We start from the raw sequence: 103,679 nt of genomic DNA on the forward strand, positions 1-103,679 counted from the left end.
AGGAAGCTCAGCAAAAATATGCTGATGAGCAAAGATGGCTTCAGGGACTCTGGTCCCTCTCTCTGGGTGATGCTGAGGATAGAGGGTGGAGGTCATGTTTCTGCATCCACAAAATTTTTCAGGCTTCCAATTGGGGAAAGCACTGGGCAGAAGTTGTTCCTGTAGAGCTAGAACTTCAAGATGACAGCTGCACACTGGGGCCCTCCGCATCTTTCATTGTGGTCTGTGCTCGGGTTTCCTCCCCCCTCCCTCCCTCCCTCTCTCCTTCCTCTCTCCTTCCTCCCTCTCTCCCTGCCTTCCTTCCTCCCTTCCTCCCTCCTTCCTCTCTCCTTCCTCCCTCCCTTCCTCTCTCCCTTCCTCCCTTCCTTCCTTCCTTCTCTTCATGAGAGAATAATTTCATAGACTCCAAGCATCCACTAGCTTTAACAGTTATCAATTCCTGGCCATTCTTGTTTTGTCTCTAATTACACCTATTCCCTGCCCTCCACCTGGAATATTTTGAAGCAAATTTCAGACATCAAATTTTATCCATAGAATTTTAGATTATTATTATTATTATTAAAGTATTGGACTCTGACGAACATCAAGGTCCCTCTCTATTCTTTAGAAAAAAATGCTCACCCTAAACCTCTGTGTCGATTTTGCAAATCACTGCAGAGATTCAGGAGACCTCTGAGTGCATTCAAAGACTTCATATTTAAAACCTGTGGAACATAGGGTAGTCTCTGCCTTCAAAGGAAAATACCTTTTCATAGCCAGGAGCTATTAGCTGTTTCATCCTAGGAGATTTTTATTCTATTGTCAATAATAGCCACTTACAGAGTGCATGTGGACCACGCTGGGTTATCACAAGGAAAATGAAGCCACTGTCCCGGCGGCTGCCTTCCCCGGCGTTTCCAGTCCGGTGGGAGGTGGGAGGTGCTCGGGAAGAGCCAGGTGCAGCCCTGAAGGAAGGAGGATTCTTCTGCCTGAGCTTTGGTTAGGTCTCTTAGCGGCTGTTAATGTGTTTGTTTAGAGTCTGTTGTAATGTGTTAAGATAAGGACCAGCTCCATTTACACTCCACCATTAAGTACTGGCTTGGGGGCAGGGAGCCTGGGAGCAAGCAAATCCCAGATCAAAGCTGCAGCTCCCAGGCCCCCCTGGCTCCTGAAATTGGCAGGGAAGGCACCCAGAGAGAATCAGGAGAGTGCACAGGGGAGCGGGGTCCCCTCCGGGCTGGACAATCAGATTTTTAAATGAGGAAACAAACTTCTTTGTTTCTTTTTTGTTTTTCTTTTGAGAGGAGTTATGGGAGCAAAGCCATTTTAGATGTAGGGGTCTTTGGAGAGAGCTTAGATGTTTTCTGATGTTAGGATTCAGCCCTTTTATTGTTCCTCTTCCCCTGCCTTGTCCCACCCCTGTGTCTGCAGTCATGGCCCAAGTAGCGCCTAAGGGAAAACAGAGAGTGAGGTGCTAGTGCCCGGGTATGTGGCCAGGGCGACACCAAGAGCTGAGACAGGCACAAACAAACCCAGAAATCGACAGCACAGTAAAGATGGCATTTCAACCAGTGACGAAACAAAGACTTCTCAATGAATGTCTTGGAACAACATGTGGACACTTGGGGCCGGGGGAGGGGACGTAAAGTCAGATTCTCAGATTCATACCTCACAGCTTAACATGAAATACATTGCACATGGATCAAAAGTTTAAATGTGAAAATTAAACCCTGAAGGATCTCAGATTCTAATTATTTTATTTATTTATTTTTAAGAGAGGGAGAGAAACATCAATATGTGGTTGCCTCTCGCCACCCCAGACCAGGGACCTGGTCCACAGCCCAGGCATGTGCCCTGACTGGGAAGTGAACCGGTGATCCCTTGATTCGAAGACTGGCACCCAACCACTGAGCCACACCAGCCAGGGCCATGAGAACATTTTAAAGTCTATGCATGAAACCAAAAACTATAGAATAATGATAAATTTAACCATAAAAAATAAAGTATTTTGCACAGCAAAATAACAAAGTTGCCATAGGCAAAGTCAAAAGACAAAAATGTTGAACCACAAAGTGCTTGCAACTCTTATCATAAACAAGATCTGCTGTTCTGTATAAGAGCACATACAGTGTAAAATACAATAGAAAAGTGGATACAGAATATGAACAAAGAGTTCCTAGAAAACAAAACAAAGTTCAGTCTTTTTTAAAAAAAGATTTTATTCATTTATTTTTAGAAAGAGGGGAAGGGAGGGAGAAAGAGGGAGGGAAACATCAGTGTGTGGCTGCCTCTGTGTGCCTCCTACTGGGGGCTGGGCCTGCAACACAGGCGTGTGCCCTGACTGGGAATCGAACCTGCGATCTTTGGTTCGCAGGCTGGCTCTCAATCCACTGAGCCACACCAGCCAGGGTCAAAACTCATTCTTAAGAGAAATACAAATCAAAACCACACCAAGCACCATCTTTCACTTTTCAGACTGACAAAGACCAGAAGGGTTAATCATGTCCAGGGAGTAGCTGTGGTGCAGAGATTTCAATCACTGCAGTGGTTGGCAAGGCTTGGCAAAAGAGGCATTCTCATACACTGCTGCTGGGAATGGCATGCACAAGGTGGAAGGGAATTTAGTAATACCTGTTGAAAATGTTAATGCACATTAATTTTGACCCAGTAATTCTGCTTCCAGAAAATGCATGTACAAGTGATGTGTATATACCAATATTAATTCAGCAAAAGACTACAAATAAACCACATGTCCATCAAAGGGGACTAGTTAGCCAGCAGGAAATTGTGGTATATCCATATAATAGAATACCAGATGGCATTAAACTAATGAGGATGGTTTTAATGTGTTGATGTGGGATCCATCATCTTCAAGATGCAAAACTTGAAGTCTCGTGTGGACCACTGTGTGGGCCCGTTTCCACTGGTGCTAAGTGAAGGGAGGGAACTACAGTGAAGTTTGATCAAAGAAGCACAGCTCTCTGGAAGGACATCAGCCTGGGGTGAGGAGGCTTAGAAGGGGCTTCCCCCTTTCCGCAGTAGGGCAGGTGAGAAAGGGCTGGGCTGGGGAACTGGTCCAACTTTTAACATTTTATATCTATTGTTATCTCATTGTGGTATCAATGTTTTGATACTATCAGCAACAACAATCCCTTATTTAGGGAATAATTTTGCATTTTCTTGGATTTTCAAATATTACTTCTCTGGCTGGGATATAACCCTGTAAAGACGTTGTTACTCCATAAGTTATCCCTCATTTGGAGAAACAGGACTTGCAGTTGAAGCTGACAGGGGATAAGGAGGTGGACGTAGCTGGAAGACACAAGTTCTACTTTTGCCTCTGGTCAACACTGGTGTCCCCTTGGGCAAGTCTTGAGCCTTCCTGCCGGAGCCAGGCCTAGGGCAAGGCGAGCGAGGCACTGGTCTTGGATGCAAACTTTCGGGGCACCAAAAAGCTTAGCAATCAAGATAAAGAGCATTTTAAAGCAATATTTTAAAAATGAAAATTAATATAAAATATCATGAACAAAATATCAACTTGCAACTCTTTAAAATGAAGTATTGGCAGTGCTTCCTTTAGCGTTAGGCTCCAATCTGGCTCCTTGGCTTTATTTCCCCATCTCTAAGTCAAGAGTATTGGACCATTGGACCTTCAGGTGGCCTGCTGGGTCCTGACGCCTTACGGTGTGCTAATAAGTGCCACTGAAGCATTAGGGAGCATTTTGCAAAGTGCTAACTGTACAGCCCAGACAATAGTGCAGGTGGGTGACAGCGAGTCTTCTCTGAGACGATGGGATAGCAGCAGAACTGAGGCGGCTGGAGGAGATGACATTGGCCAGCTTTCTCTGCACTGGGCACAACTTCCCCCACACAGCCATGGAGGAGAGAGAGTCTCTTTCCTGATTCTTCCCTGGAAATGGGCTCACGTCCAGTCGGAGCACAGGGAGCCTCATTCAGATGTGGCCTGTGGCCCAGGGGCCTGCTGGCTGACAAAGCTTTCCAAGGCTGTCTGGCTACCCACAGGACGCTGGGTGACCTGCAGCGGAGGTGAACACGGAGGGGAGGGCCACAAGGGGCACCTGCTCTGGCTGTCCCGGGACACCCCCAGTGCTGGCCCTCACACCCCTTTGCCTCACGGTGGCACAGCTTGCTCTCTTGTAACCTTGCTGAGGGGCGCCCTTCTCTCCCCAGGGTCTTTCAAGGTTGGCATGGGATGACTAGGAAGAATTCTGAGTGCAGAGCTTAAGAATCCTATGAACATGGCAAGACAGATGAGCTAATAGTCACGTAGTTGAGGGGTCTCACTTCCAAAGTGAACCACTTGCATCTGCATGTCACCCAAATCAAAGATGACGTTCCTCAGGGAGACTCTGGAAACTGATGGTCCCCGTGGGCTGCAGCTCCTTGCCCTGGGGCAGCCTTGCTGCTCCTGAGACCTGATTTCCTCACAGTCCGGTTTCGGACATGCTTGTCCTGAACCCTCACCAACTGGGAGATGAGGACTCATCTCTGCAAGTGTCCTTCATCACTAGAAAGTGGCTGGGGCCTCTCAGGTCCTGCTCGGATCAACAGGATGAGAGAGTCCGGCTCTTGAGGAAAACTCACCTTTTCTCGTTGGCCCCAGTGGCCCTCAGACTCTCGCTGAGCTGCAGGGTGGGGTAGCCAAAAACAAGTGGCATTGGAAAAACCAGCCACCTCCACCCTGGATGGGAAGAATAGCTCCCTTCATGGGGCTGCTCTGGGATGGCAGGGTGACCCAGGTCTCAGGAGGGGGCGGGAGGGAGTGGGAGGGGGAGTGAATCAGCCCTTCCCGGCCTTCAGGCATCCGGCTGGTTCAACATTCTTTGGTGCTGCGGCATTTGGATAGGTCTTGTCAAAGACTAATGAACATCTCGCTTCAACATTGGAAACAAACACAGGACCCAGCCAGTTCTCACACTTGCCGAGGATGAATAACTCCCTTTGGCTTCCCAGTCGGGCCCAACAAGCGAATGCAGAGGCTGCAAAGAGGGTTGCGGACCTAGGCTGGCTGCGTGGCCTGAGGGCAGCTGTTCCCAACCCTGGATGCACACTGGAACCACCTGGGGGCTTAAATCTGGTTAATGTCTGGGCCCCACCCTCCCAGGAACTCTGGCTTAATCTGTCTGCGGAGCAGTCATAGCATCGCGAGTTTCAAAAGCTCCCCAACATGCAGGTGATTCTAGTGTGTAGTCAAGTCGGGAAGTGCTGCCCCAGACGGGTGCTTCTCGACCTTAAAGTGCAAACGGGTGACCTCAGGATCTTGTTAAAATGTGGGTTCTGATTCAGTAGGTCTGGGGCGGGGCCTGCAAATCTGTATTTCTAACAGTCTCCCGGGTGATGAGAGGCTGCTGGTCCTCAGAACACACTCTGAGTAGCAAGAATGTGCTGCTATATGATTCCGTGTGGCAGCTACTAGTCACCTATGGCTCTTTAATCAGAAGTAAAACCAATTCAAATGAAATAAACTTTAAATTCAGTCTCTCAGTTGCATCAGCCACATTTCCGGTGCTCCATCACCACTGTGGCTAGTGGCTCCCGCGTGGGACAGCGCAGACCTAGAATACGCCCATCGTCTCGGGAAGAAGTCCTGTTAGACAGCAGTCTCTGAAACCCTGTTCAAGGGGCCGTCTCTTTAAATGCGGCCGACGCTTTCTTGGTGGCAGAGGGCACGAAACATTTCTTTTGCGCCCTTCACGTAGTGCCTGTAGCAGGTGTGCCGTTCCTGCTGCTCACGCTTTTGTCCGCAGACCGCCCCCATACAAACACTGGTGGACAGACTGGCGTCTACCTGGGCACCAGTCAGTGTTCTCAGAGACTTCTACCCAGGACGGCTCAATAGGAATGCCAGTTTGGCAGCAGTTAAACCAGGTTTTACTGGGAATTCCTCCCTTGCCCTTGGCTGGCCCTGATTCAGGCAAGAAAATGCAGGGCTGCAGGCGCCCTCCCTTGTCAGAGCATCTGTCATCATTAGTCATTTAGCTCAAAAGATGGGCCGAGATGCTCGGGATCAGCTGATGGGGACTGTTCATCTTCCGAGCCCAGTTCAGAGAAGACAGACCTGGACATGTGCTCTCTTCTCAAGGCATCTCCCCTGGGTCTTGGGGAAAGGGGCCTGGAGATGACCTGCTTCCTGGTCACAGGTTACCACTCTGCCTTTCCTTAGGCAGCTGGCACGGGCCCCGGGGACAGGCAGAGCTGGGAGGGGGGCACTGAGTCCCAGGGGCAGAGGGGGTTCCATCTGACTCAGACACACTGGGTGGGAGCGTTAGACCTGCAGCCAGCTGACCTCTTGTTTTAACTTCGCTGTGCTTGATTTTCAGATTCAATTGGTGGGTCATTGATGGTGTAACTGGATTCGGCTAGGATCAGGGTGAAGTGGTGGAGGAAAGCAAACTGGGGCTGCTGCCTCTCATCACAAAACCACATGCAGCTACCTCACTTTGCAGGAGGAGCACGTGGGGCCCACGGAGTAAAGTGATTTCATCAAGATCACAAGGCAAGTTAGATACAGAGGTGGGTGTAAAATTTAGTTTCTTGACTGCAGGGCCAGTGTTTTTCCACTGCTGCAGGCCCAGAGACTTGCAGGAATGTGTAAGCTATTCAAGGAAAGAAATAGAACAGTACGTAAATTTGCATCTATTGCACAATACACAATATAGGCATCCTTTAACTGCTTGTTGGAAAGGATGATAATGAAATTGCTTTTCTCCCTGTCTTCTCACTTCTACCCACCACATCCTACTGCTGGATTCGCCTTGCATCCTTCTGGGATAACTCAACCTCTCCCCAACACATACACACATCTCAGTAGTAAAGTGTCATCTTTAATGAGTAACTCACTGTGAGTAGAGAAAGGTGACGCGACGAATACTTGTAACCACAGGGAATGTTTCCAAGCTTGTAAAGAAGAAACAGTAGCTCCTTTTGTGAGTCTCCACGCACGCCACCCTGCACATTTGCAGACCGCGCAGCCCAGCACACCAAAGTGGCAATCAGCCTGCCCTTCATAGATGCATAAACTTCCACTAGCCAACATTTCTCCAAATCTCCTTACCTCTTCCCCACCCAGCCCTGAGCATGTTACTCGCAATTTCTCAGTGCAGAAAACTATCTGATAGTTATGATCATCCAGTGTTATCTCCATTGAGAATCGGTGTTACACAAAATAATCACTGCCTGTTGGTTTAATGTAAAGGACCCACACACCAAAATGGACACTCAAAAGGCATTAATATTGGGGAAGCTAACATTTGCTAAGTGCTCTCATTTAATAAACATCAGTGGGTATAATCTCACCAAGAGTGACAAATTAACTAAAGTTGAATGTCAGGTATTTACAACCCTTCTAGAAGAGGAGGAGATGTGGTGTGTGCCGTTACATCACAGGTTGCAGGTTAGGCTGCATTTGCCAAGTGAGCATTCCCCAGGCCATTGGCTCCTGGGTACTTTGCCTGCAATTGCGACTCTCTGCCACCAGGTGACGGCTCTGTCTTATCTGAGGACCATCTGAAGAACTTGGCACATCGGTTTTCTATTTAAATATATCTTTCCTGAGAAACTAGATACCTTTATTACTACAGTTGAGTATAAAAATCACAGAGGATCCAGATAAGTAATTTATAAGTAAAGCTACACAATTCCAAGCAAAAGACAGAAACACAGACAGAGTCAGGCAGCGTTTTTACTCATTTTGAACTGTTCCCCTGGACCGGAGAATACAGTGTTGGTGTTAACCTGACCCGAGAAAGGCCCACTGCTCCCTCTCACGTCTGAGTCAGGTCCTCTGGAGATTCTCATCAAACCAGACCAAAAAGCCTTTCAGGCCATTTTCCCTCCGATCTTGATCTTTTCCCTGTTAATTGGACTTGTCTTTTGTTGAAGCTGATAGCTGTTGAGAAGGTCAGTCATGATCCTAGTCTCCTAACTTTCCCGATAACCTTGGAAGTTCCTTTTCTCCTTTTTAGGGAAAAGTTGCACCCAAGTATGGGGCCCGTGGGACCCTAGTGCCAAGTTTCCGTTTCAGCCAGCACTGAGCATCTGGGAATGCTGAGTGTGTGTCCCTGATTTAAAAACATTAAACCGTTTTCAACTCTATGCCTCAAATTCCAGGCTATTCATTAATCAGCCCAGATCCTGTCAGTTGTAGTCCGACACATGCAAACATAACTGGTAAGATAAAAATGTTAACAGGACTCAGCTAAATTAAAAATCAGGAAATGAGATTGTTTCTTTCTGGCACGGTGGGGTGGGGGCAAAAGCAACTACACGGGGCAGAGACCAAGGAAGGCGGTGCTGAGGACACCCGCGTGTCCTCCGTGAAGCTCTCTGCCGAGGTTCGCCTCTGTTCCTTCATTCACCCTCGCCCAAGCACACTGCAGAATCCCCCGTTTTGTGGGTGAGGCTGGGGAAGCTGCATGACTCACCCAAGAGGAGGGAGCTGGAAAGTGCAGTTGTCATGTCTCACCCTGCAAGGTGAAGGGCAAAACTGTTCCTTTTTCTATTTATTTAGGAAAACGTTCAGCATATGGTGCATTTCTAGGTACTTTTAGGGTGAAACTAGACAGGTCTCTTGACAGCCTGGCATAGGAGGGAACTGGGAGCAAACAGTGTTCTCCACTCTTGTGCCCGTGAGAATGGAGCCTTTACAACCAGTGGAGGGTTCCAGGATCCCTACATGACGAGGAACAGGAACCACTGTGGGGGCCTTGCTGGCATCTCAGTTAAGCTGCCAGAGGAAGAGACTTCTAATCAGGGATGAAGGGCTGTGCAAGAAGGGAGAATGCTGCAGATCCTCACAATTAGTCACACGGTAGGACAGATCTGACCCAGCTGCCTTCACTGCCCAAGGCTGTGTCAAGACGAGCAATCCTCAGTTCAAGGCCGCCACAGAGAGCTTTGACCTGTGGCATTGTGCAGTGCTGCATCACACCACATCACAACACGCAGGGCCTGGCAGGAGGAGCACCTCCTTGAGTGTGGTTGGTCGGGGAACAATATGGGTGCACTAAACTATAGTTTCAATTTGAACATTTTGCCTAAAATGTCATAGGGTGTGCTTGAATGTGATATTGTTATGCTACAGAATTACATGCTTATGATTTTGTAATAAAGAGGGGCGTTATTTGTGCCAGACCCTGGTATCATATTATGTGAAAGTCTTCCCTGAGGTGGCCGTCTTCTAAGGGTGGGACCCACCTCAAATAGATCTTTCTTCATGTCCCCCACCTAGCAAGTGCCTGGCTCAGCAAGGTGGAGCTGAAGGAATGCTGGCCAGGGAACAGGAAGGGGACAGGAAGACAGAGTGAGGGGAGTCCATCAAAGAGGACGCCAAGGGTCTGAGCCCAGGAGTCTGGGAGGAAGGGGTGTCGAGGGCAGTGGGCAGTGTCGGCGGAGGAGCCGGCCTCCGGCCAGAGTGGGGTGTGGACGTGCGGAGCAGGGCAGTGTCCTGGCTGTCCCTGGACAGGTGCCTCCGGCAGGACGGACGAGACACCCTCACTGGGGTTGTAGCACGGGCAAGGTAGCACGCACTGTCCCTCTGCTCCCTCCCAAGGTTGTTCTTGGCACAGGAGCCCACTACACGCTGACCACGAGGAGCTTTTCAGGGACTTCCTGGAGGGCAGACCCACCCCACCCAGTGGAGCAGGATAAACTTGGTGTCCAGGTGACCAGCATTCTCTGAGGAGAGACAGAGCCTGCAAGGCCCAGAGGCATCCTAGTCAGGCTCTGTGCTTCCAAGAGACCTCCCACCCAGGAAGGGTTCATGGGTCAGAAGCCGGGGGGCAAGGCTGAAGGGCTTGTTGGGGAGGAGGTCTGCATTGGCCTTCTCTCTGAGCCCGGCTGCACACTCACACGCTGTCCGTGGAATTCAGGACTGAGCTCTAGAACGGGTCAGTCTCTTCCCAGCACCCCTTGCATTTCCTGCCAGAGAAATGGAACATGGGAAAAGGTGACCTCACACCTACGTCAGAAGGAGACAGCCTTTGAGAGTTAACGCACACACACCCCAGCAGCAGGCTTTTCAAAGTCACGCATCTGTCATCCATTCCGCAGCCCTCTGTCCATCCCTCTCCCTCAACTCATGTCTCCTTTCTGCCACCCTAAACTCTGGCCCCCCTTGCCGTGGCCATAGCTGCCGTTCGAGTGCGACCCCAGCTGCCAACAGACCACATCACTCCACTAGCCAGGGCCATGCGCCACTGTCCCTCAGCCAACAGTCAGACCAGCACTTCCCACCCTTAACGGGAGTGTGAGATAACTGGGGATCTTGGTAAATCGCCATTCCTGATTTTGTAGATTCTGTTTGGCTAACAAGCTCCCGGGTAGATTAATGCTGCTGGTCAGTGGACCACACTTCCAGTAGCGACAAGAATTTAGGACACTTACTAGGTGACAGCACAGTGCTAGAGAGACTGTGGAAAACACTTTAAATGTGTATGTAAGTTATGGCCCTTGTTCTCAGGAAGGCATGTAACAGACTCATGTAGCATTTCTCTATATGTTTGAGGGATAGAGGAAGGAAGGAAGGGAGGGAGGGAGGGAGGGAGGGAGGGACGAAGGAAGGAAGGAAGGAAGGAAGGAAGGAAGGAAGGGAGGGAGAGGGGAAGGAAGGAGTGGATGGATGAGGGCGGAACTCCATGGTACTGGCCATATGTAAGTGCAAAGAGTTCGTGGGAAGGAGGAAGGAGAGAAGTGGGACGTACTTATGCATGTCTGGCAAGTTGTGGGCCCCTCAAAGGGTGTCCCCTGGAGCCTCTGCCCTGCACTGGGGTTTGACGAGTGCCCAGAGCAAGTGCTCTCTGGCTCTTGGAGGCGGCTGTGGCTGGACAGCCATCTGCTGTGGAACCAAGTGCTTCCCATGCAACCCCTGCTCGGGCATCTCTGCATCGAGGCCTTTACGTTTTCCCCAGAACCACTAAGAGCTGGTGAGAGACACATATATTCCTTAAAGCCAGAAAGCCATGTGCTTCAAAAAATTGCAAGGTTTGGCATGGAAGAGTTTTATTAAAAAAAAGTGAAATGAGAAGATCATTTCTACACAAAAGTAAGCCTTTAAAAAAGCCAGGCATTGTTTTCTTTTCACCTAAAGGCTTATCTAGCAGGAGCCAGAGAGAAGAGGGGAAAGGAGAAGAGGGAAAGGCAGGTCTGAGCCTGACTCAGTGACGACTAGTGGCACGCGCAGAGTCCTCTGCATCCGGCCTCGACTGCGTCCTGGTCACATGTTTTAATCCTAGCGGCCGCTGTGGCTGACTCCACACTGTTCTGGGTGCCCTGCCATGCCTTCTGGTTCATCTGCCCCTGTTGCTTTCTTATAGGGGCCATCCTACCCTCTGACTACACCACTGCATTCCAAACCCCCACCCACTGTCGGAGACTCACAGCTCCTGGGAACCTTCCGTAACTGTGGCTTCCAGAATGCTGTTCTTTCTGTTTGGTTGTTGTTGTTTGTTTGCTCCTTTTTAGGAGGCAGGAGAGTACCTTTCTTGGAGCATTTTTCACAGTTCTTTTTTTTTTTCTTGTGTCCTCTACAGATTCAAAGGTAATCACTTAACGTTCTCTGTCTCCCCACTGCAGACAGGAGTGGGTGTTCAGAGTGCTAAGCTGAGTTCACACAGTGGGAGGGGGGGGGCTAAGGAGCCTGGCTGGGGCTCATAGTGCTGTTTGCGTTTGAGAAGACAGAGTAACACATTTATGCTCCTATGGAATGGAATGTAGGCCATAGATCTGGAAACCCTATCCCGGACAGTCCCAACCCTGTCACTCTGCCCCCAAAATGCCAAAGCAAAACATAAACACATCTTGAAAGGCTGTCTGAGCTGCGCCCCACCCACAGACGCGGAGGGAGTGTGGCTGAGTGAGCCGGGCTGCTCCCCCACCCGGCCGGCCGGCCAGCAGCCTGGGCCAAGAGTGGCCGGAGGTCGAGTGAAGAAGGGTGTACATTCACCACCTGCCATATTTGGGGTGGGCTTACCTCTTCGGAATGTGAATCCTTCTTCACTTTTATCACTATTTTAAATGGGGATTTGTGCGGAGGGAGAGAAAGAGATCTTTTCTTGCAGTCTACCTACAAACATCTTTCCCAATGAGGCCGTGTTTATAGAAGGCTAAACTTAATGCCCCCGTAAAAGGGAGAGGAAGGGTGAAACACTATTTTGTTTGCACAACACAAAGTGGCTGGTTCGATCCATCCGTGTCACTGAGTTGGTATGATTTGGGGGAGATAGCCTCATTTGTGTCCGTTATTTCTAGCGGTTCTCCCACTGTGAGGCAGGTGGTACTTGAGGTGCAGGTGCGTGGGTGTTGGAGGCGGGACCTTCGTTCTCTGCTGGCCGCCCAGGCCGTTCTCCCAGCGAGCGGAGCGGAGCGGCGAAGCCAGTGGCTCTGGTTCCCGGCCTGCCGTTCGAGAAACCGCAGCGCGTCCTCGTCTGTCTAACTGCGCTATGATATAAGACTTTCCACACTGAGCGAGTGAACATTTATTTTCATTACGGAGATTTCATTAATGGAGATCTTTCTAAAATAGAATGCGTATTTTCCTGCCTACTCGAGGAGACCAGAATACACTTAAATTAACGGTTTCTTGGATATTTTAGTTCATCATTATAAACCTCAGGGACAGTAGCAGAAGCTACAAACCATTGGGGACTATGGAGAGACCTTGACCGCCCCCCCCCCCCCATGGCCCTGGGTGACCCTGTTTTTTATTCATTGTGTCAACTCAGCTTGCTTTTCTGTCTCCTCTCTTACTGTCCCTCCTTGCTGTTCCTATGGTGCTTTTATCCAGCAAATGCTGTCCTACATCACCTCTCTTTTCTACATCTAAATGGTGAGGTCAGATGACATTACATGTTAATGCAACATTGATACTATGAATTAATAAACACAGAGCACGAGAGATTGTACTATGCCACAACACACACACCCATTCATACATGCTGTATATAGGTTCAGGTCCAGTCAGAGTCACGAATTAGAAGGGTTGTTTTTTTTTTAAGATTTTATTTATTTACTTTTAGAGAGGGAAGGGAGGGAGAAAGAGAGAGAAACATCAATGTGTGGTTGCTGGGGGCCGTGGCCTGCAACCCAGGCATGTACCCTGACTGGGAATCGAACCTGCGACACTTTGGTTCGCAGCCCGAGTTCAATCCACTGAGCTACGCTAGCCAGGGTGAATTAGAAGTTTTTTTAATTGTAGTGGCTTGGATTCATGGATTGGTAAAATATTAATAATGGTGTTTAGTTCACTTTAGATTTAACTAATTTCTATAGTTTAGTTTGGCTTTGTCAATTTAAGTTTTGTTTTGCTTTGGTCAATTCTCATCCCTGATGAGAAATCATTTTCCCACAGGGAGTGGAGAACCGAACTCTGGTCACAGAGGAACCACGATCGCCGGAAAACACCCGGAGCCCAGTTGCCTGCAGACACAGCTCACTGCCGGAGGCGAATCACCATGGAGTGAGAGAAGGGCATCAGGAGCAACTTAGCGACGGAATGATGTATCTCTTTGCTGCCTGTGGAATAAGATCGCTTTAAAATATGCTTCAATTTTTCATATATCTTAATGTTTTCACCCAAATCCTTATTTTTTTCATTAAATTTTTGTGACTACTTATATCTTAGGTCAGTTGTATGAATGCTTAGCTTTATAGCTGCTGGTGTGTTGCTTATGTCATAAATCACAGTTGCATTGACATGCACTTGTCCAGGAGGGTTTAGCTGAACCTTTGTACGTGCTAACATTGTGCCACGCACTGTTCTGGTCCTCAAGGAGCTTCCGGGCTCATTGATAAGATAAGACCAGAAAGCACAAAGGGGGAAAATGAGAACTACACACAAAGCATGCAGCTTAGAGTGTAATTATAGATGCAGGGCATGCAGGCTAGAGGGGTGCAGCGGGGCAGGGAGACGCTGCACTCTAGAGGTGTCTGGGAAGGATTCTCAGGGGTATTTTAACATGCAGCATCTTGAGAAATGGGTGGGACTTGGCTGTTCTACCTTCCAGGTGGAGAAGAGAGAACCATGACTCCATGGAGGGCACGGGACACCATGGCTGTGAGACCAGCTTTGTCTTGGGGCTGGGGAGTGGCTCGGAACTCAACGCAAGGACTTGAACAGGAGGGCGGGAGCCAGCCAAGCAAGGCCCATGGCCCAAGAGGAGAATCCGGAACCAGCAAGTTAATGCTTTAACTACCCCCATCCAGTCTGGACAAAATGTGGCCATGTCCCTTTAAACAATGGAACTTCTTTCCCTTTCCTGCCAGCACACCTGCACAGAAGTCGAGTTCTGCACGCCTGGAGCTCAGACGCTTCAAACCCTGGGGGCAGGGGTGGGGGAACCCCGGAGGAAGCCTGCACCCTGGGGGAGGAGGGGGATAAGAGAAAATTCTTCCAAGTGCTCTCAACTTCTAGGAGGAAAGGGCTACAGAAACCCCACTTCTGGGGAGGGGAGTTCTGGTTAAGTCAGAGCCAACTCTGAGTTTCATGAAAGGTTGCCTTTGCCTGAAGTTCTTTGGGGGAACGGTATAATCCTCAGGGACATAAAACTATGTCCTCAAGAAGAAGGCTCGTTTGAGGGCTTTTCTCCCCTGGTATCTTTGCCAGGAGCCAGGCAGAGAACAGCTGAGCCCTGGGGAGAAGGCAGAGCTTGGGCCAAGGTGCCAGAGGGCCCTCACCGGAGAAGGTGAGGTGAGGTGGGAAGGGGAGGGCCGGGAGGCCCACTAGGAAATTCTGGCTTCTCCCTTGGCTCACGGAACTCTGTCCAGCTGGAGCGGCCTCCTCGCTCCCTGGACAGGGCTGCGGCGGTGACCAACTGTCTCTGGCCAGAGCTGCTCAACCAGGGCGGCAGCGCCCACTCCCCCCCGGGACTCCCGGAGCCGGGCCAGGAAGAGCAGACACCACGTCTGAGCCTGGAACTAGACGGTCTCCCACCTCGGCAGCGTGCACGGTTTAGCCTCGGCTCTCTCGCGGCCTCTCTGGCTCCCCGAGCCCCCTTCCCAGGACCTGTCCCGCCCTCCCCCGCCCTCGCCCCTTCGCACAGGTCTCCCTCTGTGCTGTAACACACCGGCCCCTTTCCTGGCGATCCGCTCCGGCCAACGTCTGTCCAGGCTCCAGAGGAGGCTCTTTCATCGCATAGCTGGGTGGGGGAGGGGCTGGGAGGCTGTCGTTCAGCACTTCCAGGTGGGAGCCGGCGGGCCAGGTGCCCCAGAAAGGGCCCCCCAAACCTGGCCTTGCTTGCCAGTCTCCAAGATTTAGGACTCCAGATACCTTCGCGGGCTCCCCTTGAGTCTTACCCCCACCCTTTGCCCCCCAAGGTCCAACGCGGTGTCCCCTCCCCCGCTGCTCCTTTCCATTGCTTTTCCCTCCTCCTTCCGAAGTCTTTTCCATCCCAGTCTGGGGCTCGCGGCCTGTGCCTCTGCAAACACCCCCCGCCCCTCCAATCCGGGCAGAACTCCGAGGGGAGGGGCCGGAGGCCCCCCTCTCCAACTGTGGTCAGAGGGGGCAGCGCCGCAGCCCCCGGCAGGGGGGGAGGACGGGGGGGGGCGACTCTGAGCCCCGCCCGATCAGGCCACTCGGTTCACCAGGGGTGGGGGGCGGGAAGCCGGGCTAGCAGAGAGGGGGGTTCGGCCCCTGCAGGTGCGGGCTCCGGCTGGGCCTGGGCGGGCTCCGGGGGCGGGGTCTCAGGTTACAGCCCCGCGGGGGGCCGGGGGCGGCCCGCGGTTTGGGCCAGTTTACCAGCCTCGAGTGGGGCCGGGCGCATATAACGGGCGGTGCGGCGGGGAGAGGACGCAGAGCGCTGCTGGGCTGCCGGGTCCCCCTCCTCGTCCTGCTCCGAGGGCCTCCTGCATGAGGGCGCGGTAGAGACCCGGACCCACGCCGTGCTTCTGCCGCCTCGCTGCGCTCCGCTCGGGCCCGGCTCTGCCAGGCCCCGCGGTGAGCCATGATCCGCCTCGGGGCTCCCCAGATGCTGGTGCTGCTGACGCTGCTCGTCGCCGCTGTCCTTCGGTGCCACGGGCAGGATGTCCGTAAGTCGCCCGCAGTCCCTGCCCGCCACCCTTCCGTGCTGTCCCTCCGCATCCTCTTACCCGCCTCTCAGCTGCTCTGGAGCCGGCAGGTCCGGGTTCCAGCGGCTTCTGAGGTCAGAGGGCACCAAGACTGGGGCGCGGGATAAGCGGGAGCTCCCGGAGCGGAGTTCTGCAGGACAGGGGCTCTGTCCGAGAGCCCTCCGGGCGGGTCACAGTTGAAGGCATTTGCAGGTCCCTTCAGTGAGTAGAAATATTAAACCTGCCAAGTGTCGGGTCGGAGAGGTTTGCGCACAGATGTAAGCGCGCTCTTTATCACCAGCTTTGACGATTAGGTGCACACGCTCGCACACATCTCTCGCCTCGCGGAAGCATTCTGAAGTCAGCACAACAGGTCGTGGCCCATCGTTCTTAGAAGTAGGAGAGAAAGAGTATTGGCGAAGGGGCGAACACGCGCCAAGGGGTGGACTTCGCAGTCGTGTCCAGGGGTTGGTTGCTGCGGGGGCGGGGGGGGGTGTCAAAGAGGAGGTAGACAAAGGAGATGCTCTGGCAGTGGTGGGCTGAAATCCGAGGCCACAAAGAAAGGCTTCGGAGAGGCGCTCTGAGACCTCAGCGTCTCTCGAGGTTCCCTCCCCCTCCCGGCTGGCCCTGCAGCAAGGTGCAGCCCTCGTTCGCGTCTCGGCTTTCCCCGTGAAACTTCCCGAGGCCAGGCCCTCTGAAAGGCGATAAGGTTCCAGCCAGACCGTGCTTTTCAAATGCCCCGGAAAATAGCGCCCCCTCCCTGCGGTCTTCCCCGCTAACCCTCCCGAGATACTACAGTGAGTTCCTTTTCTGTTTGTGGAACTCCCTGAGCCAGGCTTCGGGCCGTGTGTGTGTCTTTGGTCGATTGCTGCAACTATTTCAAACGAATGTGGTTAAAGATGGCAGTTTTACAATCTGATCCCAAGGCGGTTCGGACCACCCCGTGCCATAGCCTCCTTCGGTAAAGTCCTGCTGTCTGGGATTATATTCAGGACAGACGAAGCCTGGAAAGTGTATTAGGTAGAGAGATTTTTTTTTTTTCCACGTGTTTGGGCACGTTTCCGACGGCTGGGATTCCAGCCCTGTCTTTGTATGTTACAGATTGTAAATCAATCGCAGGGCAAACTTTTTTGGGGGGAGGGGGGAATCAAGGTCCTCGGTCGACGAGGCTCTACACTGTCTCATCTGCCACCAGGCTGTCTCGAGAGCGGGTTGGAAGGCTGAGGGCCCGGGAGGAGTTTACGGTCCTTAGAGCGGCTGACTCGGGCGGGGGCAAGATTGGAGCCCGCGGCGCAGCCGCAGGGAGTCCGGGGCAGGAGATCCTGGCCCGGGTGCGGCGCGCTGCGCTAAGCCGGCGGTGCGGTCCGGGGCACCTGCTGGAATACCTTGTGTCTAATAATGGCTTCGGCTCGTACTGACTATATTTTTTGTCCTAAATTTACATGAACACACCCACAAAGCTGTTTTCTTGTCTGACCTCTGTTTTAGTGCGCAATGGAATTAGCTAGGTGACTGTAAAATAATTCCCAAATTCTCCACCTGGCATCGGAGGCGCTTGCTTAAGTGGCAGAGCTCTCTCACCGCCGCCGCCGCTTTCCCGGGAGAGAGTGAATTCCACAGTTTCTCGGGCCCGGCTCTTCCCGTCGTGGCTCCTCCTCCCCAGGGGGAGTGCGTCCGAGCCGCTGATTTTGCGTCCTGGAACCTCTCGGCTCCACAACCCCATCCCCCGGGTCGGCTGACCTAAAATGGGACGTGGGGAAAGGCGCAGTCTGCGTAGCCTCCAGGAATGTCGGAACTCTGGGGCTCGGGCACGCCCCTCCTCCCCATCTTTCCATGAGTTTGAGAAACTTATTGGCGGTGGCATCTCTGACCCACATCTGTATTTCACAGCCCTCCTCTCCGAAAGTGCCCCTCGGCTCGGGGAGAGACCTCAATCCTCCTTTGTGAGGCTTGTTTGCGTTGGGAGATTGGCAGCGATGGCTTCCAGATGGGGCTGAAACGCTGCCCGTATTTATTTAAACTGGTTTCTTGCGGAGACCTGTGAATCGGGCTCTGTGTGCGCTCGAGAAAAGCCCCATTCATGAGAGGCGGGTCCGGTGGGTTTCCCCGGATTCCCCGACACCCTCTCCCACAATGCCCCCCTGTGCCCGCCCGCCGCCACCTCCCGGGCTCCGGCCCCGCGCGGTTCGGCGGCGGAGCGAAACAGTTCCCCGAAAGAGGTAACTTTTTAATTGGCCTGCTACAAAGAATCACTTATGCGGCGCTGCGGTAATGAGCGGAACCCGATCGGGCGCGCCGGGATGCTATCGGCAGCCGTTTGGAACGGCAATTATGGTGGTGCTGGGCTCCTCCGTCCACACCTAGGGGATCCAGTTACGGAGCTGGCTCCTTTCTGGGGCAGTCATTTAATCCCACTTTTCACCCTCCCAGTGTCTGTGGGCGAGCCCTGTCCAGAGCCGCCTCCTCGGTCACCCAGCAGCTCACACCCAGCGCCTCCCGGCCCCGCCCCCGCGCATCCCCGCCGCCCCGCAGGAGAAACCCGATCTGCATTGGGGTGCGCCTCCCTCTCCCAGCATTTCCCTCTCTTTCCACCCTCGGGCCCTTCTGGGTGAGTGTGGGCTCTTCCTTAGTCGGGACCTGAGACCGTTAACCTCTCCTCCGTCCCCTTCCCCTTTGCGGGCTTTCTACAGCTCCAGCAATTTTTAGCGGTGGGTGTGTCACAGAGACTTCTGTGTATCCCGTGGGATTCCCGCCCCTCCCCGCGTTTGTCTTGTGTAAGGGCTGAGTGGATTTCTTCTAGTGGAAAAGAAAAGAGAGAGAGAAAGAGAGGGAGAGAGAGAGAGAGAGAAGGAGAGAGAAGGGTTTATCTTTAGATTTTCAGAGTCTGCTTCAAGAGCCGGGGGCAGGCCCTTTTCTGTCTCCGCCCACCCGGCTTGTGGCTCTTTCCTATTATTCATCCCCTGCAGTTGCCGTTGCTTTGGGGGTTTTGATGAGAAAAACAGCGCTGGGCGCTCCCTAGCACGTGGTGCGGGCTCTTCAGCCTTTGGCGCGCTCTGAGCGCTCCTGTCAGCACAGGTTTCATTTGCAGGGTGGATTCCACTAGGCAGGGCGCTGTGGAAGGGACTAGTCCCTGCCATTCTTGGTCTGCATTCGTGGGGGAGGCCAGGCCGCTGCACTGGCTAATGCGCGCCCAGGCCCAGCATTGGAAGCCCCCTGGCCTGCAGACGGGGTATTGTCTTCAGGCAGAGGCAGGCCCTCTCCAGGGAAGACTACAACTGGAGGTCCACGCTGGGGCCGCCTTGGCCCTGCTTACCGCCCAAGGGGTCTTATTAGCCTGCACTGGTCCCAAGTGTGTTGTTGGACTGGGCCTCTCCTCCTGTCCCAACTGGCCCCAGTCCTAATGCAGTTTGAAGAATGGGACGAGACCCTAATTCTGAGAGCACCTTCTTTCCGCCGTCCCACCCCATATCCAGGGATGGAACCTGGCTGTTTACAGGTTCTAATTTTTGTGGGTGGAATTTTCTACATGCTTTCTGAATTTTAGCTATCAGTGGTATTTAGCAAGCCCCATAATTCTTAGACGAAGGCAGAAAAAAGCCCTCTGTTCCTGTGCTGGGGGGGGAGGTGCCGCGGTGGGGGGGTGTCTCCCTTTTCTCCTCTCCCCTATCTTCACGGTCCCTGAGCTCCCACTCAGGGTCTTATCTCCTCCTGCTGCCGCTCGGCTTGCCCCTGGCCCCACATCATCAGGTCTCCCTCAGGCTGGATGCACGAAGAAAATACTGTACGGTCAGTACAGTACCCCCCCCCCCCCCGCCCCGTTCAGTGCTGGGTCAGGATTTTCACTGGTGACTAGACAGCATAGTGCAATAGGTATTTGTGAATACAAGGAAGAATGAAGGATGTCTTAGAAGAACAACTTCCAAGTTCTTTATGTTTGGGTGGCCCGAGTCCACGTTCTTCAGCGTTTGAATGATGTCAAGTTGACTGCAACCTCTTTCTCTTTTTCTTTTCTGACTCCCGCCCCCTCCTCCCCTTCGCTCTCTGCTCCTCCTGCTCCACCCTTGGTGCAGAGAAGGCTGGCAGCTGTGTGCAGGACGGGCAGAGGTATAATGATAAGGATGTGTGGAAGCCCGAGCCCTGCCGGATCTGTGTCTGTGACACTGGGACTGTCCTCTGCGACGACATAATCTGTGAAGACATGAAAGACTGCCTCAGCCCCGAGACCCCCTTCGGAGAGTGCTGCCCCATCTGCTCAACTGACCTCGCCACTGCCAGTGGTTGTAATTTATTTATTTCCTGTTCCACATAAATAAATTACTTGCAGGTGCAGCAAATGCCCTCCCATGGATGCGGGTCACCTCTGCAGAGCAGAGGTGCTGGCTATTCATGGGACCCCAGCAGCTGAGGCTCAGAGGAAAGGCCACCTCTCACTTGCAGGTTGAAACTGAGTGAGCGCAAAACACTGGAAGGGCCCTTCCTCACCTAACACCTCTGAGACATGCTTCCCTGACTCGGGGACGCATGGCTGTGCTTCCACAAAGCGCCCTCTTTGAAACCATCCCTGCAAAGCATCAGAGCCACAGTGGAGATGGAATACTGTGTCTGGCCAAACCACAGATGATTCCTCCTCTATGACCCACACCTGGTCTTCTCAGAAGACCCCCCAAAGGTAGTGGTCTTCAGTGAGGAGAAGCCTCCGCTAGCTAGTGAGAGACAGGGGACAGGCTCCCTCTCTGAGATGGGGAACACGGAGAGAGAAAACAGTGTTTCTCTCTCTCTTGGAATTGACTGCCGGTTAAGAACCACATTAGTAAGAGAAGGAGCTGGGCTCCCGCAGTCCTAGCGGTGAAGGTGGAGATGGGGCTGGGGCAGCGCCTGCGCCCACACTCCGGCGGGCAGTTATGAATGCCCAGCGAGAGTCAGTGCTTGCAGATGACACCCGTGCCAGTGACCTCCCCAGCACTGAAGCCCGTGCCCTGTCTCCCTGCAGGGTGAATGGGGACCCATGTCTAGGCCGTCTGGGTGGCCTCACTGTTCCTTCCTGTTCAAGTAGAAAAGAAGTTGAAAGGGGAGTGAGAGGTTGCCTTTCCTTAACACTTCACCACTGGGAAGCTGCTTGGGGAAGCTGCTTTTAGGGTCCAGTTCCCAGGTCACTTCTGAGGGGGCCTCTGCGTGCAGCGTCGGTTGCTTTTACTGTTGCTGCTCCAAAGGGAAGGGGTCACTGATTTGGGGTGGCTCTGGCTGCAGTGCCCTTTATAACTCCTATGCTCTGCTTGTTTTTTTTTCCCCTTCTGTGCTTGCTTCAAGGAGACCCAGCTTGAATGTAAGACCTTTTTAACTACCTAACTCTCTTTCTGGGAGGGATGGGCTGCAGGAAGAGCTTCCTACCCTGTGGGGGAGAGAAGAGGTAGAACCTTCTGCCGGCTTTTGGTGCTTTCTTAGTGGCTGATTAGACCTTGAGCTCTTTGTTTTCTCTTTCCTCTGGCTCTGCTCCTGCCTTTGCACGCTGGCTGCTTCTTTTGAATAACAAAGTCTGGGCCGTCTCTGTCCCTTGTGGGGTCTCAGCAACCCCAGGGCCCCAGTGACTCTAACACCCCAACAGAGGGCTCAGCGGAGTAACAACAGGAAGCTGCCTCTTTCCTTGGTTGTGTCATGTCTTGGGTTTGACCCCTGTAAGTGAGGAGAACTTGCACTTCTCCAGCTCACACATCTTACATTCTCCTTCTCTGTTTTTTCTACTTGCAGGGCAACCAGGACCAAAGGTGAGGGATGTTTTCTCTTTTTTCCTTTTCCTTTTGCCTTGATAGTTCCTTCTTCAGAAGCAATGCTACGCTCATGCAGCTGGCCCTTTTTTAGACATCAGCAGAGGCCTGTTTCAGGGGCACCTTGATCCAGGGGCTGCCGGGCAGGATTTGGTGTTTGGGGCTTGGTGGGCTTGCTCTGCTCCATCCTGAGACTGTGTCATGTTTCAGGGACAGAAAGGAGAACCTGGAGACATCAAGGATGTAAGTAAAAGTCATTCTCACACCACGTTGCTTCTATTGCTAAGTGGGTCGTTTTCCTGTGGCCCCCTCTAACGTGCTGTTCTGTGGGTCTCTCTCTCAGATTGTAGGACCCAAAGGACCCCCTGGGCCTCAGGTAAGAAAGGGAGGAAGTCTTTCCTCCACCCCTCCCTCGGCTTACTGATGGGCAGGCCCCTGGCCTTGCTGTCATCTCAATGTTTCCTCACCTTCAGGGACCTGCAGGTGAACAAGGACCCAGAGGTGATCGTGGTGACAAAGGTGAAAAGGTGAGTGGAGAAACAACGCTGCCCGACCCTCTAAGGCCCCCTGCTTGCCTGACCACCACCGCGAGGGCCACCAGTGGACAGGTGGTTCTAGCATTAACACTGTTTCACATCGGCGCCTTGTTCTCTCCCTCCCAAGGGTGCCCCCGGACCTCGTGGCAGAGATGGAGAGCCCGGGACCCCTGGAAATCCTGGCCCCCCTGGCCCTCCTGGCCCCCCTGGTCCCCCTGGCCTTGGTGGAGTAAGTATCCTTATGTCCCCTTTCTTCAGGACGTCCCTCCAGAAATGTGGCTTCTAAATTGCTGCTCACACTGACCTGGCCGGCTCCCAGGGCCGCCAGCAGTGTGTACACAGCCTGTCCATGGGCCTCTCCCCCAGGCCTGTCATTTCGTGGGACCACATATTAGGCATGAGGCTGTGGCACTGAGGGTTGACTTTTTTCAGTCACTGGGCTTCTGCAAAGAAAGTCTTCAGTTACCTGGCACCCTGGTGTCTGTACTGTGTGGTCAGTCCTTGGGAGTGGGTGTGGGGTTGGGGGAGAGGATGACTGGGCACTTGTAGTTCCCTGGAAGAAGAGCGACCACTGTCCTTGGAAGACATTTACACTTGGACCTTGCCAAGTACATTCCAAGCAACTATTCATTCTCATGAAAGAGCCCCACTGAGTGAAGGTGTGTAGCTCAAGTCGTGTTTGGAATCCAACCAGGCAACAAATTATATTATTGCCCAGTGTTTGCAGGTTTGCCATTTCGATGGCTGCTATGTTTTAAATTTTTAAACTTTAAACTCGCAGATGCCTACTACCTCCCTTGCTAAAATATTTCAAGACTGTTGAGTTTAGTCTTTCACTGGGCATTAAAGTCTTTGGTGGGGGGGGAACCCCCACCTTTAAAAGTGAAATGCAGGTAACTGATACTCTTCCAAATAACACTTAGTTTTCTAGGGCAATTATTATGCCACTGTCATCTAATAACACATTTCCAAAACTATATTTCAGGAATCATTGGTAATTCTGATCAATGCGAGGTTAAGCTCCAACAATTAGAGTTTATCTAAATAGAGTTTTTTTTTGTCTGGACAGAGCTTGCCCAGCCAAGCAGGGAAAACCTAAGGCTTGAGAAAGCACCTAATGTTGTTGGGTTTGTTTGCAGAACTTCGCTGCCCAGATGGCTGGAGGATTTGATGAGAAGGCTGGTGGCGCCCAGATGGGCGTAATGCAGGGACCGATGGTAAGACAAGACACCACCAGTTCTCTGCAGCCAGAATGGCAGGAGGGGGCCCTCCGCAGAGGCAGAGACTCTGACAACCTCACGTTTCAGATAATTGCTTAGGGCAGCTCTTCTTCATCGGTTATGTAACCTTCCCATTTACTAGCCCAAAGCATTTGGTCCTTAATGGCCGTGGATGCCAGTTTCAATGATGCGCTGGAGCGACTAAGAAGAATGAGGATGGAGAGGTGCATATAGGCCGATCTGTTGGGAGGCCAGTTGCTATTGCTTTTGGAATGAGAACTGAAGAATGCAGACAGCAGCCACCGCTCTCCAGTATCCACAAGACTTCCAGCAGGAAATCTCAGCCCTGCAGCTCCGACTTGGCACAGGCTAAATGAAACTCAGACTTTAGTAAACATGGCTGCTGTCCAGGAGAAAGCAAGGCCAGCTTCTCTGTCCAAATGGTGCCTATAAATATAAATAGATTTTTGCGTGGGGAGTGGGAAATGAGAAGGGGCAGCCACTGCAGGCCCCCTGCCCACAGAGTGGCTCCTTGTCCTTTGTCTGGGCTGCTGCTGGGAGGAGGTGGCACTCTGGAGGCCGCCGATGAAGCATACCCAGTAACTTCCTCATCTTCCGTCTCAATGCAGGGCCCCATGGGACCACGAGGACCGCCAGGCCCTGCTGGTGCTCCCGTAAGTACCCGGTCTTTTCTTCCTGGCAACAGTGCAGCTGCTTTCAAGCTGTCTGTCAGTTCGTGGGGGTCAGCCTTGTGTTCTTACTTTTTAGGGCCCTCAAGGATTTCAAGGCAACCCTGGTGAACCTGGGGAACCCGGCGTGTCGGTGAGTACCAGCGCGGGCCCTGCCCCTCCTGGGGAGCCTCCAGGACGTACCACCCAGACCCCAGTCCTGTCACTGCCACCTGCACACACCGCCTGGGCTTCCCCATGGCAGAGGGCCCAGAGGATGTCCAGATGCCGCTTCTTAGCCTTGGGGGAGCTCTGACAGAGGTCTGACAGGGACCACCAGGAACTCTGCCATAACTGTCCCCTTTCTGGTCCATCCCTATCGTGTCCTATCTGCTGCTCACCACTATGCTCTGCTCTGGACCTTGATTCTCTCTTAGCACGAAATGGGGTTGTTCCACCTTTCTTCCTTAGAGGGAAACTAGCTTCCAAAAACACCCCAAAACAAAACTGTAGTCTTTGAGCTTTGTCCACTGATTTGGTGTCTTCCCCCTTCGACCATCTCTTAAACTGTTTTCCTTTGTAGGGTCCCATGGGTCCCCGTGGCCCTCCAGGCCCCCCTGGAAAACCTGGTGACGATGTGAGTATACACGAGTGGTCACAGGAGTGGCTGCCTCTGTGACAGGGTCTGAAGGGAGTTGTGCTGGGGCGCTGATTGGCTGGCTCCTGGGGGGACGCATCTGAAAGGGCAAGACCAGTTGTCTGAAACTCAGACCCTCTGTGCTGTCCACCTTCCTCCTTGCAGCTTAGCTTGCACATGCCCTGGGGACTGCAGCGGACTCAGTGGGGAGGGAAATAATTAAAACACCATTAGCTCCAAGAAGGGAAATTGAGAAATGAGAGAAGGGAGAGGGAGAACACCAGGGGAAAAGATACAGAGAAGAAAAAACAAAGAAAGAAACATTCAATAATCCAACATTATCTTAATTGTAAATGAGTTAGGAAAAGCTCAGCCTGAGTCAGGGTGTCTACAAAGGATGCAAACGAAGCAAAAGGACAAGGGAGGCCACTCAGGCTATTCCCAGGAAAGGCATTAGACGGTCCAAGTCTCCCGGGGTGAGGGAGCTCGAGCCCTGTCAGCAGAGCGCAGGAGAGCAGAGAGGGATCGCCCACCAGGGGAAGCGGGGGCTGGTGGGGACGGAGGAGCTGGCCCACCCAACGTGTAGCTGTCCCAAAGAATACTTTATGACCTAGGAAAGGCATTTAGGGAAGTCTGGAATGCGAAGGAGATGAGGGAGAGGAGTCAGCAGGTGGGCAAAGGCATGAGGACCGAGGGTGGTCTGGGGAGCGCCAGTCACGCTGCTGAGTCTCCCGAGGAAGCTGAGGCCATCTCTCTCCCGCAGGGCGAAGCTGGAAAGCCTGGAAAACCTGGTGAACGAGGCCCTCCTGGCCCTCAGGTAGAGCCCCACCTTTCCCAGCCTCCAGCCCCCCTTTGTACTCCTCCAGTTCAGTTAGCTCACTTCTAAAACAAAATCCCAACAGACCTTGCATGTCCCACACCGGCATCTGACCATCGCGTTTATAATCCTAACACAGTTCCCCAGGGGAGGCCTGGCAGTTGTTTCTGCCCAGTTTGTGTAAAGTGGGGTGAGGCAAGGTGAGGGGGATTCTGGGAGGCACTAAAAGAACTGTCCAAGGGCTGGGCCTCTTCACTGCTCCCTGGTGGTCAGGGAGCTGGCTCCCAAGGCTGTTAGCTGCTCAGGCAGCCTTTGCTGGGTTCTTCTGCTCTGGGCCCTGACATCTCCTCTTTGGGTTTTCAGGGTGCTCGTGGCTTCCCGGGAACCCCAGGCCTTCCTGGTGTCAAAGGTCACAGAGTAAGTATCTTGGGTGAGGGTGTTAGAAGGAAAGGATTGTCCCCGGGGAGAGAGAAGCTTTTGGAGACACGTGCATTTCTTCCTATCGGGGTTTCTTAGAAGCGTGATAGATGTTTCTTTTCTTGCCTCCTAGGGTTACCCAGGCCTGGACGGTGCTAAAGGCGAAGCTGGTGCTCCAGGTGTGAAGGTAAGGACCAGGATGCACTCTGGGACAGGGGACAGAGGGAGGTGTGGGAGTCTTTTCTCCCAGTCAAGGGGATGCTGTTGAGCTTGGTGGAGTCAGGATGTCGGAACAGCTTTGGTTGGAAAGAGCCAGTCCTGTATCCTGATGCATGAAGAGAGCTCGGGGAGTTGTCTCTCACAGGACTGGTGCTCAGAAGTGTCAGTAATGGCTTAGATGACCAGAGCTTCCAGCTCTTCTGTGGGATTTTTCTGGGTCTGGCAGTGGGGTCCCAGTCACTAACCTTGCGCATCTTCTTTCCCAGGGAGAGAGCGGCTCCCCCGGCGAGAATGGCTCTCCAGGCCCGATGGTGAGTGCGAGCGCCCCCTGCAGGGCCTCCAGACAGCCTTCGCACACCTCCTGCAGCCCGGGAGGCGGCTTCTCCACCAACGCCAGTGCTTCCTTTGTGCAAAGCAGCTATCCAGTGTTGTAGACTGATCTCCGTTAGGAGCACAAGGCCAAATGTATCAATCAGATGATTTGGTCAAGGTTTTGCCCACATTTCCTTGAAACAGCCCTAACACACTTTATGTGTGTTTGAATTTTAAAAACTTCTGTTTATTCTCAATACTTCGGGCACCTCATCTATTGCAAGAGGCAAGATGAGCCGGTAACCCGGATGCCGGTCAGTCACCGAACCTCCGTGCGCTCTTCCTGGGCAGCAGACCTTGGCGTACTCTGATGCCTGCACGCTGCCTCCCCTCGGGGGTCCGGGAAAGGCCTGCAGGTGCAAGTGACGGCGCAGAGTGTCATTGAGACAACTCACACTCGTGCCGTCCTGGTGTGTGTTCCAGGGTCCCCGTGGTCTGCCTGGCGAGAGAGGACGGACCGGCCCTGCAGGCGCTGTGGTGAGTAATTGGCAAGGCCAAAAGCCACCATTTGTCCACCACTCTTCAGAGTTTCCAAGCACTTTCACATAGAGTTACTTCACTTGACTCAAAAAATAGCCCGGTGAGGGGCAGAGAGCACGGCCATCCCACAGGGTTTGCTCCGGTGCCACAAATTCCCCGGCTGGAGTGCTCAGTGGGAGGAGGGGTGGGCTGGGGGCGGGTGGGTGGTGAGGGCAGGGCCCTCTGCTAACCAGTCTGCATTATTCAGGTAGTCCCCTCCACAGCACTCCCCACTCCCCAGGCAATCCAGTTTGAATTTAGGGGCAGATTTGAGCCGGCTACAGTAGGGTGCTACTCTTTGTTCTTCTGATCGAGTCAGATGATGCTCTAGAAAATGTAACAGCCCAGGGTATCTGACCGGGCGTTTGTGTGTGACACTGCTGCTGCTGTTGTGACAATATGGCACCAGTGGCCACCATTTCACCGGCACCTTCTAGGAGGAATGCCTCATATGCCTTGTCTCGTTCAAGTCTCCCTCAGATTATTTTATTCTCCCCATTTTAGAGAAGAAGAAACTGAGGCACAGGAAGGTTAATAGCTTAAGACAAACAGTGCTTGGCAGCCTCAGCCTTTGGTGGCCTCTCGTTAATGTGGGGAATAAGAAGCGAGGGGATTTGCAACCGATGTCGGTGCAGGGGCTTAGCTCTGGCCCCCTGGCAACAGAGAGCCCTGGTAGGCGCTGGTCGTGGGGTGAGTGAAGCGATGAGAGCTGTGGTGGAGAAGGATCATGCTGTCTGTCGGTTTCGGGCCCCAGCCACCCGTGTGCCGGGGCCCCTCCTCCTGGGTGCTCGCCGGGCTGGCCAGAGTAAATCAGCTTCACTCAGTTGTGCTGCTTCCCAGATACTGTATCTGTTTGGCAGAAATTGTTCTCAAAAGCAGATCAGTGAAGTAACAAGCAGCCTCGACCCTCATTTGTCACCCAGAGCTGCTGAAGTGCCTTGTCCCGGGGTCACTTTTTGTGAGGGGATTAGAGAGTGAGTGCTGAGCCTGCCAAGAAACACTTCTGTTTCTTCGGATTAGCAGGAACTGGTTTGCGGCTCCTTGGCCAGGCCTGGAGCCACGGTGGCTGCCCCCAGGTGGGACAGAGAGGAGCTGCATCCCTGCTCTGGAGTCCCTCCTTCCTGGGCACACTGGGCCCCGGTTCCTGGCCCACAGTAGTCCCCATGGCAGTCAGGCTGGCAGGGTGTGCATGGGATTTGGCATGGAAGGTCGACAATGCTACAGAGTTCCAAGTGCAGGCCTGGTGTCAAGGCTGGGCCAGGGACTAGGCTGGCTTGGCCTCTGCCTGCTGTGTCACGCGCCCCCTCCCCCCCCTTGGGCCGGACTGTGCCCTCCCCCCAGGCTCGCTGCAGCGAGAGGCTCCGATGCTACCCCGGCTCTGGCCTCTTGGAGCAGCACCGCAGCGCCCCTTTGCTCGTGCCCAGCCGGGCCTCTCCCCCGGCTTTGCCCTGGAGGGAGGGCACCCCAGGGCTTCCCAGAGCAGCCAGGCCAGCCCAGAAGGGGCTCTGGCCAATGCTGAAGCTTTATGTTCCCCCTGACATTCTTCTGCTGAGTCTTCTCTTGCTTCCCTGTTTAATGCCAATCTGGAGAGTCTCAGTTGGGAGAAATGGGCCATAGCCAGGAAGAAGATTTGAGTCTTATTTAAAACATGAGCTCCCCCTAAAGCATCCTTCCTCCTCAGCTTTGGTGGAGAGGCAGAGGCAGGCAGATGGGGAAAGGTTGCCTTCTGGCCTCCACCGGCCCCCTGCCGAGCACCAGGTGCCAGGTCCAGCTCAGCCCAGCCTCCTGGTTCCTGGGGCTCTGGGACAAGCTCCCGGGGCCCTTGAGAGACAAACTGAGGGGTGCTCACCACAAACCTGGGGAGAAAACCTCAAAGTGCAAGTCCTCTGGAGAAAAGCTGGCTGCTTTGCCTTTCTGTGTGAGGGAGTCTCCGGGGCACCAGCGCAGATGTGGTCCCTGGGCTGCACTGGGTGCCCCGTCCCCATCCTGGGGCCCCTTCCTGGGCTGGTGGCAGACATCCTGCGAGCGAGCGAGCATCTCTGTTTTCCTCAGGAGGAGGTTGTCAGGGAGGGGCCGGTGTGCAGAGGCAGCCTGGAGTTCACCGAGGGGAGGCCTTGCCCAAGCCCTGGAAGTCTTCCCGCTGTGAGCGGGCAGGACCTGGTCAAGATCTCTCCTTGGCGATTTGATTTTCCTTTGGCCCAATTCTCAGAGTCTTTAAATGATAACTTGGCCTTGAAGTTGGAGATGTTTGAGATCTACACTGAAGTTTAAGGAACGATGGAATAGCTGGGGAACTACCCAAGCTTTATTTAAGCGGAGAATGAGCTCTCTGAAGACCCCGAGTTCCCATGCAGGCGGCCACCACGGAGGGGCACTGGGGCCCCTCCCTCCCTCCCTCCCCCGGAGCTGTGTCCCAGCTCCCACCACACCGGCCTCACGCTCAGCCCTGGGACTCCCTGGGCACAGCGCCACCCACAGTTCTGTGCAGCCGGCTGTGTGTATGGAGGGGCTGGACGCCTAGGCACTTCTCACAATATCCGCTTCCTTCTCCTTGCTCACAGGGTGCCCGGGGCAACGACGGTCAACCAGGCCCCGCAGGGCCTCCGGTAAGTGTTTCATCCGTGGCAGGTTTGCCCTTGAGGCCCAGCCTGCAGCCCCGTGCAGCCCCATGTTTGTTCAGCGTGAGCGGAGTGTGCGCTCAGGCTCCTACTGGAGGGGAGGAGGAGTCGTTTTTCAGTAGCCTGAGCTTGTTGATAACAAGCTTTAAAGCGACGGTTTGCTTTTCTCGGCCACCTTTTGTGCGGTGTTTTTGAGGAGGGGTAGGTAGAGAGGGAGCTGGAAGAAGCACCTGCTTCTCTCCCCTCGTCTAGTCATAGTCTTGCTTTGCCTTCTGAGGCCAGGCCTGGGGACACGGGAAGTGGGGACAGTTTTCATCCAGGGACTTTAGCCACAGGGGATGTGGAGCCAAATCAGTACAGAGGTGTGGCTCAGTGGATTGAACGTTGGCCTGCAAACCAAAGGGTCGCTGGTTCAATTCCCAGTCAGGACACATGCCTGGGTTGCAGGCCAGATCCCAAGTTGGAGGCATGTGAGAGGCAACCACACACTGATGTTTCTCTCCCTCTATTTCTCCCTCACTTCCCCTCTCTCTAAAAATAAATCAATAAAATCCTTTAAAAAACTTGGGAGAAGTGAGAAGGAATGTGAGGTGTGTGGGGTGGCTCACTCTGGGGTCTGCAGAGATTCTTCCCAGAATGGCATTCACCTCTGTACCCCCTTGCTTCCTCCAGGGTCCCGTGGGTCCTGCTGGCGGCCCTGGCTTCCCTGGGGCTCCCGGTGCCAAGGTGAGTGCCCTGGTGGGTGAGTCAGGAACCCCCTTCCCCCATAACCTTTGCTGACCAGCTCCTGGATGATGCCCCCTCCCTTCTGAGGAATGTCTCCCACCCCCACTTGCTGCTGCTCTCCAAAGAGAAGAGCCAGGCATTCTGCAGAGTCACCACCTAGAAGGGAAAGGGAGATGGAAAGATAAAGAGCTAGGGGTACTACAGTTACAGCTTCAGAGAAAGATGGAGAGACACCGGAGACCCGAGGGGGAGCAGAAGACCCGGAGAGGAAGGAAAGAAGGCAGAGCTCAGCCAGCTCTGGGCCCAGGAGGAGCTGGAGGGAAGTGGGCAGGGAGCAGCTCCCCTCTGCACTGCTCCATCTGGGGGCTTGGCTCTCCCAGGCCCTGTTAATTGAGTTCTTCCGAGGATTAACAGAGGCCAGTGGCAGGCCAGCCAGTGCGGGGAATGGCCCCTGGCCCAGGAGGGGTTCCAGTGCGCAAGTCCCCGGGAATTCTCTCCTGTCACCGCCAGGAGATGAATAAGGAGCCTCCGTGTGGTCACTGGCATCAGGTTGCTTTTCCTCTCCCCGGGGTTTCCATGGCAACCAGACAGTGTCTGAGGCCCTGGGAGCCGGGTGAAGGAGACCCATTGTGAAGAGGGACAGTGGAAGGTGAGGGGGCCTGACTTTTAGAAAATAATAATTGCAAAAGTGAGCAAGAATGTTCTGAGAAGAAACCTGAGGAGACTCTGCCTTCCCCCAGGGTCAGCAGTCCTCCCCAGGGACTCTGCCATCGAGAGAGCCCAGATCTCAGCCAGTTGCAACTTTCAGGAAAAAATGAAAGTAAAAGCAGGGGCCCCTGGGAGGAGGGTGCAGGCTGCCAGAAGCCCAGGAGAATTCAACCAGTCAGAGCTGGAACAAGTAGAGTAGGGCGCCGGTCCTCGCTTGTATTTGCGCTGCTTTCTAGCTCCATTCTAATGGGCCTGGCCCAGCGCCTGGCACGGCAGCATTCACACACCGGCCGGGTCCCAGTGGAGTGGTGCCCTGAGTTGAGGTGGCCAAGGGCCTCCATGTCCTCAAACATGAGAAAAACAGGTAGAGAAAGGGAGGTGGAGGTACCTGCCTGTCTCAGCCACCCACCTGCTGTCCCACCACACCAGGAGGGCAGGACCCCACACGTGGTTTTCCGACGGGTGCTGTGAGACTTATACCCTACGGTGCCCGTGACTGTGGCGTGTAACTGCGTTTGCTCGTGGTGGTTCACAGTATCGTGGGGAGATGGAGACAGAGAGGCAGGGGAGGAAGTCACCAGGTCAGCGAGCTTGGTCAGGTGGCCCCACATGCTTATGTACATGGTGGTTCGGCTTTTTGGTGCGTGCATACAGCTGGCCCCAAACTGTTGCTGGTCCGCAGGAGGTCTCTGTCCTTTTATCTTCTCCTCATTCCATCTCTTCCTGCCTCTTCCAGGGTGAAGCTGGTCCCACCGGTGCTCGTGGTCCTGAAGGCGCTCAAGGTCCTCGCGGTGAACCTGGCACTCCTGGGTCCCCCGGGCCGGCTGGGGCCTCTGTAAGTGCAGCTTCTGTTCAGCCCGAAGGCCTGCAGTCTGTGCCCCTGGCAGCCTTGACCCCGTGCTTAGCACTGAGGGAGGCGGAGCCCCAGTCATCACACTTCCATTCTGACCCCGTGCCTGCTCCTGCGCCCCCATCTCTACACACTGCCTCCCTCCGCCCCCCAGCCTGTCCTCCCCACACTCAGCAGGCTGGTGCCTGGAAAGGGCAGCTGTCGACCCTGCCCCTGGATCCTGTGGCCTGGGAGAGCTGGGAGAGCTGGGAGTTTATCCTTTGCTGCTTGTTTTATAATGACCGTGTCACCTCTTCCAGGGTAACCCTGGAACAGACGGAATTCCTGGAGCCAAAGGGTCTGCTGTGAGTGTGGCCTTCGGACTCAGCTCCTCGGGTGGGGTTGGGCCTCCCTCGCACCTGCTCCTGATGCCCTTCTCTCCTGCTCACAATGACAGGGTGCTCCTGGCATCGCGGGTGCTCCTGGCTTCCCTGGGCCACGTGGTCCTCCCGGCCCTCAAGGTGCAACTGGTCCTTTGGGCCCGAAAGGTCAGACGGTAAGAGCCTGGGGTGAACCCCAAGTTCCACCGACGTCCTGGAGTCAGACCCCACCCTCCCTCCTTCCCGAGCTCGCACTCCTGTCCTTTGGCGGGGGCCTTTGGGGTTCCTGGGGATGGGGGCAGGGTGCACTGAGAGAGCCCAGTGTGAGAACCTGCCTGTCTCTTTTGTCAAGGGCGAGCCTGGTATTGCTGGCTTCAAAGGCGAGCAAGGCCCCAAGGGAGAACCTGTGAGTATCTGCCCATCAGCCCTTGTCTTTCCACGTTGCTGCCACTCTCTGGGCCCAGGGCCATCCCCTGGCCCTGCCCACCGCCCACCGCCCACCGCCCTCCACCCACCGCTCACTGCCTCTGTATCCCCAGCCCCTCATCTGGGACCTCCCAGGCTGTGCCTGAAGGGGATGGGACAGGCTTGAGGAGATGTTGCAGCTTTGGCTCGCATCTTTGGCTTGACCAGTCTGAACAGTTTTAACGTTACACCCTCTCTCCCCCCGCTGGGCCACTTCTGCTCTTCCACGGCAGACCCTTTATGGCCTCCTGCAAGCTCCCTCCCCACCCTCACCCCCTGCCCTGAAATGGTTGCCAAGGCCACTTCCTCCACACGCCAGTCAGTGCTTGCACAGGACCCGGTGAGGGCTCATCTGTCTCTCTTTGTGTTGGTTCTCAGGGCCCCGCTGGCCCCCAAGGAGCCCCCGGTCCTGCTGGTGAAGAAGGCAAAAGAGGTGCCCGTGGAGAGCCTGGTGGTGCTGGGCCCATCGGTCCCCCGGGAGAAAGAGTAAGTGGGCTGGCCAGGAGTCCCTGCTTTTACTGGTTGTGACCCCAGACGGAAATCAAGTCGCTGTGGCTCTGTTCTTGCCAAGTGACGTGGCCTTCTGGCTACCAGGCTCCTCTTCCCTCCACTCACCACCGTGGGATAGGGCCCCTTCTCCTTATTTGTGCCCCCCCACCCCCCCGCACCGGGTGACATGACATAGTTTGAGCTCCTTCCCAGACAGGTGGAGACAGGCCCAAGAAGTTAATCTTCTGGAATCTTGCAGGCTGTAGCTACTGCTCCATTGGAACTGTGGTTGGCAGGATAGACCCCCTAGAGCCCGACTAGGCTCTCTGCGGCCACAGTTGATTGGGGCCATTCCAATGTGCTGCTTTTCCTCCCACTTCTTCCTAGGGTGCTCCTGGCAACCGAGGCTTCCCTGGTCAGGATGGTCTGGCAGGTCCCAAGGTGAGTAGGGGAAGAGGGGCTGGGGTCTCTTCCTGCATCCTCAGTCCAATGGCCTCCCGCTGACCGCCTGCCTCCTCTTGTACAGGGAGCCCCTGGAGAGCGAGGGCCCAGTGGCCTGGCTGGCCCCAAGGGAGCCAACGGTGACCCTGGCCGACCCGGAGAGCCTGGCCTTCCTGGAGCCCGGGTAAGTACAGATCTGCTTTTGCCCTTGGTTTCTGACTCTGAGCAGACCCCTGTGCCCTTCCCCACCTTTCCCTTCCACCCTGTGCTGCCAGGATCGGGAGGTCCCGGGACCTCCTCTGACATTCATCTCCCTCTCTCTCCTGAACAAAGGGTCTCACTGGCCGCCCCGGTGATGCTGGTCCTCAAGGCAAAATTGGTCCTTCTGTAAGTCCATCGTCTGGTTTGTTGGGAGGGGTGGGGGCACTCTCGGGGAAGCAGGTGGGAAGAGAGACAGCAGTTTGGGCAGAGACAGCCTGTGGATTTTGAGAGCTGGGGAGGGGGCTGATGGTCGGTTCTGGGGTCAGGTGTGGCCTGGACAGTGTCTGTGAGCTCTGAAAACATCACCACGTTGTGCATTTGGGCCTTTCTTTGGGGGAAGACAAAGCCCAGTATGCACTTTCAGAAGCAAAACTAGCTACGCAGTGCCTTGTCATGGGCAGGGTCTGTGTGTGTGGCCCACATGTGCGGGCTGCTGGGCACAGCCTGGGTCACTGTCCCTCGCTGTGTGTGGCGGTGCCCAGTCCAGTACTGGCCACACAGTAGGCACTTGGTAGGTATTGGATGGACAGATGCGGTCAGAGTATCTGTTCTGAGGATGGTGTCCTCTCTTTCAGGGAGCCCCTGGCGAAGACGGTCGCCCTGGGCCTCCAGGTCCTCAGGGGGCTCGTGGGCAGCCTGGCGTCATGGGTTTCCCTGGCCCCAAAGGTGCCAATGTAAGTAACAGTCTGCCCTCCCGTGTCCTTCTGTTTGGCACTACCTCCCTTCCTGGGGGAGGGCTGGCTCCTGAACCGAGTTAACCAAAGGGCAGTGTGAGTGGGGTCGCTGGTGCCTTTGTGTCCTACAGGGGGGCATGTGGTCTGGGAAGCCCAGGCCTGCATAGAGCCTTGAGACTCCTCAGCCATGGCACTGTCTCATGGGGCAGTGCCCGCAGTTTGTGCTCCTGAGCGGGAGAGAAGGTGCTGACTCTCAGTGTCAGCCTTTGCTGTGCGTCAGGCCCCACACCGCAGCGTCCCCAGCCCGCCCCACCCGCCACTCCCACCAGAGCCTTCCACCTCACGGTCCTGCTCTCTCTCCTCCAGGGCGAGCCAGGGAAAGCTGGTGAGAAAGGACTGCCCGGTGCTCCTGGCCTAAGGGTGAGTGCCCACCCCACTGCTGTGCCTTGGTGCTGGCTGGTCGTCCACTGGGCATGGGCCCCCCTGCAGCATGCTCCCGGGGTCGCGGGTTAGCAGCACAGCTTCCTGGGGCCCATCTGCTCTGGGCCCTTGGGAGCCCACACAAGGGGACTCTGGGTGCTGTTGGTCAGCTGCCCAGGAAGACAAGGAAGACGCCTGTGTTGAGCAAACGGGCCAGGGAGGGGAGGGCAGGCAAGGGGTGTACGTGGAGTTCAGGTGCAGTGTAGTGGGGCTCTGGAAACCCTGGGCCACGGAGTGTATCTGCCCGGTGCTGGGTGCTGCAGGAAGGACGAGAAGTGACTCATGACCTCACCCTTTCCTCTCCCCTCTAGGGTCTTCCTGGCAAAGATGGAGAGACAGGTGCTGCAGGCCCCCCTGGACCCGCTGTAAGTACTTGCCCAGCCTCTCTAGGTGGCCCTGTGGGCAGGGGCTTGGTGGGGCGGTGGCTGGGTACCTCGGGCCTGCTGGGTAAGGGAACTGACAGATGTGGACCTGGGCTGGCCCGGGACACAAGACCCCGCCCCGAGCCAAGGCAAGGTCTCCTGCCCCGAGGTGGTGGTGTGGGCCCCGCCCTGGTGATGACTGGTGGGAGTGCAGGCAAACACACCTTGCTCCAGCTGTGCAGGACAGTGTCGGTCTCGCCCTCCTGGGGCTGCCCCCCAGGGCCTCTGGCTGAGGCTCTCAGGTGCTCTGGAGCGCCAGCTCAGCCCATCTTTGTTTCCTCTGCAGGGACCTGCTGGTGAACGAGGCGAGCAGGGTGCTCCCGGGCCATCTGGGTTCCAGGTAGGCAGCTGGAGTCCCCAGCTTTCTCTGCAGTCCCTGTCTCTCTGGCCCCATGCTCAGCAGGCACTGTGGGTAGAGGGCCTGCTCCCTCAAAGGGGGCCAGAGGATTGAGGTTTCCCTGTACCCCTCATCCTGGCCCTGTGCCAGATCTCCTTGAAGGGTGGGGCAGCAAACTCACCTCTTTGCTAATCTTGTTACTTTGGCTTCTAGGGACTTCCTGGCCCTCCCGGTCCCCCAGGTGAAGGTGGAAAACCAGGAGACCAGGTGAGTATGGGCCTCTTTGAATCTGCAGCCTGTTCAGATGGGAAGATCTCTTCTGACGCCCTGGTGACAAGGGCAGGAGGGCAGGAGGGGTTCCGTGAGGCCCGGGTGTCTGGGCTGAACCCCAGCTCTCCGAGAAGGAAGGATGCTCAGCCAGGACTCGGACATAAAAGCCCTCAGTCTTTCACACATGCTTCTTGTTCTCCAGGGCGTTCCCGGTGAAGCTGGAGCCCCCGGCCTCGTGGGCCCCAGAGTGAGTGTCCCGATAACCATTCCTGCCGGTGTCCCTGGGCCTGACCTCGCCCTGCACAGCTCTGCCAGTGCCCCCAGCAGTACAGCCACCTTGGGCCCTGGGCGTCCGCTCTGCTCCCCACTTCCCTGCTTCTCCCTGGGCCTCCACCCCGTCTCTTTTGTCTAACTGCTCCTTGGTGTCTCTGCCACAGGGTGAACGAGGCTTCCCAGGTGAACGTGGCTCTCCTGGTGCCCAAGGCCTCCAGGGGGCCCGTGGTCTCCCCGGCACTCCTGGCACTGATGGCCCCAAAGTGAGTGAGCCCGGTCTGCGGGCTGGGTCCTCTGGGCTGGCCTGGGAGGCTTGCTGCAGGCGGAAGCGGAAGGGGGAGAGGAAGGAGTGAACGATGAAATAGAAAGGTGGTCTGGACAGAGGAAGAGAAAGAAAGGGGTGTTCGGGGCCTGGGGCCCTGGGGGAGGTGCTGCCCCCCACAGACTTCTTCTTTCGCTCTCCCCAGGGTGCATCTGGCCCCGCTGGACCCCCTGGGGCTCAGGGCCCTCCAGGCCTGCAGGGCATGCCCGGTGAGAGGGGAGCAGCTGGTATTTCTGGGCCCAAGGGAGACAGGGTAAGTGCCAGGCTGACGCGCCTCCCCCAAAGCCGCCCTTCCTGCGCCCCCGCACACAGTCCCATGCACCCACGGGTGAGGCCCCCGCTACCTGCCTTGAGGAACTTGGAGACCCCCTCCAAAGTCTCTGTTTGCCTTTTAGGGACTTCCTCCCCGACCCTTCCCTCCACCTCACTCTGGTTAGTCCTTGCCACTCACCCTGAGGTGGCAGCAGTTCCCTCTGGGCCAGGGGCTTCTTTGCGTGCCCCCCTGAGGTAGCCCGTTTTCTCTCTCCCACAGGGTGATGTTGGTGAGAAAGGCCCTGAGGGAGCCCCCGGGAAGGATGGTGGACGAGTAAGTGGATGCTGGTTGCTGGCTTCTTGGGGACTGGGTGGGGACAGGTGCAGGGACCCTATAGGTTCCCAGCCCTGTACTCCAAGAGGCTGTGTACATGTGTGGTCCCTGGTTCTAGCTCAGCTGTCTGGGCTGGGCAACCACAGGGACTTCCCTGTCACCACTGGGGGCCACAGGGCGGGAGGGTGAGAGGGAGGGAGTTCGGGGGCCATGGAGGGCATGCCGCAGTCCACTGGGTGTGGGGTCCCGGAGCCCCTGCTGGGCCCCAAGCCCCTGGCTAACTCTCCCTGACTTCCTCACCTCCGCCTCTTCTCTCCCAGGGTCTGACAGGCCCCATCGGCCCCCCTGGACCTGCTGGTGCCAATGGCGAGAAGGTGAGTCCTGGCTCCCTTCCCCCATCGAGCCCCCTTCTCATGTCTTGGCCAAAACACTTATTTCTTCTCCTTGCTCATGAACTGCCACCTTTCTGCCCACAAGGGGCTGCAAGGGGTAAAGGACGGGGGTCTTCTTAGAAGCAAAGTCATTGGCCGTGTGTCCTGTTGAGTGGAGCGGATAAACCCCGGGGCAAAAGCGCACCCTGCAGCAGCCCTGAGGAGGGTGCACACGCGGCCGGAAACAATAAGGAGCAAGGCTGTGGGTCGGGGACACTGAGAGCCCTTGTCCATCATCTTGGCTTCCTGGGTGCACTTTGCTCTCAAAGGGCCCCACGTTGACTCCTACCCCCTCCCAACCTTAGGGAGAAGTTGGCCCTCCCGGTCCTGCAGGAACAGCTGGTGCCCGTGGTGCCCCTGTGAGTATCTGGCCTCTGAGCCTGCCTCTGTCCCCAGGTCCCTGGGAGCGAGGGAGCCGGCTCTGCCTCTCAGCCTGGCCCTCCCTGCCCTTCGGGTCAGGGGTGGGAGGACAGATGAGAAATGAAGGGAGAAGGCACGTGGCCCCTACGATGTGATCAGGGTGGAGGGCCTTTGAGTCACTAGATCCTCTGACCAAGAGAGGCTTTCTGACCTGGGTCCCTCCATTTAGGGCTGAGCTCTCTGAAGCTACTTCCGGATGCCCTCTCTCTGGGGGCTGCAATGCAAAAGGCTGGGCCGGGCCCAGCTCTGGGCTTGCAGGAGGGAACAGAGCAGGCAGGCACTGTGGCCTTACCCCTCCTGCACCCGCTTCTCTCGCAGGGCGAACGTGGAGAGACTGGGCCCCCAGGACCCGCTGGATTCGCAGGTCCTCCTGTGAGTAACCCCGTCGACCCTCCCTCTCACCCACTCCACTCAGGCCAGCTCTGCACCTGGCACCCACCTGAGGGCACCTTACAGCCTGTGGGGAGGGACAGACAGAATTTAAAGAAGAGAAATGGTCTCTTCCCTCCTCTCCACACTGATATAACCACCCTTCGGCCCAACTTTCAGGCCCAGGGTGGAGACACGTGCACTTACACTCACTCAGAGACTCGGGCCCTCCCTTTTGGAAGAACCTCAAGTATTTGGCTCCCCCCTCCCCACTCACTTGCTTCCTCCTTCTTGGGACAGGGTGCTGATGGCCAGCCAGGTGCCAAGGGCGAGCAAGGAGAGGCGGGCCAGAAAGGTGACGCTGGTGCCCCAGGTCCTCAGGGCCCCTCCGGAGCTCCTGGGCCTCAGGTGGGTAGTGCCGAGCTCCCCAGGGACGGTTCCCACAGAGCGGGGATTGCTGGGCGCTGGGTGAGGGAGGGGTGGGCAGGCAGAGAATGGCTGGGAGGCTGGAGGACGCCCCACCTGCGTTCAGGGCCCTCCACCCAGCAGACTGTGGAGCCCACTGCTGCCACTGGAGGGAGAAGAGGAGTTTGTACTTAGGGATGAAGGCTAAATTGGCTTTTCTTTTTGGTGCAAGGCGGGGTCTGGGATGGGGGGTTGGGGGACGGGCAGAGTGCAGGCCATGCCTCCCCGAGTGTGCACAGCCCTGGACAGGGCTGCCAGTCTCCTGGGGGCGTGGTGTGGCCAGGGGAGACATGGCTGGCCCTGTGAACGCCTGGTGGCCAGGGTGGCAGGCCCAGCTGTGACGGCTTCTCTAGGTTGGGAGTTTAGTGCCAACAAAGCTGCATGTTTGAAAGCCTGGCCCTCAGGGGTCCATCGTTGGGGTTCAGGTCCTTCCCCGGGCGACCAGGCCTCACCCTCTCTCCTCCTCCTCCTCCTTTCCCAGGGTCCCACCGGTGTGACTGGTCCTAAAGGAGCCCGAGGTGCACAAGGCCCCCCGGTGAGTGAGGCCCCGTCCCGCCCTGACCCAGGTTGGTGGGGAGGGATCTGTGGGCACAGCAGCTTCTCTCACGCCCCACCTGACTCCACAAAGACAGCCAGGACGCAGAGGTTCCACTGCGGCGTTCTGGGATTCGCCCACCTCCTTCTTCCTCAGTCCTGCTCTTGCCCCAGCCTGAGTCCATCCTGAAGGAGTGCACCCCCTCTGCTGGTGTGCAGCGATCCCGGGAGACCCAGCCCTGGGTGCTGAGTGTGTAGCCGGGTGTCCCCTGTAGGGCCCCAAGGTGGAGGAGCGGCAGCTGCCCGGTCCTGTGGCCACACCCCCAGGCCCTTTTTCCTCTCTTAGCTCCCCTCACCCCTTTGCATTCTGGCTTCTAAGACCCTACAACACATCCTCCGGCTTCCTGAGGGACTGAAGGACTCAGGGGCTCTCCTCTCTCTCCACAGGGAGCCACCGGGTTCCCCGGAGCTGCTGGCCGCGTCGGACCCCCAGGCTCCAATGTAAGTGCCACTCCTGGCTGGTTCCTTCCTCTGGGCGCTCGAGGCACAGGCAGGGGCTGCAGAGTCTTGCGCAGTGTTCCTGACAGGGTCCCAGAGAGCCCAGGCTCACCCCCTTGTGTCCATTTCCTCTTCTGGGAGGAGTAGCTAATCGGCCGTGGGGACCCACTCCCCATGTAGACATCTGGAAGCAGGGGGTGCCCTTCTTGTTGGCTATGGGCACCCTTCCCAGCTGGCTGGCTGGGGCTCGACCCCTCAGACTTCTGGCTTGGAGGGCAGGATGGGGCTGCCAGAGGTGCCAGTGATTGCCTTGGTCATGGACACACATTTCTCAAGCACGCTCTGCACCTGAGCCTGTGCTCGTCATGCATCGTGTCCTTAGGGAGGTGCAGTGGAGGGTGGAACTATCAGGAAAAGTCGCCCAGCTCACCACCACCACCACCACCACCACCAAAACAGGGGGAGCAGGTGCATAGGCCGAGGGGGCAGAGGAGCTGGCTTTGAGCTGGTCCTTGAGGAAGGGCCAAGGTGGGGTGGGGGGAATTGAGGCCAAAGGGAAGGAGGCAAGAGGAACTCCAAGTAGACCAGGAAAAGCAAACCATGCAGGGGTTGGAGAAGCCAGGGCTGGCCGCCCAGAGCCCTCACTTGGGAGAGAAGATTGAAGAGGGACCCTAGGGTGGGGGTGGGGGGTCACGCTGCCCTTCCCCCAAAGGGAAACTGCTGTCCCTGGGACCACAGTGGCTTTGGCAACCCAGACGGGCCAGGGTGAGTTGAGTTCTCACTTCTTGTGTTTGCTTCTCCTAGGGTAACCCTGGACCCCCTGGTCCCCCTGGTCCTTCTGGAAAAGATGGTCCTAAAGGTGCCCGAGGAGACAGTGGCCCCCCTGGCCGAGCTGGTGACCCTGGCCTCCAAGGTCCTGCCGGACTCCCTGGCGAGAAGGGAGAGCCTGGAGATGATGGTCCCTCTGTAAGTCCCTCGTCAGACCTGGGCCCAGCCCAGGGCCCAGCCCAGGGCCCAGGGTGTGAGAGGGTTCTGAGCTCACAGAGCACGGAGTTGGGGGAACAGGGAGCAGGGGCTGGGGTGCAGGGTGGGGAGCAGAGCAGAGCCGTGTACGTGGAGTGCCGCCTCCTGAGGAGCAGGCAGCCAGGCCGCTGTGGGTGGGTGGGTGGGTGCTTTGTGTCAGCTCTTAAGTTCTCATGTCCCCCCCTTTCTCCTAGGGTCCCGACGGTCCTCCAGGCCCCCAGGGTCTGGCTGGTCAGAGGGGCATCGTTGGTCTCCCCGGGCAGCGTGGTGAGAGGGGATTCCCCGGCCTGCCTGGCCCATCGGTGAGTGAGGCGCACCCTCCTCTGGACGAGCTGGGCTCAGGCCGGGAGCTCCTCACTCAGGGCTCCTGACGCGGTGGCCCGGCCTCCGCAGAAGCAATGCTACCCCAAGGCTTCCACCCGCACAGCACCCTTGGAACTGTCCCCTGTTCAGCCCTTTCCCCAGAAAGGCTCCTGGGCAGGGACACTTAGAGTCCACGCTCATCATCGTCATTGTCCCTTCAGGGTGAGCCTGGCAAGCAGGGAGCTCCTGGTGCGTCTGGAGACAGAGGTCCCCCTGGCCCCGTGGGTCCTCCTGGCCTAACTGGTCCTGCTGGTGAGCCTGGACGAGAGGTGAGTGGTGGGACCCGCTGGGGGCTGGTCCTGACTAGGGAGAGGAGCCCTGAGCGTCTCTGTGCCGGGCCAGGCAGGCCCAGTCCTGCTGCCCTGGGGAAGGGGGTGACGGGGTGGGCCGTGGCTGAGAGACTCAGGCACTCGGGTGCACAGGGAAGGTGGTGATGGGAGGGAGGAGGGCACGGGGACTTAGACCTGGGTACACGGGGGGGTGGGGGAGGACAGAGGGAGCGCTGTGAGAGAGCTTTGGCTCCAACGCTTCAGGTGGACAGAGAGAAGCCTGGGCTTCTGAGGGGAGGACAGGGGAGCGAGCGGGAGGTGGGCAGGGCCTGGTCTAATGACATCTTGTTTCCCTTTGCCCAGGGAAGCCCTGGTGCTGACGGCCCCCCCGGCAGAGATGGTGCAGCTGGAGTCAAGGTGAATATCTGGGGGTCTCTACAGGCAGTTGGACCGGGAGATTATTCCATTGGGCCTAGTAGGTCTGCAGGATGGGGTCAGAGTTTTGTCAGTCTGGAAGGACACCCTTGCCTCTTCTGAAACATCCTTCTCTGAGCCTGAGACCTCTTTCCTGACAGGGTGATCGTGGTGAGACTGGTCCCTTGGGTGCTCCTGGAGCCCCTGGGCCCCCCGGCTCTCCTGGCCCCGCCGGCCCAACTGGCAAGCAGGGAGACCGAGGAGAAGCTGTGAGTATCGTGGGAGCCGCAGTCTTGGTGCCTGGCCCAAGGGCAGACACAGAGCAGGGCTGTCCCTGCCCGGGCCTTGCTCTGACACCGCTCCTCCTCTCTTCTCCCAGGGTGCGCAAGGACCCATGGGACCAGCAGGACCAGCGGGAGCCCGAGGAATCCCAGTGAGTATCTGAGTGTCCTGACCTGGGCTCCCGACAGGGGCAGGCCGGGAGGGCAGCGGGTGCCCAGGGCGTCCTGGACTCCTTGGCTCATGTGAGGCCAGCAGAGGGCTCCTGCCCAGCCTAAGCTGACCCAGCCTGTGTCTGTCTATCTTGTTCCCAGGGCCCTCAAGGCCCCCGAGGTGACAAAGGAGAAACTGGAGAGGCCGGCGAGAGGGGGCTGAAGGGACACCGTGGCTTCACTGGTCTGCAGGGTCTTCCCGGCCCTCCTGTGAGTGCTGCCACCTATGCTGGGCTCCCCAAGGGCCCCTGCTGCTCCGGCCCGCTTGAGTTTTCCCACACTGCTAAGACAGCTTGGGATCATCCTAAGGGATTCCCAGGACTTCTTCAGGGCTGGAAGGAGGAGCAAGTGGAAGGGGAATGGGGGGTGGGACACACACCTACTCCTCCAACTCTGTTTTTCTCTCTCTACATACGTATGTGCATTCAAGGAGGCTCCCTATCCTGGATGATGGGGCCCTGTCTGTGCTGACCTCTGACCTTTGCCTCTTCCTTCTGCACAGGGTCCTTCTGGAGACCAAGGTGCTTCTGGTCCTGCTGGTCCTTCTGGCCCTAGAGTAAGTGAGACGAGTGAACCCTTCCTCAGGGGTGGGGCCAGGGCACTGGCCAGGTGTCCGATTGTCTGCTTCTGGGGAAGCCTTGGGCTCAGCGGGCCTCGCTCAGCAGCAGAAGTAGGACTGTCTCAGTGTGGCTCTGGCCGGAAAAGCCCCTGAGGTCACAGGTAGAGTGAAGAGGAAAAAGGAGCTCCCAAGGAATAGGATTTTACAAAAGGGGAGCTTAGGAGGGCAGGGGAGTGTGAAGCTGTCCTGCTGGCTCTTGGCCAAATAGAGACCAGTTTGGGGTTCTGTGGCCCAGAACGGGGAAGAGTTGGGAGCAGCGTGGCTAGCGCCATCAGAGCGGGCATCTACCCAGCCCCTGCTCCCCCCGACCTCCCCTTTGCGGATGGCTGCCCTCTCACCGCCTGTCTCTCTCCTGGCCTGCAGGGTCCTCCTGGCCCCGTCGGTCCCTCTGGCAAAGATGGTGCTAATGGAATTCCTGGCCCCATTGGGCCTCCTGGCCCCCGTGGACGTTCAGGAGAAACAGGCCCTGCGGTAAGTGTCCTGGCTGCTGCCCTGCTCTCTGGCATGTCCTCAGCATCCTAGAGGCTTGAGCCTTCTGGTGCTATTGGCCTCTTGGGACACCAGCCTACAGCTAGTGGTGATGGTATCCTCTATTCTGGGGTCTCCCTGGAGGTTCAGAGGGCCCCTGATTGGTGTTGGGACACAGAAGAGAGGAGCTAGTGAAGAAATAGGGCAGGTTCTATATGGTTTTCTTGGTCCTGGCCTGCTGTACCCCTTCCCCAGTGGGTCTGGGAAGAAAACACTCAAGTGCATCTTAGCAGGTGGGGATGGACAGAGGAAGGATGTCTTCTCACAATTCCTGGCTGATTTCTGTTTCCTGCTGCAGGGTCCTCCTGGAAATCCTGGACCCCCTGGCCCTCCAGGTCCCCCTGGCCCTGGCATTGACATGTCAGCCTTTGCCGGCTTAGGCGGGAGAGAGAAAGGTCCCGACCCCATGCAGTACATGCGGGCCGACCAGGCAGCCGGCAACCTGAGGCAGCATGACGCCGAGGTGGATGCCACACTCAAGTCCCTCAACAACCAGATTGAGAGCATCCGCAGCCCCGAGGGCTCCCGCAAGAACCCTGCTCGCACCTGCCGGGACCTGAAACTCTGCCACCCTGAATGGAAGAGCGGTGAGCCTGCAGGCCGGACCCCCGCCCCGGAGAGCAGGAAGTCAGACCACTGGGCATGACTCCTTCCAGAAGGCACCCCAGGGGAGGCCACAGGCAGGCCTGGAAGGTTCTGGCAGGTGCCTGCTTCCCCATTTCACAGCCAATAAACTGTGGCCCCAGCTCCTGCCCTGCCATGGCTACATGCTGAGTGACTTCAGGGTAGAGTTCCATCCACCGGGCAGGCACTGATCCTGTCCTATCACTCACACGCCTGCTTAGCACCGAACTTTCCTCTTCCGCTCTCCTTGCCCCTTGACCTCTCCATTTCCTCTCCCTTGGGCCACATGCGGCCCTCACACCCTGCTCTTCTCCCTTTGGTGTCCCATAGGCCTTTCTGTCTCTGGCCCTCTCTAGAGGGTGTGTCTGTGCCTGTCTGAGCCCTGATGGGGTGCCACCTCCTCCCCCTGCAGGAGACTACTGGATCGACCCCAACCAGGGCTGCACCTTGGACGCCATGAAGGTTTTCTGCAACATGGAGACTGGCGAGACCTGCGTCTACCCCAACCCAGCGAACGTTCCCAAGAAGAACTGGTGGAGCAGCAAGAGCAAGGACAAGAAACATATCTGGTTTGGAGAAACCATCAACGGTGGCTTCCACGTGAGTGCCCGGCTGCTCTAGGCCAGAGGTGGCTTCTCAGATCTTGCTCTTCTTCCTCCCTGGAGGTTTTTAGCACCTTGCCTACATTCTCACCAGTTTCCTTTGGGGCTTGTAAGGAATGAAAGATGAAGAATCGTGTTTTCCTGCATTTAGAAGTGGAGGAGGGGGCCCTTGGAGGCTTGCTGTACACCCTGGAAGCAAACGTGTCCTCCCAGCAACCTACCCCCAACCCTCCTCAGCTCTTCTGGACCCTGAACACTCGGCAGTCCCTGAAGCCCTTGGTCCCACTGAGTGCCACTCCAGGGCCTCATACCACTGCTTTCCGCCCTAACAGTTCAGCTATGGGGATGACAACCTGGCTCCCAACACTGCCAACGTCCAGATGACCTTCCTGCGCCTGCTGTCCACCGAGGGCTCCCAGAACATCACTTACCACTGCAAGAACAGCATCGCCTACCTGGACGAAGCAGCTGGCAACCTCAAGAAGGCCCTGCTCATTCAGGGTTCCAACGACGTGGAGATCCGGGCAGAGGGCAACAGCAGGTTCACGTACACCGTCCTGAAGGATGGCTGCACGGTGAGTTGGCTAGCAGGAGCTGCCAGGGAGATGAGCTGCCGCGGGCCCAGGGCTCAGGCTAGAGTGGGTGGCGGTGTTGTGGTCCCCCAGTGATGGGCTCACAAGAGGCGTGAGTGTGAGCAGTTATGCAGAGAAGACATGCAGAGTGACAGGTGAGGGAGAGGTGTATGTGTTCTCCCTTGGGCCAGGGGAAATAAGGCCTCACCTGGCGTGTCCAATGACTCTTGGAGGAGGATTGCCATAATGCTTACAGGCCAACCATGTGCAGGAGTGATGGGGGGTCCCAGGTGGGAGCTCACAGTGGGGAGTGGGAAAGAGGAGAAGGGCAGGGTGGAGGAGGCCCTGCTGAGAAGGATAGGAGTGGAGGTGCAGTGGGTCCTGGCCAGCTAAGAAGAGGCCTAAGGAGCACTGAGTGTGTTTGCACTTGGTGCTCTGCGATGCTCAGCTTTGGGGTCCTGGGCAGCTGGTATTGGATAGCAAGGCATCCGCTGAATAACATCTCCTCTCTTTCACCCCCCAGAAACACACCGGTAAGTGGGGCAAGACTATGATCGAGTACCGGTCGCAGAAGACCTCGCGCCTCCCCATCATTGACATTGCACCCATGGACATCGGAGGGCCCGAGCAGGAATTTGGTGTGGACATAGGGCCTGTCTGCTTCTTGTAAAAACCCGAACCCAGAAACAACACGACCCATTGCAAACCTAAAGGACCCAAGTACTTTCCAATCCCAGTCACTCTAGGACTCTGCACTGAATGGCTGACCTGACCTGATGTCCATTCACCCCAACTGTTCACAGTCTGGACTCTTCTCCCCTCTCGTTCTAAGAGACCTGAACTGGGCAGACTGCAAAATAAAATCTCGGTGTTCTATTTATTTATTGTCTTCCTGCGAGACCTTTGGGTCAAAGCAGAGGCAGGAAACTAACTGGTGTGAGTCAAACGCCCCCTGAGTGACGACCCCCGGCCCAGGCTGAGAAGACCCCCTTCAGGTGCGGGGCGCAGGAACTGTGTCCCCCACACAATGGTGCTATTCTGTGTCAAACACCTCTGTATTTTTTAAAACATCAATTGATATTAAAAACAAAAAAATTGTTGGAAAGTACACATCGACTTGGGTTTTATTCTTCATTTTTCGTCAGTCCTTGATTCTGTAGCATGATCCGACAGCCACCCTAAGGCCTGCTTCTGTTGACTTCTCAACCAACGGGGAAGGGCACCGAAGCCCCCCGCACCGCCTGGTTCAGTGACCTCACGCAAACACGAATTTGCCCCTTCTTGTAAACCTCGGCTCTGTGTGGAGCCCAGGGGTGAACTGGGGCCCGAGACCGAGATTTGGGAAGGGAGGCACAGAGAGGGATGGCCTTGTTCTGGAGAGTGAACACGAACAGGACTCGGGTGGATTAGTGCGGGAGGAGTGGTCTGCTCGGAGCTCAGGGGACGGGACACTGTGGGCTACGTCTGGCTGGGTGGGAAAGGTTAGAGACGCTGGTGGGGGGCGGGGTGCCAGGAGGGGGCAGGAGGGAAGCGGCCCATGCTAAGCGCTCACAATCAGACAATCTTGGTGGCCTACTTATTTGTGTCTTTTTAAAAAGACTTTCAGGTCAAGGAGAGGTGGGAGTGTTAAACGCTTAACCCACCCCTTATTCCTCTTTCCTGCCCCTGTGCCTCTGGCCCCGTCCTACCTCCTTTCCTACACTTAAAGCTTCCTTGGACTCCCTCCCTCCCGATATCAGGCCTATGAATAGGCAGCCTTCTATCTCTCCCTGTCCTCAGGTGTCCCTTGCTTTCTGATGACTTCTGTATGTGCGGCAAAAATGAGGATGCAGTCACCTTCTTCACTAGAGAGGGCTAGTTCATAATTTAAAATGAACCACTGTCCACGAGTCCCATTTCCTTTTAGCTCAATCCCTCCGTACAAGCTCAACAGTGTGGTGATTATGGCAGGGAAGGGGTATAAGGGGAAAAATGGTAATGGAAAAAATGCCAAAATAATCTTTAAAATAAAATAATGCTTCCATCTATCTGGAGAGCTAATTGGGGGACAGGGGAGAGCAGCAAGGGGTAGAGATGCTCACTGAAACATTTCCCTAGATGACCCATGGACCGCAGAGGGGAGTGAGGTGTGAGCCAGTCCAGCCCACTCCAAGAGCCCATCCCGCTTCCTAGTTCACTTAGCTCCCCGCAGCGGCATCAGGCTACTATTCTTACTAAAGCAGCTCAGCAGGCTGTGACCAGAACCTCAGACCTTTGTAAATAAAGTCCCATTTGAACCAGGATACCAAGGTGATCCCTCGCTGCCCACCCACTTCCTGGGCACCTGGAAATTATAGTTACTGTGACACAGTAATCAAGGAGTGAACCAGAGGTGGAGCTCAAGGGAAGAGAAGCAGAGGAACAGCAAACCATGCCTCCCTGTGGTCAAATCGAAATGTGGTGCCATGCAACTTACTGTTGGTGCCCCTGACCCGGCCTGGACCAGAGCAGAAGGGGAGAGCGACCGGGTTTGTGTTAATCCCTGCAGGTCCCCGATGCCCCAGGAAAGGTCAAAGGTCTCTGCAGATGCCCCAGGAAAGGTCAAAGGTCTCTGCAGTAAGAATAACCTGTCGTACAGAAATGCTGACCCTGGCGGGATTGCCCAGACAAACCTGGTATACTAATCGTGAGGCCTCAGTCAGATTACGTGTCCTCTCTTGTGCTTTCTCGTCTCTACAAAAACATCTGAAGGCTTTTAACTAGGAGTCAGAGCTCCAGCTAAGACTCAAGTTCCCTAGATCCTGGGTAAGTGACAGAACAAGTTCTGAAATAGTTTCCCCTTCTAAACAACTGAAGGAACACAGAGAGAACCTTAAAAGAGTGCTTTTGAGGTGATGAAGACTCTTATAAAGACAAAGAGTGAGGATTATTTTGCACAGAGGAAATACTTGAGACCCCTTAGGCTTCATGTAGGGCATTTATAAGTAGGCAGATTCTTTCAGTAATTTCTCTCACACTTGGGTTTAGAACCCATAGACAGTGGAGCCAAGGACAGCGGGGATCCTGCTTTGGGGGAACTAGGGTTGAGGAAGAGATGGGGGCTGGTGAGTATAAAAGGCTGGTGATAACATTTTAAACTTCTAGCTATGACTCCAGACAAAACACATCAGAAAATGCAATCCTTAGCATACAGCAGGTGCTCAACAAATACTTTTTTGGAATGAGTAAATGAACAAATGGGGATTTCAACCAGGTGACACAGTGTAAGTGGTTAGAGAGCAAAGAGAGGGGTTACAGGAGAGGCCAAGCCAGAGGCTACAGAGAAAACGAGATCTCTGATGAAGCCTCATTTCCAGGAAACACATTCTTTCCAAATTCCAGTCCATCAGAAATCCAATGATGGTGGCAATGACACCGGAGCCGTCACCTCCCCTCCCCTTCTCCCCGGTGTTGCCAAGAGCAGACTGTATGCGTGTGTTTGGGAACTGACAGACGGCGAGGCATACTATGCAGAGCATCCAGAGGAGCAGCCGGGATGCCGAGAATATAAATAGGTTTGAGAAGCCGTAGCATTATGAGGTCAGACTTAGGGCTCTGTTGAAAACAATTAAATGCTTTCATTTGAATATCATAGCTGGGTCTAAGGTGATACTGGGCCCTGGCTAGTGTGGCTCGGCTGGTTTGTGTTGTCCTGCACAGCAAGGGGCCGTCGGTTTGAGTGCAGGTCAGGGGGACACGTGGGAGAGGCGACCAAGGGACATTTCTCTCCTCCTCTTTCTCCCTCCCTTTCCCTCTACTATATATATATATATATATATATATATATATGCACATATACATACATATATATAATATTTAAAGGTAATATTGAGAAGAAATGTTTTGAGGCACAGTCACAAAAATTATTAAAACTTAAGTACCTATATGAGTAGTCTTTCCAAAAATTACACGAAATATATACTCGAGGCTATTTGGAAAACGGGAAAACTGAAGAGACACTGTAGCCATGCGAGCACCTTCACGTGCTCAGGGCAGTGTTCTCAGGCACGGCAGACACCCGCTTGCACGCAGGTCGAGGCCCATCACCGACACGCAGAACAGTCACCACCATTGTGTCCACACAGACCACTGAGCAACCTGAAAGGCAGCTTTCAACCCTCAGCGTTTGGGTTACCCCATCACAGTCAATGTGAGCGGGTCAATAGTCCCCAAATGTAGCCTTCGTTAAATAAAGGCTCAGGGTGTCAGAATCACTAAGCAAATATTGCAGACCAGGCTAGAGGGATGAGGACTGATACGGATCCCCTGGCACCACCGGTGGCTGTTTCCTGAGTCCATCCTGGCTGTGTTCTGAAATCTGGGTACTCAAGCTTCCCAACTACATCCTCTGCCATTGTCCAGTTTGACGACCGGGCTTGGAGACTTTTCAAGAAACTGTCAAACTCAAACCAGGCCCTCTTAACCCAAATGGCAGCCAGTTGGTGGGGACAGTTATTCCTTCCCAGGAAGCAGCTTCACTCCTCTGGCGTCTCTGCCCTACCTCTTCCAACCTCTAGGGGGCGCAGTGTTCTGTTCGGGAACAGCAACAGGGCGGCCTGTACCAGCAGAGGCAGAAGGAGAAAGGTGAGGCTGTTTTTCTCTGACAGGAGCTTCCAGCAATAGTACAATGAGGGTTCCTTCTCTTCCCCTCCCAGCCTGTGCTAACCTACTTAGCCGGCAACTCACCCACAATTCCCCCAGAGGTGTCTAAGATATCCCAGCAAGCAGAGGAGACAAAGAGGAATCAAAAGCAGGTTTATTTTTTCTACCAAATCCCCAATCCATGTTCCAGCCAGTGGATGAAGGGTAAAGCAAGCCCCACATAGACTCTTAGTAAAAACAATTAGAACTTTCTACAAGGAAAAAAAAGTTCTGCTTCTTAAAAAAACAGTTACTAAGCATTTGGGAGACGAAACGATTTTACACACTGCGTGGTCTGTGCTCTCTATGCATTCCAACACCCCGCCCCCGCGGCCCTGCCGGGGCAGCCATGGTCCCGAACATGGCTGTGCAGCTGCAATGACAGTCCCGGCTCCGTGCCAACACAGTTTATAACCTAGTCCCAAGGCAGGCTTCCAATTCATAATGCTCCAGGAACAGCTGAGAAGATCTGAATTAAGTTCTTCGAGCCGTGAGTGTCTACTATTTGCTGGGCATAGACTGGGTGCTGGGCAGTGGATCTGCTGGTTGATGAGAAACATCAGTGGTGCCAGGGAGTTGAGTTTTCCTCCCAAGTGGCAGGAGGGTGTGTGCTGGGGACTAACAGAACTGGTTCCTCCTCTACCTCCACCACCTGGGGCAGGTACGGGCCCTGGAAGCAGATGCTGTTTCTCTTTTGACAGGTGCTGCCACGGAAGAACCAAAAGCAGTTTCTAAACAGCTGAGGAATTTTTTCCACAGTCCACATAGTGATGCGTCTCCAAGGAGCTCTCAGTCATGTGGCCAATGTATGAAATCTTCACTGAAGTTCTAGGAACAAGAAACCAAGAATTCTGTTTTTGAGATGAAATAAGAAAAACTGCTCAAATAATGTCTTGCACACTCAGTCAACAAAATCCACGTATACACCCAATATCCCATCTTCACGGTTACGCAAGAGAATCTCTCTGCTCCCACAGAGATGCTGTGCCGCCCACTGACTTTCCACAGAAGCCTCAATTCTCAACTGGGGACGGTTTTACCCCGCCACGGACTTCCGGCCCTGTCTGGAGACATTCTGGTTTGCTACAACCGAGGGGGGAGGAGGCGGCAAGTGTTACTGGCATCGGGTGCGCAGAGGCCAGGGTGCTGTGAGGTGCCCACCCTACAGTGTGCAGGAAAGCACCCTGCAACAAGCAATCATCTGTCCTGGAGTGTCCACAGCGCCGAGGCTGGGAAACCTTGCTCTACACCCTCATGTTGCACGTGTCTGCAGAGACCCCTGTCGTCTGCAGATGTGACAGTCATGGCTCTAGGAGTGCCCCAGAGGTCCGAGACACATGGTATTTTGTGTGGCTAGAGAGTCAGTCCAGCCAAATGCCTGACAAAGCGTTTTGTTCCTTACGAGTCTTATTAGGGTTCTAAAGGGTCACAACACTAGCCCTGTTTCACAGGGAATGTTCTCAAACATCTCAGTTCTGGAACAATTTGGTTCTTGACCAAGTTGTTCACAGAGAAAACATCTTGGCTGTCCAACAAAATTTCAGTTTTTGATTCTCCACCTGACAGCCCTTCCATGCTGACACCCGTATGATCAGTCACGTGTCTCTCAGGCGATAAACAAAGGAGATTTGGGTTTTGAACAAATCGGCTCCTCGAATAGTTTTCTGGAATGAATTAAGTTTGAGAACTGAGGTTCCACCGCACACCTGCTTGCTGTGTCTCTGGTGGTTTGCAAAGGGGGTTGGACATTGCACCTAGTGGACACCAAGAGTTCGCCGTGCCTGCGCCTGGAGGTGGTGGGCGCCCCTCTTTGGCCATGTGCCCGGTGTTGTGGGTCCCATAGGACCTCCTGGGCAGAGGCGGCAAGCTCACACAGTCTGAAGGTCCAGGCTCAAACACCAGGGCCATGGAACAGGGAGGAGAGTGACATACCTCATGAAGATCACTATGTTGTGCACCTGGACTTCAGGTAACGTGCAGAAGAAGCTGCCCAACAGCAAATACAGAAATAGTCAGTTTAGTTTAAAAAAAAAAAAGAGGAAGATCAGCAGGAGAGTGCTGAGTTGCACTGTCAAACGGAGGGGCAGGCAGCCCAATTGGGGACCCCCTCCCCACACGGACTCCCCCGACCTCAGCTCACCACAGTGCATCAGCCCCCAGAGTCCTTGTACCCTCCCGTGATACTTTTTGTTCTTTCAAACCCATCATATATAAATGCTGGAGCTTAGGAATGGTTCCAGCGGCTGAAGGTTCTCCTTTAGAGATCTCAGCATTTCAGTCACATTATCAAAGACCACACCCGCCAAAAAAAAGCTCAAGACAGCCGCAGCTAGGAAACCCATGGGCCAAAGGCTGGAGCTTCCGGCAGGACCGGCCCTGATCAACTGAGTACAGCCGCACCCCCCGCGGCGGACATCACACACAGAGAACGGCGTCCTTACTACACATAGGAAAACGGGCCTCCCATCTCCGCCTGCACAGTAAAATTGACCTGAAAAGAAAACACCAGAGTTGGCCTGTGGCCACGCAGGAGTGACACAGAACATTACTGTCATCAGCATCCAAAGACCTGGGAGCATTCTACCATTAGGGGGGTATGTGATTCCCCCCCTAATTTCTCATAATGACAGAGCCCATCAGGTCTTTCTCATCAACCAGCTCTTACCAATGGAAATGAGAGGAAAGGGAAAGTAAAGAGGCTATGGCACCCCCACAGCCCCTGCTCTACTCTCAGGCCTATGGCGCAAGGATCCAAAAAAAGAAAAAACCCAAACAAACAGCATACCAATTGCTCGCTCCGAGGTGGAATGAGGGAAGTGTTGGTTGTCACATGTGACCCAACGACTGTATTCATGTACTGAACTTGGCTGGACAGGCTGGTCACTGCCACGGAGTAGAAGTTGGAGTTCCTGATTTTGAGGGTGGCCTGCAACAGGGCAAGTGAGGGAACGAGTGTAAGTTTGTTTCCTCAGAGGCCCGAGACTCGCAGGCGCACAACCCAGGAAGGGAGGCCCTAAGTCTTACCTTGATGGCGAGGATTACAAGGGAGTCCTGATTATTAAATGTGACTTTCATCACTCTGATGCCATCATCATCCACAAGGACTGAATGAGGAAACAGGAAGAAAGCCACCAAACCAAATGCCAGGAGACAGAGCAGGACAGACAGGAGGACATACTGTTTGCTGCAAATGACAGAGCACATGACCCACTCGGGTAGTCAGATTTCAAGGTCCAATCAGTTAAGGTTCACTGCAAAACCAGGAATCACGGGGGAGGGGCAGGAAGTACAGAGGGCTAGGAGCCACCAACGGGGCAAGAATGAGCAGAGTGGCAGAAGCCTCTGCTGTTTGCATTCTGGGAGGGGACACTGAAGAGAGCAGCTGTGAGGACAGGAATGTCTCCTAACCTCCCAGGATGCTGCCCTTCTCCAGTTCCTTCCAATTCAGTTCCTTCACTTGGCCCTCAGAGTGTTCCTAGCTTCAAGTTTCCCCCCACCCCAGATACTGAAAGGGGCAGATACCTTTCTTGAGCAAATAGTATTAAGGAAATGGAGGAATTTACAAGAACAGATCAAAGTTTTAGAAAAGGTAACTGGCATTTCATATGTATAAAAAGGGACTAGGGGTAGAAGTAGGTATTAACAGGAGAGAGGCAAGCAACTCACGTTCTCTGAGGGCGCAATCTCTGATCACTGTGAGGGATCAAAGCCACCAGCTCATTCACTTGCTCTACAAAAGAGCCAAACAATTATTTTTGGTCAAATAAATCCTATGATTTAGCAATACTTTCCTTCACGTCTCACTGGCCGGCCACAAAATATTTGGAATTAGACGTTTCTAAGACACCAGTTTCACATTTTGGGTCTAATAAACAAGCAAATCTATAGAAAGTGCCACAAATTACAAAATATCTTGTCCTGACTTTCCTGTATAGCCTTGGGGAAGGCAACACCTCCCTAGGTCACTGTCTCCTCATCTCCATTACGAAAGCTTTGGAGTAGAGATGGTTCTTACAGCTCTAAATCTTTGTGACTCTCTATGTAAACTGTTACAACTTTCTGAAGATCACCTTCGAGAGAGATGATCCCGCACCTAATCTGGGCTGCACTCCAGAGCATTTGTTTTTGTCTCCCCACTTGATATACATAGTTTTCAGATCTTACACGTTGTGAATGATTTACCATCTGCTTCCTTTGAACAGAAGCTTCCTGGGTGGTCCCCTACCTCCCACCAACCAAAGCTGTGCCAGGTCTTTTAACTGAGAACAATAGAAACGTGCCTGTCCACCCATCTACAGCAAACTGTTAAAAGACAACCAGAGGCCCAAAACGGAGTCATTTGTGCTGAAGCCCATGACAGTGAACCTAGACTTAATACCTGACCCAACTGCAGTTTCAATCTTCTCCAGGAATGTAAGCTTAATCAGTCAGTCTGGAATTTTCTGGTCACCAGCAATGGTGCAATCTGTCCTGTGGACCCTCTCCATCCCGCACCCCCACCCCCGCCAAGAACAATCCCCCTTGCCTGAAACAATTCTTTCTTTCCTTTTGCTAACGACTTTCCTTTTGCTAACCCAGTTTCAGCCTATAAAAGCTTTCCACTCTGAACAGCTCCTTGGGGCTTCTCTATACTTGTTAAATGGGATGCTGTTTGATTTATGAATCACTCGCCGAAGCCAATGCGATCTTCAAATTTACTTGATTGAATTTTTGTTCTTTAACTAAACCAAATGTTCCAAACCAAGGAAACAACAAAACAGTGGAAGTGAAGAAAAGAAAGCCTTTCAAATATAAGGAAACCAAGAGAAGTTGTGGAACCTGCCCAAATTTATCAAGTCAGCTGAGCTGGCTCCTGTTCAGGGCACCATCTACAATTACGGTATTACTGCTAGAATAACAGCTCCGTCTGGGAGAGAGGAGAAGCCCGGTGGGTACTTACAGATCCTTGCCAGGGAATCAACCTTCTCATGACCAAAGCTTCTCACCTGTTGGAATGTAGCCTGTCCCTTGGCACGTGAGACAGGTGATGCTGTCCCGCCCAGTGAACTCCACATACGGGAACTGGGCAATGGCTTCTTCCTGCTCCCGTGCATCCAGCGTATCCTCTCTGTCATCTTTCTTTCGCTTGTAGGAGAAAGGGAGAGTGAAGGCGGAATGCTGGGACCCCATGGCGGAGATGTGCCACCTGTGTCATGTCCTAGGATGCAGAGAGTCAAGTCAGTGCATGTTAGTGGCCACACTGAGCAAGGAGAGAAGAAACTGTATCAGTAGGACAACTGAAAACACAAAAATGACTAAACTGCTGTCTTGAGTGTGATCCCAAAGACCTGCACAAGTTCTGCTAGGACTTCATCTTGTAGCAGTGCTCCCCAACCCCCTCTTACGGTCGGAGGAACAGGGCCGCTTCGGCCAACCTGCCCAGGTCTTCACCGACCCAGGACTCAGGACAGCCCAGCTCCCCCCGATCCAGCTTTGCCCCTTCCCGTCCAAACTATTTGCAAACTCGGAGCCCTCCTCAAGAAAACCTTCCTGAACAAACAACAGACACCAAATTGGTGACAGGCCTTAGAGATCCTCTCATTTCGCCTCTCAGCCCCGGGACACAGGCTCAGGTCACGCCCCCCCCGCCCCCCCCCCTCGCAAAAAGCAATGCTCGGAGCCCACCAGACTCGCTCAGGGCGGAGCGAAAGCCGGAGTCCCTGGACTTGCAAGGTGCGAGCCCCCAGCAGCTGCTGTCTGGCCGCCACCTCCCCGCGTCAGCGCGTTTACCTGCCTCTGGAGTCCTCGGAGCTGCCCGCACTCGGTGCGCACGCGCCGAATGTCCTGCAAGCAATCCGGGGAATGGCAGCAAGCGCGCGTGCGCTCTTCGCGGCCCAGCACTCAGCGCCGCTAGAGGGCGGCAGAGTGCGGGGGAGCAAACCGCGCAGAGAGGGTGGGGGAGAGCGCGCAGTGCTCCGCGATTACGCAGAAACGCTGGAAAGGCTCCAGGCAAGTTTCCTGAGCAGAATGTCTCTCTGCCCGGGGAGGAATAGGAAGGCTCCGGCGGTCAAAGCCAATCTCAACTATGTTTTTGAGCACAGGGGCTGTGTAGACACGCTGAAGGTACAAAGATGCAGAAGACACCAAATCTTCCCTCGTCCTGCCCTTCACACGCAAAAAAAGGCACGCACGTAGGGATTTGTAGTGCGTTTTGTCTGTAGGCGCTGCCACGTTGAGCTTAGCCCGTAGCAGAAGGAAGTGATGGCGGACATTAGGCAGGTAAGGTTACTCAGGATGATGCTGGGGAGAGGAGAGATTTTCAACTGAGTGAATGAGGGGCCTGCTTGACAATGGACAGCGAGGCTGGGCTCCTTCAGGGCTTTGCCACTCCCATCTCTCTCTCCTCCTTCTGCTGAGGGTCAGTGGATGGAAAATTACAAAGAGGAAGCATTAGGGGTCAGGGGAATGCTGGCTACTAGGATTCTCGCTGAAGACGTGCGGGATAACCAGACGTCCCTTGGGGTTGGTGGGAAATGAGGAATCCTATCAGATTGGAAGGTAACCAGATAGCGAGGGTTGACAGTTCTTGCTAATACTGGATTTTACTATAAGTGCACAGAGGGGCCTAGGGAAGAAGGTTCAGGAACCTGACTAAAGTTTGGTCAAGCAAGACACCTTTGTCAGAAGCAACAGGGAGCCATTGCTCCTCCTTTTTCTACCTCTGTCCACACATTCCCTTCTTGAAATCCAGTCTTCACCTTTCTCTTTGCCGGCACTATACCAGTTTATATTCTTTATCCTCACACATCTGATTTTGTTGGGGACAACAATATGCTCAATTAAAAATATATTTCCCGGCCTTTCTTGCCAATTCAAGCCAATGAGATGTAAGCAGAAGTTGTGTGTGACTTCCAGGAAAACTTCTTAAAAGAGAAGGAGACTCAACTAGTCCTTTGACCTTCCTCTTCCTGGTTGAAATTTGGATTTGATGTTGGAGGTGGGGCAGCCATCTTGTGACCATGAGGCAAGAAGTGCATGCTAAGAAAGTCTGGGTAGAAGGATAAAACAAGCCTGGGTTCCTTATGGCACTTGGAGCCACATTCAGGCCCTGGACTCCCTATCTTCCGACTTCCCGTTACATGAGAAAAAGAAACACTCCCTCATAATTGTGGGGTTATTTGGCTGTTTCTCATGGTGGGATGCAACCCTAAAGGATACAGGCACAGAGTAAAGGGGAGAGCCTGGATTTTAGCACAAGCAGTCTGACTGCTTTAACCACATGCCATGTAGACCACACTTAGGTTCCTATCCTTGTCTAATGTCTGCCCTTAGGGCACATACCCCTAGAGAGGAGAAGGCCCCTTGTCTAACTGAGGCCTGTTCCACATTCCGTTTTCTTGTCCTGGACTCATTTGTGACAGGGAATTCACCTAGGGAGTCTTGGGAATGAGCCCATCCTTTAGTAACATGGATGTCACCTCACTTTGTGGCCTCTGCTGGAACCCTACCAAGGACAGGGTATAATCAACCTGATGTCCGTAGTATGGATGGACATTACAGAGGGCTGTCCAGACTGTCCCAGAAGCAGGGAAGATGAGGAGACAGCAGCCTGATTCATACCAACTTAAGAAGAAGAGTAGGCTAGAGGAAGGTTGAGGGCTATGGATGCTTTGGAAGGAAGAGAAAGAGGTTAGGAGCTGGGGCCTGTGGGGAGGAAAAAAAGATAGCGCTTTGGTTGGTGGAGGCTATAAGGGGACCTGGGGGCTTACCCTGCAGGACCCTTGAGGCTTTCTGACAATCTGCTTTCAAAACTGTGTCTTGGACAGATGGACTGCACTCTTTGGTGTGGCTCTTATTCCTTCTTGTCTCCCCAGCACGCAACTTGACACCTGGTGCATACTAGGCCCTCAGTAAATGCTTGCAGACTGACTCAGCCTGGAGGCTGGCCAGCATCCCTGGCCAGTGGAGTAGTCCCAGCATCCACCTGAGCCATCCAGGAGGCAGTTTTAATTGGGCACCACATTCCTAAAGAGACACCCATCATTTCTCACCTGTGCCTGGCTTCCAGCTTTATCTCATCATCCTGGTTATGAGCAGTGAGGTTGCTGCAGACGTGAGCTCACTGGGCCTCTCCGGGTGGGCTTGGACAGATCTGCACCTCCAGCATTCCCACTTCCTCCACGTGCATTATGTCCCCCTGGCCCTACAAGTTGAGGGGAGTAAAGACCTCAAAGGCTGCTGTCCTGACGGGCTCTGGGGTGCAGGTCCTTAGCTTTGCACCCTCTCTGCTCACATAGGACAGGACTGAGCAGGGGAATGTCTGGGACTCTGTTAGCCTCCCTCTGCACCGACAGGGAAACTGTGGGCTCAGAGTTGGGAGCTCTGTTCATGTTCTTCTTTCTGCCCCGTTTATTTATTCCACGGTTGGGAAAACCTGCTTGAGGTGAAATGACACCCCACTGGTGAAAGAATCAGGACTAGAGCCAGATGTTTCCTTGTTCGGCATGCTTTCCGAAGAGATCAGAGACTTTCCAGAGCTGGAGAGGCAGGGGCGGTGCCAGGCCTCAGTGCCGCCGCTGCAGCCACCGTGGCACAGCAGGTGGAGGTTAGGGCCACACACCCGTTTTGTGTCATGGATTCTGTGTTTATTCCAGTGTGATCGGAGAGCTCAGTGTACAGGGCTCTCGCCCAGGTGTTGTCCGAAGGAAGAGGAAACGGCCCCGTGCTTGGGAGCCCCAGGTTTGGTTCTCTAAAGGGGGGACTCAAGGGAAAAGGGGGAGAAGCTGGTACCATGCATTGAAGAACCTCTCACAGCAGCACCACATTTTGTCCCTTACCTGGCACTTCCTTCACGGGGAAGGGGCTCTCATGTCCAGTTTACACAGAGACACGATCAGGGAAGCAGGTTGCCCCAGCTCTAACCATAAGGTCCGAACTGGATCTGGGTTTTCTGCTCCTAAGTCCTTTCTCTTCTCACTCTGCCATTTCCTACGAAGAATGGTCACAGGAAGAGAGTTTTTTCCGAGCCTTTCTAGGGAGGGGAGTGGCACATAGGACGCTTGTGTAGGTAGGTGGGGGCTGTCCCTGGGTGCTGTGCCCACAGCAGTTGTAGGCACGTGGCTCTGCTCACAGGTCACCTGTGAGGGGCAATACGGAGGGGGGGGAGGTACGGGGGCTTTTGTGTTCCAGGAGCTGACGGTTCACCACAGCCTGGTGAAGGGGACCCCTGAAGCCACTGTCAATCAAAGTGGTCTGCAAGGCCAGGGGCTTCTTGGCTCCTTCCTGAGGGGCGTGAAGGAGGCTGACTGTAGGGGTCACAGTGGCGGGGCTCGGGGATGCACCCCGGAGCAGCCCCTGCAGGGTTCTGAGTGCTGGCTGCAGCCAGGGGTAGGAGTCTCCCTCCATAGATGCAGGTGGACAAAAGATGTTCTGTTTTTTAGAAATGGAAACCAGATGAGATCTGGTGCATTTAAATCCAACTCAGAGCCCCATCCTGATTGGCTGGCATGGAATTTAATCTTCTCAGTTATCAAGGCTGCCTCCCCTTCTCCAAGGTCACTCAAGAGTCCTAGAGACTTACCTCTTAGAGCCCAGGAAACAAGGGAAGGAAGGGCCTTTCAGTGTACCAGTCACACTCTCTCCTCCTTGTCCGACACCACACAGGCCTCTGATTTGGGTGTTACTGCTACCTCAGGGCCCAGGAATCTTTGCCAAGGCTGGCAGAGCTGGTGCCTAGGGTGGGGCATGCCCAGGGCACAGTGCAGCCTTTCCCTACGCCATGCTAGGGAAGGGTCTCAGTCCTCACGACCCTGCCAGAGGCTCCATACTGGAGGTCCCTTCCCACCTGACCTGGCTCCACCTCTCCCTGCCTTCCTCATGTTTTCCTTCCTCTCTTCCACGGCACCTCAGGAATGCCTGGTGTTGCCTCCCCAACAAACCAAGCCACTGATGGAAGATGGTTCAAGTGAGTCTTAAAGCAGTCTTTGAAGAAATATTTCTACCCCACAGAAATCAAAGTAACCCAGAGGGCTGTTATGTCTTTGGAAGAGGGGACAGAAGAACAGGGAAAACCTGAACACAAGCTAACAACCAAGGGGACACCCAAACCAGGCTCCTGCAGGGGGGCTTGCAGGCTGAGGAGACTAACACCGGACCCTAAACACTGTTAACAACTGTCCCCGGGCTCTGTGTGATGGCTGTGGGGGACCTGGTCTTTCATAATTGCCCGAAGTCCCTGCAGTGCCTGCAGTGCCTGCAACCTGAGATGAACCCGCCCTCTAAGTCACATCAGAATACAAACTATACACATGCAAACTGCGAGGTCCTCTCCCCCCACCCCCAAAACTGCCACCTCTGAACACCCCTGCCTCAAAGCTCTGGACCTCCTCCCGAGTGTGAAATCTGTGAGGGGTGGGTAGCCTCAGGATAGGCGTTGCAGGAAGGCTACCTGTGCTGGAGAATTTGGAAAGCTACGCCTGAGGGCTAGGCCGGGGTGGGAGGGGGGGCTTGCTGGATTTAAACTCTTCAGTAAGTGTTTGATGAAACCCAGGCAACAGTCAGCCAGTCTTCGTGGCCGCCCCCCCCCCCCCCAGCACTGCCCTTCTCACCCCTGTGCCAGCGTCAGGGACAAACCTGGGGGCTGGACAGACCCACATGTGCCTGTCACCGCCGCTGATCTCCTGCCTCCGTCTGCTGCGGGCTGGGCACTGTGCCTGGGGCCTCAGCCGGCAGAGCCTCCGCTTTGCCCCAAGCAGCCTCCGCCTGCGATCCAGCCAGACAAGTGGAAGACGGACAAGCCCAGAGTGAGGGAACACCCTGTACAGAGCAGGCAGCGAAAACACGGGAGGGCGATAGGGGAGAGGGAGCCACAGGGCCGAGCCTGCGGACAGAAGGCAGAGATGAACTCCAGGAGGCTTTCAGAAAAACAAAATCCAAACCGAGCCCCGTCCCGAAGTCAACAGTCTGAAGTAGCTCTTGGTGTCTCCTGCCCATTTGCAGCCACGGTTAAATTCAGGTCCCTATGTTGTTTGCCTAGGTAATAGCAGTGGCTTTTTGGCTTAAAAAATTATAACTTGCTGAGTATTTCATTTCAGGTGCTATAGTAGGTACCTCCTGCACATTATCTCGTGTAGTCTTCTCAACAACTCTCCAGGCTGGGGATCAACCCCCTTTGACAGACGTGGCCTCAGTGGCTCAGAGGTGTGAAGTGGCTTGCTGGGGGTCACACAGCTGGGATACAAGTGCTGCGTCATTTCCAGCCACGAGCCCTTCCTCCGTGTTCCACTGGTCTAGTGGTCTAGTCTCTTGGTCCTTTCCTAAAGTGCAGATGTGGTCATATTGTTCTATCTGTTAAAACCTTCGGTGCCTCTTCACAGGCTGCAGGAGGAGACCCAGCCCCCTCCACAGCTTGCGAGGCCCTTTCCACCGCCCTGCTGCCCTCTTCCCACTAACCACACACTCCTACCACACAAGGCTATTTGTAGCTCCCTAAACATGTCGGTACTTTATGTGCTTGCTCGCTCTGTCCTCTGTGCACAGGGTATTCTTTTCTCCGTGCCCCACCCCACTCCACAGCCCATTTCCTGAGCCCAGAGAGACCCTACACCACCACCTAAGCTCAGCCCGGATGTCATTCCGAAATCTTCCCTGCAGAACCGTCTCCTGCCGCCCCTGCACACACCACACTGCCCCGTCTGTCTCCTCTTCCGAACTCTTCTCTAGCATCTGTGCTTGCCCCATTCCGCTGTCATTGTGAACCTGCCCGAATGTCCTGTTAGACTGTAAACCCCCTGAGGGCTGGGATGGTGCCGCTGGAGCCCAGAGGAGAGCTTGGCAGAGAGGAGGAGCTTCATAAATATTTCATTGATTGAGTGAGGGAGCTGAGTGAATGAATAGGGAGCACCTTGGGGCAGGGGCAGTGTCATAGTGACAGGACACAGTATGTGTTCCCAACTCCTGGCATGCGCCCGGCACCCAGTGGACTCGGAGTCTGGGTGAATGACTAGAGACAAAAGAGTAGGGAGGATGGAGGGGAGGAGGGACAGGGAAGAGTGGACTCAGGGGTGCCAGACTGGGTGCAGCTCTGTTTCTCCACCAGGGGGCGCTGGAGGCCCTGGAGTTGTGGCCTCCAGACCAGTAATTTTCTCCCTGAGGCTCAGCTTTAAAACCCACAGAGGTGTGGGTTGGTTGCTTTGCTCCACAGAAGGGTTCAGGAGGCAGCCAGGATCCGAGGGAAGGAGCCCACCCAAGGTTAGGTTACTGCAGCAGCAGGCACGGAGCTGGCCTGCCCTGCCCTTGCCTGGTGGGACAGGAAGGAGCCAGCTCCCTGTTTTGGGGTCAGGGTACACCCAGGTAATGCCCACCTTGGGACAGATAGGTCCTTGCCACTGAAGGCTGTGACTAGAGTTGCATCAGTCCAGAGCTGGGAAGAGGCTCAGAGCCCTTTCCGTCATGGGGGAGGAAATTGGCACAAATTCCTGGACACCGGTAACTCCTTAGAGCTCACAGCTTCATCTCCCCTCTCCACCCCATGCCAGTCAAGGCTCCCCCAATCTTCCAGGAAATCGGGGCCCTGGGAGATGGGAGGAGTAGGACACCGTTCCTTCCCTCCAGGAACACCCCAACAGGCGCCCTGCTCCTGTGTCCTCCCAGCAGCTGCTGGGGCCAGGTAGCCTGCATGGGGACCCTGGCTCAGCCCCTCACCTGTGCCTCAGTTTCCTCATAAGTAACACTGTTAGAACGATGAAATAAGTTGTTCCACGAGAGCCTCTTAGAATCGTGCTTGTCAAGCAGCAAACACTCAATGAACAGAAGCTATCATCGCGACAAGGCTTCTGTAGAGGCAGGACTTTAGGAGCTTGCAGGTAAAGACGTGCAGGACACCAGCTGGACCTGTGTCCTGGCAGTGTTGCCACCATCTTTGGATTAGCCTTGAGCTTCCACAAGCTGGTCATTCTATGGCAAGTCCTCAGCTGTGCAGAAGAGGTCTGAGCAGTCTGAGCTCACGGGCCTTGGACCCGAAAGGAAGCTCCCCGAACAGATCTAGAGAGAGAACTGTGCCCCGGAGATGCCACGAGACCTGGGAAAGGTCACAGAGATGAGTGGAAGCAGGGTGGGGAGAAGGGCCCAGTGCACGAACCAGCCACCCCATCTTGTGGCTTCTCAGGGCCACATGGCTGTGTGGCCACTCCACTGGGCCCTCCATCCCGACCGAGACGGCTTGGTGCCTTTTGCCTACATTCGATGCCACCCATTTTGTATTATAAAGAGTTTTCACAGTGTTGTGGCTTTTGTCTTTCACCTGTGAACAGGTTTGCCAGCAGGCCAGTACCAATGGTGGGAGTGAGGGAGTCAAATGGGCAGCCAGGCCTCCGAGGGAGGTGAGAAAGCAGCTCGGGATGCTGGGAGATGGGGCGTGGCCAGCACCCTCCTCCCCCTTGGCTGTGCATCCTTCCTTGGGCGTGGGGCTGCTGTGCCCACCACCTCTTTTTTTTATCCTTTGTTCTAAAAAATTATATTTTATTGTTTTTACTATTCTAGTTGTTCCAATTTTCCCCCTTTGGCCCCTCCACCCACCTCCCCCAGTCCCTCAGGCAGTCACCACACCGTTGTCCATGTCTGTGGGTCATGCCAATGCATTCTTTGATCCCTTCCCCTTCCACCAACCAGTCCCCACCCCCCACCCCCCACAGCTGTCCGTCTGTTCCGTGTTTCTGTGCCTCTGGTTCTCTTTTGGCCATTAGTTTATTTTGTTTGTTAGATCCCTCATATAAGTGAGATCATATGGTATTTGTCTTTCACTGACTGGCTTATTTCATTTAGCATAATGTTCTCCAGGTCCATCCATGCTGTTGCCAAAGGCAAGAGTTTCTTCCTTTTACTGCTGCCTAGCGTTCCTCTGGAGCACAGCCCCCTGAGTGCTGGGGCCGGCACACTGGGAGCCGTGCCTGTTGGGTCTTGTTTCTGCCTCTGCTCCTGCTGCAGCTCTCTCTGCTATGTGCCTTCTGACCCCTCCCTGACATAGGCTCAACATCTCCACTGTTCTCCCAGAAGCAGCACACGCTGCTGCCTCAGTGAAGCACTCTTTGATTCTGACCCCTGCCAGAGACCACCTCTCCCTTCTTTGAATTCTTTTGTTGGTTTGTTTGTACTTTTCTCCTGGGTGTGTAGTTCTCAGGGCCTCACTCCTGAATGATCATATACGTGGAGGTGCAGAGCCCAGCACCTGAGGGTGTGGATTCTGGACAGGCCCGTTGGGCTCAGAGGCTGACTCCACCGTTGACCGGTTGTGTGGTGGTGGGACAGTTTGTTAACTTAGAGAAGTTGACAGTTTGTTAACTTAGAGAAGCGTGTGCCCAGTGTGTGCCCCAGTTTCCTCTTCTCCAAGACGGGGTAACAGTAGTGCCGTCCTTACAGGGTTGGTAGGGCTCTAAATGAGTCTGTGGCCCAGAACATAGGAAACACGTTCTAAGCATGTGCTGCTGTGTCGCTGGGGTGTTTGTGCCTGTGTCCTGTCTCCTAATGAGGCCCATGACTTCTTGAGGAGCTCAACCTCTTACTTCAACCAGTCTGTGTTGCCCCGTGGTCTCAGCACGGGCCCCGCTGTGGGGAGTCCTCACTGACCCTCGGTGGAGTGACGACGGGACCCGAGCGCTCTCCCCTCTCATCCGCTGTCCCTGCTTCGGTCCCCTGCGGAGCAAGTGGGGCTGTCTCCGTGGCCGGCCGTGGCCCTTCCTCCCACAGCCCTGCCTGAACTCCAGCAAATTTCCCCTGGCAGCTCCCACGTTCTGGACTAACTTTAGGGTTGGTTTCCAGCTGCGGTTGGGTTTTTCTGTTTGAAAAATATTTTAAGCAGCTGGTGGAGAAGAGGTGGAGAGGTGGGAAAAGAATAATAAATAAGCTAGTGAAAGGAAGATTGTCTTGGAGCTGCGGTGGCCTACAGCTTGGCTCGGGGTCATGCCTAGGACTGGGGAGCTCTCGGGTCAGGGGTGGGGAGGGGACACGCTGGTGGCTCCGGGCCAAGGAGAGCGATTGCGTTCACAGACACCTCCTGTGCATGTTCTACTTTATGCCCTGAACGGTTTCTGAGGATGCAAGAATTAAATGAATGCAAGAGAACTAGTTTTGCAACAGGCAGGATTGAGGTTAGACACCGAAAAGAACTTCATATCAGAACCTATCCCAGAAACCCACCTTTACGTTACCCAAGACCCTGTTTTCTCCAGAACTCAGCTTTCTCCTTAGCTGTTATTACGCAGCTGCTCCTCCCGACCACACTGTCCCGACCTCACGCACCTCAGGTTTCATCAGCTTCCTCCTCCCTTTGGGTTCTACTGTGCTGCTGAGGCCCTCAGACTTTTTTTGGAAATCTTCACCTCAATCACCTCCGTGGGCCTGAGGGGGGGAGACCTCCCCAGCAGGAGCTGGCAGTGCCAGGCTGACAGCCAGGGGCGGAGGCCCCGGGGGCCACCCCACTCTCGGAGGGAAGGTGCCCGCTGCCCCTGTGCTGGCTGGGGAGGACTGTGGAGACAGAGGCACACAGAAAACCAGGATTGGGAGAGAAACTAAATCACTGAGCGGAACAGAAGCCGAGTCAGAAAGAGACAGGGAGCGAGTCAGATGTTGGGGTAGGGAGTGGGCTGTCACCAGGCAGTGCCCCTGGCCAGGGCCACATGGACATTCCTGTGGCCTCTGATGGCAGGGTGGGCTCAGCCCTGAGGGCTGCCCAGTGCCTGCGGGGCTGGGGCCCAGCGTGGGGTCTCAGGCCCCAGGCAGACAGGGAAGCCCTGCCCTCCACACCCAGTTCTCCTGAGGGCTCCCTCCACAGGAGTCAGAGCTGGCAATGGGGTGACGCCTGGAAGAGCTGTGGGTGCCAAGGAGTGCCTCACAGCCTAAGGGAGCCAGTGGCAGGGTGAAGGGGGTGGGTAGGAAAGGCTGGGAGGTGGGGAGCTGACATTCCAGCACAAGGTGGGATACCCGTGGAACAGGTAAGTGCTGGGGCTGAGGACAAATGGGGGTGCTACGCTGCTGAGGGTTAAGGGGTGGTGGGCGGGTGTGTAAAAGAGGTGGTTTGGGGTTCAGGGAGCTTTGCAGGCATGAGTATACACTAGCCAGGGAGTCTGAGTGCCTGCAGCTCTCAGCTGTCTGCAGCGGGGAGGAACCGTGGGGCAGGGAGAGCTCACTCTGCTTTGAGTGGGTTGACAGCTTTCTTCAAGGCCTCCCCTGTAGCCATCCAAACCCCGGAGGCTCCTCGGCCCTCCCAGGCCTCCTCCACAAGGAGAGCCGCACTGGTCTACATTCATAACTGAACTCTCTGCTTGTTAGCTGGCCCTTGCCGCCGGCTACTCGGACCACAGCGGAATCTGAGAGTCCCAGAAGCTACTAAGAGGGTGGGAAGACGGGAATGGACACTTCCTAATACCATTTTACATTCACACAGAACATGAAAATTTCCAAAGCATTTTTTTCTTACTATGAATCACACACTATATAAACTATTACATATATAATAGTTTAATAAATAATTATAAAGCAAACACCCATGTTTCTATTGCCCAGGACAAGAAATAGAATCCTGCTGGCACCTCAAAAGTTCCTGCACCTTTCCCTGGTCACGGCCCCCCTTTTCCTCCCTGGAGGGAACTGTTACCTGACTTTTGTGATCGTCATTTCCTTGTTTGTCTTCCGAAGCATTTAGTCTTTCAGATGCTATCATCTCTGAGTTTCACAATAACCCTATTATTCCCATTTCACGGATGAGGAAGCTGAGGCTCAGGAAGGCTAAATAAGTAGTTCAAGGACACCCAGCCTGTAAGCGTCACAATGGGAATCATATTTGGACAGGCTGATTGCCCCCAGGAAAGCTTCTCAGTCACACCAGAATCCACAGGAAATGCTGGGGCAGCCCCAGCTCTGGAGGCCGGCACCCCAGGGCCACAGGGAAGGGGGAGGCATCTTCATAGCCAGGCCCGGTGCTCCCCTCCTGGACTGGCTGCCTCCCGACTCCCCAGGGTTCTGCTCTCTGAGTACTTGGCAGGAACCGATGGGGGCCCAGAGGGGCGCAGACAGAGGTCTGGGAAGGGAGTGGAGCTGGGAGCTGAGGTGGGGTGGCATTCATGCCGGGAGCGAGGTTCGGGCCCAGCCTGACACGTGCCATGGGCACCCAGGGCTGTGGGGGTGTGCCCAAGCCAGGTGTGTGCCCAGGCATTTGCCAGATTTACCAGGTGTGCCCTCCTTGGTGGTCCAGGTATGCTTGGTGTGAGCATGCGTGTGTGTGCACCTGGCACGTCTGTGTGCACACCCAGCTCTGTCTACACACTGGAATCACTCTGAAGCACTCCCCCCACCCTCCGCATCTTTTCCTCTTCATTCTAAAATTGTACCTGCTCATCATAAAAAATTCTAACACGAAAGTCTCTCCTCTAATTCTAATCCAAATGATCCCAGAATGATCTCATAATTTCCAAATGCAGTAGTTTTAGGTTTAATTATTTTTAACAACATAGTATCGGAATCTACTTACTATTTTTCAATTACTATTTTTTACTTAATATACCTTCGCCATCTTTCCTGTCAATATGTATGGATATATTTCACTTTTTTTTTAACAGCTGAAGAGCACTCCATTGAATAGATGCACCACCATGTGTTTAGCTGGGGAGACCCCTCTGTGTCCCAGCTCCCGCAGTCCCCAGAAGCTGAGAGAGGAGGGTGCACGGGAGGGGGGCAGCGACAGAGAGACTGTCTCCTCAACAGTTAGCCGGCCCTGGGAGGTAGCCCAGTCCCAGCTGTCCTTTGATCTGCAAATAGATTGCCCTACAACCCCACCCACCCAAAGTCCACGGTCTTCTCCTGTCCTCTGTCCCCTTCCCCCTCTCCCTGCTGACCCCGGACCTCGGTGCAGTGCTGCAGGTTCGAAGGGGCTGCTGGGTGAGCTCCTGGCCTCTGAGACTCTCTGAGCTCAGAGAGCTGGGAGGAGCCGGACTGAGGGACCAGGAGTTCAGGGGGCTCTGAGCAGAGGGTCAGCTCGGGCCAAGGAGAAGGCACTGTGCCGATCGATGCCCAGGCTGGCGCTGCCTCGCGCCCAGATGGCAGCTCCCTGCCTCCCAGAGGGCACGCACGCACGGGTGATGGGCGCTATGCCAGGGGGGCATGGTGCCCCCGCCTCTGCCCCAGTGTCATGGAAAATCCGAAGCCTTGATCTTTGTTCCTGATTGCTCCTCCCTGATTTTTACTACTGGAAACTTTCGGCTTCTTTGTTCCCATCAGCTTGGGAGGGAGGTGTTGGTGGGGGTAGTGCAGAGGGAGGTGGCTGGGTCAGCAGCCAGGATACAGAGCTCTTGGGACTTCTAAGGATCGACCCGACCCCTCTCCCTCTCTCTCTCTCTCTCTCTCTTCCCCCACCCCTCTCTCACAGTTGACCTACAGACAGACTGCACTCCTGTGGGGGTTGGGCAGGGGAACAGGGTGGGCACAGCCATCGAGGTCCTTGGTCCTTCCCGGGTAAGCTGCCTCCCCTCACGCACGGTTGGTCTCCTGTTGTCCAGGGCCATAGCTCCCCTCGTTCCAAACACCCCTAGTGCCCCAGCTGCAAGTGGTTCTCAGTCCTTCTCCTTCCTCTGGGCAGGCCCCGAGTGTCTGTTTACCACCGGATCCAATCAGAAGTCTGTGGCAGGGAAACCACTTTGCCAGTCGCCGCCTCCCTCCCCAGCGCCGGCTGGCTCTGCTGCCCTCCCCCCTCCCTTCTCCCTCATGGCCAGAGTTCAGGGAGACTTCTCAGGTCAGTGGTTCTCACCTCCCTTTCCTCCTCAGCAGAGAGGAGCCCCCCTCCCCCCATTCTCTGGAACCCGGCACCTTCCTTCCTCAGGGACAGCAGGCTTTGGGAGAGGAGGGGGTGGGCCTGGGGTTAAACCCACAGCAGAGCACCCCCTCAGGCCCTGCCTCATCTCCCGGCATTGTCTGCTGGATGAGCAGATGTGTCTCTTGCCTCTTGCACCTTAGAGGTGAGCCTGGGGAGGGAGAGGTGAGGCAGAGAGAGATGGGGGAGACTTCCGCCTAAGACAAGGGAGTACAGAGGTGCTGAAGCAAAGAGGGAGAAAGCCCAAATTTTCATCAGCAGCTTCTGTACTTGAAAACCAACCTATCTATCCCTCATCAATTCATAGATTCATCTGAGGAGCCTGTGATGTTGCCGTGTGTGGAGGCGTGTGTTGGGGGGATGTGTGGTGTTGGAGGGGAGGTGATGAGCTCAGAAGAGGGAGATCTGGGAGAGGCTGGTGCAGGCAAGGCCTGCCTCCCGGTGGGGCGGCAGGTGACTGAAGACTGGGCCAGCTGCAGTGGTCAGAGAGGGGTGGCGAGTGGGATGGAGGGAGGCAGGGCAGCCCATCTGGACTCCTGTTCTCAGGCCTTGTCGGCCTGGCTGGGGCTCGGTGGGGCTCTGCCCTGTCTGTCTGTCTGTCTGTCTGGTGCACTGGCCTGGAGACTGGAGCAGGCAGTGCCGTGTGGCAGAGGCAATCACACTCGCTGGCTGGGTGCTGGGTGCATGACCTTCCCTTGAGGATGCTCTGTCAGCCGGGAACCTGGCTGGGCCAGAGCAAGACTGGGAAAAGCAGCTCTCACCCCTGCAGGCCAGAAAGGGGTGCTGCGGGCCCAGGGACTGCTGGCCAGGCCTCTCCACCACCCACATCCGATCCGCCTCGCTGCCCAAGCGGGACAGATTATTTTTGCTCCTTCAGCCTCTGCCAGTGCCTTTGCCCCCTTTTCCAGGAGTTACTCAGTGACCAGTGTCGGTTTTCTATTTCCAGAGCAAGGCAGGCCCTCCCGGCCTGGCTCCCTCCACCGCAAGCCTCAGGAGGCCTTTCCCTTCCTTCCCGCCCTGGACAGGCTGGGAGCCCAGGGCCAGGTCCAAGGGCAGGGTCACCCCGGCCGAATCCGAGGAAGGGTTAACTCCTCTTTCCTCCGCATCTCCATTCTCTTGCTTCCTCCTAGACCACTCCCACCAGCACATGAGCACGCTCTAACTCTCATCTTAAAAAAATTCCCTCTCTGAGACCCAGGCCCCCCGAGCCAGGGCCCATCACACTTCTCCTTCCATAGCCACACTCTCACCAGAGCAGGGACACTAGCACCTGCCACTTCCTCCCCAGACTTTCCCCCTTCACCCCCAGCCTGTGTCTTCCGCCCCTCCACCCTCTCCACTGCACCTGTCCATATTAAATTCACCAGAGCCAGAGAACACTTCTCGGCCTCCCTACCCCTTCTCTCAGCAGTGCAAACTCAGCCGACCCCCCGCCCGGAAGCCCTCCCCTCCCAGGTCCCTCACAAACCAGGCGCTCTCCTGGTTTCCTTCCTGCCCTGCTGGTGGCTCCTACTTGGGCTTCTTGGCAGGTTCCTCTTCAATATGACTCTAATGCCAGTGCCCTTGGACTTGGTCCTGGGCCTCTATCCCTATGTTTCCATGGCTGCAGACACCACCCATACGGTGGCAAGTCCATGTTTCCAACTCTAGCCCATTCCTCCTCTTTGAGCACTGCCTCCCAGGATCAGCTCCCACCTGGTCTTTGTGCTTGAGGTCTCCCAGGCATCGTGACCTTCACCTGCCCCAACAAGGACTCTCGGTTCTCATCCCACTACCCTCTAGTCTTACCTACATCACTACCACCTTCTAAGTTGCTAACCATGGACCTTGATTCCTCCTCATCTTTCACATCCCATTTATATCAAGTTCAGAAAATCATACCTCCAAAGAGTTCTTCTGCGTCCACCATTTCTCTCAGTCGCCACCACCAGCCCGTTTTTCCTATGCTACCTCCCTCTCTTGCCTGGATTCTGTGGCGGCCTCGTTACAGGTCTCTCTGCTTCCAACTCAGGGCTCCCCCATTTCAGTGTCCGTGAAGCATTAAGATTCATCATTCAGACCCTAAAACCCTTTCCCCATAAGCCTTTCAGTGTGTGTGTGTGTGTTCACAATGTTACTGAGTGTTTCAGGGCTCTTCCCATTTCTCCAGCTTCACCTCATGCCTTCTCCACTGGCCAGGCATGTGGGTCTTCTTCCAGTTCCTAACGATCAGTTATTGTCCTGCCTCAGGGCCTAGGATCTCCCCCCCGCCCCCTAAGACCCTCAGCCAGCCCCTGTCATCCTTCAGGTTGGCCTGAGTACCATCTCTTCAGAGAGGGTTTCCTCACTGTCCTGTCAAAAATTGGCCATCCTCCTTTAATTTTTCTTTTTCCTTTCCTTTCCTTTCCTTTCCTTTCCTTTCCTTTCCTTTCCTTTCCTTTCCTTTCCTTTCCTTTCCTTTCCTTTCCTTTCCTTTCCTTTCCTTTCCTTTCCTTTCCTTTCCTTTCCTTTCCTTTCCTTTCCTTCCTTTCCTTTCCTCTCCTCGCCCTCCTCTCCTCTCCTCTCCTCTCCTCTCCTCTCCTCTCCTCTCCTCTCCTTTCCTTTCCTTTCCTTTCCTTTCCTTTCCTTTCCTTTTTTCTTTTCTTTTCTTTTTCCTTCCTTCCATCCTTCCTTCCTCTCCCTTCCCTTCCCCTTCCCTTCCCTTCCCTTCCCTTCCCTTTCCTCTTCTCTTCCCTTCCCCTTTCCTTCCTTTCCTTTCCTTTCCTTTCCTTTCCTTTCCTTTCCTTCCCTTTCCTCTTCCCTTCCCTTCCCTTCCCCAGTTTGTATTCACTCTCCAAGAAAGGAGAGGGGCATATGTGGGGAGATACACCAACCCCCTTGTTTAATTTCTATTTCAACCCTCTATTTGGTTTATTCACACTTAGCACTTACCACATTTATAATCATTTTATTCATTTGCTTACTTGCTTTTACTTTTGCTGAATGTAAGTTCTGTGTGGACAGAACTAGGACATTTTCACGGTCGTACCCCCAGTGCTTAGCAGAGGGCTTGCTGTTTGGTGGACATGCTGGCACGTTTATCGCATAGCGACGTCTTACTGTGTGTCTGCCAAAATGAGTAACCGAATGAACAGTCTCAGCTGCCAAGGTTGGTCAGGTTCCGGTGGCTCTGGAAGAGAGGTACGGAGGAAAGAAGACTATGGTTGGTAGAAAGACACTCCCTAAGTAGGGTTTCCAGATTTAGCAAATAAAAATACAGGATGCTCAGTTAAATTCAATTTTCAGATAAACAACAAATTATTTTTTAGTATAAATGTATCCAAAATTAAAATTTAATTGGGCATACTCCATTTTATCTGGCAACCAGGCGAGTGAGGAGGGTGAGGTGGGGGGCAGAGCCTGATGGGATAAGGGACTGAGGGACAGCACGGAGAACCAATGGAGGCAGTGGGAGCTGTCATGAGACCTAATCAAGTAACAGCAGAGCACGTCAGTGGTGTGCCAGCGGGCGGTGCTATGACTGAGATGGGGCTGGGGGATGCGGGACTGGGTCCTCAGGTGGTGGTGGGGATTCGGGTCCTTGCCCTTCTAAGGTCACAGGTAAAACTTGTCAGACTCTTCATTTTTCATGACTTCTGCAGACTTGTCACATTTAGTGTGTTTCAACATCCACTTATAGGATGCCCTAGACCATGCTGGGACCTGGGCCAGGTACGGAGGGCACAGAGAGGAGTAAGGCTTGTCCCTTCCACCCAGTGCCCAGTGCCCAGTGCCCAGTGCTGGAGCATGGGCTCTGTGACCCAGCCCTGGGAGGCAAGCCTCACCAGCACCCACTGCCCCCAAACACAGGGCTGGGCACCTTTCTTGCTTTAATTCATTTCATCCTCCAACCATAAGAGAAGGCATTTTGTTAAAAGACTTTATTTATTTATTTTTAGAAAGAGGGGAAGGGAGGGAGAAAGAGGGAGCGAAACATCAATGTGAGAGAGAAACATCGATCGGTTGCCTCTCGAATGCACCCTGACTGGGGACCAAACCCACAACCCAGGGATGTGCCCTGATGGGGAATGCAACTGGCAATGTTTTGCTTTGCAAGACAGTGCCTAACAAACTGAGCCACACCTGTCAGGGCAAGAGAAATGGCATTTTTGCTGACATTTCATAAACAAAGAGATAACTGTTTAGGTGGTTCTGTAACTTAGCAAACACCTCACGGGAAGTAAGAAATGGAATGGGATGCGAACCTGGTGTTTTGATCCCTTGGAGCAGAACTGCTCCCTCTCGGAGGCTCTCAGCTGTCAGAGCCACAGAGCCACGTCAGGGCTGGGGGCTGCCGGAGGCGAGCGGGGCAGGAGCACAGACTCAACAAGGGCCAGAGCACAGACTCCCTATAACAGTCTCTTCACACCCAGGCCCAGAGAGGAGTTGCCTGGACACGTGAGAGGGTAGGCATTGTACATGTCCTGGTCTCGCCAGCCGCTCCCAGTGACCATAAACATATTGTCTACTGACTTTGGTTCCCTCAAACTTCCAAGCCCTTGGGAGTAAAAGCAGGATGTTAGGAAGGGCTCGTGAAATGCTAACCCTACCCGACCCCCTCCCACCCTGAGGGCCCCTGTCCCTTCTAACTCTGGGGCTCCAGCTGGGCTCACATTCCTTTGCTTGGAGATCCCATGTCTCCTAGACTCTCAGATCAGGCTGGGCTCCAAGAGGGCACCACTGCTCCCCTTCTTCCTCTAGGACGAAGGGCCCGGTCCTCCCTGACTGTGACAGGTAGGCTCCAGTGGCATCGGAAGCCCCTGGGAAGGAGAGGCTGCACGGCCCATCTTGCTCATCCCCAGAGTCTCCTGTGCCTAAGGAGTAGAAACTTCCACCCAGCTCTTCCCTTCCCGTGGCATTTGTGGCAACCGGCTATAGCCCATGCCTCTGAGAACCCATGTGACCTTGGAACTTGCAGTTCAACTAATTCTTTTTCTGTCTTTCCAGTTTCCCATGTCTCTGCACCTTTATTTTCCATGTCTCTATGTTGCTTCTCAGTTAGTTAATTAATTTCCAAGGGGATGTAGCTTGAGTGTGGGGGATCTCCGTGAGTCCTTCATGGGACCGACATGCGGGATTTCTCAGCACTGGATCCAACATCTAATGAGTGAGTCTAGACACACACTTTATACATTTTCTTAATTACATTTGGTCTAATTCTTAGGGCTGCTTCCTGCATGGGCATGCACATACAGAGTCACACACATGCACAGTTGCACATGCGTGTTCTCTCTCCCATGCTTATCCATACATTCCCACACTTACACCAGCACCTGGATGCCAGCCAACTGTCTTCCCTGTAGCAGAAGGCGCTGGTGTGTCAGGAGAGTGCCCCCTGCCACTGACGGTCTGCGGGAAGTTCATCCATGGGCCCTTGGTTGAACAGACATCATGACTGGCCTTCTGGGCTGAGGAAGGCAGCCCTTGAATGGGACGGGCTTGGGCTGAGACAAAGAGATAATCGCAGGGGATTTGTGGGTTAGGGCTGTTTAGCTTAGAAGGCGCTCGCATGAGGAAGGAGCCATAACATAATAGGAGGCTTGGGCCCAAGTAGAAGACAATTCCCCACAGTGAGAATGTGGGGCCAGGGAACAGCTGAAAGCCTTTTAAGGACAACGATTCTAGTAATCAACGGTATGATTTATGTTATTGTGCGGCGAAGAACTGCCCCTCGCTTACTTGCATATCTACAGGGAACATCTCCTGCCTCTACTTACTGAGCTTGATAAGTGATGTTTTGAATGAATCCTGATAAATGGACTGAATTAGATATTTGATTCAATGCAGATGGAAAGTGGAAATGTTCACGCAAGGCAAGACATAACAGAGAAAAAATTCCACAGAAGCAAGAACGTGGAGCCAGAAGCGACTGGGAAGGTGGGGGAAGAGAAACACAAGTTCAACCCCAGTCCCACCCCAAACATTTCTAGAGATGTTGGGAGAGACCTGTGGGATGAATGTTTGAGTTCATGTTATCTCCTTTGACCCAAGCTGAGCAAAATGACCTGAGCTGAATTACATGTAAATGCACATGTTAAAATACATATGTATTCACACTCACATGAGCATTTCTTTCCCCTTCATAGAATGTGAATGAGGCAGTGATTTGGCAAGTATCAGGTTAACTGTGGAAATGCAGAGAGCCAAACCAGAATATTTAGGTTCAGAAAATCTACCACTGGCCTGAATTATTGGTTTGGCCATCTAGAGTTAGCAAATTAACCAGAAAATTGCCAAAGTCCTGCACTGATGCTGGACGGACACAGTTTTGGGGTGGCCCGCATCCCTGCAGATACACAGGTATCTCCCCACACATTATTATTAAGTCCATCCCTCCACACATTATTACCTCTAATGTGTATTTGTAACCAACCCAGTGACTGTCCCACATTATCTAGGACCAATCTTTCCTACGAGGCTGGTTTTCTACAGCTGCCTATCATGTGACTGAACCATGGACATAAATCACTGAAAAAGTAGGACACACTAGACGAAGGCCGTGATTGCTTCTGTTCTTATTATTGTTTTCATTCCCTATTAATATGTGCTCAGAAAATGTACTGAAGTTAACTATTAGCCTAAATTGCACATACCTGTCAAAGAAAGGCTGCTTTTAGAACAGACCCCCAAATAAATAGCAGTAAATACGAACCTAAAGAAAAGAAAGAAAGAAATAGGAAGAGGGCAGGTATAATGAAGGCTTCTGAGACCAAAGAGAGATGTGGGTTTTCACCTCAGTTCTGCTAGAGACTTGCTTTGAAAATTGGTGGGCGTTGTCATTTGCATCATGATAAAGCAGGTCCAGGTGCTTTTGAGAAGTCCCTTCCAGCTCTAAAATACTGAGACACCTCCCACTCCAAGACTGTGTGACTCAAGTAGATTATCAGGTGTTATGAGGGGGGGAAACAGTGCTTCTCAAATTTTAGTGTGCCCATTAAGTGTGAGTCGCCTGGGGACCTTATTAAAATGCAGATTCTGATTCACCAGGTCTCTGAGATTCTTTATTTCTAACAAGCTCCCAGGTTGGCCAAAGCTGCTAGTCCAGGGACCACACTTGAAGAAAAAAAGGCATAAAATATACTGGGTCTGGACTGAGAAGTCCAGGTCTGTCCATCCCGTCTTATCTTTGCTGAGACCCGGTTTCCTCTTTTTGCAAAGTAATAACAGTCATAAACGCACACTCCCAAAGGATGTTGTGAGACTGCAGGAGATAGCCCTCCCTATATCAGAGAGTGCCTTACAGTGTTTGTTACTGTTTCGGGGCTGCCGGGCTTCACCTTCAAAGACTCTTGGGTAGGTGGACTGATGGAGTGATAATGGAGCATCCTCGCATCCGGTTCGCAGAGCGCTCACGAGAAGCTGTTATTTGCAGAGCCAGTTGCTCCGTGCGTCTCCCTCCGCTCTCTGATTGCAGGTCAGCTTGTGCTGAGGTCGTGAACCAGGGAGTCCGCCTGACTTCCAGCCGCGCTAGGGCTCTGGAAGCCGTTCCTCCTCCTCCCAGCTTGTGGGATGGCCCTGGACAGAACTCCGCACTGAGCAATTTTTCCTCCCTCTTTTCCCCTCAGGCAGCCAGTACCCTCACGCACTCATGCCCTCCTGCCCTCAGCTCACTCCACCCAACCCGCCCCCGTCAAACCTCAGGTCAGGAAAGTGCCTGATACTCAGATTCATGGAGTTGGCAATGGCTGATAAGGCTTAGGGGTGACCGCTCCTTGGAAGACAAAGCCAAGATGAGGGTTAGAACCACAAAGGAATAGTTAAGGCTGCAATGCCTGGAAGGGGCGGCATTTTTGGAAGTGGTTAGCAGGCTTCTCTGCTACCTCTGAAATCCTAGACCTTGGTGTCCTGCATCTGTCTGCCTTGCCCATTCCCATTTCCAGCCAGGAACATTCCAACCTTGCTGTGTTCCTGCGCTTGCTCCTGACCCACTGGGGCGGCTGCGAGAGCTGAGAGAAGCTCCTACGATTTCATAGGCTGACATGAGAATCTGGCGGGTCTGGGGTTCTTGGCCACATGGAAACTTGGGCACAGCTGTCATTGTCAACCAGGGTTCGAAGTCTGCTTCCCCCAGGACAGCCGTGGCAGAGGACTCTCCGTGTGGGACACAGGGTTTCCCGAGTGCCCCCTGGGGTTTGGATACCAGCACCCACCCAGGCCCCACGCCCAGCTGTGGCTCTACCCTGTTCTCTCTTGTTCCCGCCAATCTCATCCAAATGGGGAGAAGAATATTATTATAAGGATAATCTTGATTTGCTCGGATTGTTATTTTTTAAAGTGTGGCATTCCTAAACTTCGGTGCTTTACTTAACATTAGGAGCAAATAGTGACATGTGGACACTCTGTTGAGAACTCTGTCCACAGAGTCTGCTGGCTCCAATACTGGGGTCAGGGACTGCCCACCCAGGGAGGGGGTTTGATTTCATACAACACATCCACTGAATATCTACTATGTACCAGGCCCCCAGCCTTTGAAGATCCAAAGACACATTAGACATGGACACTCTGTGGCCAGATGGAAGAGGGGGAGAGATGGGTCTCCTCTAAGGACATGGCGTTCTCTCAGGTTCTTAGCATGTTACACGGCCTCTAGCTGCCATCAGGGCTGTTTTGGCCACCTCTTTCTTTCTTCTTCCTAGATGAGCCTTGCTATTTTATTTTTCTTTTTATGTTTGTCAGGTTAGTAATCTGAGAAATCAGCTTTTGAGTTTGTTTGAACCAGGAAACCAGTTTGTTTCTTGATTCATCAATTTTCTGTTTTTATTTTGTGTTTTTTTTTTATATTTGGTTTTACTTTCTTTGAATATCCTCTTGATTTTTTAATTGATTATGTGGATCATTAACATTCAATGTTATTTTCTTTTTTAAGTGCATTTTATTGATTATGCTATTACAGCTGTCCCATTTCTGCCTCCATACCTCTCCAGCGTGCACCCCCGTTCCCTCCAGCATCCCCCCCCCTTTAGTTCATGTCCATGGGTCATACATATAAGTCCCTTGGCTTCTCCATTTCCTATACTATTCTTAACCTCCCCCTGTCTGTTTTGTACCTACCAATTATGTCTCTCCTTCTCTATACCTTTTCCCCCATTCTTCCCCATCCCATTCCTCACTGATAACCCTCCATGTGATCTCCATTTCTGTGATTCTGCTCCTGTTCTAGTTGTTTGCTTAGTTTTTTTTTTTTTAGGTTCAGTTGTTGAGAGTTGTGAGTTTGTTGTCATTTTACTCTTCATAGTTTTTGATCTTCTTTTTCTTAGGTAAGTCCCTTTCACATTTCATATAAATAAGAGCTTGGTGATGATGAACTCCTTTAACTTGACCCTGTCTGGGAAGCACTTTATTTGCCCTTCCATTCTGAATGAGAGCTTTTCTGGATACAGTAACCTAGGTTGTAGGTCTTGCTTTTTATCACTTTGAATACTTCTTTCCAGTCCCTTCTTGCCTGCAAAGTTTCTTTTGAGAAATCAGCTGATAGTCTTAGGGACCCCCTTTGTAGGTAACTGTCTCCTTTTCTCTAGTTGCTTTTAAGATTCTTTCCTTATCTTTAATCTTGGGTAACTTAATTATGATCCACCTTGGTATATTTCTTCTTGGATCCAATTTCTTTGGGACTCTTTGAGCTTCCTGGACTTCCTGGAAATCTATTTCCTTTGCCAGATTGAGCAAGTTTTCCTTCAGTATTTGTTTGAATAAGTTTTCAATTTCTTGCTCTTTCTCTTTTCCTTCTGGCATCCCTATGGTTTGGATGTTGGAGCATTTAAAGTTGTCCCAGAGATCCTTCAGCCTCTCCTCATTTTTTTGAATTCTTGTTTCTTTTTCTGTTCTAGTTGGATCTTCATTCTCTTGGATGGATTTCTTCTTTTTGTTCCAAATCACTGATTTGAGTCCTGGTTTCCTTCCCTTCACTGTTGGTTCCCTCTATATTTTCCTTTATTTCACTTTCTATAGCCTTCATTTCTTCCTTTATTTTGTGGCTGTACTCAATCATTTTGGGATCATCCTGATTACCAGTGTTTTGAACTCTGCACCTAATAGGTTGTCTATATTCTCATCACTTAGTTCTTTTTTTCTGGAGTTTTGATCTCTTTTTTTCATTTGGGCCATATTTCTTTGTCTTGGTGCACCTATTATGTTGTAAGAGGCAGAGCTTTAGGTATTCACCAGCATGGGGCAACCCACTTTGCTGCACTGCAGCACTGTATATGGGGGAGGAGTCAGAGAGGGAACAATGCCCCTTGCTCAGCTCTTTCCCTGATTTCAGTCACTGCCCACCACTGCTACCTACAAGTGAATTGTGCCTTTTTTTTTGGTGCTGATTCTGAGGTGGGTGCGCTTGCGTATATTCTAGGAACCTGTGGTTCCCTCCAATGGACTCTCTTGTGAGATGAGGAGTTTCTCTCACTGCCGAAACCCCACAGGTTTTTATAGTCAGAGGTTTTCAGGCTTTGGTTTCCTGCACTGGAACCCTGGGTTGCATGGTCTGGCTTGCTCCCCAGTTGTTCCTCACACTTTCTCTGCACACTAATGTGGGACTACCTGTTCCACCAGCCTCCACCTCACCCGCCCTGTCTGCCAGCTACCACCTTGCCATGAGTACTCTCTGCCACAGCAGCCCATCTCTGCCCCTCCTACCAGTCTGAATGAATGTTTCTTCTTTAACTCCTTGGTTGTTGGACTTCCATACAGTGTGATTTTGTGGCAGTTCAGGTTGTTTTTTGTTTTTAAATTGGTTGCTTTCCTTCTTTTGGAAAGCAACCAATGCCTCCATCTTGGAGGCTTTCCTATGCCTCCATCTTGACCAGAAGTCCAGCTTTATTTTATAATGAATAGATTTTAAATTATACATTTCCTGATAAACACTGCTTTCAGTGTGTCCACAAATTTTCATATATACTTTATTATTTGGTTATAAATTTCATAATTATAATTATTTTTCTTGTTTTTTAAAAGATTTTATTTATTTATTTTAAGGAGAGGGGAAGGGAAGGAGAAAGAGAGGGAATGAAACATCGATGTGCGGTTGCCTCTGGTGCGCCCCCTACTGGGGACCTAGCCTGCAACCCAGGCATGTGCCCTGACTGGGAATTGAACTGGTGATGCTTTGGTTTGCAGGTCCATGCTCAATTCACTGAGCTACACCAGCCAGGGCTAATTATTTTTCTTTAACCTATAAATTATTTAAGAGAGCACTTAAAGTTTGCCAAATAAAATTTTATTTATCTTTTTGAAGTTAAATTTTTATTTTCCTTCATGTGGTCACAGAACCTATACAAATATTTTTGGTCCTTTTTTGAGACTTGTTTTATGGTTTACTTTTGTATATACTGTATCACATGTTCTTGAAAAGAATATGTATTTGCCAGTTTCTGAGTGCAAGGTTTTATACATGCCCTTTAGATCAATATGCAACAATAAGTTCTGTTAAAGTGACTTATGTTCTTATTTAGTTTTGACTCCTTAATTTTGAGTTTCTGAAAAAGATAAGGCAATCTCCCACTCTAGGGTATCGTGCTGGGGGAAGACCAAGATAGATTCTACTCCTAAAGTCCATATTGTCTAGTAATAAAACATCACACTAGCCCATAACCAAGAAGTGGTGAATGCCGCGGAGAAGCAGGCCCCTGATGCAGCGTATCTCACAGCAGAGAGCCAGAGTTGTCTCTTCATTTTCATGAAAACATGGCACAATGTTTGTTTTTCTTCAAACAGCTTTATTGTGGCATAATTGACACACAATAAATGAAACCCACTTAAAGTATACAATTTGATAAGTTTTGAAATATATGTGTGAAGCCATAGATGCAATGAAGGTAATGAACACATCCATCACTCCCAAAAGTTTTCTTGTGCCTCATTCTAATCCTGCCTCTCCCTGTCCCCCATTCCATCCCCAGACACCCACTGATCTACTTTCTGCAGCTATGAATTAATGTGCACATTGTAGAATATTAGGAATGAAATCATATGTTATGTGCTGTTTAAAAAATCTGACTTCTTTCACTCTGTATAACTGAAATTCATATTTTTGCTTGCATGGCTCAATAGTTCATCCCTGCTTATTGTGGACTAACAGTCATTGCACGCATTTACCCTACTTTGTTTACTTATTCACATATTGATAGACTTTGGGTTGTCTTCATTTTTTAGCTCTTACAAGTAAAGCTGCTGAACATTTTCAAAAAATTCCCACTCTAATAGTGGATTTGTTGATTTCTCCTTGTAATTTTGTCAATTTTTTTGATTTATGTATTGCCAGACTATATTGTGAAATGCACACAGATTTAGTTATTACTATATCTTCCTGGTATAACATCTTTAAGTAATGACCCTCTTTATCCCTGCAACGCTTGTATTTTTTTCTTGTTTTAAAGTCTATTTGTTCTGACATTAATGTTGCTACAGAAACTCTTTTTATATCTTTTTACTTTCCACATTTTTGTGATTCCAAATTATGACAATAACCAGTCTGGGAGTCTCTTTGCAGTAGCACGGCTGTGCCAGTCACTGTCCTGATGCATATGTACTTGTTTAGCGTCCCTGGGTTTTACGCAGGAGCTACCCAGAGCAACTGAAGTTGACACGGCCATTCCCAGGAAAATGAATGTGAATTGTTTTCTCAGAATTCTCCTGAGTCCTGGTCCTGGAAGTTACTTTATCATGCATTTATTTTACCTTTATCTTCCATTGAAGGTGAGCTGTCTTCACAGCCACCTGCATCTATTAGCCCTGGATCTCTCCTCTGTCCCCCACTGCTTGGCCCAAACAGCCCACAGGGAGGTGTTTGATCGGGGTGCCCGTACCGTGCAGCACATGGGAGGGACATATGAAGGGGCCTACTGGGTGCAGCACAATGAGCTCCACTGGCACCTGGGAGTCTCAGCCAAAGCCCCTGCTCTCCTAGGCTTTGTCCCCCTGGATCTTCCTCTGTCTTCCTCTTCCTGTGTTGAGGTGGTTTCTCACAGTTCCCTCTGCAGTCCTCCCTCCTTGCACACATAGGCACGCACACACATGTGCCCACAGATTCCTCAGCTGGCTCCAGTATTAATAGGCTAGGAAGGAATTTGCTCTGATGAGTCCCATTGGCAAGAGTGTCTCTGCTTTTACCGATGTTAACAAAGCAAATATTTGTGTTTGGAGGTGACAGTATGCACAGGGGAAGAGTAGGTAGAGGCACTGATCTGTGACCAAATGGTACTGGTGGATTTACGAAGCACCCATATTCACCCGGTTGTGAGTCCCGTGTTTTCTGCCCACCCAGGGCTGGGACTGCAGTGTCCAGGCTATCTCCCCATCCAATCAGAGGTCAGACCTCCAAAGGTGAAACTGAGCTTGAGTGGAGAGGTGGCGTCATTTCTGAAAGTCACACCCTAGTGGCTTTGGAAGAGGGGTTGGAAACTGGAGGCTCGGTGAGGATCTGTGGTCTGGAGAAAGTCCTGAAAGGTAGGAGGCAAGGGCCCTGATGTGCAGCAGCGCATGGGGACTCTGCTGGGGATGTGATGTGGGCAAGTCAAGGGAGTCCCCAAGAGCAAAAGAGAATCTAACCTTTACGCAATGCCGCGGTACCTTTCAGCCCGGCCAGAGGGGACTCTCTAAGAGCCTGATTAGGTGCCAGGTGAAGGACAGGGACCCAGGGAGGCAGGGGTGACAGAGCCTGCCTGGGGGTGGGAGTGAGGAAGGGCCACCACCACCATTCAGCCCTCACTGAACTGTCAGGATCTGAAGACCAGCTCATCAGAGACCCTACCGGCAGGGGGTCAGCAGTGGCTTCCATTGCTGGAAAAAGCCTTCCTGTTGGTGGGAAACAATGGAGGAGGCCAGGTGTTCTCAGGAGCAAGAGGTTTCTCAGGAACTATAACTCATGCTTAGGAGCCAAAATGCAGGTTCACACAAATCAGTGACCCAAATGGTACATTGAAGCAATTTCTAAACAATTTCCTCTAGCCAATCACCTTAGTTTTCAGTACTCACAGAAAGGAAAGGCAATAACTGTGAGAGCGGGCACATCCATACAACATCTGTGGCTGCTTAAGCTAAGAGACCAAAGCTTCTTCACTTGCTGATCCCAAGCGAGCTCTCTGGCCCCGACTTCTATAACAGGATCAGGTAACAATATGATAACTTCCTCCCTTACTTTGGTTTGTCCTAAGCACACCCAGATACAAACAAGGCAGCTAGCATCAGCTGGTCAGGACCGACCCGGATGGCAGAGCTAGATAAGGATGGCATTCTCGGTTCTGCGCCCAGGGTAGCAGAAACACTAGGCTGCGGCAGCAGCCCACCGCATGGAGTGGTATGGGTCTACATTTTAGGATCCCTTGATCACCCTGGATCTCAGGGTTCTCCAGGCAGCTCGGTACAAAACCAGATCTTTTTCATGTGTTCTGTGCAGATACCACACCTATGTCGCCCACTTGCTTGGCTGAGATGGACTGGAGGTCTTTCTGTAGCATCTTGGAGATGGGGAAGTGCTCTCTGCCCCCCTTGACTTGTTTTGGGTCCTATCTCCCCTGGTGGCAGCAGGGAGGTGGGTTGTCGGGAGCAGTGGGCATGCCGAGTTCCTGAGAGCACCAGGTGTCAGAGCTCTGGAAGAAAGTATCTCAGCAGCGGGTGTGTGGGTGGGTCCCTTCCTCCCCAGCCCCCGGCAGTTAGAGTAATTGGTGCGATTACTGATTACCGCTGTGGCAGGTGAGGTGTGTAATTGTGCTAGGGTGTGTGTGTGTCATGGGGCAGGAGGGGAGTGTAGGGAGGGGTGTTGAACCCCACAAAGTGAGGTTAGGAAATTGAAAGCTGGCTTCCTGATGGGGAGAGCACTCTTGCACCTGGTGCCTCCAGAAGGAAGAATGTGCTCCAGGGGGCCTTGGGACAAGGAGTTGGGGGTTAGGGTGTGGATGGAGGTACTGATGGTACCCCGAGATCCCCAGCTTTGGGCTGGTTGCTTACAGCAAGTTTCTCTTGCTTATAGTGAAGCTGATACGCTCTAAGGCCTGTCTGGCCCTCGCATCAAACCAAGGAGGATCTGATGATGGCTGCTACCTCTGCCCAGCCCCCAGCCCCCAGCCTCACCCCTCTTTCTAGCCTGCGCTTAATGTGCAAAGTCTGGCTGAAGGCTTCATGCCAAGCTCCTGGGCCCCAGGAGTCCTTGGGGAGCCATGGAGGGCCCGGGCAGCAGGGGATGTGACGCCTCTGTGTGTGTCTCGCCTGTGTTCTCGGGCAGGCTGCAGATACCACAGGGCAGCGTGGTCTTGGGCTCAGCTTCCACTCTCCCCCCGGGCCGTGCTGACCTGGACCCCCCACCCCCATCTTGGCCTGGTCTTCCCGTGTCTGGGGACCCAAGGAAGAGGGCCCGATTGTGCAAGTTTGGGACCAGACTTGTGCTGCGGGGGCTTTCTGTGGGCTCGAGAGGGAGTTTAGGTCATGGAGTGGAGTCAACAGGCTGTGTTCCTGGGAAGGACTGCCCTGACCAGCTGCTTGAGGTTGAGGGAGAGGGCCCAGTGTCCAGACCCAGAGCCCACGGGCCAGGCCACACAGAATCATCTTCAGGGAGGGGACACTGCACTCGGCCCAAGGGTGAGTACTCTCTTGTGCCTAGCACCTTCCCTGGTCCTTTATGTGGGGCTTCCGTCTGCCTTACCTTAGCTCACAGTCACTGACCTGGTCCATAAAGTCCCACAGGGCTTCAGAAGTCTGCCTGGGTGAGCCCAGGGGCTGGGCCACCTGTGGGTTAGCCCAGAGGTGAGAGATAATACCTAACCTTTCTAAGCCAATCATGGAGAGGGAGCAGGGGGCTGTCCAAACTAGGCAGGGAAGCTGGGTGGCGCGTGCAGTGGGATTTGGGTCATTCAAGGTCTCCATCTGTCCCATAGCACTGACTGTGGCTCTTCACCAGAATTAATTTTTAAGTCTCTGGTTGGTCAGAAAATTTCCTAGGATCATTCTAAGACTAAGGGAGATATTTTTTGGGGGAAAAATGTCCTTATTTAAAGTGGAATAAAACAGTGTGATTCTTGCTGTTCTAGTAAATTTATCAAGCCCCTATAATTTTCTTGACCCAAAAGATAACAAGCTGTGCTCTTAAAGGAGGACTTGACCACATCCTTCCCCTGCGCAATCTCTCTGCTACCCCTCTCCCTCCAAAACACAGCCTTATAGCCCTGGCAGAAACAGTTGGTCAGCCCACAGCTCCAAGCATGGTTTCCCACCACTCTGAGTGTGTAGACCCTAAATAGTTCAGGCTGTGATCTCTGGGAAGCCCCTATTGTCCTCAGGCTAGAAGGTCCCACAATGACATACGATACCCCTGTGTTTTTTTTTCCCCAAACCCTCTCCTGTCATGGGAGGTGATTGCAGTCATAGAGGGTCCCGGAACTAGGGGGCCCAGATGTGAGCTTTGCTGTCCTGGGGATCTTTCCCCCTTTCAGATCATCCCTCCTCTGAGCCCCATGAGCAAGGGGATGGCTATAGGGAGGGTCCCAGGCTTAAGAGTCTTCATGGTCGAGCCCATACATGGCCCAGGTTGTGGCAAAGTCAACATCATGGCAAGGCCAACACGCTTCTTGGTTTCCCTCATACACTGCTCATTCCCGGGTCCTCACTCCTTCCTGGGGTGTTTCATTTAGGCAGTAACGTTAGAAGAATGGGCAGTGTACCAGATCCACTCTCGGAGGTTGAGCCCTCTTGACTGCATCTCCCTAGGTCCCCTTGCCAATTGGCTTCCGACTGGGTCCAACCATGAAAGGCACTTTCAGGACCTCAGAGGGCGACAGGAGGGAGAGCCTAGGTATTTCTCTCCACTCCTCCTTGCTTGAGAGTAATCCTGTGGCAATAGGTCCATGCCTCCATGACTGAGGTTCCTTCGAGGTGGCCCCTGCTCCATGGTTCCAGCTCCATTGGGTTCTGGTTACTATGTTTCCCTTATCCCTCAGGCCATTGAGGTGGAAGTGGGAAAGATTCTTTCTTTCTTTTTCTTTCTTTTCTTTTCTTTCTTTTCTTTTCTTTCTTTCTTTCTTTCTTTCTTTCTTTCTTTCTTTCTTTCTTTCTCTCTCTCTCTCTCTCTCTCTCTCTCTCTCTTTCTTTCTTTCTTTTTTTCATACAAAGAGTTTATTTATTTATTCATTCATTTTTAGAGAGAGGGGAAGGGAAGGAGACAGAGGAAGAGAAACATCAGTGTGTGGTTGCTTCTTGCACGCCCCCTACTGGGGACCTGGCCCACAACCCAGGCATGTACCCTGACTGGGAATTGAACCATGACCCTTTGGTTCACAGGCCCACACTGAATCCACTTAGCCACACCAGCCAGGGCAGAAAGATTTACTCTCATACCCACACTCCATTTTTCCCCCTTTACCTTGCCCACACATCTGTCAATTGACCTTTCTTCAAAGTCTCTTCATTTGAATCATTTCGGGTAAGTTGTATTTCCTACTAGGGCTATCTCACCTCCTCCACTGCCCAAATAGATGGCACTTTTCTAACTGATAGGATCCCGGGGCAATGCTCAGGGCCTCACTGCCCATATTTTTAATGTTACTGCCTAAAGGAGACACCCAGGCCTGGTCCACTCTGCTCCTTCCATTTGGGGGAGTTGATTCTGCTCCTTCTCGCCATCAGCCAGTCCCTTCCTTGGGGCCCGGTGGTGGACATCGTTGAGTCAGACAGAAGGACTGTGTCAAGGCGATGGCCACACAGCTACGTCTTCTCCCTGCCGTCACCTGGCAGGGCTCCTGGGCATCCTTCTGCCTGAGGGGATGAGGGACGAGAGTGAAGAGCAGGAACGATGCAGGTGGGTATTAAACAAAGAAAGACAGAAGCATAAACAACTGTATGAACATTCCACACATTCATCAGGTAGGAGAAGTGTTATATTTCCATGCTGGGCAGGCGGTGACATCACTGATAAGAGGAAGCAGGGGTGGTGTAGAATGTGGCATTCAAGAGAACCCCCCCCCCCCCACCATACACACAACATGCGAGACACTCAGCGACTTTCCCAGTCTGGCTTGCACTCACCTTTGCGGACTTCCCATGCCACCCCCTTGCACTCATGCACCCCGAGTCTCTCAGCCGTGTGCTCTTCCCCGGAGTCCCAGAGCTCTCAAGCACCACCGTGTGCGTGCGCTGCCCTTTGAGTGGGAACACCACTGCGTATCCCTTTCCCTCGCTGTGTAGTGTCACATACACCATGGTTTAAAGTAACACCTACTTATGATCCCACAGTTGTGTGAATCAGAAGCCCAGGTGGGCTCCCCTGGGCTCTGGGTTTAGGGTCTCACAAGGCCAAAATCAAGGTGTCAGCCAGGGTGAGCTCTCATCTGGAGGCTCTGTGGTTGTGTGGGGGATCGACTTCCAGGCTCATTCATGCTCTTGACAGACTTCATTGCCTTGTGTCTACGGGACCAAGGTCCTTGCTTCCCACTGGCTGTCAGCTGGGGGTCTCTCTCAGCTTCCTAAACCCACCCCCACGCCTTCTCATGTGGTCCCTCCACTGGCACTGCTGCGACGCACATTGGGCCCTTCTCTCTGACCTAGTCTCCCACCACCAGCTAGATAGAAGCCTCTGCTTTTAAAGGGCTCCGTGATTAGATGAGGCCCACATGGATGCTTCTGGTGCCCTATAGTCATAGGAGTTACATCATCAGGGGTGAAGGCCGTGGGTCCATCTTAACATTCTGCTCACCACAGCTTCCCTCCTTAGCACATTGGTTACCACTGCTGCAAAGCCCTCCTGGTCCCTTCGCTTGGAATTAACAGCTCTCCCAGCACTTCCCTGACACACCGTTGGCCCTCTCACCACTCTGTCTCATTGCCCAGTTTGAGAAGAGGAACCATGTCCTACTCCTCTTTGTGGCTTTTACTTACCAATGCCTACCCCTTAGTAGGTGGTCAAGAAACATGGAGGGAGGAGGGTTGGGCAGAGGCTGTAACGACAACCACCGGAAAGGTCACCTGGTCTGAAGGATCGCATTTCTATAAAGACGTTGAGGACTTTTTAAGAAGCTTGCTCCACCTCCTCCCTACTACCTCCCCACTCTCTCGCCCTCGCCTGGCCCTTTCTTTTTCTTCCAACTTGATTTGGAAAAGTTTTGGACTCAGTGTGTGTTTACTACTCCCAGGAGGCAAGAACTGACGTTTGATACCTTTGTTTCCTACCAAAGTACATTCTCTGTTCATCCAAGAAGTTTGTCCTCAATGGTGTCAGTCCAGCGGTCATTCTCTCACAAGAATGTCCTGGAGGACAGGTCACAAAGGACAAAGCCTGGGAGGTCTGGGAATTTTTCCAATTTCAGACGGATAGGAACACAGTGAGGTCTCTGAGTTTAGCACCAAGATTTTACAGGGAAGGAGAAAAATCCAATCCTTTTCTGTTTGGAGAATCATACATTTCAACAATAGGGTGTCAGGTTTCCTGCAAGCCTCCCACCAGCTGAGGAGGAGGCCATGATCCTTCTATTTCTTTAGCAATAAGACAATAAGATGTGGCTTGCCACACACCTCACTTAAAGCAACAAACTCCAGACCCGCGGGAGTGGCCAGACCCCTGCTCCTCCTACAGGGCTCCCGGGTCCGTTCTTCTTGCATGTTTCCAGTTCCTCTCCTTCCCACCCCAGACCCAGGTACCAGCAGGGAGAGAGGCGATTCAGTGAAGGAAATGCATCCTTTTGATGCACCGACATTGAAACAGTAACAAATGTAGTACATATATGCGGTAACAGCCGATGCCGAACAGAAAGATTGAAGCAGAAAGACCTTTCCCCACCCATGCCTCACCCACCCGGAGCTCCTCTTCCCAGAGACTGTCACTGTTGGCAATTTCTTACAACTCCTTCCAGAAAAATTTGTTCATGCTACCTGGGTTTTAAGCTTAATCATGATACTTCTGCAGCTAGTACACAGTGTAAGTGGGGCCTGATTTCCACGAAGATCATTTTCTCCCCTCTGACCTATTAAGTCAATTTAGCAATGTTTAGCAAAATTAGGTTTTCAAGCAAAGTACTGAATCTGCTTATGGTTCATCTAAAACAAGGATAAGATCTTATTTTAATTTCTCCAGATGGTTGCTAGCTTTCTCGCTTCCTCCCCACCACCAGGCCCTAATTCCCAGTTCATCTGTCTGCTACCCAGACAAAAGTAGCCAAAAAATTTGGAAAGACATTTTCACGGCCATTTCGGGATTTTCTCTCCAGAAGATAGTAAGTGGACAGAACTATCTCTCCGGCATTCTCCTAGTCTTCTCTGACTACAACCCCTGACGGATGCAGAAAGAAGACAAAACTGAGACATCCAAATAAGGAACTGCTGGAAAGGCACAGGAATCCTTGCCAGGTGCAAAACAACCACTTTGCTAGTTACATTCCAATGTACCTGTCACTCATTCAAATATTTATTGAGTTTCTTCAGTATGCCAGGCACTATTCTGTGCACCAGAGCTATGGCAATGAATAGGGTAGCCATTCATTTTAATTGGGGGAGCGGAAGAAAATAATACCCAGAGTCATACTGCTAAATATTGTTATGAAGAGTGATGTGGTGGGGGTGGAGGTCTCTGTTTTAAATGGCATGATCAGGGAAAACCCTCTCTGGGGATGTGACATTTAAATCAAGACTGTAGTGATCAAACGAAGCCAGCTATATGAAGATCTTGGGGGAGCATTTCTGGCAGAGGTGCTAGCAGATGCAAGGGTGTTCAGGCCACAGTAGGCTTTTGCACGTCTGGGGTCTGACAGACAGAAGGCTGGTGCACCTGGACTAGAGCAGAAGGAGGCAAGAGCAGAGACGTAGGAAGGGACCAGGCCACTTGGGACCCTGTCATCCGCAGAAAGGTATTTTTACATTACCCAGCATTTCCCAGCCTTATTTGATCAAAGAACTTCCTCCCCCACCAGTATAAAATTGTCTATTAATGCCTCATAGAACTCGTATGCTAGGGACTATGGTTCTCAAAACCCGGCCTAAAAGCGTGTCCTTCTCAGAATGTTTGCACCTTTTTGTGGGGAGTTTGTGTTTTAACAGGGGTTTATTCAAACAGAATAAAGCTCTAAACTAGAGTGGCAGATTTCAGCAAGCAAATGGGAGAGTATTTTCTTTTCTTTCCTCTTTTGACTTTTATTTTAATGCTAAGACATGTCCTGATTGTCAGAAGTTGTTTTAAAGGTTTATAAAAGGTTATGTATGTAAATTATTGGTTTTGTAAGTTTTAAATATTTTAATGCCAATGATTTTTGAAGGATGGCTTTTTAAATTACATCCTAAAAAGTTTTGAAATCAGGGTGATTGAACAACAGAAAGAGAGGAGGGAGGGACAAACCAATCAAGATTCCTTTGTGTGGGAAAGAGAAGAAAGGGGGTAGAGAGTTTTCAGCTATCATCACAGAGTTCAAGATAAAGGCCAGTTATCCCTTACCCTCCCTGAGGAATGAATAAGCAAATAGGCAGGAGCCCAGCAAAGGGAGTTGAAATCAGAGATCAGGAAGAACCTCAAGACCAGCAGAAGAATGTGGCACTGCAAGAAATTACTGAGAAATAGTATAGAATGTTCTGGCAGCTCAAGAGCCTGGGGAGATTTTACATTAGCTTCCTGGAACTTTGTTTTGATGCCAAGATAGTGGAGGCGACAGGGGCAGGGTAAGAAATTTGGGGAAACGTCTGTTTCAGAGCCTAGAAAAGTTAACAAGGAACAGTTTCACCACAAGGAAGAACTCAATTTCCAAACCAAATTAATAATATTAAAATAAAAACCCAAAGGAGTAATACCTGCCATTACTGAGTGCTTGCTACATTTCAGACAACCTGCTAAGTGCTTTGTGTCCATTATTTAATTTAATATTCATGACACCTCTGTGAAGTAGAAAAAATCCCTATTATATAAATGAAGAAGCTGGGGGTTCAAGTGGCCATACCATTAGCTCAGGATCATGCAGTTATTACATGGCAGGCCCAAGGTTCAAATGAAGATCAGTTTGAGTCCAGAACCATAATACTAACCACTATCCTCGCCTGCCAAAACCTGGAGGTAGAACATTGATTGTTAACTTGCTGAATTCAAAGGTAAGATGGGGAAAAGGAATTTTTAAATCTTAGATCAGGGTGAAGTCCTCTAAACACATTTTTTTTTCTGTTTTGAGAGGAAAGGAACTCAGAGCAGAATAATAAGAAGACAGATGTGGTGAGTGGACAACATCATTCCTGCAGATGATGGCGATCAGAAGTTCACACGAAACACGGAACCTCCAGCATTGCATAACAGGATGGGTTTGTGAAATAGAGCCCGGGGCTGGGGAGTGTGGAGAGATGTGCAAACAGGAACAACTCCAGCCCCGAAGGGAACGGAGGAGAGCAGATCTGAACACATGTGCCCAGGAAAGCCTGGGAAATTCAGAGGGCAATTACCTCTGAAGACCACGCTGACAATTGCCTGAAATGATTAGATAGAAAATGAAAATACTCTAAACACAAATTTAAAATGAAAATCTGGGTGGACTGGATAATGGAGCCGGCCTTAGTGAGAAGTAAGAAAGGGATCCTATCTACCGAACGCTCCCAGCTCACTCTCACCGTTGCAATGTGCCTGCAGACTCGTTTGTGAGCTCGTCCTTCACTGAGCCAGTCCATCAGCTGACTGACAGGCGTGCATATAATATGAAGAGAGCACACTGCCATTGCACACACAGTCAAAGTCTGACACTAATGCATGTTACAGCGCACACCCATATTCCTAGATTAAGAAAGAGAACAGTATCAGTTTAGCAGAAGCCCCCTGTATGCTTCTCCCCCGCCAGTTTACTGTTATTCTAAACTTTGTGTTAATGATTTCCTTGTCTTTCCCTGTAGTTTTGCCACCTGTGTATATATCTCTAATTATCATATGATCTAATTTTGCATGGTTTGGACATTAAATAAATGAAGCCATTCTGTATACATTCTTCTGTCACTTGCTTCTTTTGCTCAATGTCATACTTTTGAGATTGAACCATACAGATATGTATTATTGTACTGCCTTCATTTTTTTCACTGATTTATGGTGTTTGTTTTTTTAAACATTCCACGACTTTCCTATTATACCTAAATATGGATATTTGTTGGGATGTTGGGTTTGAGCATATTAAACTTCACTAGGTAGGGATAAGCTGTTCTCATTGGTGGTTCCAATATAACCTCTTCAGCAGGGGTGGGAGTCCTGATTCTTTACACCTTTGCTGAAACTTGAGTTGATTTACTTTTAATCGGGGAAGTGTGAAGTAGTGTTTTATTGTGGTTTTAATTTGTATTTCCCTGATTACTAAGGAAGCTGGACTTTTTCTTTCCATATGTTTAGGGATGATTTGTGTTTCTTCTATTATGAGGTACCTATTCAAGTATCCTACTTATCTTTTTATGTAATAGTTTGTATTTTTCTTATTGACTCACAGCTGTTCTTTATATATCCTTGATACTGGTTCTTTGTGGTTGTCTGTGTGGTAAGTATCTTGTTCCACTGTTTGGCTTATCTTTTCACACTTTTGGTGGTTTCTTTTAATAAATAGAAGCTCTCCATTCTAATACAGTCAAATCTGTGAATCTTTTTCTTTTAGTTTACCCTTTTTCTTTCTTGTTTAATAAACTTCCCTTTGAAAACATTCAATAAACTTTTTAAAAAAGATTTTGTTTACTTACTCTTAGGAGAGAGGGAGGGAGAGAAACATCGACTGGTTGCCTCTTGCATGCCCCCAGCCAGGGACCTGGCCCACAACCCAGGCATATGCCCTGCTGGGAATCAAACCAGTGACCCTTCGGTTTGCAGGATGATGACCAACCCACTGAGCCACACCAGTCAAGGCACATTCAATAATCTTTTAATTTTAGAATAGTTTTTGATTTATAGAAAAGTTGAAAGAGTAATAGAGATTATTTTCATCTACCCAAGCCCAGTTTCCCCTCTTGTTAACATCTTCCATTGCTACACTACATTTGTCATAGCTAATGAACCAATATTGGTAAATTATGAAAATTTGAAGCCCACATTTTATTTTTAAAATTATGTTTTATTGATTATGCTGTTACAGTTGTCCTGATTTTCCCCTTTTGTTCCCCTCCACCCAGCACCCCCGACTCCCTCAGGCAATCCCCCTCATTGTTCATGTCCATGGGACATGCATGTAAGTTCTTCTGCTGCTCTGTTTCCCATACTGTCCTTTACATCCCATGGAAAAGCCCATGTTTTACTCAGATTTCCTTAGCTTTTCTGTTCCAGCATCCTATCCAGGTTACCACATTACATTTAGTCACCAAATCTCCTTAGGTTCCTCTAGACTATGACAGTTTCTCAGACTTTCCTTGTCTTTGGTGATCTTGACCTTTTTAAGGTGTACTGGTAAAGTGTTTTATAGGCTGTCCTTTGATTTAAGTTTGTATGTTTTTTTTTTCATGGTTAGACAGGAGTTATGGGCTTTCAGGAAGGGGGCCAGAGAGGGTGAAGTGCCATTTTCATAATATCATATCAAGGGTATGTGCTATTAACATCACTGAAGATGTTAAGCTTGATCACTTGCACGAGGTAGTGTTTGTCAGGTTTCCCCACTGTGAAGTGACATTCCTCACCCCTTTCCACACTCTACTCTTTAGAAGAAGGTCAAAATGGGCCTACTGTACTTAACGAGTAGGGAATTATGCTCCGCCTCCTTGAGGGGACAGTTTTTATAAATTGGAATTCTACTGTATGGGAGAGTTGTCTGTTCTCCCCAACTTGTTTACTTATTCAATCACTAATTAATATTTACTTATCCTTGATATTTATTTATGGAATGTTGATGGTGGAAGCCAAGCTTCTCACTAATGGAAAGAAAGGTCACAGATAAGCAAGGAGACAAAGCTGGAACAAACCATGTGGTTCCAGCTGAAAGCTGGAGACATTAATATGAACTCATATTTAGCTTAATATATTGACACTTACTATGGATAGGGGTAGAAATAATTACAGATGTGTTTATGCACATATACCGTATATACAGATATATTTTGTAGCTCTGTCTGCTGAGAAGGTCTGCAATACCCCAACAGTAAGGGGCACACGCAACACCCAGTTCTTAATTTCTAATACCATCCTCCAGTAAAAGGAGCCAGGGATCTTAGAGAAATGGCTGATTATAGGGCTAGGCAGGAAATATACAAGATGCGCCTGGGTGTCTGATAGGGCCAGAAAGTAAGGAAGTGCTCAAGAACCTCACAATGATGGGGCATGTCAAAAGGACACAGAAGCCTTCAGAGCTCCCTGTGGCTAAAGTTGGAACAATTTGCACAAGAAATAAATTAGAGTATTGGGTTATAAACCAAAGTATAAAAAATCCCTTATTAATGTCAGAGTCCTATCAGTATCTTCTATATTATCTTCTATCTATATTATCTTCAAAGTGTTTTCTAGGTTTGCATTTCCCCATTTAAGCCTTTAATCAATTTGTACAGGATTTGTGTATACTATTTGAGGTAGAGATCCAATTTAATCCTTTTTCATATGGATAGTTGTTTGTTCCAGCCTTCCATACTGAACAGTCTATTCTTTCCCTACTAACATGCAATACCCATTCTGTTACAAAGAGGACTCTGTACGTGAGTGGGTCTGTGTGTCAGTTCTGATTCATGGGTCTAATTGTGTGTCTCAATCTCCCAGAATATGAATTCTTAGAGTTTTAAACTGTGACTTGATATTGAGTAGAGTGAGTAACCCATCTAGTTCTTTTTTAAAACTAGGAGTATTTTGTCTGTGTTTGGCACTGGATTTTCCAAATAAATTTTAGAACTAGCTTACCCATTTCCAAGAAACACTGTGTTGGATTTTTATTGGGATTGCATTGAATTCATAATTGAATTTGTAAATAATTGACATCATCATCATTATATTGAGTCACCTTTGCAAAGAACATAAGCAGAGAGGTACATAGTATATCTCCCTATTTACTTGATGTTCCCTAATACATTTCTATAGACTTTTATATTTTTCTCCTTAAAGAATTTAAACACCTTTTATTCGATTTATTCCCAGGAACTTTATATTTTTGCTATTATATGTTGCTTCTTTACACTTTTTTAAATTTTTCTATCAGATAGTTGATGGTATCTAGAAAAGCAATTGATTTTATATATTAACTTTGTATCCAGTGATTATCCTATACTATTATTAATTCTAATGCATATGGATGATAATTTTGGGTTTTCTATACAGATAATCATATCACCTACAAATAATGACAGTTTAGCTTCTTCCTTTCTAGTCCTCATAACTTCTGTTTATATTTCTTGATTTAACATCAACTGGATTGTAGTTACAGTATAAGGTTGAATAGAACTGCTAATAAGGGGCATTCTTATCTTGTGCTACATCTTAATAGAAATATTGCAAAGCATTGTTGCTAAGTATGCTCTTTTCTACAATATATATTTTATCAGGTTATGAAAGTTACCATCTATACCAAGTTAGAACATATTTTTTTAAAAGTCAAGAATTAACATTGCATTTTATCAAACACCTTTTTTTGATATCTATTTAGACAATTATATTGTCCTTTTCCTTTTAAACCATTAGCGTATGACACATTGCTAGATTTGACTTGCTAATATTTGGACTAAGATTTTTCTGTTCATATTAATGGGTGAGATTAGCTTTTAATATTCCTCTCTTATACAATTCTTGTCTGGTTTTAGTATAAAGGTTATACTAATCTCATAAAATAAGTTGAGCAATGTCCTTTATTGTCTGCAAGTGTTTGTGTAAGATGGAAATAATGGGGTCCTTTGATTGTCTGTTAGAACTTACTGAGTGCATCACTTCTTGTGCCTCACCTCACACCACTTTCCCTCCAGCAACTGCAGTGACCATCAGCTTCGCACAGGTGTGAAGATGCAGGTGCCACCAGATCAGAGCAGTCTGGAACACTGAACACACATAGTGGCAGCTACCCTGGACAGCTACCCTGGAGAGCAGTCTGCACCTGAGCAGAAAATAAAACGTCAGTGTGTCCAGCTACTCAAGGTTTAATGTTGTAACCACAGCATAATCTAGCCTATTCTCTTTGGTATTATTTCCATTTTAATTGAATTATGGTCAGAGAATGCAATTGGTTTGAAAGCAACCCTTTAACCCGATGGCATCACGCCTCAACTGCCCCGTCTCTGCTGTTCTGTCCTAGGATTTCCCCACCCTGCTGTGAGGGGAAGCCAAAGAGACTCCTGGGAACTCAAGGGTTTATACACCTGGGATTTCAAGAAAATTAACACTGCCTTGACCAGTGGGGGGTGGAAAGGGGTGGATAAATCCTTTCCCCCCCGCACCGTGAAGAATTCTAAGGCACACTCCACTTGGCAGGACCAAGCCCTGTTTGCCCACAGGGGTGACACCATTGTGTTGGCTGTTCTTCCTTTCTGCTTCATTTTTCCTGGTTCCCCTTCCCAAGATTAAACATTTCACTTTCCAAAATAAACCTTCTACACCCAAGATCTTGACTCTGGCTCTGCTTTCTGGAGGAACTCAGGCTCCGACACTTCCCTGTGATTGAGCTGTTTGGTCCGGTGTTTTCTCTGTGGGAACATTTTTAGCTGTCCAGTCATTTAAAAAAAAATAAACTGTTCCAGTTTCTATTTCTCCTTAATCAGTTTTGGCAAATTGTATTTCTCTAGGAATTTATATATTTCTTTTAAAACTTCAAATTATTGGTAGAAAGTTGTTTATAATATTTCCTTAACTAATTCACACAGCACCTCTAATTAGACCCCCTGTAGTTGTTAATATTGTTTCTTTGTACCTTCTTCCTCTTCTCTTGATTAGTCTTGCAATAGGCTTGTCTGTAGTATAGTTGTGTCAAAGAACCGACTTTTGAGTTAGTTGGTTTTTCTCTAGTGTTTCTTTTTCAACTAAATTTCTACTTTGTTTATTTTTTCTTTTCTTATATTTTTGGGGCCATTTTGCTCCTCCCCTAACTTTTTCAACAAGATGCTTAAGCACGTTAATTCTGAACTTAAAAATTTCTAGTGTAAGCATTTGCGGCTGTCATACATGGATCCTGAAGCCAGACTGAATGCAGCCCTGGCTCTGGGGCTTGCTAGCTGTGTGGCTTCATTTGCTTCTCCATGCTTCAGTTTCCTTACTTATATTCGGCTCAAGGGTCGTCATAAAAATTAAATGAGTAAAATACATAGAGCGCATGAAACAATGCTTGCCACATAGTAAATGGTAAATAAATGTTAGAATTATATATTTCCCTCTAAGTACTATTTTAGCTATATCCGTAAGTTTGGATACATAATATTGTTATTATTAAGTACTTAGCACTTTCTCTTTTCCACCATAATTTATTCTTCAGAGAAACGTTTTCCCATTTCCATTTCCTGAACATTTTGTCATTGATTCCTTAGTGTTCTTCAATATTTCCAGTTGTTCTCCCTTCCCAGACCTGTGGGAGGATTACACTTCTCCAAACCCTGAAGTTGCTTCATAGCCAAGTAACTTTCTTTGGTCAATGAAAAGTGAGTGGGAGCATTTAGGAAAGCAGCATGCTCTTCTTCATGCACATCCCCTTTCCACAGGGATTAGGGAAACACGTGTTGAGAGGTAGGTGTCACCAGGCCAGAGCAGTCTGGAACACTGAGCTACACTCAGTGGGCAGCTGGCTACCCTGGACAGCTACCCTGGAGGGCTGTCAGCACCCAGGGCAAAAAATAACTGTCAAGCTACTTAAGTTGTGATGTTGTAACCACAGCATGATTTAGTTTATTCTCTTTGGTGTTATTGCTGTTTTAATTGAGTTATGTTCAAAGAATATAATTGCTTTGAAAGCAGTCCTTTAAAGTTACAGAGACTAGCTTTATGGGTTACCATGTGGCCAATTTCCATAAACATTCCATGTAGTGCTGGAAAAGAATATTTTTTCTCCAACTGTTGTGCACAATGCCCCTTCAGTGAATACTAGATTGAGCTTGTTAATTGTCTTCTCAATTGTCATTAACTTTTCCCCTTAGCTTACTGCCTCCTGAGAGAGATGTGTTCAAATCTCCCACTATGATAGTGGATTTACCATCTTCTTATCATCTTGTCATTTTGCTCTTTATTTTTGAGGCTGTTATTAAGTCATGCAAATTTAGAATTTTTTTTAGCTACCTGATTGATTCTGAGAAGTACATATCTGGAATTTTAAATATCCAGTCTATCTTCATCCTTTACTGGAACATTTATTTACCTTCAATTTATTGTGGTTATTAACATATTTTGATTTATTGCTCCCATCTCATTAAGTACTTTGTCTTAATTTTTGTATCTGATTCTTTAAATATACCTTTCTTGGTTTGAGGTTGTTATACACCCTATATCTATATTTGGTGGTTGTCTTAGCTATTTTTATATTTATTCCTATCTTAATGGAGACTGCAGTTAATTTCTTTTTTTTATAGTTAGATAAATTTATTTCCATTTCACAGGCCAAAAAATATTAACTTAGTGTCTATTTTATATACCAAATTTTAGATTTGGTGATAAAATTCTTTATACCATAAAAAAATGGTATAATTTGGGCAACGATTTCCTTTCCCCAAAGCTGGAGGAAGATAGAGAATTTTATTTCCTCACATAATTTTCAGGGTTTTAAAAATTTTTTTAAAATGTTGTGCAGTTAATTTCTGTATCTTCCTCCTGAACAATAGAAAGATCTTAGAACATTTTAACCCTAAACACCACTGTCCGACCTTGATATGTTTCCTATGCATTCTTTTAGTTCTAGTCTTCCTCCACCACATGTAAATTAGACATTATCACTATTGTTTTAAACAGTTAGTATTTGTTAAGATTTATTTATGTGCTCACCAGCATCTACTCCCCATTTCAGCTAGTGTGTCAAATGGTCAGTGTAAGATCGTTTGCCTGCTGGAAACAAATCTCCAAGAATTTCCTTTAGTGAGATGTGTTTGTTATAAACGCTCTCAATATTTATTGGGAAATATCTCTGTTTTGCCCTCATTACTGAAAGGGGGTTTTACTGGACAGAGAATTCTAGGCCCACAGCCATTCCCTTTCCGCACCTTGAAGATGCTGCTGTATCTCTTGTTCTCCTGGCCCCCATCCTTGCGGCTGAGAAGCCAGACGTGAGTTCAGTTACCATTATTCTTCTGTAGGTCTTTTATGGGTGATCTTTCTCCTTAGTAATTTTCACAATCTTCTTTTTCATTTGATGTTTAGATTTCTATCATATTCCTAAGTGTGACTTCTTAAATTTATCTTGACATTCACTGGGCTTCCAGAAAAAGTCGTGTTTTCCACTGTTCTGAAAGCATTGCAGCCACTGTCTCTTTGAACATTACCTCTTCCCTGTTCTTCTATTTTATCCTAGAACTCTAATTAGGCACAATTACATTTTCTCTCTGTTTTAGGTCTCTTAACTTTTCACATTTTCCATGTTTATCTTTCCGGTCTACATTTAGATTTTCTTTTCCATCTCTAGTTTACTAAGTTTTTCCTCAGCCATGTCAAATCAGCTATTTAATTTATTTACTGAGTTTTAAGATTCAACACTTATTTTTTATTCCTATAAATTCTTCTTGGTCCTTTTCCAAGTCTAAATAAATATGTATAGTTTCATTCTCTGTTTACTTTTCTGGCTTCTTTTATGCTTTTAAAAACCTATTAAACTTATATTCTGTGTCTAAAATTATTCTGTGTCTAAAAATTTTCACATCTGAAGATTTTGTGGGTCTATTTGTGCTGATTCTCACTCAGCGTGACTTATCTTCATGTGTGTTCTGTGACTTATTATAATGAGTTGTAATTTTCCTTAAAGTTTCATCTATGGCAAGTCTTTGTGAGCTGGGATGAGGTTGAATAAATCCTGCAGAGCAGATTTACATTTGATCCAACCAGTTACCTGAGCAGATCCATCTGGGATCATTTTAATTTTTCTACTTGAGTTTTTTTTTTTTTAATCATACAGCACATGAATTTGGGCAGCAAACCCAGCTGAGCACCAGCTTGTGGCTATGAATTCTGAGGGAGTATTTATTGTTTTTCCTACCATCCAGGATGACCCAGGCCAATTTACGTGCTGTCACCTTCTGTGGAAATGTGTATTTCTCATTCTCCTTACACAGAGTTCTGGAATGTACCTTCTGAAGGCCCAGCTTTATTGCAGAATTATCCCTCAGCTACATTTCCCCTTCCTGTGCTGTGTGCAGCTATCAGAGTGAAAGCTCATGATTCCCAGGGTTTGAAAGACTCTCTCAGAGCAAAGACCAGCTTTGTTCCTTGCTTACTAGCCTGTGTTCCTACTTTTACTTTGAGTTCTGCAGATTCCTTTCTTTTGTGCCAGCTTGGTAATACACTTACGATGAAATGCTGTTTAATTAAAATTGTTGTTGTTAAAGTTGTTGTTTCAATTGGGAAGGTTGTTCAGGGTATATAGTCCATTGTACTGTTAGAAATAAAACATTTTTTCAAGTCTGGGGTTGAGATAAGAGTAATGCAACCTTGATACATGCAATTCTTTGTCAATTGTTCTGGTTCCAACATCACTTGTCCTCAAATGCTCTCTACTTCAAGGGTGTATGCTGCTTTGGAGAAAGAAACATGGCAATAAATCTTTAATTGCTGTAGATCAAATAGCAATGAATAACCTTATGCAGTAGATAACAAGGGATTGGAGGGGAGCCTCTTACTAATCACAAAGCAGGAATTGTGTTTCTTCACATTCAGATCTGTGACAAGGAAGTAAACCAGCTGTAGCCACAAAATAAACCTCTCTATCAGTGTTGTCACGACTAATAGTATCAGTACAAAGTTTAGGCCTCGTGGAATGGGGGAGAATACAGGGGAGGAAAAGGCAATGAAGAGATGTGTGTTTCTTGAGAGTTTCAGCTCCCAACAATGGTGAAAATGGTTGAATTTCTCCAGTCATCTCTAGGAAGCAACAGTGGATATTTTGACATATGTCTGTGGGATTTACTTCCAGTTCCTGTTGAGATCTAGCATAAGGTTCAGGACAGGGAGCTGGGACACCAAGATTATGTCAAAGACATAGAACACAAACTCAACTGCTGTAATTTACTGTTTTGAGTCCAGCATCCTTCAGAACCTTCATCCCAACCCTGTGAGGAGCCCATAAGTTGTGTTTTCATGACTGGATACCTAAACTACTTGCTTCAATGTTCTCTCTTGACCTATCTCCGCCCTTGTGTTGGGTTTCACTGGAGGGAAAGGGGAAAGGCAGGAAGAATGTGGGGAAATGTTGACAAGTGGAATATTCTTCCCCTTTCTGGGCAGCTCCAAGTCATAGACTCATTGACCACCAGCTCTGGATGGCTCTTAAACTCCTCAGCACTTGACAGATGTGAGATAGATGAGCAGCCTAGTGATGAATAATGCATAGAGGTATGGGAGGTAAACTGGGGAGCAGAGGGAGGCGGGAAAGGAAGTTCTAAGAAGGAGTACTTGGCTTTTCTGCACAGAGAAGAGTGGGTGGAGGAAGGTTAAAGGGTAAAACATTCCACTGAGATGAGACCTGTTAAGGAGGGATGGAAAGCCCTGATGTTTCAGACCTCTTCACCATGTTCTTTCTGAGCTTAGAAGCTGCTACTTAAAAGTCAGCCAAGCTGGTTATCCCTCCTTCCCAGGTTCCAGGAGCCTCATCTGAGTGACAGCGCTTCTTGGGAATATAGGTTGAAGGAAGGTTTTGGTGGCTGAACTAAGATTTTTTTTTTAAAGATTTTATCTATTCACTTCCAGAGAGGGAGGGGAAGGAAACAGAGAGAGAGAGAGAGAGAGAGAGAGACATAAATGTGCGGTTGCTGGGGGTCACGGCCCACAACCCAGGCATGTGCCCTGACTGGGAATCGAACCTGCGACATTTTGGTTCACAGCCCATGTTCAATCCACTGAGCTACGCCAGCCAGGGCTTGAACTAAGAATTTATAGGCACTGTCCTATTCCTATTTACCACAGTAGGCCACCTCCCCCTTTCCTGCTAGTAGTTATTGCCTAGAGAGTCTGTGTTGACTGTGTCTCTGGCTTAATCTGCTTGGGGGCCTGTGGCATCAGACTATTAGCAGATATGGTCCCAGACACAGATCACAGTGAATTCTACCTGGATCTTGCCTCAGACTCTTGCCTGATTAAATGAGCCAACCATTTAGTTTCCCCACCTTCAACAGATTCTCTCATATACACACAGAATGTGCTTCTATTTCTCCACTAAGCAGGTGGAAGAGGAGACACACAGTGGTGAAAAGAGTGACACCTGGATTTTAAAGCAGTAGACATGGCCTCTAGTTCCTGCTTTGAAACTCACTGATTATAAACTTGGATGGGTTGCTGAAACTGGCTGCACCCTTTGAGTCTAAAGCCTACTTCTCTCTTTCCTAGAGCAGAGGTCTCCAGGGGAGGATGAGCTACATGATCCACCAGGTACTGGAGGACAGTATCAAAGGGTTGCTTTCTGATATTTTACCTCTTAAAAATTAAGCTTTACTATGTTTAACATACAGATTGACACTGGCACCCACAGTCAGCATCTGAGGTCTGTTGGGTGAGGCACCTGAGTGTGAAGAAGGAGTGTCAGGGGAGTCAGTCAAACGTTTCAAAAGTATCAAGAACATCATTTGACATACAAATTTTACTCATTCATGTTGGTGATAAATCTCACCCTAACTGTGTAGTGTGACTTGACATGTGAGCTAATGCTAGAACGTTTAAAATCACATTCGTATATGGGGATGACAAGGTTTTTTGTCAATGGGGTTTTACAATCCAAAATGTTTAGAGACCACTTCTCGGTTGTAGGACATGGGACATGTGGGTGATCCAAAGCAACACTACACCAGTGTCGTGTGGTCCAGAGTAAACTCTGCTGGAGGTGGAGGTGGACACCAGGCACATCGGTTTCAACAGTAGCAGTGTGTTTAATGGCATAAGACATCGAGGCAAGTACAACAGAGAGAGGTGTTCATATCGGGCAGTATGTCTGTTCCAGGTCAGAGACCAAGGGCACAGGAGGAGAGCTGTCAGCACACACACCTTTCTGGAGTTGGGGCCCCAGGGGAGAGTTGTTTAACACATTCCTGGGCTGCTTATGGAATGTCCTTTTCTGTTCTGGAGAGTGAAGCAGGCATGCCCACGGTGAGGCTTGCAGGGCTCCTGCTCGTTGGTATGAAGAAAAGGAGATCCTTGCCTCATCGCTGTCCTTCCCTGGTGGCCTTCCTCTGGGAAGGGAGGCTTCATTTGGAAACAGTCAGCCTTCCCCTTCTGACCCTTCCAGCAGCAATGTGATGCTTTCTCCTGCTCCCAGGATACCCACCCCATGCCACGGAGCCTTTTATCTCATCTCCCTCGCTGGGCTCTCCCACAAGACACTCTTCCCTAGAGGAACAAAATCAGACTTCTCCAAGGGTGAGGGGATAGGGGTCACTTTATTTCCTACTAGAGTCATTGTAACAGTTGTAAAACTTACAGCCACAGGAGTCATAG

At 51.7% G+C, this 103,679-nt stretch overlaps 2 protein-coding genes and 1 long non-coding RNA gene across 9 annotated transcripts; 2 read left to right on the forward strand and 1 right to left on the reverse strand.

Annotated features, from left to right (window-relative positions):
- The first annotated feature begins 15,736 nt into the window (after positions 1-15,736).
- On the forward strand, positions 15,737-46,565 carry COL2A1 (collagen type II alpha 1 chain). Of its 4 annotated transcripts, none has more exons than XM_036019119.1 (54): positions 15,737-16,020; positions 20,109-20,318; positions 21,784-21,800; positions 22,011-22,043; positions 22,144-22,176; positions 22,274-22,327; positions 22,464-22,565; positions 23,476-23,553; positions 24,186-24,230; positions 24,325-24,378; positions 24,808-24,861; positions 25,625-25,678; positions 26,042-26,095; positions 26,229-26,282; positions 26,581-26,625; positions 27,110-27,163; positions 29,767-29,811; positions 30,496-30,549; positions 31,994-32,092; positions 32,407-32,451; positions 32,544-32,642; positions 32,819-32,872; positions 33,310-33,417; positions 33,808-33,861; positions 33,947-34,045; positions 34,195-34,248; positions 34,698-34,796; positions 35,163-35,216; positions 35,588-35,641; positions 35,985-36,038; positions 36,249-36,302; positions 36,508-36,552; positions 36,743-36,841; positions 37,046-37,153; positions 37,433-37,486; positions 37,807-37,860; positions 38,223-38,276; positions 38,656-38,709; positions 39,007-39,114; positions 39,653-39,706; positions 40,153-40,206; positions 41,008-41,169; positions 41,421-41,528; positions 41,751-41,858; positions 42,222-42,275; positions 42,434-42,541; positions 42,652-42,705; positions 42,866-42,973; positions 43,266-43,319; positions 43,746-43,853; positions 44,209-44,497; positions 44,947-45,134; positions 45,469-45,711; positions 46,232-46,565. In XM_036019119.1, exons 1-54 carry the CDS (start codon positions 15,936-15,938, stop codon positions 46,376-46,378), a joined length of 4,467 nt encoding a protein of 1,488 aa, XP_035875012.1. In that variant the 5' UTR covers positions 15,737-15,935; the 3' UTR covers positions 46,379-46,565. The 4 variants fall into 4 exon arrangements, with proteins under 4 accessions (XP_035875012.1, XP_028387881.1, XP_035875013.1 ...); XM_028532080.2 differs by having other exon boundaries at positions 15,738-16,020; positions 20,109-20,315; XM_036019120.1 differs by having other exon boundaries at positions 15,738-16,020; positions 20,114-20,318.
- A 3,936-nt stretch (positions 46,566-50,501) lies between these two features.
- On the reverse strand, positions 50,502-56,218 carry TMEM106C (transmembrane protein 106C). Of its 4 annotated transcripts, none has more exons than XM_028532083.2 (8): positions 56,137-56,218; positions 55,353-55,564; positions 54,034-54,097; positions 53,392-53,551; positions 53,153-53,293; positions 52,809-52,858; positions 52,300-52,353; positions 50,502-51,195 (listed from the first exon to the last, which is right to left on the reverse strand). In XM_028532083.2, exons 2-8 carry the CDS (start codon positions 55,534-55,536, stop codon positions 51,099-51,101), a joined length of 750 nt encoding a protein of 249 aa, XP_028387884.1. In that variant the 5' UTR covers positions 55,537-55,564; positions 56,137-56,218; the 3' UTR covers positions 50,502-51,098. The 4 variants fall into 4 exon arrangements, with proteins under 4 accessions (XP_028387884.1, XP_028387885.1, XP_035875017.1 ...); XM_028532084.2 differs by having other exon boundaries at positions 56,032-56,144; XM_036019124.1 differs by lacking the exon at positions 56,137-56,218 and adding an exon at positions 56,041-56,129.
- Positions 56,219-73,930: 17,712 nt separating this feature from the next.
- Positions 73,931-75,048, forward strand: LOC118499096. The gene is made up of 2 exons (XR_004901609.1): positions 73,931-74,119; positions 75,008-75,048. It is a non-coding gene; the product is annotated as an uncharacterized LOC118499096 (long non-coding RNA).
- The last annotated feature ends 28,631 nt before the right edge of the window (positions 75,049-103,679 follow it).

This window comes from Phyllostomus discolor, chromosome 2 (genome assembly GCF_004126475.2).
Source record: "Phyllostomus discolor isolate MPI-MPIP mPhyDis1 chromosome 2, mPhyDis1.pri.v3, whole genome shotgun sequence".
Lineage (NCBI taxonomy): Eukaryota > Metazoa > Chordata > Mammalia > Chiroptera > Phyllostomidae > Phyllostomus > Phyllostomus discolor.

Bases quoted from the DNA above. Each gene is read 5' to 3' on its own strand.
- COL2A1 (XM_036019119.1), top strand. From the start codon at position 15,936: ATGATCCGCCTCGGGGCTCCCCAGATGCTGGTGCTGCTGACGCTGCTC. The intron at 25,679-26,041 runs GTAGAGCCCCAC...TTGGGTTTTCAG, and splicing joins GAGGCCCTCCTGGCCCTCAG to GGTGCTCGTGGCTTCCCGGG. The intron at 34,249-34,697 runs GTAAGTCCATCG...CCTCTCTTTCAG, and splicing joins AAGGCAAAATTGGTCCTTCT to GGAGCCCCTGGCGAAGACGG.
- TMEM106C (XM_028532083.2), bottom strand. From the start codon at position 55,536: ATGGGGTCCCAGCATTCCGCCTTCACTCTCCCTTTCTCCTACAAGCGA. The intron at 53,552-54,033 runs GTGAGTTGCTTG...TGTCATTTGCAG, and splicing joins AGATTGCGCCCTCAGAGAAC to CAAACAGTATGTCCTCCTGT. The intron at 52,859-53,152 runs GTATGCTGTTTG...TTTTCTTTTCAG, and splicing joins CACCTCGGAGCGAGCAATTG to GTCAATTTTACTGTGCAGGC.